The 123,300-nt window shown below is 46.2% G+C and overlaps 1 protein-coding gene across 1 annotated transcript; it reads right to left on the bottom strand.

The window, feature by feature from the left end:
• Positions 1-8,203: 8,203 nt before the first annotated feature.
• ANTXR1 (ANTXR cell adhesion molecule 1) lies at positions 8,204-121,762 on the bottom strand. The gene is made up of 18 exons (XM_074164108.1): positions 121,336-121,762; positions 110,440-110,511; positions 109,653-109,724; positions 107,157-107,238; positions 105,908-105,941; positions 103,857-103,936; positions 101,407-101,475; positions 99,233-99,313; positions 92,236-92,296; positions 88,519-88,617; positions 76,509-76,578; positions 76,143-76,221; positions 58,504-58,599; positions 47,674-47,715; positions 38,872-38,967; positions 38,203-38,370; positions 31,300-31,380; positions 8,204-10,213 (listed from the first exon to the last, which is right to left on the bottom strand). The coding sequence occupies exons 1-18, from the start codon at positions 121,485-121,487 to the stop codon at positions 9,944-9,946; spliced, it is 1,704 nt and encodes a 567-aa protein (XP_074020209.1). The 5' UTR covers positions 121,488-121,762; the 3' UTR covers positions 8,204-9,943.
• Positions 121,763-123,300: the final 1,538 nt, after the last annotated feature.

The following is a 123,300-nucleotide window of genomic DNA, read 5'->3' as shown; positions in this document are numbered from 1 at the left end:
GTATCTGGAGACAAAGGGAACGCTCTTGCCAAGAGAAAAATCAAAAGTTATTTTGCAAGGGCAGCCAGACTCCCTTCTAAGGCATCCTATAGATCAAGGCGCTTGTCTTGGCCCAATCCTACCGTAACAGCCCCCAAACACAAATCAACACTACCTGGAGGACAAACTACCTCTGCAAACCTGCGGGGGCTGCTGTGGCCCCTCCTGCCCACACCACAACAGGGACCAGCGTGCCCATGGCCAGCAGTGGGACACGGTGACATGAGACTCAGTTACATCCATTACATATGCATGCAGCAAGACACATCTGCACCATCCCCTCACACTGTGTCCCACACCACTAAGGAGTTTGGGGAGTTTTCATGGTTTGCAGAGGATCTTCAGGTCACAGGATACAGTCACTGACCCAGGTCCTCCCATTTCCGAGATGCTTCTCAGGAATGTCTGAAAAGCTTTTGGCTTCGGGAAGAAAACCCAAGCCCTTGCTCCCCTTTAACATTTGCCTTTCATTTGTTCCCACGTGTCAGAGAGAGCAGCCCTGCACAGGGAACTCCTTTGTCTGCTTGGCCTCTGCGTGGGAACAAGACGGGATGGGGCACTGATAGCATCCGGTCACGATTAGCGGCCAGAGCAGGGCTGCCTTAGTCACCATCTCTGATGTCTTCCATTTATAATGGGCACTCTTTAAAACCTTGCCAATTTGGCCTCAGATAAGTAGCTAGAGTTACCTCCGTATTTGCAGCATTACCTAAACTTTCCCTGGCCTGCTACAGAGAACGTTTGGATATTTAAAGAACCAGCAACCCGTTAACAGGAACTAATCCTGTTTCTTTTTCAAAAAGCCCCCAAAACCCATGCAGTCGTGCCGGCCCCAAGGGAACAGCAACGGGACCGAGATGGAGCTGGAGGGGATGGCCCCAGGTCACCCTGCCAGGCTGAAGGACACGGCCCCCCGAGGGACACCCAGGCTCCTGCACAAAGACAGGACCGGACCTGGGGGCAGCAGCACAAACCTCTTTGGTGCAGACGTGCAGCACCCGGTTTGAGTCATTGACCATAAACGCTGAGGGAATGTGGAAACAGGTTGTACCTGTGGCCAGGTGTTAGCTATTAAACAAAAAAAGGCATCTCTCATTGTAACCTGTTCTTCCAGTCACTGAGCTCCAGTTTTATTTCTGCAGCAGCAAGTGCCACCACCAGCGGTGCTCCGGGAGCTTCCTCCTTCTATCCTCCAAACGTGGCCTTTCCCCACCCCTGGGGGATGTGGGACCCTGTCTGTGGGGGACAGCCCCTTGGGTCACACGGATTGCTGCCCTCCGGGAAACGGGTGGCATCTCCAGTCGTTGGACGGAAACGGTTTCTCTTGCTGTGGAAGCAGCTCCAGACCGGTTTGCACACACAGAAGGGAACCTGATTTCCTGACCTCGGCCAGGGAAACCCTATTGCTCCGTAAAGCCAGAGGGACAGGGAACAAAGTCACCGAGGACTCTTTTTTCGTTGCCTCTGAAGACTGACAGTGCCACGGGTGCTCTCAGTTCACCCCATGTCACGGTCAAGAATTAAAATCGCATTTCTAATTCACTGCGTTAATTGGGTTGATGCAAATGACTCTGTCTCCCAAAAAAACAGCTTATAAGATCTCCCACAACTGAAGAGAACAATGGCTTGCTGTCATGTTTTGAGGACAGGCTATTGTCATAGCCGTCTAAGCACTTAGCATGCAAGGAGTAGCTCTGCCAACACCTACTTCTTTCATCCTTGACAGGTTATTTACCTCCACATCCTTCTCTAACAAAAAAAAAATACAAATAAAAAAATACTTATTTTGTTTTGCAAGCTGCTCTGAGCCAATTATTGTCAGCAGATTCTCTCAAGCAGGTTGGGGGAGAGTCTGGACCAAGCCATCCACATCCCTACCCAGACAGGAACAGAGTCAGAGGCAGACAAGTGAGAATGACTTCAGAATTTGACCTTCTGAGCTGGACTGTAAAAAAAAAAAACAAACAAGAAACTGTCTGATGCTACTACAGTTATTTCAATACATTTTTAGCAACTGCAAATCTCTCCAGTTTCCATGACAGCCTGTGAAATAGGCATCTGTAATTCCTATTACTTTAAGCCAACAGCGTATCACACACACACACATAGAAAGACACAAGTCTTCCCCCCCCAAAAGTAACTACCATCAAATTCACACTGTGTCATGTCAAAATAGAAATTCCCAAGTTCTGCCCTGGGGGCTTTTTTCTGGCAGTCAATGCAAACGCTGCCCGTATCTCTCATGCTGGCTGCACTGGCTCCCTGCTGCTGCGCTGCATTACAGCCAGCTAAAAATACCTTCCCTCCATTCCTAATATTTTTTCCACATCTGCCGTTGCTGTAGTTACCGGAGAGCCCGCTTTGCCGTTCCCAACAGGGAGGGTGAGGCACTTTGCTCAGCCACCAACGGGGAAGGAACCGTCCGAAACCACGACCTCTCTTTTAAACGCACCCCGTGAAACCCTCCCGGCAGCTCCCCCGGGCGCAGGCAGGATTTGCCGTGGTTTCCCAGGGGCAGAGGAGACCCTGGAATCAGGCTCCATCAGTAGCAGGGGCTCTTCCCAAGCCAGCAGCCGCTGGCCCCACAAAATACCCCTTTGGTGACACTTGGCTTGATCCCTGGCCCTGCTCCCGGTGACTCCCCAGCTCTGCCCCACGGCTCCCGTCCCACCCCACACCCTGGGGCAACACTTGAGCATCGGGGCCAAACCAGGAAAAAAGCGGATGAGTGGAAGAAAAGGAGGACCGACTTCTGATTTTCATTTGAAAATGACAATATCCCAGCCCATCAGGGCGCTCGTGAGCCCCCACCTTAAATAAAACCTGGGAAACAAACCCAGCATTCTCCTCAGCCCTACCACTTCAGCCCAGTCTGCAGCTCTTGAGATGTACAGAAATTGTAATTTTATCTGAACTCAGGCACTGCAGAGGCAAGATGAGCCAAAAAAATCTCACTTTCCCAGAGGATTTTTCCAAGCTTTTCTTAAAAACAGTTCAAGGTTGGGCTACACAGGTCACGGCGATGGCAAGAAGGGACGTTGCATGGCAGTGCTGACAGGCAGACAAACCTCTCCCAGGCTCACATTCCACGTGTCACCCATCACCAAAAACAGATCTAAGGAACGCAGACATACTCTGTTCCTGCCTGGTTTTTACTTTCCCAGAGACTTTCCATGAAGTAACAAATACTTAGAAAAAGGATCCTGACACCCCCATTCCCAGTCGTCTACTGGCGAGCCCGGGAGCTAGAGAGAGAACAACAGGATCTCACGTGCAAGAAGAAATAAGCACCTTCTAGAAGCAGCTGAAGACATTCACACCCAGAGGCAGGCAGCACAGGCCTCGAGGATATGCCAGGAAGGATTTTAAATGGGAACGGAAAGTGGAACACAGAAACCCCCAGCTTTCTTGCAAGTAAAAGTTACCTCATCTGCTAAATCCAGTTTTCCACTCCCCGGGGTGTTTTCGCCTGCTGCAGTTGCTCCGTCCCTATTAATTTCTCCAGCTCTGGAAAAGGCCCCACGATTTAACGTCTGTGAAGAACTAGACACACTCCTGTTGGGCGGCAGCACGTTAGCTGGGGAGACGGGGGAGATGGTGGCACAGCACCGGTCACGGCTCCGGGGCTCCTCCAGTGCCAGCCGGGAAATGCCCTCGGAGGAGGGGACAGTCCCCCACCGTCGGGGGGACATTCCTTTGGACAACATCTACACTGACCTAGCGCCATGAGAAAACACCTTCCCTGGTGCTCTGGACCTTCCAAAGACCTGGTACCTTTCCCTGCTAGCAAGAAGGACGTTTGAAAGCATTTAAATATTAAAAGATATTTAAATAATCTGAAGCGGTTTGTTCTGGCGGGGTGCTGCAGACTTTCAGCCACTGCCTGCCTCCAGCATGATTTATTCTGTAGTTCGTGTTATTTTTACAAGTTATTTTATAGCTATTTCTTCAAAAAAAGTTCATTACACTCTCCAGCAGCGCTAACAAAGAGAGGATCCTGCTACACTGTGACTCTCACTGCTGTTCCCATCAGCTCCCCCCACAAAAGCCCCATCTGTGACTCAGAAGGGGCTTTCTCTGCCAGAATTAGAAAAAAACCAGGAATTTCTTTCCCTGCCAGGCAAGGAACTCCTCGGCTGCCCAAAGCCAGATGAGCCTGTGGAGGAACCAGAAGGGTTCATCCCAAGCAGAGCCCTGTAACCGCCCCCCGCCCCCCCGGCAGCCTCAACCCCCAAATAACAGAAGCTGCTGGAAACGGCCCAGCCAGGACTCACCATTTTGGCTTCTTCCAGCTGCTGCGAGCACTGTCCCGGGCTCCTTCACTTCCCCGCTCTGCGGACAAGCCGGCTCCCAGGGCACCCTGTCCCCAGGCACCCCAAGGTCACCTCACACAGCCCCCCCCCACCCTTCCCTCCCTCGGCAGCCCTGACCCCAGAGCCCAGGTGGGGCTCGCTGAGGGGGACAGGTGGCTAATTAGGACCAAGACCAAGATGGGGGGTGGCCACACGCTCGGGGCTACTCACAGCCTCGTGTGCACGTGGCCCTTGCTTTGGGGCAACTTTGCTCCAAAAAACCGGTGCTGTCTGGGGCGATGCTGTCCTGTCGCACGGCTGGGGACGCGGGGTCCCTGAGTGGGGACAGACTGCGGGAGCGGGGTGTGCTGGGGCTGGCGGCTGGATGAAAGGGTAGCCCACTGCCGGGGGGCTCGCTCCCCTGGTTTGGGCTGAAGCAAACCCCTGGTTTCCTGGGGTTTTTCCCCAGCGTAGTGCTGGAACCTTAGGAGAAGCTGCGCAGGCTTCTGTGCGGAGACAGCCCCCGAAGGACCCAGCGCTCCCATCACGGGTTTGCATCAGCTCCCCTGACTCTGGGCTGCGCTGACGTTTAACTTTCCCTGCTTTTTTTTGTTCTACCTGTCTCCTTCTGAGAAAAGCAGCTATGATTTTCTTTGATAGTCTCTATTTAAAAACCACCTTTTGTCCAAGCAAGAGAGCAGCACCTGCTGAGTGCTGTGGCTTCTCTTTTTGCATCTGCTAGATAACAGTTTGGTTTAAATAAAATGCAGCAAGAAAAATGTGGGCTGAGCCTAGATGGGCAAGGGGTGATGTGCTGAGGAAACTGCTTGCTCATGTTTTCAGAGGAAGCTAAAAAGCCCAGGCTCACGTGCTTTGCTGAGGGAGGGCAGGGTCTGGAGGCTGAACTTCTTCACGCTCTGTTAATCTTCTTTGTGGAATGAAATATTCCAACCCTATCGGGATCCAGACGTGTTAGTGATAGTCAAGCAGGGAGGAAGAAAGAAGGACCGTCAGCCAGAGTGAGGAAACAGTTATCTCTGGCAGCCGTTGTGCTTGGTTGGAGGCGCAGAGTGAGCTGGGGAGATGGGCTGCTGTCCTGGGTTTGGGTGGGAGGCTCCGGGTACCAGCCGCAGAGCGGGCGCCTTGGGCTGAGTCACCTCCCGGTGACAACAGCTTTGGTGTCGGGCAGAAGTGCTCCGGGCTGTCAGGAAGAAAATCACCAAATCTGAGTTCTCCAGGATGACGGAACGGCAGTTTTATCAGAAAGCTTGTTGCCCAGGAGTCTCCTGCCTCCTGCTCCGTTCGCTGTGCCTCGTCAATGAATCGGAGGGAGCCCAACGCAAATTTGTGTAGTTCTTTAATAATAACATCAAGGTCAGCAAGAGTAATGACTGAATTTAACAAATGACACATGCAACAAACAGAGGGGATAAAACATCATTGCACAGCACTGGCTGAAGTGACAAAACACAATTCAACATCAAAACTGAAGGCTGGTTCCTTCTCCTTCGCCGCATCAGCACCACATCCAGGGCATCGTGCCCGACCGGCTCCCCCCAGCCCTCACCAGAGCTCCCCAAAGCCAGACGTTCCCCCCCTTCCCCAGAATAAACAGTGACAGAAGATACCTTCACACACCACGGAGAGATAGAACTCGGATGATGGCAAAGTTCATGCGGGTGAATGCTTCAAAATGCAGCCAGCAACAATTCCTAACACCAGCAATTAAAAAAAAAAAATCTGAATCGTTGTCAAAAGCAGCTGCTGAGTCCTTGGAGGCTGCAAGAGACACCGACGGGAAGGTCTGCATGAATGAAAAACAACGGGAGTAATCAAAGTGACCTATTTCGAGCAAACGAAACAGCTGATTATTTAATGCCATCAGACAGGTGTTAATTGCTGTTTGGAGCAGCCTGTACGGCAGCACGTGCCCAGGGAGAGCCGCGGGAGGCGGCAGAGCAGAGGAAGCCGCTCCACTCCTTTCGATAACCAGTGTTTGCCTCAGAGTGGGGGGAGCCCGTGTAACGTGCTTCTAGGAAAGTTTTATAGACAGAGAGTACATAGGGTACCATACAGCAGTATATGCTACACCGGCTAATTCAACCTCATTTACATAGCATTAATTGTCAGTGGGAGCTGATGTAAATTCAGGACCAAATTTTCACTCTTGATTGCCTTATGTTAAGTTCCTAAATTAATCTTTAGGGACCGGCATAAAAAGGAGTATGATTTCAGATTGGACATCAGGAAAAATTTTTACACGGAAAGGGTTATTAAGGCTTGGAACGGGCTGCCCAGGGCAGTGGTTGAGGCACCATCCCTGGGGGCATTTAAAAGACGGGTTGACATAGAGCTTAGAGACATGGTTTAGTGATGGGTTGTTGGGTTTTTTTTGTTTTTTTAATCAGAATTAGGTTGATGGTTGGACTAGATGATCTTAAAGGTCCCTTCCAACCGAGACGATTCTATGATTCTATGATTCTCAAAGCATGTGTGGCACTTTTGGGAAGCCGATTTAGCAGCCACACTTGGGTCCATCCCAAATCCAAGGCCAGGTACAAAACCAGCCACCAAATGTGCTCGAATTTTGCTGAGAAGGTTCTCAAGGGCCCCCCGAGGGCTCTGCCCCAGCAGCAGGGACCCCACAGCCCTGGGGTTTGTCTGTCCCCCCCCGCATCCATGTGGGTACCCAGCGAGGGAGGGCACAGCCTGCAGCTCTGGTGCTTCAATTAATGCTACGTAAAATAGGTGTTCGTCACTACAGGAAATATTTGTACATTTATAAAAAAAGCAATACAACCATAAAGAAAAAAATACAACAAGCACAGCTTGATACAATAACATGCCATGAAATGTCATTGGCTTTATAATAATTTACTACAACTTGAAAAATGTTCTTTTATCCACAATGGATAGGAAATGCTTCCATCTAACATATGGTAAGCATGCAGTAACAATATGTACAACAAAAAATTTGGAGTTTGTTTTTTATTCATAAACTGGATGAATACATAGGGGGTATTTTAAAATTACGATTTTTCCAGCCTGATCTAGGTTTTATTTTGCTTCTTTAATACTGTAGGGGTTTTTCGCCCTTAGTTTGGGGAGAATGAAAATTTCTATATACATCTGCGAGAAGTTAGCTTTAGTCATGGAGTATACACTGCTTTTATTTTTTTCCCCAGCAGTAGGTTGAGATTTATTGGTTAATTGACACTTAAAAAAAATAAAATTCTCAATGCTGAATGGTTGAAAATCAATTTCCTTCCCAAACATTTTTTGAAATACTGAGGATCTGTTAAGAGAAGTATCTGTTGATCTTGTATTACACTATTCCCAGGTTTTACACCTTTCATCGTGAAACCCAATCAAACAGCTATTGAACTAGATCCCATCCATCACAAGAGGGGGTCCAACCAAACTCGTGTCAGGATGTTAGTAGCTTCCCGTTTCCCCCTGCAATCACAAAGTCCTTGTCCTGACCTACCCGTGGCCTGTAGCTGACACCATCTGACACAGCCTGTAGCAAAACTCTTGGGTTTGCTCCTAATTGGGGACTGCTCTGTGCTGCCTGCAGACAAAACAGCGTTGTGGGGGGAATTAATCAGCCTTTTTGCAGAACAGCCAGCCTCGGCTGCAGATTGGGTCTGGAGATCCATCGTGGCTGATGGCTTTATCTCACCTCACCGATGACACACGGACCTAGCGTGGGTAAGGCTGGTGAATGACAGACTGAGTCTCATGGTAAGGGTTCATTCACAAATGTCCTACCAAAAGACTCCCAGGTCAAGTCTCCACTGAGTCTTTTTTGCCTGTTCCCTTTCCTCCTTGAGCACTTTTTTTTTTCCTTTTTCCTTTTTTCCTTTTTTTTTGCTAGAAAAGCTAGAATTAATATTTCCGACAGCACTGAAGGAAGTACTTGGCAAAGCATTTCTTTACCTAGTAAAAAAATTATATGATTATGATAACCCTTAGATATTCATAGCACTGCAGCTACAAAGACGTTTTACCTCTTGCAACTTCGCAATTTCCAGAGAGAGAGTCATTTTGTGAGAACTGATCCTGACGGTACACGAGAGAGCCAGAGGTTTGACTGAGTCATCTCCCCTATTTCCAGCACTGTCTTGCAAAGGCGGGTGCTCAGAAGGTTTGCTATAATATAAAACGTGTGCGTAATGCAATATTGTGGAATATGGTGGGGGTCCCATGAAGGCGAGGAGAAAGCACGGAGAAATGCAGCCAGTGCATTTCTTGGCAGACTGATTCCCATCTCGCGTGCCTGGGGTGTTGATTTTTGCCTTAGTCAACAACTGCTAATAGAAGGGATGCTGCTGAGAGCTGACAAGAGTGAGTAAGCACACTGGCTCTTCTTCGCTACGAGTTTGGAAGGCATCTGCTACTTATTCAGGAAAGGAAAACAAAAAATAAACATCCATGTGGAAACATTTCTAGGGCGAAAGAACGCAATTTAGAGAAAAAACAGAAATGCATCAGTGGTAACCATTTCAAACTGACAACAACAAGGAGCCCAAGCAGACTGGGTTTGGAGAAGTCGATACACCTGACCTCATTTATATACAGAAACTTTCCTTTTAAAATGGAAACCAGCATTAAATTGCTCTGCTGAACTGCAGAGCTATTAACTAGATGGACATAATTAGTCTAAACTGAATGCAAAGACTCTTCTGTCAACCATGCCTTTCCCAGATTCCTTTGCTCAATTTTGATGAACTCCCGTGTCCCACGGGGAGCGTCGCGGGCTGACCTGTCACCAATTATTCCTCGTCCGCAGGGCATGGGCTCAAAGCCTTGTGATTTACCGACTCCTCTATTTTTCCACGTAATTTGTTTTCCTAGTGGCACTCCATTTTCATTCACCTGCACTTCCACAGACCAACATACACAAACCCAGACACCAGAGACCTCCCCCTTCTCCTTTCCGGACCCTCTGAGATGACAATACCTTCCCTTCTCCAGTTCATGGTCCATGGGAACAGCTGCCTGTCATCAATTTTTTTTTTCAGATTTGCAAGGGTTTCTGTACTTGCAGACCTGCAGTTGTCATCGTTTGCTTGGCAGCTGGCACGTGAGTGAGATGGGATCAGCTTTCCGTCATACCTTGAGCCTTGTACCAGGAATTGTGCAGTTGTCTCCAGGTAGCTAGCTGGGATCTCTGCACTTGGACGAGTCTTTTGCAGTCCTTCCCTGGGGAGAATTGCCTTTCTGGAGAGCTTACTCTAATTATTCATTCCTTTTTTTTTTTTTCCCAATGTATCCTGGAATTACCATGGTAAGGCAAGGGAAAGTGTCGGGGACAAAGAGGGGGGAGAGCCTTGCTGAAATGGAACTCAAGTTATTTGCCTTGTTCCTGCAGTCTCTTGGCTTTTCTTGCTTCGGTAGTTTGGTGGCACTGATGCACAAGGGATTTTAAAAATAAGAGAAAATGAAAGGAGAGAGACGAATACAAAGTCATTCATTCTGTTGTCACCCATTTCAAAAGCGGTCCGGCTTCCTCTGGTGTCCCCCCACCCCCCAGGAAGATGGACGTGATACAGTACTGCTGGAAAAGCCTCTCGAACGCTTGTGGAAGAGACGGGAGCAAGGCCGACCCCCTAGACTGTTGGGCGAGGCGGGGGCCGGGATGGAGGGGGGGCCCGGTTGGGTGGGGGGGCTTGGGGCGGCGGGGGGAGTGGGGGGAGCGTGGAGGACGGGGACGGGGTGTGGGGTGTGGGTGAGCTGGGCGGAGGGGGGGTATAGACGGGCGCTGGGGGCGGGGGGTTGTAGATGGGCGCCGGAGGTGGCGGTGAGGGGTACGCGTTGTTGAGCGGGTATTTGGGGGGGGCCTCTGTGTTCTTCACTCTGGTGAAATTGATGCAACGGCCCTGGAACAAGAGAGAACAAAGAGGAAAAGCAGAGTTAGACAGAGGCGACGAGATCCCCTCCTGGCTGGGTGTCAGTACTCCTGGGCACACCGCTCTCTCCCCTCTCCTCCTCCGGGACGGGTAAGAGCAAGTCCTGTGCGAGCAACCACCAGGTTAAACCCCAACGACAGCCTTTGTAGCGAAGGAGGATGAAATCCTCTCCTTCTGTTTTCTGACTCCAGGATCTTTAAAGGGAGCATCAGTACGTCAAGTCGTACCGAAGCTGCGGGAGCCGTCCCTGTTCTCCAGAGCTGGCGTCTGAGTCAGGGCACGACCCGCGCTCCCTGCCGCTTCCCAGACCTCTCCTAAGCTTCCAACAGCATGGAATCTGGGCTCTGCACCTTTGGAGCCTCTCCCTCCTTCAAATACCTGCCTTTTGTGTCCTACTTCTAATCATTTACCAACCAGGCAAAAGGGAGGATTTGTTTAACTAAGACAGTTTCTTGCTCAGAATTTTTCCTGAAATGAGGATGTCTTGATATTCTAGTGCTCGTGAGAAGCCAATAAACTGCTTTTCTCGCTCTTCAGTGCTAAGCTACAGTTTGTTGCACATTTTTAAACAAAACCTTTGACCTCTGAGATATTCTTTTTTTTTTTTTTCTCGTAAGTTCCACCTGCAAAAGATCCCACTGTAAATAGTGAAATGTCAGAATCAGCACTATTGTATTATAGGGACATTCTTTTAGATATGAAATCATCCAAAAAGGCACTATCAGATTTCTGAGTCCATACTTTGTTTCTGGACTTGTGAACGTGAGCTTATTTTCTGCTTTCCTCTTTCCTCTCCCAAAGTAAATGTTTTTCCTGGTGACAAAATGCCAAATGGAGCATTGAGCCCCTGTGGGCTGGAGAAGGTCTGTTGGGGTAACACCACCAGCCGTCTGGAATCCTCTGCAGAGCTCTGTATCCTCCCCCTGCTGTACCCAGCCCTGGGACAAACGCTCTGCAGAAGAAGGACCCAAAGTGAAGTGAGGGAGATGCTGGGAGGAAGGCAGGAGGGTGCTGGGGAAGGGTTTGACAGGGATGAGAGGCGCTGGTGTGGAAGGGGCTGACACATAAGGAGGTACAGACAGCTCCTCTCCAAGAGCTCTGCCAATTATCGCCTCATGCTCTGTGGATATGAAGAAACATCTGTCTGAGTCTTAGCCGTTCAGCAGAGGAAAGTGGATTCCTTGCTGAAGCGATGAAGTATGCGGAGCAGCCCACAGCTGAGTGCAGCCTGTCTTGTGCAAGCAAAGGTCATTTAAGGAAAACAAAGATTTCACAGCGCCTTGAACCGCATCAAGTTCAAGACGAGAGCATCTCCTCGGGGCTGCTCTGAGCACGGGGGCAGCTGAACCCTCTTGGTATGGCCCAGCCCTGACCTTCTGTCAGCGGGAAGAACCTCTGGCTTCAACTCAGGCTCTGCTTGAGGCATCTCCAGGGAAGAGCAGGGACCCCTGTAACGGTCACAGAATCCCAGAATGATATGGGGTTGGAAGGGACCTCTGGAGATCACCCAGTACAACCCCCTGCCAGAGCAGGTCCACCCAGAGCAGGTCCCACAGGAAGGTGTCCAGGGGGGTTTGAATGTCTCCAGAGACGGAGACTCCACCACCTCTCTGGGCAGCCTCTTCCAGGGCTCTGCCACCCTCACAGGAAAGAAATTCCTCCTCATGTTTAGATGGAACTTCTTATATTCAAGTTTGCCTATTGCCTCTTGTCCTGTCACTGGGCACCACTGAAAAAAGACTGGCCCCATCCTCCTGACACCCACCCTTGAAGTATTTATAGGTGTTGATCAGATCCCCCCTCAGTCTGCTCTTCTCCAGACTAAAAAGACCCAAGTCCCTAAGCCTCTCCTCCTAAGAGAGATGCTCCAGGCCCCTCATCATCTCTGTAGCCCTCTGCTGTACCCTCTCCAGCAGTTCCCTGTCCTTCTGGAACTGGGGAGCCCAGAACTGGTCCCAGTGCTCCAGATGGGTCCTCATGAGGGCAGAGCAGAGGGGGAGGATGACCTCCCTCCACCTGCTGGTCACACTCTTCCTGATGCCCCCCAGGACACCATTGGCCTTCTTGGCCACAAGGGCACATTGTTGGCTCATGGGCATCCTGTTGTCCACCAGGACTCCTGGGTCTTTTTTCTCAGAGCTGCTCTCCAGCAGGTCACCCCCAGCCTGTCCTGGTCCAGGGGGTTACTCCTCCCCAGGGGCAGCACCCTACACGGTCATGAATATGCCCGTGGTAACGCCCCTCCTTGAGGATTAACACTCTCTCCGTTAAGGCTTGTCCTTACAGCACAACAAGACGGGGGGAAAAGGGAGGAGAGGCTTCACCCCTGCCCCGTGTGCGGCGCTGCCATTAGCATCTCTGCAGCGGGGACAGGGTCTCCATCCCCTCACAGGACAAAATGCCAGTACGCAATGAAGTGCCAGCGCGGGCAACCTCCCTCCGCAGCACCCCCCCCTCTGGCACCGGCCAACGAGGGGGCACTGTCTGGTGGGCAGAGGACAGCCTGAAACGAGCACCCGCTGTCTCATCTCACCAGCAACCCTGGTTCTATCTGCTCTCTGTGGACCGGTGTCTCTACTTTAATGTCGTTTTAATGCACTTTACTGTGATTTTAAGTAAACAGTGTGGGGAAGGCCTGCTGAGTGAGTGAAAGGCTGAACTCAAGATTAACCAATTCTGTTCAGAAAAAAAAAAACCCATGAGAATGTTTTCCTTGTTCTAGTTCCACATCTCCTGCAATGTAACTTTAGTAATTTCAGACTATTACTTGCTCTAGTTTTGTTTTCTTTATTTATGTTGAGAATAAAATAAGCCTGAACAAAAAGCAGCAGTCCAGGAATCCCAGCCAGAGAACAAAAAGTTGCAATTGTTTTTGTGTGGAGAGATACTCCGTCTGGATGCTCCAGGGGTGAGGTTATGGCGCTGCTGATCCAAATGGAACTGAGCACCGCCCTGAGAGCATTCAAGAGGATGCAGCGAGGCTCAGAAATCCTTGGGTTTGGGGCCGGGGCAGGGCTTGAGGACTAAAAGCCATCTAGAACTCACGGCAATGCCCAAGGCACGATCCGAAATGGTAAGAGAGTAAGTACATCCTGTGCATCCTCTGCACAGGCAAAGGCTTGACTTCTCATTGATGAGAACGTGGTTGGACGGATCAGCAGTGCCAGACCAGGTACAGCTGCACTACGTGTACACTGCTGTTTGCAGTCAGCCACCGCCTCGGGAGCCTGTGTCCGTGAGCTACTGCTTATATCCATGACTAACGACACCTCGTTTTCTCCAGTAATAGGGCTGCTTTGAAATTAAAGAGCTTTTTTTTTTCAAATGTGATTAAATCCCCACTGTCCTTGACAACTGTCCTTTAACATGGGCATGTTGGACGTGCTGTCTGGTTTGAACCCGTGGCCAGATCGGAATCTGAGCATCAGCCACTGAGACACGGACCAGAGACCAGGCAGCAGTGAAGCACAGACACGGGGTACGGCGCAGAGCTGGACCCACCAGACACCTCTTCCCCGTCCCCTTGTGCACCACGCTGGTCTAACTTCAGAGCTCCAACCTTATTCCCCTTAAAACAGGACAGAGTGTGCCTTTTTCTCAGCTCAAGCACGCCGTCCCCTGTCTCCTCCTGTCTCCTTTGCTGCTCTGCAGCGAATCCACAGTGACCTGTTTGGCAACACTTTCCACCACTGTGCCCGGGTAGCTCTGCAGAGCACCCAACGTGTGTGACGGGCAGATGCACAGCTCAGGCTTTTGCCTCCTCTCACGGGAGCTGATGGACCGAGGCAGTTCTTGTGTCACTGCTTGACATTTCTCTCACCCAAGCAGATGGGGAGGGGGAATGCCAGAGAGGACTTTTTGGTCCAAATGGTCTGAAATGGAGTTTGGCAGCTACGCTGCCTCCAAGGAGATGGAGAAGCCAACATCTCCTAGGGGAGGAGGACTGTCAGATTGAATGACAAGGAGATATCCAGGAAACAAACTACTATGCCATTGCACAGGAGAGGCAGAAAATGTTTCACTAGTGCCCTGGGAACAAATGCAAAGCAGACCCAGGAGGATTAGAGCTACTTTAACTAAAAAGCTGGATGTTAAACAGGGCTCTCATCTTGTATCTAGCAATATGATAACAGACACAGAAGTGCAGAGGTTGTGCTAGCCAGAGCGTGACCACAAACAAGTAATCCTAGAGCTGCAGAAGACCCAGCTTTCTCTGAAATGCATGGCAAGAGATGTGTTTTCCCACCTGTGCTTACCAGAAGGGGGCCCTGAGTCGCAGCTGGGCTTTGCACCATGCAATTGCAATAGAAAAATAAAACATCAGCACCATTGACCTACTCCGTGGTTCAGTGCTGCTTTATCTGGAAAACTGTCTGGATGAAGGTCAGGTTGGCTGGCTAATCACCCAGCCATTCAAGCTTCTACAGGGCTCTCCATTGCCAGCACAGTTCAGTTCAGTTCAGCCCACAGGTAACAGAAGGTGATGTGAGAGGTAACAGACCCCTAAATAAATGGGCCCAAATGCCTTCTTCAGCCTCGGGGTCTGGATGCGAAACCAGAGTGAATGTCTGCAGCACGACAGGTAAGAGGAGCGCGGGATCTCTCTGCAATCAGTGGAAACATAAGGACCTTCGCATGACTGGCTTTAGGAGCATCTCAATGGCCACCAGTTAGCAGCCCCTCTTGGCTTCCCACCAGGGCTTATCACCTCACTTAGGTGTCCAAATTTAGATAAGCTGGATGTGGAAGATGGTGGCAGAACATCCAGGAGGCAGGAAATGAACCCTAAATGCTACTTTGGATCCTTAAACAGAAGTCACATTTCATCTCAGGAAAAAACCTCCTTAACCAGATTATACTTTGAGAATAAGAGGAGTCAGTTCTATTAGTCTTCCTAGCAGGGAGACAGGAGTTGGAGACACAGAATGTCGGAATGTAGGGAACAGGCTCTATATTAAAAGGCTGCTGTGTTGAACGCCTTGGAGAGGTTTTATTTCCCTTTCTGCAGCCACAACGCTCCAGGGGGGAGAGTCACAGCTGTGCCTCAGAAGAGACAACCGAAGCAATATGGAGACATTATTGGATCTGAAATTTAGTGGAATCAGCAAAATCAGTGAGGGCAATTCGCTCTTGCGGTTTATGTTGTTTTGCCAGAGCACTGCTCGCAGGCAAATAAATGCGCGATGAATTCTACTTGGAGTGCCCTCGCTCTTTCACCTTCAAGCGCTGGTTGTCTCAGGCTGAGGGCGGCAGCGCTGCCTTCAGGACAGCAAAGCTCTCCGCCGCGGGAGGCTCGTCTCCTCTGGCCACGGGCCTGCCCTGCGAGCTTGCCGCACGCGGGGTGCCGGAGGGCTGCACACTCGATCCAAGCTTTTCCTTTTGTTCTTCACATCTGGTTGAGTGAGGAGAGCTGCCAGGGCTGCAGGAGAAGGGTGGGACGTGGGGTGGGGGGGACGCCAGGCTGCTGGGGCTGTAGCGGAGGGTGGTGGTTGCTGAGCGCTGGGGGGGCGCGAGCTGCAGTTTTTGTGTCTTGGACCCAGACCTGGCGGCAGAGGCGCAAAGAGCAGCAGATGCCTCAGCCAAGCTGTGGCATTTCCTAGGAGCTCCACAGCCTTGTCCAAGCCACTTCCCACCTCCTCCTGCCCCTCTTTCTGCTTTTATCTGAGCCTGGAAACTAACCGGGAGAGGGACTGTCGCTCAGAGCACAGCTCACGGTGGCCTGCCCAGACCTCCACCTGCACAGGGATGTTGGGATTCGGCATGTTTGAATCCAGCCATGGGGAGGATGGACCTTCCTCCCGGGACACGGCAGTATTTCTTTTTTCTCCAACCAGCTAGCTCTCCACCCTCCACCCCAGCAGGACTCAAACCAGGAGGAAGCTTTGTTCTTTGTTTCGTCTCAGCCCTGCTCTCTGTGGTTCCAGCTCCTCAGGGTGAGGCTCACGCAGGGCACGGCAGAAAGGTAATTCAGGATGGAGAAGGCATTGCCGGGGCAGCGGCATGGCCTCCACAACACTGAAAAGATATCTCAAAAAGAGGAAGATGGATTTTCCGAAGTGAAGATGAAAAATGTTTCTGTTTCTCTTGGTTTCCCATCAAGCCTAATATCATTCCTATTAATACCTGGAGAAATATCACCATTTTAAGATCATAAAACACTGGGACTGGCTTCTGAGCTCTTGGGTTTAAAAAAAGGCACTGGAAAAGATACGATCCCTAATGCTGTTTTGTATGGGTCATTAGTAATTCAAACTTTCCATAAAAGATACGCTGTTTTATCCTGTTGTTATGAGACAGAGGAAAGAGAAATAAAAAGGAATATAGAAATAAAGACAGGAGAAAGGGAGAGAAAAGGGAAAAGAAAGAGACAGAAGAAAAAAAAAGAAATGTGAAAATGAACCTGTGATTTGATACGTGATGCTGAATCAAGCAAGCACAAAAACTTGCAGGAGTCACTGGCCAAATGAGTAACAGGCAAACATGAAATACATGTGAGAGTTGTCACTAGTCTCTGCAAAGAGATGATTTACTAAACCGTAGCTACTTTAAAAGCAAAGCACATACACGGATGAGAGAAACTAATGCTCGATTCTCCAAGCCACCCCCTCCCTGCCATGGATCTCAGGTGCTTGATTTGAACCCAGCCCAGGCATGAAGCTGACACCAAGAGCTGTGAAGGTGATGAGTGGGGAGAGAAGAAGAAATAGAGAGTGGATCCCAGTGGATGTGATGGCAGCTCTGAGCCCCACGGGGGGAGGATGGGGGTAAGCTGGCAGCTTGCCTGTCTGCAGCCAGTGAGAGCCAAACGGCACCGACATCTCTCACTGCCTCTCCTGTGGCTATGGAGAAAAACTGCCTGTAGCCAACGTGGTGTGGATGCCGCTTGTCAAAGTGGTCTCTGCACAGGGTACTTTACAAAACCTCTCTCCAAAAATGCATCCCTTTGTGCCTGGACGCAGGTGATACCAGGAAAAGACCAGGGTGAGAATCATCAGTATCTGCTTCCCACCAACACTTTGTCCCTTGGGAGCAGCATTGGCTGGGGAGCTCTTGGGTCCCCAGGGGGTTTTGTTGCTCTGAACCCCCACCAAGATAACCCCCAAAATGCCAGGTGGCTTCTGCTACGTGCTAGGATTCTGCGAGTTTGAAATATCCTCGCTTGCAGGACCTGAGCTGGCAGCGTCCTGCCTTCTAAATCACACAAGGGAGTCTGGAGTTTTAGGAAACTGTTAACTGGTTTCTGGGCTTTGTTAGCCAGCCCCTCTCGGGGAGATCCCTCTGGGTGGACTATGCTGGGAAATGCCAGGAAACACTGCCTCCTGCAGCAAGTGCACTAATTACACAGCTACCTCTGTATCTGCTAGTCACCAAACAACTATTAAAACTGTGTCATTTCATGATAAAACATCACCGCAACAAAACCATTCCCATCTGTCTTTCATTGCTAAGTACAGAGCCTAGAACTCAGTGTTGTTCATAAAACCTACCATTCCCAAGGCATTCTTGCCACCTTGGCCACTCAATAAATAATAAATTGGAGGCTTGACCTATTTTCTCCCAAAATTAAGAGGAAGACTTCCATTGATAAGATCATCACTCCAACAGGGTTCTAATAACCTGGTCTCTTATTGCAGAAGCAGCATTGAAAACTTACCTTAAAAGACCTTGTGAAATGTTCTGCAGAGTGATAAAGTTTGGAGCAAGATCCAGAGTTTTCTGTCAGGTCTCAGTACCACATGCCGTGCTAGATCTGACTTTCTAACCCCCAGAAACAGAGGAGTACAAGATGCTGTTTCCTTCTGAAGCCGGTAAGGAGGTGGGATTTACCCCAAATGAGAATGATAAACACATTATCCAAACTAGCGACAAGTGATCTTACACACGGCCACTGAACTCCAATTACATCAGAGGCAGTTTCCTACTCTGCAGACAAACACCCTGTCTAAATGCAGAAGGAAAAAGAAGCAGAAAAGCCACCTAACTTTCTTTGATCCCTTCATATGTTTTGGTCTATTCAGACGTTAAAGCCATGGTTTGTATTTGTATTTATGTGATCCTGTTCTGTTCAAGCAACCCAACAGCAGTATACATTGAAGAACAGGGGACACTACTTTGAACGCGAGGAAGTATTGCCATTTTCGCAGATCTTTCACAGAATCTGAAATAAGTAAGAGCTTATTTAGAGTATCATCTCAGTCCTCTCTATATAGCATCGTGTATCTGAGAGCCCCGCAGCACGACGAGTGGTGCTGCCAGTTCAGCCTCCAGCTGAACCCTTACTCAGAAGCTTACTCATAACTTCCCGTCTGTGCCTGGCTCTTCACCTGCCACAACCCAGACAATACCCATTGCTCTGCCAGCCTCTGGCTCTGGGCGTCTGTAATTACACCACGCAGGACTGACCCAGCTGGGGAACCTCCTGAAAAGAAAGCACTCAGAGCAAACTCCTGCAAAAAGTGAAACAAGATGATACAGCCTTCTATCTTGCCAAATTCGAGCGTGGGAATGAGCTTAATAGCCTCAATCTTTGGCTCGTGCCCGAGTTCAGGAGCGTGGCTCTCGGTGATGAGTGGGCATTTGTCTGTCAGCAAACAGGCCTGATGGCTTCTGCAGGAGCTAGTTTTGGCTTATTTACGCTGTGGGATGGGCGTCATTTCCAGGAAGATCTGGTCATTCTTCCCATTGTCTTTCTGGAAAGAGGTAGCTAGTCTTGGAGAAATGCTGAGCGACACATCAAAGACTGCCTCACACAGGACTGTAATCTTTCATCTGGAGGCTGAATAACGAAACCTACTGGGTAGGAGGAAAAGGGAGAAAAATTCAAATGAAAAATGAAACACTTCTTTTGGCACAGATAACTGGAACAACCCGTCAAGGATAGTGGTAAACATCCCTCTGGAGAGGAAGAAAGAGCCTGCAGGATCTATTCTTCCAGAAATCAGTAATCTGGTGAGGATCTCTTTGGGTGCAATTTATCTTTAGGCAAATAAGACGGGTCAGGGATCAGGACAAGATCTTCCACAGTATGAACACAAGAAGAACACAACTCATTGGCTGTTTTCACGTTACATGACTCAGGACAATTACCCTGTGCAGGGCAGTGCTAATGGCTCGAGGAAACGGGAATTACCGTCCGCTGAATATTGTCCTACCAGTGTTTAGTGAGAAATAATTCCCATCCCTGTTTGCTAGATTTGCCTTGGCTTCTGAGGCAGATCTCTGACCGTCAATGCTAAAGGCATAACCCTGTAATTCTGTCCGGGGGAAATTGTGCCCTGGATGGAGATGTGACTGGGATGATCCCCTTTATGAGCTGGCTGCTCCCTGCCCGGCAGCCTGGGAGCCAGCTCCCTGCTTTGCTTTCTCAGCACCGAGCCATCTGCTCTGCCCGATCCTGCAAAGCTGATGAGCGCATCACTGGGCTTTTGGCTTGGGAGCTGTTAGTTCCAGGAAAAAGAGCTAATGTTTAGGTTAGGTTAACTTTTCCATGGCTATTAATGGAAAACCACACAGCAATAGTATGTGCGGGAAGGTTAGAGTTTTCTTCTCAAGCTCTGCAGCCTCTCACCAGAAACCTGCGCGCTTAGACTTGACCACGGGTTAAACAACGGCTCTTTATTAGCGCCTGTGTGGTTTTGAGTCTGCAGAAAGAAGAATCATCAAGCAAGCAGCAACACAGCGATGGATAGGTGTGGGGGGGTGACCTGGAGTCCACACCACAGGTTTTATTCTGAGCTCGGAAAAGAGAACGTGGTCTAGTATTTAAAGCAGGGGAATCTGAAATCCCATCTCCTGGTTTTTGTTCTTTGTTTCAGGAGGAGGTTTCTCTTCATGACACTGTGAAACAGCAGGGTGTGAAATCAGACTGTTACCTTAAATCTGAATTTCCTCATGTCTAAAATAGACTCCTAATTCAAAACAAGAGAGGACTCAGGGGACTTTCCAGGATGACAGATTTTGCTCATGTGCTTTGCTATATTCGTAGTTGGTTAGTAATACCCAGCCTTCCCCATATTCCCATTCATCTTGGCTGCTCTATAATGAAACAGATTTCATGACTTTCAGTGAACCCATTGGAGGTTTGTGCGGCAGAATTTGCTCCTCAGTATCCAATTATGAACAAATAATTATGGCTTTGGGGATATTTTCATTGGATTTGTGCACTCCAAGCAAAGGCCCAGGCTAACGGCCACATTCCTTCTGTAGTTTTTGATATAGCTCTAATAACACAGCCTGAAGTTAACACCGGTATTCCCGTGTGCCGGCAATACTTAACAGGCTATACAGTTCCTCATGAACCTGCTAAGGGATGAGTTTATGGCACCTGCATAATGGCTGATGATCAATCCTTGGTGCTAACACTGAAATAAACTGCCTTTGTGCTCCCCGTGGTCTGTAAGTGGCTGGTGGGACGAGGTGGGACGTAGTCCGTGATTTACCAGGAACAGGCAGCTGCTGCTTGTAGGGACACACAGGAAGGGGTTCTTCGTCACTGGTGGAGCATTGCGCTCCTCTGTGCGGGAGCCTGGGCTTTGTGTATCCCCGTGCCACGGGCAAGGGGTGGCACACACAGCAGGTACCCGCAGGCTGCGGGGGGACACCAGCTACAGCAGAGGCGGTGGGGGGGGTGGGCAGCCAAGAGCCCTGGCAGCAGAACAGCATCGCGTAAAGCAGGACTGGGTCACGGCAGCCACCCGCGTGGGACGGGTACTGCCCTGCCCTTCACGGCTCCTCCGAAATACCGCTTCCATGGCTGGCGTTTGTATGTGCATCAGCAAAAATGGAAGCAGGGCTCTGCAGTTATCAGGACTTACACACGTGTGATGCCAGGGGTAGCTGTTGGGCTTCCACCTGCTGTTGTGTGACACACCAGTACAGCCTGAGCCACTCTACCGACTGTCCCACTCCCAGACCCACCGCGCCTTCGGCTTCACATCTTCCATCCTAAATCTTCCATTTGATGCTGTTTGCTCTTTTTACACTTCCTGCAGGGTATTTGCCCAAGGTCCTACAGGTACCCCACGCTTTCACATCCAGGATGGGGCCTGACCAGGGAAAGCCAAGGACTGAATTAAGCTGTAGTTTAAGTCACCCCTTTCAGTGCCTCGGAGAACAGGTAAAGCAGCTGCTGTCAGTGCTTTTTCTGCGTGGCTTCACGTGACTAACAAGTCCCTGAGGGCCCTCTGGTCACTGACGTAAGACCTAGGGTTCCCCTCCCCGGTTCTCACTGCAGATGGACCCAGACACGATCCAAATTTTTCAGCTGGGGCTGCTGCTTATTTTCAGGAATTTCTTGCAATCCCACAGGAGACAATGACCTTGCTTTCCCATAAGGATAAGCAGAGTCAGTCCAGCCCATTGCTGGAACCTGCATGAGGGAAACACAACACAAATGCATCATCAGCATTCACTCAGCAAGAAACAGGCGTGGGAGAGATGGGGTTCCTAGACATCTGTCACAAGGTGATTCTCTCTGCGTGAAAATCCTGTTCTTTCTCTTACAGGAGTTTCACGTCCTGTGTTTGTACTGATTTCTAAGAACCTAAACACCTACTGAACAAATTTGCAATGTTTTCTGTGAGAATGTACATACCTAGATGCTCTTCTGCACCTGGTCTCCTGGGTTCTGCAGTTCTGCCCCCATGGCCTAGCGTTATTATCGTTGCACTGTTCAGCGAGGGTTTTACTCCGATGGTTGTCTCACTCACCCCACAGCTGCAGAAACACTCACTCCATGCAGAGGAAACTTTGAACGATGCTGTTCCATTGGCTTGTTTTGCTTTCTGCCCTTTAAAACAAACTAGGAATCCCTTTTGTTTCTCAGCTCATTCTACCAAAGGCTGCCCTTTCCCTGAGCCCCACGCAGGAATATCCTCCCATCAGAGATCCTGCCCAGTCCCTCACAGCTCTGGAAATCTCAAGGCAACACTTCAGGAGGCTAATTTCTTGCCTCAATTTGACTCACACTTTACAGTGAAGCTCAGCCCTTGTGACAGTTTCCGTGCTGCACTAAAATCCGGACAGTTTCATACTCAGAGGAGCAAAATAAATACAGTTGTGTGCTTTGGGCCATGGAGGAGGGGAAGAGGAACTGGGGTGGAAACACAAGCACCTGCCTTTGTATCAAGAGGAGAGGTTCTGCTGACTTAGATGGAGAAACCCACATCACCATCTAAGTGCTTGCACCCAGACGTCTGTCCTCTGGCGAATAAAGATGTTTTCTGCCAGTTTTACACGGTTAGAGACACCTGATGGTCTAATCCCCTGTCCCACTACTCCAGAAGAGCACTGCTCTGCCCCGGCGGGAATTCTGCCCTCTCCCGCCTCTACGGCCCGATCTCCAGAGGCAGTGCCTGCCCCGGGCTCTGACACACGCGTGTGCACACACAGCATTGGTATTGGCTGGACTCTGCCCTGCTCCATCTTTGGAAGCTGCAGGGGAGATGTGCTGAGGGAGAAGGAACTCACAAGAAAAGTTGTTTCTTGAGGTTAAAGGAAGATTTGAATCCCATCACTGGATTATTCCAGCTGGTGGTGCAGATCCACTGGTGAGCGTTCCGGTAAATCAGTCCTGCCACATGGTCTCAGTGTTTCTCACCATATCTGCCCATCCTTGCTCTTGCCCCTTGCCTCAGACAAGGCTGAGGTTCTGGTTTTATTTTACAGCGCTGGGCACAAGGGGTTTGATCTGAGCTGACGCCTGGAGCGTACGAATACCCCGCTGCGACCAACAAGGAGCAAGGCCCCGGGCTACGTGGCGGCACTGTCCCTCTCGTTAGTTCAGATTTAATTTCACAGAATCACAGAATATTTTTGCTTGGATGGGACCTTTGAGATCATCGAGTCCAACCAAAAAAAAAAACCCAAAAAAACCCCCAAACACCAAAAACAAACAAAAAAACCCAAAACAACCAAAAAATCCCATAACACCAAACACCAAAACCAAACCAAACCCCCACAATCACACCCCATCCCACCCACAAACAGACACAAACCTACAATCTCGGCCACTAGAGCATGCCCTGAAGTGCCATGTCTACACAGAATCACAGAATCACAGAATCACAGAATCTTAGTGGTTGGAAGGGTCCTTTGAGATCATCGAGTCCATCGAGTCCTACACGTTTCCTTCCATTTCAGCACTGTGTGGGGAGTGAGAGACAACTAGTTATTCCCCAGACAGGTCTTTGCAAGTACCCAGCTTTATTCACAGGGCAGGGGAAGCCATGGAAAGGAGACTTTGTTTTCTGAGAGTTTGAATTTGCTAGAAATAAAAAGACGCATTCCTCAAATGGCACAACGGCCAACGCTAATCTCCTCTGCGAAACACCCAATTACGTGCAGCAGATAGAATGTTTTTCAGCTTTTTTGAAAGCATAAAAACAGAGAAAGAGAAAATTTTATTGTTACACAGTAATGATCCAGGCTGTTTTTTTCCTCCTCTGCCTTTTTCAGACACAATGAGGATTGCCCACTCGGGGGGTGTCCCACGAGCTGAGAACCACGGTCTGCTGAAACAGGTAACTCCTCAGCCAGGTGCCACGGACGGCGTGTGGACAGACTTGGCAAAGTCCACTCCAGCTCCCACTGAGCTTCTTGTAACACCTCAGCTTGCAAAAGAAAAATTAGCTCTGTAAGAAACACTGCTGGACTCCTACTTCAAGCTCTGTGAGCACCGTGGGGGTCTAAAGTGTACAAACTCCAAGCTCCAGACCCTAGATCTCTGTACGATTCACACCACAGTGTAACCACCTGAATGGGGGCCGCTCTGCAAACCCCCACAAACCTGCAGATGATGCTGGCTCTGTCCCCAGCCAGGACTACTGCTAACCCTTCTCATGTAGTACCCAGTTCCAGCCAGTTTCACAAAGGCTGTCCTCATTTAGAGGAGAGGAAAAGCCTCTGAGAAATGGAAGGTGATTAAGAGGTTTGGTCAAGGTTACTCTGTGTGTCAGTGGCAGAGACTGGAGTGACTCCAGGCTTCAGCTCCCAGCCCAGAGCCCAAACCCCAGATCTCCCCACTGCCAGTAATATCCCACAAGCCTCCAGCTCAGCTGGACAGCTTAGAGCTAGAATTATACTGGCAGGACGCAAATTAAAAGAGCTATCCCTCCGTAGGCTCTAGACTTTCAGCCCAGTGCTGGCTGGGGTCACACAGCAGAGGTGGGTCCCCGGTCAGCGCAGGCTCCAGTGACTCTCCAGAAACGCGGTGGGACCCCCCAGGCAGGAGCGAGTCCCTGCTCTGCAGAATCCAGCCCTTCACAAGAAACAGGAGGAGCGGCTGATACAATCCAGAGCGCTCATCTGAACTCCTCTGGCTCCACAAAACAGTCACACTGAAGCCCGAAATCAAGTTAATTTGAGGTTTTGGCACTTCACTGTAATATAAAAACCTCCATGTGATGGTAGGGCAGAGGGAGTTTTGTCAGCTTTTGTTGAAAAACAGTGCTTTTCTGGAGTGAAGATGCCTGCAATTTGGCTGTAAATTTGTCTTATTTCATCCTCTAACCATTCTGTTTATATTAAGATCAGTTTTTCATGTCAGCACACGCACACACACACATTCTTCCTTTCATAGTAAAAAGAACAATTGTGATTACTTTAATGGGGACATTTTCATGTATTTTGTAGCTTCAGCCTCTTGTCATAACTAACCACAATTTGTACCAGAACCATATCACTGAGATCTAAAAAGACAGGAGCTTATGTGATTTCACCAGGAAACTTGCAAAACTCTTCTGGAAAAAGCTCCTCTCCCTTCATCTTCGTTAATTTAGGCAGGATACACCTTTACACGTAATTACACTGGTTTTGTTATAGTTTTTCTCATATTTATACCCATCTACTTTTACCTGTACAAACACAAAATGAAAATGCAATAAGAATTTAAAATACAATCTGAAATTATATTAAAGTCTCCCAGATTGAGATGTTCCTGGCCAAGTCTGAGCTTGAAACGCATTTTAATAATCTCCTTGTAAATTCCAGACAGAACAATGTTTATCAAGGCAATGCAATGGACACTGCAAAGAGACACTAATTATTTGGATCCTGTGCTCAGTGCCAATTTGCACGAAATAGCATTCCCTTACTGCACTAGAAAAGTGACAAAGTTCTCTTAAAAAATCTGCATATTTTTACATCACCCGTATCTGATGATGTTTTGAATGTAAAAATAACCTCATTAATGCTGACAAGAATGCAAACCTAGTCTCTCTAAAATGTGAGGAGACCACAGGAATCCCATGTGACTCTGACTTCCTTGTCTTATTGGAAACATCTGTGTCTGTTGGTAAACTCAGACCATTTCCAGGTTTGACTCCAAAAAAAGAATTTCACAAGCTTTCTGTGCATCTGAGCCTCTCCGGGTGCACTTCAAAACAAGTCCTGAACCTCCCTCTCTCTTCCTTTTGCCTTGGGATAAAAGATGTATTTTTAAAAGCCTTCTACAAACCAGACCAAAGCTTCCTTCATGGTTTGTTCTTGCAAATGCCGGCAGGCGCGTGGCCAGGGGCTGCAGCCAGAACTCCCCGCTGCCCAGAACCTGCTGCCGACACCCAAAGCCACGGCTTTCATGGAGCCGTAGTGCTCAAAGCCAGGTAAGGCTCTGGCTCAGGCCACACGATGGACAGGCAGCCCTTCTGGCAGTTCTCCTGGAAGAGGTCTCTGCTCTCTGTTGTCCAGAACCATCTAAGCCTGTGTCCAGCACTTACCAGTCAGTCATTTCTATAACTATACCTTTTGCCATGAAGAAACAGCCCTAGAACGGGGCATCTCAACCTTGATAAAAGGGGTCCGGGCATGAACAGACAAGAGGAGCAGGGAGGGGATTGTCTGAGGCCACACAGAGGAGGAGGACTGGGATCTAAGCTTCAGTTCTCCACATTATCCACTGCAATGTATATAAATTGCAAATTTATTAGTCACTACCCTTGCACCAATGTCTTGTTATAGACTAATGGGAACTTCAGGGCAGGGGATGTGTTTCTTGAGGATTTGCGTGGTACCTCGGAAGCTGCGTGGGCTCCGGCAGATAAACAGCAACAATTACTCAAGGCGGTGTTTGAAGCTGAATCCACCGTGTGTTCTACGCAAGCCATCCTGCTGCACAGCTCAGCTAATGTGCTGGCAGCGGATAAAGCAACTGATTATAGCAAGGGATTGCTTATATATGAAAATGATGTAACCCTGGGATTAAGTCCAATTCCTTCTCAGGCTCCAAAGGAAACAGAGATGCCTTTCAGTTATTTTTCATCTGGCTTCACTTTTTCACATTGACCAGTGGGTGAATAAGGTGCCCATTTGACAGCATCAAGAGTCTGAAATCTGCTTCCTCCTTTTCTTCAGGAAAGAGAAGGAAGGAGATACAAATTGTTTTCAATACAGCTCCTCCTGTATATGGTCATATGGTCATAGGTTTCATGACCATATCATATGGTCAAAGGCTTCTGTCTGCAATTTTCCGGCTCCTATTTACCAGCCATAAATTTTGCCTGCAAAGGTTTGAATATTTATCTCGCCTGAGAATGCACCGTGTGGCAGGTTTTTAATCTGGTGGCTCCATTTGAGGCTGCTCTGGGCGAGTGCCGGCAGCCAGACCAGAGCCCAGCCCCATCGCCTGGTGTTCCCGGAGAGGAGCGAGGGGCGGCTGGTCCCCCCTGGCACAGCAGACAGCACGCACCACGGCACCCTGTGATGGGATGGCATCGGGGTGAAGTCTGGCTGTCAGGAAAAAGCTGGAAAGCTGGAGCTGCGCTGCCTCGTGCAGCAACACCTCAAAGCCCTGCTGCTGACTGCCTGGAGCTGCGGGTCTCCTGTGGCTGGGCTTACACCAGGGCAGCAGGGCTGAAGTTCCAAACCGGCTCTGCCTCCACTATAAAACCACCCGACTGACTGGGAGGTGTCAATGCCAGTGCTGAGGAACCCCCTTTGCTGACAAGCTGGGCAGAGCACTCCTTCACCTGCGCTTCCCAACACAACAGGATCAAATCTAAATTTGCCAGTGGACAGCTATAGAAGCCCACAGATGGGCCACCATTCACCCATGCTGACGATTTTGGTGAGGAGCAAGTCTGGTCCTTGCTGACCCCTTGGTCCATGCTGCCTTGTCCAAAGGAGCTGTTTGGAATCACAGGGAGAGGCCATGGGAATGTACGGCTGAGCTCAGCCCTGCCAACACAACTCCTACAGCTCTACCCCGCTGGCTGATCTCTAGCGCTGGGAAACCTTACACCAGAAACACAAGTCTGGGAGAGCATCTGGATGTCTGTGTGTGCACGTGCAGGGCTGCACGGTGTGAGCCTCCTCCACAGAGCTGTCCTTCTAGTGCAGAGCTCCTGCACTAGGAACATCTGAACCTGCAGGATGCGGCCAGTTGGCCTCAGTCTGCGAGTCGGGTCAAGGAGGTGACGTGACGTGACATATCTGAGAGCACCCTGTCAAAAGACACCTTTCTCACCCTGGCTGTCAGCCCTCAGACATACCACAGGCGTGGTGGAATTCCTGGAACGTGACCAGGCGTAGAAAGGTGCCTGCTCAGAGCTCCAGCGCGTGGGCCAGGCACCCATCCCGGGAGCGGTCCTGTCTTTGGACTGCAAAGGGTTGAAGCGCTGTTGCTGTGAGCTTTGTTGCAACCCGGAGAGATGCCAAGAACCGTGTCCCAGGGTGGACGAAGGAAATGATGAACAAGTTATTAACCGTATATTATCAAACACCCACTTCAGAGGAAGGGCTGTGTTTATAAGTAATCCAGAGGCCCTCTCATTGTGATACTGGTGAAAAGTCTCCAAGCCACTGGCAGGGATTGGTTCCAAGCTCATCAGAACCAGCCCTGACTTCCCAGGCAGGGGATTCTGGCCACACAGTAGTTTGCACGCGTAGAAATTCCCCATCATTTCAGCACAACACATCCGATTCTTTTCTTTTGCAACACTGTCCTACAGACACAAGTTTCGTTTTGTAAAAAAATTTCTGTGGAATTGCTCCTTTTCCTTGATATTTTTTCTTGCAAGGAAACAAAACTCTTCCCACTGACTCAGGACTATCTGCGCTGAAGCTGCTGCCAACACCGGCAGATGTCTCCTGCAGCTGTCCCCATCAATTCAGCACCGACCTTCCCACTGCTTTTCCAGTCACACCAACACAGTAATGTGTTTTATGAGATAATATTTGATGTTTGCTGACCTGGAAGAAGCCACTAGCCTTAAGGGAGCCTGAATCATGTAGCTTTTGTATCCTAAGGCTTAGACGTGCATTTAAATTTCTCTTAGAAGACCAGTGGTGCAGAGAAGAATAGCGGGAGATTGGCAGGGATCAGCTAGGGCTTAGAGTCTTCTTATTTTCTGAGGTGCAAATTTCGCAACTATTTTTGCAACCTTTTGCTTTTCTTTTTGACTAATTTGTCTCCCAAGGCACGGTTGTAGATTGGGGCAGTTCAGTTAACAGCAATATTGCTTCATTCCTTCCCAGTTCCTTGCACAGAGGCTTCTAAATGTTATAAAGCCAACCTTCCTAACGCCCAGCTCTGGTAAATTCACCTCCTACAGCTACAGAGGAGAAAGCGAGGTGGGACAGATTAAAACCAGCCCCCAAATCGTGGGGAATGTCTACAGCAAGATGTGAGATGACTCAGAGATCTTAAAGCTGAACCCAGTGCTTGAAAGCTGGATCCTTCTTCCTACTTTAAATCTGAAGTAGGGAAACCACCCCCACATTTTTGCTGAACAGGGGAGGGGGAAACCCTGCCTAATTCTGCCATTTCAGCTGTGTAAACTAAGGAACATCATTTCAGTGTTTTACAGTGAGTTCTCGCATCGGTTTTGCCGGTACTGCTGGGAGTGACATCACCTGGTAGCTATGTCAGAACTGTAAAGGAATAACCATAAACTGCTCGCTTAAGTTTGAAAGTGATTAAAAACATCAGGAGGGTCACACATGGTTACTCAAAGAAGACAAACACTCAGGTTCATAGTTTTGTTTACACGAAGGAAAACAAATGTTGTAAGAGCGCTCTGCCCTCACAGAATATCCAAGCAGCACTTCAACATCTACACAGGGAAGTGCTCAGACATTCACAAGCCTCCCAGGAGCCAGGGGGAGAGACACAGGTATTTTAGCAGTTATAAGCCTGGGTGCACTTCCAGCTTCCCCTTGACACTAGATTATACTTGCACCCAAGTCAGAGATCCTTTGTAGCACAGCGACATCATAAAGAGCTTGGTTTGCTTCGAGGCTGGACCATGTACCACCTCCATGGGCTAATTCTGCTACTGCTTTTGCTGACAGGACACAGAAGCACGTCTGAGAGATACGTCCCCAGGAAGGGATGGAGCCTGCTGTCAGTCAGGCTATTATAAATTGCTGCTACCTGTCCCGGCTTCACTTCAGCTGCTCTGGGCTTTCCCTAGCACAAATGGAAGCGGCATCTCCCACGTAAATAATCTTAGCTTGTCAAGTCAAAAAAAATCATTCATAGAACAGGCATTCTTCAAAGCCTGATTTCTGGGGGAAAATTGCCAAGCATGAGCAATCCGTACGTTACAGCCTTTTCTCCCAGAAATCAGTATCCCAGTCAATGAAAGTATTTCAGCAAGTCTTCCCCCTGAAGGAATAAAATATTAAACCTTTCTATTCACAAAAGTTCATTGGTCCTGCATTCAATGGAAAACCTTACAGGGAGCCAAACGTTACAGAACTATGATTCTCCACCAAAAAATGACCTTGTTGTTTCATGTGCAGTTGAGTTTCATGGCAGAGCCCTGGAAGAGGCTGCCCAGAGAGGTGGTGGAGTCTCCTTCTCTGGAGACATTCAAACTCCCCTGGACACGTTCCTGTGGGACCTGCTCTGGGTGGCCCTGCTCTGGCAGGGGGTCGGACTGGGTGATCTCCAGAGGTCCCTTCCAACCCCATATCATTCTGTGATGCTGTGATTCTGTGAGTTTCTTGAAGCCTTCACAAGGCTACACAGTTACTTACGCTTTGGGCCAAATACATTCCAGAAGCAGCTCCAATCTCCTTTGTTGCTTTATGTCAGAGGTGTGTAAAGCGACTGTATAAGACATTGATATAAGGGACGTTTTTCACCACGAGGTGAATACGGGCAGGGGCTCAGAGAGATGCTGAATCTCCACCCTTGGAATGGGAACAGCCCTGGGTAACTGGCTGTAACTACCTGAATTGCAAGGAGTCAGGGGATGTCTTACGGCTCCCCCAGGGATTTGAATTCCGCCCCCGTTGTGTGCCTTGGACACACTCTGGGTTTGCAAAGCCGAGGCGCAGCTCTGCCCCCCTCCCCAGCCATGGGTCCCTGCTGAGTACGTGGAGCTGGGCACCCCAGCGCTCAGCCGGGTGCCTTGAGAGACAGATTGGGATAACCATCCTGAAGTTGTTTAGGCAGCAACCAGACATTTAATTCCTGAAAAGGAGCAGATCAGTACCTTGGAGATGAGAGGTAGCTCTATAGTGCCCTGCTGTCAGAGACAGTGTGATTCCTGTGAAGCGACTTTAGTCCGTTCTCTTCAGTGGCTTCTGTTTTCACCCATAAGCACACATTAACGTATAGAAATTTGCATGAACCCAGTTTTCACTAGAAATACGTGGGAACATTTCCTCCCTCTCACACAACAGTCCAAACCTCACTCTGCAAACTTTGCTTTGTAAAAGTGCCCATGATGTTTAAATTTATGTGACTATATATGTATGTATTTAAGTATGTTCAGAGTTTTATTCCAGACTGTAAGATTTTAATGAATGAAAAGCAGAAATATTTCTTATTACTTACGTAATTAATTGATATCAGCTATACTATCTAAGAGTGAGACTGTACTGGGCTCTTTGATGGGTATTTCTGTCACTACACCTGGACAATTTTCATACTGGAAACTGTCTCAGTCAAACTGCATCAACTGCAGCTGTGAACAAAGCTGAGAGACATGACTGAATTTTTGTTTCTAAGCTGTCGTGAGTATCTGCCTTCAGTCTCACACGTGAGGGCAGTCAGGAATCTCAGAGGGGTTTTATTTTTCCCTAGCTGTAGGACATGTTTTGAGGCATGGTACCTTGTCTCCTGGCTGTGGGCGCATCACAGATACACGGTCGTAACCCTTCCGCAGCAGGACCCAGAGAGCATCCAATTTACCCTGCAACCAAAAGAAACACAGTGTTATCTTCCGTGGGAGAACAGATGCGCTGTGCAGAGAGAGTGCAGGGACAACGCAGCTCAGACCTACACGTTCTTTACTCAACCATTTGCTGTGCTCATACAAGCTGCTGGAAAGCAATGGTTCCTCTCACAGCAATTTGCTCTGATCTTGCTGCAAGAGCAAAGGATGAAGGTTTCAGATAAGCAATAAGCAGGTATATCTGAGAGTCACCAGTATCCACATGTCTAGCCTTTATGTACTCTTCTGAAAATCTCCAGAGGTAATAGGTAATAGGAGGTAACTCAGATACCTCCCGGGCTGAGAGAGTCTAAACCTGCTCACCTCCTGACATCATCACTGGCAAAATGCTAACTCAATGCAGAAAGTGAATTTATACGCTGCATTTCCTAACTGCTCTGGCCTCTGCTGGCTGGCTGAGGGCCCTGCCTCTAGCTCTAGGTGACCGCTGTGACATAGTAGAAATAATTCTGATTTATGTGTCAAAACAACCTGCTGGGGAGAACTGACTGACAAACTGTCCCTGCAACTAGCCGAGCCGCAGCCGGCTGCCGTGTAATGGCCACTTAATCCCCATGTTGGCTACAGGCTGGCAGGAGAGCACTGGGCCACTGGGTTTCACACAGGCTCCCCCGTCCCACCCCATACATCATATTTGCATCTTTTCCAGGCAATAACACACGTCTTTCAGAGTCCTCCATTCCCGTGAGCTGGGTGCCAGCTGCCCTGCAGCTGCTCGACCCATTGCTCTGGTTTGACAAGCCCTTCACCTCCTTGTGTGGTCTGGTGCCCAAGCGCACACGTGTGCACGTGCACAGCCCCAGAAGAGTTTTTCTCAGAACCCAACACGTTGAAATCTCTTGCTGACAGACAGTTTGGTCGAGGTGTGGGGTCGGACCCCCCCCCCGCCATTCCTGCAGTGCTGCTCTGCAATGCAGACGAAGCGTTCACGCCTGATTGAAATTCAGCAGCCACACAAAATGCCGAGCCCGCGGTTATTTTCCAGATGAGCTGAAGGAGGCCAGAAGGAGCAGCACAGGGCTCTGCAGTGTCGAAGTATCCATGGAATCATCTGCTCTGAAGCACACCTCTGCTGCCAAAGGATTCTCTGCGATATCCTCATAGGCCAGGCTTTCACTTTCCAAATGGATTCAGCTTCTGGGAGATGTGCAGACGGGCTCACACCAGCGCAGCACATCGGCTGGCTCGGTGGAAGACTACAGGCATATTACAAGCTGAAGATTAATTTCTCGAACTCTCTTCACGTTTGACCCTTGGTCTGTTAAATACACGATACCCAGAGATTTGTAAAAATTTGAGGGGGTTAACAACAGACAGTATTTATTCAGCTTTCCATTAGTATTGCTCCGGATGAAACAAATGCTGTCGTGTAGAGAGCAGCACCAGGAGTGAAACCCCTTATTAGTCAATAAACTTTGCTGTATCTGCAGAGACGGAGAAAAGCTACTATGAGAAGGCACAAAGTTGTTCCTTGGTACAAAACTTCCTGTGGTCGAGAAGATCAAACCCAAAGACCTCGCTGCCCCTGACAGGCCTCAGAAACTCGTGGATAATGGCTACCTGTTTCCTGGAAATAAAGACTACAAAAATTCTGCGACAGCAGAATTGCCTCATAACTATCGCAGGACAAAATTAAGCCAATGGAAAGATAAGCTGCGTATTGCAGTGGTGGTGGGAAAAGAGCAAGTAGGTTCATCAGCAGTGAGGAAGCTGGTTTCCTGAGCGCCGGGCTCTCATGGCCAATGGTGACCTTCAGTGCCTGTGAAGGTGAGACCTCCCCGACAGCCAGGTCCTTCTGCAATGTTGGTTCTCTGCTATGTAATTAAAGTCTCGATGCACTCAACACGTACTCTTCCTTTCATGGGGACATAGAGTCTTTCTCTTTCCTTTTTGAGAAACCATTAGGGCCCAGTCCTCTTTGAGACCTGTCCTCCTCAACCAGTGTGTTGAGCCAAGGGTTCAAAGCTTCTTTGGGAGTTGGAGGGGTACATGGGTGGAGACAGACAGACAAACGGAATGACTGCATGGATCTTGTTTCCACAGGATACTGGGGAAAAGACTTCCTAAGGTGAGAGCCAGGAAAGTCTGTTATTCTCAGAGGAAGAAGCAAGAATCTCCTCTGTCAGACTCTTCTGCATTAGGACAGCACAACCTCTTAGACCTAAGGGAAGCCACCCCTGTCTATCCCAATCCATCTTTCCCCCTACATCAGAGGTGACTGAAGCTCTTGATCTCCTGTCCCCCCCTAGAAACTTAAGAAATAAATACCTTTTTCTTCCATTTTTCCTTCAGGAAATCAGAGGGAAAATTACAAGTTTCTATGGAACAAAAAGTCCTTTTCAATCCGCAGTCCTAATTTCCAAGAGCCTAACAAGATTTCTTGGGAAAAGTCAAGAGCTCCATCTTTGGGAGTCTGAATGGAGCTTCAAGATCTGCCTGAGACATCTGGGTGGAAGAGAGGGAGAATGGATCATGGAAAGGATGATGTTGCCTGAAGAAATGAAAATGGCAAGGCTTTCACTTGGAAAAATAAACACTTCTGTGCTCTTCAGTGGATGGGCTGTGTCTCTGCATTTGGGAACTCCTTTGCAGTTGAAGCACAAGGCTGCTTGGAGAGAAAAAGATCGGAAGGCAAATAAAGCTTTGAGTCCTACTGGATATGAAGTCCAGAAAGAAGAAAGAATCTGAGCAGATGACAAATGAAGGAGGGCATAGTTTCAGCCAGTGCTTTAACGTGATTGCATTCTCTTCCTGAATTAACAGTTAATTCAGTGCTGTATCGACCCTGGTCCAGTGAATGACCCGGGACCTAGAGTGCTCCTGGGACCTGGTGGTGTCAGAGCCAGATTTGGAAGCTGCCTATAAATCCAAGCTGCCCTCGGGCCCCTTCTAGCCAGGAAGCTCTGCCATGTCAGCTGCAACCAGAGACACGGGAGGCAGGGGCCGGAAAACGTGCCAGGGTCACACGGCTTCGTAAAAGCTGAAGTAGCTTCCCCTTAGCATTCACCTGAGGATCTGTCAAGTTTCTTAAGAAGTTTTCAGACTTGTCATTTTCTTTGGATTATTTGCACTGACCTTTCAAACTGTCAAAAGGGTATTTTAAAAGCAGGATAATCCAGTTGGCATCATGCTAAGAAGTAACGGCAGCAAATAATAATAATAACAACAACAATCTTAGGTGTCAGTAGCCACATGTGGTAGGAAATAAATCCCTGGAGCATTTAAAAAAGCAATCTATCCATTCTTAGCTGTCAACCTACCTTATAGATATTACTCTGGGAAGAGCAATAAAGAGGGCAGAAAAACTCCATCAGTTAAACTGGCAAAAGGCAGAACACTCCAAGTAAAGGCTGGCACATGTGCTGCACGGAGGAATGGCTTGTTGGCCAGCAAGATGACTAGCCCTAAAACGTGCATTTCCTGGCTCTGTCAGATCCAAGCTACCTTGATTCGCTGTTTCTGAAATTTAATTCCTTTCCCTCTTTCCTTGCCAATGATTTTTTCTAAGTAGCTTGTTACATGCATATTTATTTACCTTCCAAATAGGTGTTTCAACCAGTCCAGGGGATCAGGTGGAGATTTAACATCTGCTTTCACCAAAGGAGCCAAGTGCACTTGGAGCATGGGGATAAGGGAAAATTTAAGCTGAGTATCGGGAGACATTTCCTATGGGTGAGGTCTGGTAGTCTGTTAAATATTCCCCGCTGAGAGGTGGTGGAAGACTCTATGTTATTTTAAAAACCAGACTGGAAAAAGCAGTGAAGGAGAGATGCACGTTCGCAGTCCTGCTTTGGCTGAGAGTGCAGACCCAATGACCTACCCCTCCTCGCCTCCCTCTGCCTCTCCAGACTCTCCCATAGCTTCCCTGTGTAAAACAATGCGAATTCATCTTCATACACTCACATCTTCAGGACAAGAGCTCTGCCAAGTGTGCTGATGAATTTTGCCAATTTTGCTAATTCCTTACTGCACAGGGAGAGTAATAGCAGGAGCCCTGCTTCATAGGAATGATCCCCTCTGCTTTCCATGAGTGCTCACCATTACACACAAGGGAAGTGCTGGATACAGTTGTCCCATCTGCATACCCTGTCTTTTTGGGTACCGTTCAATAAGGGGTGTGGTGGCAATTAATAATTAGGTAAATTCTTGTCCACAGACAGATTCAGGCTGCTAAATACTATCCAGATGTGGAACACCCCAAAGGTATGGGAGTATTTGGATATGTGGTCTTGGATTGGAACTGTCCTTATACTGTATACAATTTGAATGGTAGATAAGAGAGGTATTTCTAAAGGAATTAAGAATATATATCACCCATGAGATACTCCTAATATTGTCGGCCCCCTTATAACTGAATTCTTGCTGTTATGAAGCAAAAGCTGTTCCAAGTCATAGTCAGAACTGAACTTGAACCCTACATACATTGAATCTTTTCTCCAAGCCTCTCTTGAACTTTGGAGAATTTCCAGGTGGGACACGGATCTGCAACAAACTTGGCTCCTCTGGTCAGAACTGATTTCTTACCATGCCAAATAAACTCTGAAAATTAACTGCAAGTCTCCTGAGGCTGCAATCCAACAGCGTGAACTGGTGAAGGAAGATGGGAGAAACTCAGCAGTATCTTCTATGAGAGAGGACCCAGCTCAACTAGTGATCTCAGGTAGTTGTACCCAACATGGATTCCAGCTGCCTCAGAGTGTATTCGGGGCTCTCTGTGCTAAAATCAGTGTTTCTGTCAGCTCCTCAGTGGTTAGAGTATGGCTTTGTGTGCAGTGAACCCTTCGGACTGCAGCATGCAAAAAGCAGCTGAGCTGCGTCTCTCAGCTGGATGAGGTCACTTCCACAAGCACACAGTAGGAGTGAAAAATCTCCCAGATGAGACAAGTGTTTTTTACAAACGCTTTGCACTGATGCAAAATGGCAACACAACACATTTAGGAACAAAGGAGCAGCTATATGGGACGGTGCTTACTGCATTCCCCACGCTGAACCGAGAACAGTCGACTCTCTAACCTGTCCCACTGTGGGAATGAATAACCTTCATGAACACATGTTGAAGTCATTAGAACACAATTGCAAATGGCTTGTTGGTAGGCTATGTTTATTAGATGATAATCTTTAAGGGGGAAAAGAGAGAGGGCATCGAACCAAATTTTCAAAGAGGCTCACATTTCCGTATCCTCCGGAAACCACTCGTACTCCCTTGTGCATCCTTGCCATTCCCATCACTGGATTTGAACCAGCTGCAAGATCAATGACGGAGCAAAGCAAAACACGTGACTGACCCAAGTTCCTACAGGCACTGCTTGGAGCTGATCAGTAACAGGATACAACACAGGGAAACCTGGCTGCGCTGTACAGTAATAGACCTGCTTTGCAATAACTTGGCTAGTAGGGTATGTCTGACTAGGTTGACTGCTGCTGGGGAGGAAGAAAACAGGAGAGTAAACCACTCTAATTTCCAGCAGTGAGGTGCTTCCCCATTCCCCAGCAGAAAGCTGAAGGGGAATACACTAAAGGTTTACTACATGTGCTACACACCCCCTCTTTGCAGGCTACTTGGAGATAAATTGCCTGTACAGAGTTTCTAAGACCCTAACGAGCATCTCCACTCTTCAAGATCTTCCAAGCTCCAGTGGTGCAAGTTTGCACTTGGATATGAACTGGGCATTTTCAGTCTTTTTTGGGACTGATAACTGCAGTGCTGCTGCAAATAGCCCCCGACTATTGGAGAGGTGAGAGGCAAGAAGGGTATTACCTTTCCCAAGAGTTACACCTTAGAAACAGGAGTGTGGGATTATATTTTTTTCTTTTCATTAGAGAAGGGAAGGAGGACAGCTTAACTACTGCAGACCCGAGGACAGCTTCATTTGTCCTGAATGCAAAAGAATAGTTTTCTGACACTGCAGTGCCCTCATACCATGCCCTGGATGACACGACTAGTATCTGTTTTGTGTGGTTTGTTTCTCTTAGTCCAGGAGAAGTGTTCACGTGTGCAATGAAGAGTTTTGCTGCAGTGAAGGATTCATTGCTCGTTTCTGTTCTGTATGCTGCCAACCTTTCGGACTATGCAGCTGAACCGAAGAACAGCTGCCTGCCCTTGGGACAGATGGCAGAGGAGGAGAGTGTTCCCAGTTCCCGTGGGCACTGCTGCGCAGCTTTGTGCTGCAGGCGACCTGATGTCAGTCTGAATTTGACCTTCCACACCCGGGACACTCTAATTCAGCCAAACACTTCTTGCAGGGCATCCCCTCCTGGTGAGGCCAGCGTGCTGCCGGGCAGCAAGCCTGCCCCTGTGACCCTGCTGGCAGACATCCATCAGCTGAGGACAACTCTCCCTGGTGACATTTAGCAGCAGATTTCTTCCTATTTTCTCCCCTGTTTCTAAGGAAAGAAGCTGCTATTTATTTTCTACATCTCAGGGAATATGCAGTGTGGACTAAAGGGGAAGCTCCCTGGAAGCTCAGTGGAGTCTGTGAGCACTTTAGGGAAGCTAGCTATGCTGCCAGAAAGGATAAGGATCCTACTCTGGTCTCAGAAAGTGATGCAACGCCAAAACCTGATCAACCTGGTGGGAAATTCCCATTGCCCTGTGTGGCTTCTTTCTACAGCACCTCCCAAGACACATGGTCAGTGGGACTTCCTCACGCACAGCTACTCTAGCAATACTTTGAGACCACAGGTTTGTGGACAGTTCTACATTTTAGCCTTGGATGTGAAAACACTTAATACAGACCTCCTGGAAACATCCTATGCAGTACAACGCTGGACTGGACTTACCTTGATGGGAGAGTACCACTTGCGAGGAGAGGAAGGCCTGCGCATGTTGTTCGCAAGGTTCCTGGGTTCAGGGAACTCGTATTCCTGTTCTGGCATCTTGACTCTGGCATTCTTGGCTTTCTCTAACTTAGCACCTTCTTCTGTGGAGCCTTTTTCTCCCCAGCGCACCTGAAAAGAGGGTATCAGGGCATGTTACCATAGTAGCTGCTGCAGAGTTACATCCCTGTTGTTATAACTAGATCCTGGTCCATATTTTCCCAGTGCCCAAATCCAAGGTGAAGAGGGAGCCATAGGCTGTGAAGCTTGTTTCTAAACTGGAGTCCAACCCTTAACTTCAAACTTCTCCTCCCTTGTAATTTATGAGAAATGCTCATAAGGAAGGTTTTCAGAAAAAGTAGAAATATTTCCTTGTAATTTGTATGGCAACACTGCCCCTGCATCCCAGGCATGGACTGGGATCTTACTGTACTAGAAGAAAAAGATGGTCTCAAACTTCAGGAATGCTTGGCTTTCAAATATTCCTATAAAAAACCAATCTGGGCTCAGATGTACAAAAAAGCTTAAAGTTTGTGCCTATCTCCTGAGGGTTTTTTTTGTGTAAATTGCAGGAATTATCACAGCTCAGTTCATAAATAAGATATTCTGATACATGAACTGGTATCTAATTACCTCCATTCGTTTGATGCCACCAACTCCTCGTCCACCATAATAAGAGGCATCTACTGTCGGCCATTTCTTCTTTGGAAGACCATCATCATCTTCCTCCTACAAAACAGAAGGAAGGGGTTGCACTGTTAGGAAGCGTGACTAGAGATGGAAAGGAATAGCCAGTCACAGGCTATGTGGTCCTTTGAGCCCGCTAGAGCCAGTGCAATCAAGGTCCTGACCTCTCCCTGGTTGTTTTCCAGAGGATGTACACTCATGAAAAGAAAATGTTTCACGTTATAAACACCACCACCACTTGAAAGGTACAGCTCAGCTCCAGCAGGAATGTGATTTTTGCCTTTTGTTTTGTTTTTTTAAGGAGACTCTTGTCTTTCATCATCATCAAATTCAGGGAAGTAAATTGTTTCCAAGTTGCAAAATCATTGCAGCAACCACCAAAATGGCACTCAGCTGAAGAGCTGGGGTCTTTGGACTGCAAGTCTGGTTGAAATGCTGGTCACGAGTGACAGTAGCAGGGATTCTTTGCCAACCCTTCACTGCGATCAGGATGAGAAAAGATGCTCTGAGAAGTGTTCCCTGGCCCACCGCTCCCCACGCTGGAGTGACCAAAAGGGGCCAGATAGACCACTTGCTGCATCGTAGTTCAGGTCTGACAGAAGCGGGGGGAAAGACCTGGGAGTCCTGGTGGACAACAGCATGACCATGAGCCAACAATGTGCCCTTGTGGCCAAGAAGGCCAATGGCATCCTGGGGGGCATTAGGAAGAGTGGGACCAGCAGGTGGAGGGAGGTCATCCTGCCCCTCTGCTCTGCCCTGGGGAGGCCCCATCTGGAGCACTGGGACCAGTTCTGGGCTCCCCAGTTCCAGAAGGACAGGGAACTGCTGGAGAGGGTACAGCAGAGGGCTACAGAGATGATGAGGGGCCTGGAGCATCTCTCTTAGGAGGAGAGAGTGAGGGACTTGGGACTTTTTAGTCTGGAGAAGAGAAGACTGAGGGGGGATCTGATCAACACCTATAAATGCTTCAAGGGTGGGTGTCAGGAGGATGGGGCCAGTCTTTTTCCAGTGGTGCCCAGTGACAGGACAAGAGGAAATGGGCACAAGCTTGAATATAAGAAGTTCCATCTAAACACGAGGAGGAACTTCTTTCCTGTGAGGGTGGCAGAGCCCTGGAAGAGGCTGCCCAGAGAGGTGGTGGAGTCTCCTTCTCTGGAGACATTCAAAACCCCCCTGGACACGTTCCTGTGGGACCTGCTCTGGGTGGACCTGCTCTGGCAGGGGGTTGGACTGGGTGATCTCCAGAGGTCCCTTCCAACCCCATATCATTCTGTGATTCTGTGAAAGCAAGAAACCAAGCAGGTCAGATTCGCTCCTAAGCAAAGGCAAATTAGGAGCACATTGGGAAACAACCCCAGCATGAATCCCATCACGGAGATGAGGATCTTTTGAGATGAGCTGGCCAAGTGCAATAGGATGGAAAAGTCTAATGGAAAAGTTACAAGAATGGAATGAGCTCTTATAATGAACTTCTGCCTCTGCTGGGGAGGCTGCCCACAGAAGTCCGTGTGGCTTCAGGGATTTTCACGGGCTTATGCCAGCAAAAGTCAGGCCCTGGGTGACAAATGAGACTTAAACTGTACAAATTTGCTGTGTTCTACCCTTACATACTGCAGGTGGAAACCTGTGGCATATCACCATACACAGTTAAATGCATTCATGACCCTGGCCTTCATGATGACATTCAGATGCTGTCAAATTAACAAATCAAGAAAATCTCCTTAAGTTTATTTAAAATAAGTCCAGCTAAAGTTCTGGCAAGTGTATTCTATATATTCCATATTTTTTGTTGCACTATATAACAACTCCACATATGTTCTGACCTATATAAGTGCCTTTCCCTTTAATTTCTAGAGTTCAGGCTGTGAACTGGCAAAGCAGAAAAGCAGAGTTCATCAAAAACGTGAAGTATTTCCTGTGAAAAATGTGGAGAGAAATGAAAAATGGTCCCTCTCTTTTTTCTTTCTTTAATTTTTCACAGAGATTTGGCAAAACTCCAAAACTTAGGAGCTTTCCAAAACTGGAAAAGCCAAAAATACTTTGAAATTGAACTCCCCAGTAGGAAAACCAAAAAACTGGGGGAAAAAAATCCAAGACAAACTATGCTTTTTCATGTCAAACAAAAGCATTTCTGTTTTTCAAAATACACATAAATTCGGCTGCAAAATTTGTCCTGATCTAAAGGAAGAGTGAACAATTGAGTCATAAATACAAGGTTCCTTTCCTTCAGAGCTGACCTCTTTCTCTCTCTGCTCAGAGCAGCCGAGGCTCTTTGCTGCAACTGAAGAACTTAATATCTCTGCATGAAGTTTTCCATGAGGACTTCTTTAAAAAATTGGAATCAAAGCCCTCTAAATATTTTCCTTCAGCAATTCTCTTTCTCTCTCTTCAGTTTAGCGCAGACTGGACTTCTCACAACAGGAAATACCAAGGTTTAGGAAATCTTCCCCACAAGCCCTTAAAAGCCCTGCAAGTCACTCCAGTCTAAGATAGGAGCGTTTCTGCCAGAACAACAGAAACAGCACAGAAAGGCAACAGTGGACGCTTGAAAAACAAAGGAGTCACAAGCTTTCTGCAGGATGAGCCTGTTTACATGTTTTGAAGGGCATGGGAGGTTTTGCAATACAAGCAGAAAAAACACCCCAGCAGTGATGTCCTACACACTTGGCAAATACGTTCACGACACACGTGAGCAGCTGAAGGAAAGCAACTGGAAACTTGGGGGTCAGGGTAGGAGACAGCGGGAAAAGGAGAAGGAAGCAGCACACAATCCCCACGGCCAGCAGCCTCGCTCACCACCCCATTCACAAGATCTGAGCCAATAAAACAGGGCTGAATTCTCGCAGCCTGGCTCAGCTTTGCCCATATTTTTCTACCCTTAGCCACAAAGGGGTTTTTGCCTTAAGAAAAACTGCAAGAGGAACTTCAGCTCTGACCCAGCAGCAGTATGAAAAACAGCCCCGGAGAATTCAAGTGCATTTGAGGATGCTGGAAATTGACTGTACAGAACTTGGCATCTTTCCACCCCCAAAATCTGCTTTAGATGGAGCTAGAGTTTCTTTTAAAAAACAAGAAGCAGGACAGAGCTATGTTTCACAGTCAGAGACCCAGATTCGTAACTGCTGGGTTTCAGAAAACAAAGATTTGTGTTTATCTCGGAGTCCACGCCGGGCTCTGCATATCTTGACCTGAGAGAACCTCATCTGTGGGTAACACCAGGATAATTCAGGCTCCGCTGGGTGCATCTGAACCATCCAGGGCAAGAATTCAAACTAAATTTGGCCAGATATAAAAAAAGTTTGGACAACTGACCCCTCTCCCCGCCCTTATAATTATTTTCACAGTTGTCTCTGCAATGTCTGAATCTTGTCAGAATTTAGCGTTTATAGAGAGCTCTGTTCGCACCAAGTGCTGTGAGACATGGGACAATCATTCCTCAGAGTAAGAGACATTATCATCTAATTTTACAGCCGAGGACAAATGGAGGTGAATTCACTATCCTCAGGGCTTCTAGGGAGGTGAACACACTGTCCTCAGGGCTTCTGGCTCGTTATTGCCTTGTTTTTCTCCCAAGGTCAGACTCATTTCCAAACCGTGTGGCCACCTCTGGGACACAAAGGCATCGCCACGCTTCAAGGACACCTCGCTCGATTCTCAGAAATGTTTCCTCCCTGCTGTGGCAGGTTTTGCTCGTTACGTTACGCTCTGCCAGGCATCTCAGTGGCAACTGCCCAAACTCTGCCTGCTCTTTGTCATTTTTGCAAGAACATTGCTTTGGTTTTTCTCATATTTTTGCCTGTCACTGGCCCAAACTTGCAAACTATTGTCACAAAGCATTCACAGGTCACAAGAGCATCTAAGAGAAGATGCTCTTCTAAGGAGCAGGCTGAAGAAAGAGCTCAGCTCTCATGAGGCACCAAAAAATTCACATATAAGCTTATTCTCGAGACATAAATGCTTAGAAAACTAGCTTTTGTTGGTCTTACTGATCACAGAAACTCCTAGTTTATTTGTAGTATAGATTCTCAAAGGTCCTGCCTGAAGTTACATCCTCCACGTGCAAAGTGCTGCACGTGCATAGTTAAGAGCCCCCATATTGATGAAGATGAAGGAAGGATGTTGAGTTATTCCCACTCTATGGCTCACACCCTGAGCTACGGGGAAGACAAAGTAAGGTCTTATAAGGTCATGGGAATTAACACTAGTGCTCCCATTGCAGTTAACCCCAGCTTTCACAGCCTGTACACTGATGCTGTGCTGGGCCTGCCGAGGTATTTCACATGAAATTTGCCTATAAAACTCCACACCTTCATGGTGTAATACCTACACCTCATCTGTTGCCAATAACATCCCAAATCTTTTTCTTCTAAATGCCTGTCTCTTGAAAGGTTCCTTTCCTCCTCCTCCCATATTTCCGCAACTCACTGTAAAAAGGGAGTGAAGGGGAAGGAGAAGAGCTGGCGTACCACTGCGACCTGGCTGCATTTCAGGAATAACAGAATACATTTCCTGCCTTGGTGTCTACAAAAAATTTCTATCAGATCCTTTCTCTGGAGCTTATTTTGCTATCTCCCCAGCAAGGGTTTTCAGGAAGAGAGGGGAAAACAATTTGGAAAAGATTAATAAACCGCAATAAGTGAGGGTGCAAGCAGCTCCCCACGCAGATGAATCCCCGTTAGCCATTCTCTGGCCCCATGAACCTTCAGTTGTGGGAGAAAGAGATCAGGTCACAAAGTCCAAACTGGTCCAAGCTGAACAGGTGGTTTCATCCATTGGCTTAACAATAGCTGCCTTGCAGGGAGTTAAACTCCTCCTTTTCATGCTGGCCTCCCGTGACAGTGATAATTACCTTCAGCATCTCATGACTGTGCTGCTGAATGGTCCTTTCTCCCCAGGACTTTCTTTGTGTGCTCACTCTGGTGTATGTGGGTAAGATGACAACAGACATAAAAATTATCCAATTACCGGCTGGTTGGTGGCTTGGCTCTGGTGCCATGCTAGGGGTGACTGTGGAGCTCAGGGACAGAACAGCATGGAAAAACCGGGTCTGAGTGATGAGGAAAGGACACACTCTGGGCATCTGGTAGATCTCCTGCCTCGTTTTGCCAGACTTCAGGGAGCTCTGTGTCCCTGAATCCTTTCTGCAGGAGGAAAGCGTTGCCATGACAGAAAATGAAGATACAGCCATGTATTTTAACATTGCCTGGTCTCCATTACAGGGCAAGGAAGCGATGAGAAGAGAGGGTGCCCCTTGGGGGTACTCCGGAGGGCTCTAGTTTGTGCCCCCTCTGACTGCAGTCAGAGCCTGTCCTGTGGGACTGACGAGCTGCAGACCTCTGGCAAGGGGCAGGCAGTGCATAGGAATCGTTGGAAGGTGCAGAACCCTGCAGGGTGGGGATTTTTGATGTAGGAGATGGGTTGCTATAGTGAGAACCAGCTTCAGCCTCCTGCTAAGCTTCTGGTCTGAGTTCAGTAAGAGATGTTCCAAGAAGCCAAGCCTGAAGGTGATGGGACACATGAATAAAAGCAGTTGTGTCTTCCTCCAGCAGCGCTAGAAAAAGCCTTTCCCCTCCACTGGAGGTAGAAGAATGTGGTTTTGATCCACCATCAATGACTAATCACAGGCCAGAAAGGTGCTCACTGGCTCCTGGAGGCATTCACCTCTTCCGATTGGCATTAACTCAATCTTTCCTGGCTGTAAGTAAAACCATCTGTCCTTCATCTGGGCTCAACATCCTCCCCTATCCTCTGGTGTCTGAGGAGCACAGCGGTAAGTTGACGACATTTGCAATTTCTGAATGAATTAATTGGAAGTTTCTAGCCAATAATGATTTCCTTCACCAACAGTGAGTGTGACTCCAATATGTCTCAAAAGGCCTTTAAAGTAGAGTTCAATAAAACCTCTGGCGGGTTTGACAGCAATGCTGCTTCCCCTTCATTGTTACAGTATAATGCATTCTCCTTGCAACGCAAAGACATATGGGCCTCAGCTCCCAAATCTGCTGATGCAAGAATTCCTCTTGGCTTTTTTTTTTGCCAAGATTTTTGGGAGAAGAAAAAACTCTTACTGTAACTGTAATGCTGCTGCTTAAGGGATTAGCGCTCGTTCATGCTGGAGATGAGCAGTTGCTAGGTTTTCTGCGAGGGAGAAAGATACCTGCAACACCTAAGAAAAACTGGATCCCAGAAAATCAACTCCACCTTCTATTTGTTTTGAGCAAAGCAGAAAATCTGGAGTACCCAACCTTCTGTGAAAGCATCATACTACTGCCAGTCCCATTGTGTGGGTCAGGCTCTATAGGAGTAAGTGGCACCAATGAAATGCATCTTTTCAGAGCTTCTGCTATTTTTCCACTACATAGTACGAGTCATGGCTTCAAGCTTTACTAATTTTTGAACGCTGCTCTGATGCTATCCAGTTTCTTAAGTAGTAAAAACTGTATTTTCCTTTTTAAGGTACCTTTGGCTGCTGATTGTATAAGATGTTGTATAATTGTATAAGATGTTTGTAGGATGAGTATTGAGCTTAGGGGACATGCTCTGCTGGAAAGTACCTGTGAAATTACACCATCAAACTAATCCCTGCAACCTTGGCACATTGTTGTAACCAAAGCTCCTCACCCCAGGGTCCCAAACCAGCACAGATAACAGCCAAAGGGTTGTACGTTTCTCTTGGATTCACGGGGAAGCAGGTAAATGAGATGTACCAGGTGAATGCAGTTTTCCAGGCACCGTGCAGTGCCCTTCTCCGGGCAAAACCACAGCCTGGACAAGTCTGTGTTTAAAGCCATCATCTATGGGGAGCACACCTGAGCGCAGGCAGAACAACAAGGATATATCCTCCTTCTATACAAGGAGGATTTGCCCTTTGTTCTCCACAGTACAAGATCAGGTTAGTTTAAAACAAAAAGCCAGTGGCAAATACATTGCTAAAGGAAAACTGTGAAACAGATGAATTGAGAACTGTTTCATCCAAAGAGCTGCACAGGCTGTTCCTCTCTGTCAGAATAATGGTCGAGAGAAGATATAACATGTCCAGAAATATCTTTATACCAACTTAACTAAACTTAACCTGAGGCAAATAGAACTGGTCTGCTGCAACTAGGTTATTTTGCAACAACTGGTTTGCTTTTGCAGCACTTAATGGTTTGATAAAAGGCTTCCTTATATGTGAAGCACGTGTTCCCTCTTAGCACAGAGATGTAATTTCCCCTTCCAGTCCTTGGCCAGTGAGCCAGCATTCCAGAATGATGTATTTTAATTAATTTCAGCAATTGAATCCCTTGGCTTGGAGGAATGTGCGATGCAGAACAGAGCATGTGCAATTTTAGGTTAATATTTTCCTTTTCATTCAAGAGGACAGAAGCTAACAAAGCTAGTGGGTTTACACCGAAATGTCTGCTTAGGAGAACAGGCCAGATGCTCATGTGTCGAGGCACGGGGAGTACTGGATCCAAACACAAATCTCCCTTGGGTCCAGGAATATTCAGATTTGGAGTTTTGCCTCAGGCTTGTTTTGAAGTGGCACCAAGATAGAAGTTCTAGTGCTGGCCTTGGCTCCAGCTGCCCTGAACTATTTCTCTGCACTCAGTGCAAGCAGAAGCCAGGTTGGATCCCACCTCCGAAGTGTGGCTGAGGACTGAGCCTTAAGAGTGTCCTCCTGCCTTGGGACAGAGAACACTCACTGGGCCAGGCTTTATGGAGAGCAGAGAGGATCAGTTCAGCAAGCTTTTCCACTTGCAAGCTGGAGCAGGCAATGAATTTGTCTCCAGATGCAATAAGAAAAGCGAACTAACCAACCAAATCACTCTGAGCGTGGATCTAAGTCTTCTCTTACTTGCACAGTTAGAAGGAACTGATCCAAACCCCAGTGAAGTCAATGGAAAAACTCCCATTGACATCACTGCGCCCTGGGCACAGCCCAGTGACTTTTCAATGAAATCCCATGTGCAAAACAGCGGGAGCAAAGAAGGGACTCGTTGCGTGCTGAAAGCAGGACACAGAAAGAGGCAGATGAAAAACAGGGCATATTTCTGGGGATAGTCTACTAATTAGGTAATGGTGACATAGCTTTAAACCATTTGTTGCTAGATACATCTGAAAAGAGTAAGCAGAGTTAAGATTAAGGTTTTAATGTTGTTTTATCGTTTCTCTCCATTAAAACTTCCCTGGCTCGTGCAGCTCTTCTGATAATAAGATGATTTTGCTGGGGTTTTACATCCGCTCAGAATCTGGCCTGCCATCTTCAGACGCATTGCAAAGGCTGGGGCTGCCTTTGCTCACAGCAACTGCTGTCTAAGGGATCAGCATTGTAAGCAACCACTCAGCTGCCAAGATGTGTTATAAATGCTAAGTCATCAAAATCATTTTTTATTGTCTTTTTTTGTGAATCGCAGCCCAACTCTGTAATGCTGTTCTGACCAAGTGGAAGTATTTTCTGCCTCTGTCCTCCTTCCCTACCTGCTCCCTGCAGGCACTGTATACGCTGATCTCAGTCACTCTTAAATAAACAAAAGCACATCTCTACCTCTGTAGAAAGCACAGTGAGCAGTGTGAAACACACATGGCAGACACCAGCCACAAAGCCCCTTCTTTAGCTGAACCACTGTTGACTTTACAGCTGGAGCTGAGCTCAAAGGTTTAAAAGGTCCCTACTCTGCCCCGCAGCAGAACTGCAACCTCTGGTGAGGAGACTGAACAAAATCTTGTCCTTAACATTGAGGAAACCAGGTCGTCAGTGTTACTCACCTCGCTGTCTTCCGCAGGAGGTGGGGGGGGCTCTTTGATGATCTAGAAGATTCAAAGAGAAACAGAAGAGTAAATTCATATTTTGTTCTTTAGCACAGTTCAGATGTCACTTAAAGAAAAACCCCAAACAACAAAACGAAAGGATATGCCGCTGTGAACATCTCTGAACTTCGTTACAACACTGCGTGATTACAGGGGGCTGTGTGTGCTACCGGTGACACAGTCACTGAGAAGGGAAAGAGGAGGCGTCCCAAAGCCCTGCCGTATAGACATTTCCTAATTACAGTGCCAGACTCACACTGCTCATTAGGTGAGCCCTGCCCTCGGTGAGGAAACAGCAATTTCAAAGTCATGTATCCTTGATTCTCCAGCCTCTCATCCCAGTAGGAGCCATGGTCAGTGCTGGCTCTGTAATAACCCCTGTTCCACCTGAACAACCACGCTAAAATCAGCATCTCCTTCTACTGGCCACTGCACATGTGTACAGATCCTGCCTCAAATAATTTACAGCCTGAACAAAGACTGAAAAGTGAAACCAAGGTGGAGTAAAATGCCCTGGAGACATTGCAAAGCAGTAATAAACCCCCAGCCTCTGTCTCCCAGACTCATACTTCATTCCAGAAGGCTGTGTCACCTCATGCTCTCATGAAAAATGCTTTTCACATTATCAGGCTAATATAGTTCACTCTCATAAGCTTAAAAAAATACAAAAATATATATACATTTGAGCCTCTCCCAGGATTTTCAATAAAGCAAGCAGGGTGAGGTTTTAGACTGGTCCAGGATATTCTCCATAGAAACAATTTAAGTTTATGTGGGCGTGAGGCTATTATTTCATGCAAAAAGTTTGCATCTAGGGTTCGGCAGGCAGTTGGCTTTTATCACAACCCTCCGCTCCAAGAGCAACAGAGAGCCTTCCAAAGGGAAAGCAGTTGCATACAGGCATGTCAGATATCTCTCCCTTACACGAGACGCACCCCGATGAGCAGCCATTGCACTCAACAGGCTGAATCAGCCAGTCACGTCAATGCAACTGCCCCAGGAATGGATTTTCTCTGGTAATTTTAAGTCCATCTGGATGAGGAAGCTCTTCCTTTGCGCACCAGGCCATGAGTCAGATGCTGTCAGGGTGCTGAGCGCCTGGGGAGACAGCACTGAGTACCCTCAGCTCCTCTCAGGACTGGATAGGAGGTGCAGAGGCTGCCCGGGACGGGGGGACAGATGTGGAGGCTTAAAAATTACCCTTTAAAAAAATTTTAAATCACAGTCCCAAATAAGAACAGCTTGGCTATTTAAATGCAGAAAGGGAAAATGACAATCACATTAAAGGCCCTGAAGATATAAATATTTACAACAATTCCTCTCACTCGTGTTTTTCCTTCTCTGATGAGCTCACTGTTTTTATTTTCATCTGCAAGCCCCAAGTCATGCAATGTGGCCATTAATGAAGAGCATGTGCCTCTGGCAGGGGAGGAGATCGGGGCTGGATCAGTCCTTTGTTTGTATCTCAGCCCAGAGCAGTGATGGTTGTAGAACTCGGACACTACCTGTTCCTGGGCAGCGGGGCTTGTTTTGGTGGCCTACAGTGTCCTACGGGGAACCCTGCTAAAGAACCTCCATGCTTTAGGAATTAACATTGAACCTTTGTGGATATGCACAGAAGCACAAAGTACATGAGGAATCATAGAATCACAGAATGGTTTGGGTTGAAGGGACCTTAAAGCCCACCCAATCCCACCCCTGCCCTGGGCAGGGACACCTCCCACCACACCAGGTTGCTCCAAGCCTCCTCCAACCTGGCCTTGAACCCCTCCAGGGATGGGGCAGCCACAGCTTCTCTGGGCAACCTGGGCCAGGCTCTCACCACCCTCACAGCAAAGAACTTCTTCCCCACATCTCAGCTCCATCTCCCCTCTTTCAGGGTCAAACCCTTCCCCCTCCTCCTAGGGCTCCCCTCCCTCATCCAGAGTCCCTCCCCAGCTTTCCTGGAGCCCCTTGAGGGACTGGAAGGGGCTCTAAACTCTCCCCGGAGCCTTCTCTTCTCCAGGCTGACCCCCCCCAACTCTCACCCTGTCCTCCCAGCAGAGGGGCTCCAGCCCTCGCAGCATCTCCGTGGCCTCCTCTGGCCCCGCTCCAACAGCTCCATGTTCTAAGCGTGGAAGCATGAAATGACATTCAAGGAGCGTGGTAGGTGCACCCACTGCCCTGCTCACAGCGGTGCTCATTGGGACACAGCAGAAGCACATGTCAGGCTGTGGCTGTAAAGCCACTGACCACATTATGGAGAATGGGGGGGGCGATGCCCCAGAGGAGCTCAGGCCGATTGCCAGAGCTGGGGGGTGTCTGATATGGTGTCCACCTCTCTGCACCCTGCAATTCCCAGCCTGTGCTTGCAGCTCAGGGGGATACCAGCTCTTTCCTCGATGATGAGAAGTGGATGAAAAGTTGTCTGCATCAGAGCACTGCTCTGTGGAAAGGAAATCATGGGCATGCCCACGGCAGAGGGGTTGGAACCTGATGATCTTTAAGGTCCCTTTCAACTCTAACCATTCCGTGATTCTGTGATCAGCCTGGTTTACTCAGGGTGCTGCTCCTTGGTTTAGGATGGAGAGAGCATAATCTCTTATGTCTCTTGACCCAATAAATACTGACACAGTGTATACAATGCACCAAAAGACCCAGAAGACTTTTCTAGCCACGTTTTCAGATTTGTTTTGGTCAGTGTGAGGGGTGACGCTTGCCAGCAGAGCTCCTTTTGAACCAAAGTCCTTAATCCAAAGCCCCTGGATGCTGAGAAATTTCAGATATCTGATCCAAAATATACCTACTGGAGGTGGCCTTATTCCCTCCTCTAACATTATTCTGGTGGAACATCACGGGTTTCAGTGGAGCTTCTCTCATTTGCATTGGCATGAAACATTGGGGTAATCTGTCCAACACGTTTGGTCCAGCTAAGTGTTCAAACACGATTTCTCAGCCAGCATCACTACAAACTCTTGAGATTACAGACTTGGAAATGAAAAGATGCCCATGTTTTCATACATTTGCATTCCTTCTCATAACATACACACACACACACAGAAACTAACTGATTTCTATAAACAGATTAAGTTTTTTCTATCACAGGCAAAGAGGAAAATAAAATAAAAAAGAGATTCCTTCCATTTTTAAGTGTTTTGCACTTCTAAGAGCAACTGAACACCCCATCAGCTGGCAACAGAGACTGGTTAGTTTGGACAAGTCCAGAGATGGGGAGAGTTCACTCTTCTCTGCCTTTGAGCCTGTACGAAGTTTCAAAGTTCAAGCCTTACAAAAAAATACATTTTCTGTCTCACTGCCCAGGTCTGGAAAGTTCTGGTCTACAAAAAGTACATATTTTTTCCTTCTCCCTTTCAGATCGTTATAGTTACAGCCGTGTACGTACAAGTGTACATACATCCTGGGGCTCTGGAGGCTGTCAAGCAAACGGGATCTTTGTGCCACCTCACACAAGCGAGCAAAGCAAGCGCCAAGTGGGAATAACAAGGTCCCAGAGCTGAAAGGCAGTGCCTTGCACCGGCTCACTTTGCATGAATAGAAACAATTACCCAAGTTTAAGAAAGAAAATGCCAATTCAGGGAATCCAGGGAGGATGCAGCCCACACCGGCACAGAAGACTCGAGTCCGCCACGTCTTGTTCTGGGCTGCACCTCTCGCCTTGCCTCTGCCCTGCCAGATGACACACATGGACCTGCTGAATGCAATCAGCTGGGAACACGCTTGGCCAAGCAAAATGCTGAGGCTCGTTTAGCTTGGCAAGGCTGGAGTGTTTGTTCATGTGTGCTGCAATTGTTTTGATAACCCCAAGCCGTTGCTGTGATCGCTGCTGCAAAACTCTATCTCCTGTCCCTATGTTTGAAAGAAGAAAAATACAGTCGTTCGGCAACCATATTTGCTGGCCAGGTGAGGAGCACCTGAGGGCTTCTAGATCATTGCTGTGCCATAAAAACCTTCCAACGCCGTGTGTTGTTCTCAAGTAGTAAAGGCCTGTGGGGTGGAGAGGTGGCCATTGGCTTTTCTTGGCAGAGGATGGAATTTCTAGAGTAGTTGTCAGCACTTCTACACACTTCACTGTGAAAATTCGGGACAGTAAAGCCATTCTTTGCCTTTCTATTGCCTTTCATCACAGATCTCAACATGCGTGTGACACACACAGGTCTCCGACCTACCCCGATGTCACAGATGCAGGGAGAAGCAGCTGTTTCTGATGAATAACCCAGTGTAAAAGCAGAGGAATGCTGTGAGCCACCTCCTACAAGTTTAAAAGCATTGGAGAGGACTGGTTTGCTGTTGCCCTGAAGTTTCTGTAGCCACTCAGACATAAGAGAGCACGTGTTGAATCCAAAGTTTGCATATTCCAGGAATGCGTCTAGGATGTTTTCCATCTTGGGAGAGCAGAAAACTCCACCAGTTTAGAGCGTCCAGCGAACACATACTCAGAAACTCTCCCTGGGGTTTTATATGATAAATTGGGGCAATACGGTTTTTGTCAGTGAAGTGTATCTGCTTTAAGATGGAACAGATCATCGTTTGAAGTGAGGGCTACATGAGAAACCATTACAAAATAAGAAATAAAGGTCTTTGCGTCTAATTAGGACTAAAATTTGTGAAGGGAACATGCAGTTACCTGAGCAGAGTTTTTGTCCTTATTTACCTTCACTCTTCTGGAGAATAAAGAATATGTATTTTTGCTATTCTAGCAGCAGTTGTGGTTTTTCAGGGATTTACTTTTTATAGCATTAAATATGACACATCTGACCCATCTATTTTTTTCCTTATATATTTATAGTTTTGATCTCCTCAAAGGCCTGTGATAGAGTTTCATAGTTTAGTTATGAGTTGGGTAAAGGAATGCTTTCTTTTTTATTTTTCGTATCTGCTGTGCCGAAGTACCCTGTAAATCCTTGGAGATCTGGTCTACACTGCAAAGTTTCTAACGCAAGCAGAAGCCTGTCCCTATTTCTTCATCTGCAATACAACACATTCTTCTTCCTAGATTTACTAGTAAGAGGTCAATGAAGTCCAGCAGGAAAGCTAACTCTTACTTTCAAGTTAACTTCCCTTGTCAGCCTGGAAGCAGATCCAGGAATCTCCATTTTAACGCATTAAACCCAGGAGACAAGGCTGTTTCACATCTAAGACTTCCAGCCGACGTGCACAAATCACATTCAATAGCACAAGTCACAATCATCCACTTATGAAAGACACGGCGTCGTAGGGGGAAAAGCAGACCCCAAGTAGTTTACTCTGGTGCAGGTCTCCAGGGAATGTGTGAAAAAAATGTAGCACCTGCAAAGGTCATTCCTTTTCCTGGGCAGTTTCACTCACCCAGATAAACAGGGCCAGAGTCGGTGGGGTTTGCTCCAAGTGTCTGACCCTCTTTCTTTGGAAGACTATCGAAACGAAATTCATTTTCTGGACTAAAGGAAAGGATCACAGAGCTTTCAGCTCTGTGCAGAAGCCCTTGCTCTCACTCACTGATCGGCAGTGAATGTTCTGGTTAAGTAGGACTATGTCCCAAAGACCTATTTCGCCTCGGCAGGGCTGAGCCAGCTTTCTTTGGAAGACGTGAGAGGCAGCCAGGGAAAAAACAAAGGAAGAAGTGATTTTTATTGAGTTAATTACTTCCCACGTAGGACTGGGGCAAAGAACAACAGTATCTGCTGTGGTCTGGAACAAAGGGTGCTGAAGCTGGTCAAGATTAAGGCCTCTGGATCTGGCCTTAAGGAAATGCATTAGCAAGTAAAATGGTTTGGGAATCTGAAGTCCAGACACATCATCTAAAGGCGAATTGCACCTTCCTAACTCTCAGAGGCAACGCTCAGCGCTTTCCAAAAAGGGAACTCCGTGCAGATCTGTCAATTTGGACGCCCCAGAACTGATGGACGCTTTGGAAAATTCGGCTTTAACTTTTTGGCAATGAGACATCACAGCGGCACGTCAAACCCCCTGGTTCAGTGCCGGGCACACACACTGTTCCATTAGCCCTGGGCTGCTGTAGAGCTGACAGGATTAGCCCAGCCAAAATGTCCCATGCTATTTTCAGGATCCACACCAGCCTGTTTAAAGACGGCCAGTTATAGAGCATTATATCCATACCTGAACCATCCTGGTCTGACTGACAGGAGGGGCAGAGGGACGGAGAAGTGCTTGGGGTGCTCTGGGTGGTTAATGAGACTGTCTTTGTCCTCCCGCTGCCCTTCGTGCACAGCAATTGCAAAGTCAGGTTCTGGTATTTACACTACTTTAAACCTACAATGATAGCGCTACCTCCAAACGTTTGGGACTGACTGCTATAAATGAAGACCTTTGTGGCAGCCTGGGTGGATTCAGAGCTTGAATTTTACACACCACAATAAGCTCCAATAAATTCAGCGAAACTCTACCACGTTATACCATGGGAACTCTTGGCTCAACAGCTCAGATCCGAACCGAAGGCAGGGACTGCAGGGTCCACAAACAACTTGTGTCTGTACGTTTGTGTTTCTTTCTCTTGGTTTATCTCAATAATGTTTCAGATGATTCACGGTGCTATGCTCCCTTCTCCCCAAATCATCATAACTGCAGAAAAACTGTGCCTCACGCACATGGGACTGGGTGGGAATCAGAATCTGCGGACCCTTGTAAGTCATCTCCATCAAGCATCACGCACCATCTACTTTTATGACTCTTCAGGGTTGCTGCAGAGTCTATCCATTTCCTCCCCTCCTCTTCCTCCAGTTCAGCCATGATTTTCATGTGGTTTTAATATATATTTTCTGTATTTTCTCCATCCAGCTTTTTTGTTTCCAAAACTTCTGGTCAGCTGCAGTACGGACTGAGAGCCAAACAAATTGCTGGGTTCTTCCATGCTTCCTTCCAGAAAGCAGCTTTAAAGTTAAAACTGGTGTTAGATGCTTAAATACCAACACCTCATTTATATTCCAGCCCCACCCCTGTATTTTAAAAAGCTGCAGTATAAAGATGAGTAAGATGGTGTATATATTTAAGGAGGCAATTAACACAGACCAGCTTCTTGTGCCCTTGCCGCTCAGAGCACACTGTATGGATGCATAAGGGAGGCAAAGACTCATATTTACCTCATAAAATTGTAATTTAAAAATGTGATGGATGAGCGTGTGGGGAAATGCTTTGAGTCTCAGAGTCTCAGCTGCACCAGGGAGATATTTCCACTCATATCCTCTGCATTTTATCCCCTGGACGGCCCTGGCGAAGGCTTGGCCCAAGGCTCGGGGTGGGCTGACTGCAGCCACCATGTCAGCTATGCCCAGGCTGAGCTTTCCTGTGGCTCCTGTTCAGGTGCAGAGCCCAGACACAACTCACTCACCTGCCAGGTTTCAGTCTCTGTGGGAGACGTGCTCAAGGTGGTGCTGCACAGAGAAATGGTCCCAGCACAGACCAGCCTTCCAACTATTGTATTAATTATGCCTTCACTATACGTCCAAAACACTTTAACCTGCCTCATTTCCAAGCCAATTAACAATGTGTCTGCAAAATCCTCCTTAAGATGGTTTTGGAGGCTTATTATCTATTTGGCTTACATCTATATTAAAATCTATTTGGTTTACATCAATATTAAACCTAAGCCTTATGTTGGCCTCCTACCCGGGACAATTTCACCCTTGGGCACCTAAACAGCCTCTTGCAAACCCGGTGACTACTATGATCGCTTGGACTCCTTCAGGTTGTGCGGTGTTCAGGACAGAGGGGGAACAGGAAGACAACAAGAAGCCACGCTGACATGGATGAGGCCAGGTTCTGGCATCTGCTGATATTTGGCAGCTATAGATATGCTCTGCCCAGGAAACGTGGGGTCATCCTGCGATAGATGTCTTTGTATTTGCCATCATCCTTCTAACGTGCACAGTGCTGGGGATGGCAGCTTGGCAGAATTAGCTTTGTTTTCTGTTGTTGTTAAATAAACATCCTTGAAACCTTTGGAAATGTTAGCACCTGGCTCTGATGCTTTTGGAATATTCCCCCACACGTATCAAGGGAAATTTTGCCTGTGCTGGTATCAGGCACAGCAAAAACCTAATTATTGTTCTGATCCACTAAGCAACAATTGCATCTACTGTAAACTGAGTGGTAAATTCCAGGTTTCATCCCAGAATACTTCTGAGACCAATAAACTTGGATACACTTGGAAACAGCATTTCTTTATAGGTGCATGCCAAGGAGATACTGGGTTCCAGATAAATCTCCAGAGTAAGTCTATTGACTTCAGTCCATTTACTCCAGGGACGAAGCTGGCTTGGTGTCTTTCCTGAAGAACTGCTGGATCATAATGATTCCTATTTAATTAAAAGGCATGCCAAGAGGAATTTCAGGGTTTAGAAATGTGCTTGTCACTCAGAAACGAATTTATACTTGGTCAGAAAAAAAGTTTGTTGTGCTTTTTTCTTTTTTTCCCTGGACACATACACCATTATCTCCAAAATGTCCCTGGGCTCGAATCCACAGCAGCGTCTCTAGTTCTGCGGTTTGATTATTAGAGGTTATTGCTTGCTGCCTCTTGTCTGTTGTGCAAGCCAGTTCCTCTGCCCTTAATTCACTCTGTGCTTCTGACAACGCTGCATTCCACAATGTGCCGTTACCAAACCAGTAAATAAGCGCTGCTCTGCTCCCCTTCTCCCTGCCCGAAGCGAAACACGCTGGGTACACCTCTGTGGATTTATCTTTAATTTACAGAATCTTTGGGTAAGCAATACACAGGGAGGTATCTCGGCTGCTGATCTACTGCCAAACGTACCAACCTGCCAGCCCAGAGAGACAGAGGAGATTTCATACAGGCTCTTGAATTAAAATCATTCCAGGGAGTAGAGGGATGTGTTTGACTTACTTACATTTGGAAAATATCAGTGAGATAGTCCCCACTTGGAGACCTTGCTAAGAGGGAATGTGGGAGGTAAAAGAGGAGAAAGGGTGAGGAAAAGCTTTTATCTACTACAAATTTTTTAAGTACAGAATTTAAATCTGGAAAATATTATGCTTATAAAGTTTCATGTGGACAAGAGACTCCCTATCCCTGCTGTACTCCCCTTGCTTGTCTGCACTGTATTTCTCACACTTCAGGAACGCTGTGAGATGACCACTATCCTCGTATCATTCCACTGCAGCAGACCCAAACTACCCTGGCAATGTATAGCTTCATATTCCCTTTACTCCATGCCCTGCTGCTTTTATTTATGCCTTTTTCTTACCAGCTTCATCTTTCTCCTGTAACAGAACCTTAACATGGCAGCATCACTTAGAACCTTTCCTCTCTGTCACCTCAAATCTCCACCAAATCCCAGAGTAAACATCTGTACATGGCACATCTCCATTGACTTCGACGCAGATGCACCAACAAAGGAGTTGGCTCAACATCTCCGGGAACGTGCCATGTAGTTTACACAAATAACTGACAACCTACCACACTGCGAATCCTTTGTCCTTTTTTAGAACTGATATTTTTATTGTTCTGAAAAGTCCAAATAAATATTTTTTCCCTTCTGGTTTTCATCTCCGGACAGAGGTGCCAAACTACTGTGAAAAGGAGCATTTCACCTCCAGCATTTCCAGCCAGAAACAGAAATAGACAACTAAGATCTTTCCTGCGAGATTTCCATCCTTGTTCTAGACAGAGAAATACATCTCACCACAAAGACTCATCCTCAAACGGGATGGCTCCTGCAGTTTGTGGCTCCAAAGCTCTCAGCACCGGATGGTAGGTTTGGGACAACATGGCGCAAATTTACAGCACCGGGGAAGTGATTTAAATTCAGGAATAATGACAGTGACCCAGAAACTGGAGCCGGTTTGGGCAGTCTTAAAAGCAGCATCTGAAACATTACATGCAGCCAGTCACCAAAACCAGACTCCAATTTTGCTGACGTTTGTACATCCCTAATTCTTGTTCTATATTTGCAGCGCAAACAAGACCCAAAGCAAGAGCAGAGCTGCACTGTATTGCGTGTTCCACAGTAATTCAGCCTTTGCCCTGACCTTCATTGGAAAAGGCAGCCCGAGGGGATGACCAGAGATGTGCAGGGGTATGACAGGTCTTTGCAGACAAACAGCAGGGTCACGTGTGAGAGAAAAGCTTGTCTCAAGTCCTGTGATTTCCTTCTTGCCTCCCACAACCTCTTCCTTCTCTCCCGTTTTCTCCTGATTCCCATCTGCCTTTTTCAATTATTAACTCTGGGATTGTGCTTTTAGCACCGCAGAATATTTTGTGAAAATCAGGGAGGAAAGATATTGCTCAGTGAAGTACAGTCATACTTCTACTGAAACCGTCATTTTGATATTTCAAAGTACTTTTCAGACATGGTGACCAAGGGAAAAAAATTTAATCTGGCAAAAATTTGCACACTTAGAACATCTTTTCCTTGTACCTGAGGCAGAACAAGGATTCCAGCCGGGGTTCAGCACAGAGCTCCTTCTACAGGAGCCCCCCAGCACTGGGACACTGACACAGGAATTAAAAAATCCAGAAAAGCCATTCCTTCCTAAAAAGGCCCAGCAACTAACACGGTTCTGCAAACCATTTCCATTTTGTGCCCAATGAATAAGACTGAGAGGCTCCTATACAGGTCTATGTTAGCAACATTGCTATTTCATGGGATAATCCAAAGGTCAGGCAGATGAAATAGAAGCACAAACCAGTGCCAGCAATGGAAGAAACGCCGCCTTGTTCACTGACCAGTCCTATGCTCCTTCTAACTGGAAAACTTTGCCTCCTTCCCACTCAGTTCTTACATTCAGAAAACACTGAATTGCTGTTTTGCGCTAATGATTTCTGTCACTTACCACTGTGCAGCAAAGAGGCCAGAACCACCAGAGAAGAACCAGCGCCAGCAGGAGGAAGAGGATCAACAAAGCAATAGCCAGGATGGTCCCATCTGACTGGAAGGGAAACACAGAGAGTTTGTGAGCCCCAGTAACTTCCCCCTCCACGGTACCTCCCCTGTGCATCCTGCTTCCAGGTAAGTACATGTCCCAAAGGCCATTGCCACACTCCATTTATTTTTCAGACAAAATGCAGTTTTCCTCCCCCCTCACACATCTGAACGTGGCACCCGCGCCCCCACCTCATTGCAAAGAGGCCGAGACCTCTAGTTCCCTTCACAGAGAGTTATAGATTTTGTCACGATTTTCTGAACCTCACAATTACATAAAATACATATTTCACTTCAGATCAAAATGAACGTTAATATTACTCAGCGTATTGCGAGGACTGAAAAAAATATTTAAGAAAGAGCTCCCAACACAATGTTTCATGGCAGTTTAAGCATTCCCCTTTCTTTGCAGCTCTTCTCCCCTCTTGCAGTATAAACTTGAATGTGCTGCTAGAATGAAAGTGTATTCCAAACAGAAAACTTGAAGCAAGATCTCTGTGGACCCACGACTCAGGTCCTCCTGCTCTTCTTAGTGGGGCCGAGGCAGGATAGTCCTGCCATGAGCTTTTCAAGGAGATGAACCCAAACCCCCTGGCGACAACAGACAGGGGTTTCCACATCAGAAGCCATTAGCTCTAGAAGATCCTTTCCCCTCTGACTGGGATAATTCCCCCATTTAAAAAGGCATTTGCAGTTCTCTTATATCGGTGACCAACACAAACTGCTGCACAAGCCAGCTCAATGCAGCAATCACAACCCAATGTGTGTTATTTCTTGTTGCTTAGATTTAACCCAAAGCAGATGTTCTTGGCCCCCGGAGGCGTGCCAGCTCCCCAGTACCACTCCTCCCGGCACCCTCCTCTCCCCAGATAAGCAAGCAGGCAGTCCTGACTCCAGCCTGGCTGAGATGTTCTGGATGTAACAGCCAGACTCTTAAACATCCCCACCCAAGTGTCCAGCTCCCAATGCCAGAGGAGGGACACGTTCAAGAGCAGCCTGACCTGTAGGATGGGAAGACTGGATGGATGGTTAAGTCACTGCAATTCAATGGCCAGATGATCTCCCATCATACCATAATGGGAAGAGGAATGGAAAAATGGTTGACAGCATTTTCCAATCTCTCTTCTGCTGCAGAAGGAATTTCTGGAGAACTTTGATCAAGACAACCTGATCTTTGACACTTGGCAACAGAAGAGAGGTCATCCATGCTGTCCACATAGGAGAGGAATTCACCCAAGACAGCTCTGGAAATGGAACTTGGACCCCCACAAAATAAAAGCTCATTTGAGAAGAAGAAGCTGTACGTTTGGTGCTGTTCCTCTGGACAGACAGCATAAAGTCCCATCCATCAGCTGCAAAATGGAACTTGCTGATACTCAGTGCTTTAGAAAATGTAATCCTGGCTCTTTGTTGCGTCTAATTGTTGTCTGCCACTTTTGCCCCTATATTGAAACAAGTATTTTGTCATTAAGGAGACTCTAAAATAAATTTGCAAAAATATGAAAGAAATTACAGTGGCATTTTAACTATTTTGTTCTGGAGATATTTAAACAGAATTTATTTTTACTTCCCTCCCCCCCCAAGACAATTTGTAAAGACTAGTTTACATTACCCTAACACATCTGTTTCTGTGCAAGGCAGCTGGTGTGGCCAGCCAGCATTCTGTGTATCACAGCATCACAGCAGCAAAGCAGTCCGAAGGACTTAAAAGATTTTGATTTGCCAAATCTTATATTTGTCACTCAGGTAACACCTCTCACTAAAGCCAGCGCTGTCTGGCAGGTCTGCAGGAATAAGCCCTCTTCTGATATCAAAACCAGACCACCACCACCCCCTCAAAAAATATATATAATTCTGGTTAGATTAATTCCTGTTCTTATATTTGAACAAACATCAAAACATTCCAGGCAAATATGAACTGAATTTTCTGGGCTCAGCCATAGCTACGAAGTGTCAGACTGAGACCCTTAACAAGGAACTGTAGATCCCATCTCCATCTGCTCCGACTGGGCTGTCCCTGCGGCAAACGAGGCGCGGAGGAACCTGGCAAGTCAGAGCAGGACAAAGCATTTATGCACAATAAATCCTGCTATAATCATCCACCGTGGCCTGAATTCTGCTGTTGGTTTGTTTTATCTTTATTTCATCAGTTTCTGCTACAATTTAGCGGCCATTCTGTGATAACGATGTTTTTTTATACACTAGAACTACGATTACATGGTAACTGCCACTTAGCCAAGCCCAATAATAAACAAGAAGGAAAATCTGCCTGCTAAAATAGTTTGAAAAAGTTCCACTGACATCTTGAAATCTTTCTCCCAGTCCTATAGCTGGTTAAAAAGGGCTGAAGCACTTGAAATGTCTGTTTTCATTCCATTATTTCTTTTAATCAAAATTTGGAAGAACAATACGTATGCTCATGGAAACACTGAACCATGGAATAATTCAATGAGCTGTGTTTAACACATTGAATAAAGGCTGTCATTTCAAACCAAGAAAACAACTTTCATTTTAAACGAAAAAAAATACAAAAAAACTACAAGAATTTTAACTAGTGAATCTTCCATAAAAAAATATCTGTGGAGACAAAGCGTGGCGTGTCCCTAAATACCCACGGTTACGTGAAATCAGTGCTGCTTTCCCATAGGGATTCACCACAGCTACTCACACCGCGATGGACCGGTGCCGCTTGTACCCGCAGTGAGATCAACAGCCCAAAGCTCCGTTACACCGAGTGGCTGAGGAAGGGCTGACAGCTCAGGGGGCCGGCAGGACACCGAGGGTCAAAAACATCAGCAACCTGCTTCCCAACAACTGCTGAAGACCTGGATGGAGCCTGGAGTCACTGTTCCAAAACGCCTCGCTATCGTATCAAGAAACGGTAATAGGAAAAAAGAGCCAGGCTCTTTAACCGACGCTACACATTTGACATGTTAAAGCTCTACTGTGTGGTCTTTGAAACAAATAAACTGGTAGAGGAAGCAGGGCAGCTGTGCCTCGGAGCCTCCTGCTCCCTGCCAGGGTCCAACAAGGCCAAGGAAGTGCTACAGGTAATGCTGGTGGTTGAAGTATGATGGAAAACCACCTCGGGAAGATACTGTAAAATATAGAGATAACAAGAAATGTGAAGCAGGACACATTAGAGGCATTTCCTCATACACAGGAGTGGGTGTGTATATATATGTGTTTTCACTCAGCAGTTATTCTGGAAGTGTTACAGGCCATGAGGAGTCAGGCTGTGACTGGGGGACCCTTTTGTCCCAAGACACAAAGCTAGCCCCCTCTTGGTGCTGCCAGGGGGAGGGACGGCAAGGTCTGGTCCAGCAAACAGCATGGGCAGGTTCCTTAGATCTACCTACTTCCTTAAATCCACCCAAACCTGCAGATGTGTGCTGGCCTGCAAAGGAACCCCCTGCTCTTGGGCACACAAGCCCTGGGAAGATAAACCAGGTGTTTATCAACAGTCAGCCAACAGGGATGACCTGACAGTGATGGTCACTCCACAGAAGAAATAACTCATCCTCCAGAGTTCTTTTGCTGTTGCTTTCCCAAATCCCTGCCCAGGGCCAAACTCCAGGAAGCCCCAGGAAGCATGTACACACTCATGCAGAGACACAAAACTATGACAGAACCTGTGATTTTAAGTCCCCTATTTCATCTGTGATGTCCTCGATGCTTCTAACACAGAAGCAAACACAAATCAGTTCATAAAAAAACATAAATAATTTCACTGGTATTTCAGTGGAACTGTGGCTTATTCCGGATGGTTTTCCAAAAAATGCTACTATGCACCAGATTTTTTTCTTGTAGTTGGTTTTGGTCTGGTTTGTTTTTTTCCAATCTTCTTATTTTTGTTTAAGATTTTATTTCCTAGATTCTCACTTTACTGCCCTGGCATTTGCGGCGTACATTAGGTATTCCAGAAAGGTAACCTGGGATAACAACCCCAGAGTGCACGGACCCTCAAAAGCTCTGACTACTGACACGCAGGAGTGATGAATGAAGTACCAGGTGCATCTAATAAATGTGCTGGTGTACCGTGGCTGAGGAACGAACGCGCTGGTGATTCCCAAGGAGAGGGAGGTGGGCAGCGTGCGTGCTTGTTACCACAGCAATAAATGGATTTAACTTTAAGCATGTGTGTAAATGTGCTGACTCCATGCTATGCCTAAGAGGGATGGACTTCTGTTAAATATATGCAGCAAGCACTTGGCTTTACCTTAAGGGCTGGGTTCAGTAGAAGGATTTAGTCCTAACTCCTACAGACTTCACTGGGAGTAGGAAGCCTAAATACTCCGTTTCCTCTGGTTCTGCACCCACTGCTCCAGCAAACAGGAGCGATGGGCTCTCTCGCTGCCTGCTCTCGGGGCTAGAGGTCCCCGTGTTGGTCAGAAGAGCCTGCGGGAGCCCTTCCAGCTGGTAAGGGCAGCAGAGGACCTATGGCTGTCCTGCAGCCCCACGATGTCACCCCCAGGACAGGCTGAAAACTGCCACCGTTACTGCTTCAGGGCCAGGCGTGCAGAACCGTCTGCTCGGCTTCCGAGAACCGGGAACAGCAGCCGCAGAACCACGTCTCACTTCAGAGTGACTCTGCAGTAACAACTTCAGTAACACTTAGCACTGCAAAACCTTACAAAGAGAAGAAACAAAGCCTTACAAAGAGAATAAACACGGTTAACGTCATTCCAGAGAGAGGGAAGACGTGAACGGCTCCTGTATCCCAGCCCAGTGTCATGTATGTTAAAAAAAAACCAAAATTATTTTACATTTCACTTTTTCCAAGCAGGAAGAGCAGTATCATGCTGAAAGCCTTCAGAGGTGTTAGCAGGAAAAGAATGAAGTGCTTTTAAAAGCTTAATGAAAATCTTGACTACAGTTTTGAATGAGCATCCAAAAATCTGACAGAGGTTTTCTCCCAGGAGAGAAAGGGGAAAGAGTTTTAAATGTCTTTTAGTCAGGAGGGGAGGGGAGGCCAGAGGATGATCCTGCCTTTTCACACCAGAGACTCGGGCAGCTTTCACTGTGAAGGAAACACCCTCCATTCCTCTCCTGGGGACTCTCCCATCACAGCCACAGAAACTGATGTCGATCATTTATTTTATCACACACAGGAATTTTTTTTAATATAACAGAAACAATCTGGCCTAATTTCTAAAAGAAAATGAAATCTCACTGAAGGCACTGTTCCACAGCACTGGCCCCTTTGATTGGCGTCTATCCGGAGCTGCTTGAGTAGGAGCCAAGCTCAGCAGGGGATGAAGCAAGAAATACATGTTCTAGGTCACCCAGTATAGAATCATAGAATCATAGAACTGTCCATGTTGGAAGGGACCTTTAAGATCATCTAGTCCAACCATCAACTGAACTCTGAAAAAAAAACAAACAACAACAACAAAACCCCCCCAAAACCCACCCACATCACTAAACCATGTCTCTAAGCACTATATCAACCCGTCTTTTAAATACCTCCAGGGATGGCGACTCCACCACTGCCCCAGGCAGACCATTCCAAGGCTTAATAACCCTTTCAGTGTAAAAATATTTCTTAATATCCAATCTGAACCTCCCCTGGTGCAACTTGAGGCCGTTTCCTCTTGTCCCATCGCCCGTTCCTTGGGAGAAGAGACCGACCCCCCCCCCGGCTACCCCCTCCTTTCAGGGAGTTGGAGAGAGCGAGAAGGTCTCCCCTCAGCCTCCTTTTCTCCAGGCTGAACACCCCCAGCTCCCTCAGCCGCTCCTCACAAGACTTGTGCTCCAGACCCCTCACCAGCTCCGGTGCCCTTCTCTGGACACGCTCCAGCCCCTCAAGGTCTTTTTTGTGGTGAGGGGCCCAAAACCAGACACAGCCCTCGAGGTGGGGCCTCCCCAGTGCCCAGTACAGGGGGACGGTCACCTCCCGAGTCCTACTCACCACGCTGTTCCTGATACAGGCCAGGATGCTGTTGGCCTTCTTGGCCACCTGGCCACACTGCTGGCTCATGTTCAGCCGGCTGTCCACCAACACCCCCAGGTCCTTTTCTGCCAGGCAGCTCCAGCCACTCTGCCCCCAGCCTGTAGCACTGAATGGGATTGGTGTGACCCAAGTGCAGGAGCTGGCACTTGGCCTTGTTGAACCTCATCCCATTGGCCTCGGCCCATCCATCCAGCCTGTCCAGATCCCTCTGCAAAGACTTTCTACCCTCCAGCAGGTCGACACTTCCACCCAACTTGGTGTCATCTGCAAACTTGCTGAGGGTGCACTCTATCTCCTATACCTGTAGGTGTTCTCAGCTCCCTTTTTCCACTTTTACTGTACTGAGAAATGAGATGTCCCTCTGGCAATGATCTGTTTCGCTCCTCTCCTTCTAGAGCTGAAAAGAGATGAGAGCCCACTTACAGAAGACTTTTCCAGCATCCTACGTTATTTGCTTTCTGCTCAGTATGAACATCAGCGAAGCCTCACTTCAGCACGTGCTGTATAAACCCAGAGCAAGAGACAACCCTTGTCCTGAAGAGTTCACACTCCGAACAGAGCAGGCAAACACACGATGGAAAGGGGGAACAATCATTACTCTCTCTGTCACAAGGAAAGGTCTTTGGTCAGGGAAAACAATTCTCTAATCCCCGATTGCAGTATTTATGCTTATGAAAAAAAGCTGAATTTTTTCCTTCTGAATAAATACTTAAAAGTTTCCAGCTAAACAGAAGTGTTAGCAAGACTTCAGATATAGTAGAACTAATGGATGTCCATTCCTGGGCTCAGGCCTCCCCCGAGAGGCATTGCCATCTGGGATCCTGCAATAAATACAACAGGGTCTGGTGGGAAGGTTTATGAAGAAAACCCTGCAGACTGCTGAGCTTCCCCTCTGCAGTCGTATTGGCTCTCCATCGGTACTGGGATTCCATGGTCTCCAGATGACAAGCACCTCCCCATTCAGAGGTGCTGAGTCCAAAGGCCTTTGCTGTCCCCTTTGGATTCTAATGCTGGGACATCCCATCTGGTTTGGTAAAATGCTCCAAATTCTGTTATTGTTTCTGATACAAAGCTCCCGACCCCTGAATTTCACCACCAAGAGACCTGTGTTGAACCAAAGGCTAAAAATAGCAGTAAGACTCCACGCCACTGAACATCTGCTCAGGTCTCTGCTCGTCATGACATTGCCTGTTAATCGCCAAAAATCAGGTGTCACAAATTTAAGAGCCTCGCTGCAGGAAGCGGCAGAGATGGAGGGGAGCAGGGTCTCTGTGCTGCAAGCCTTGAGCTCTCTAACCGCAGAGGAGCATCTTCACAACCCCACCCTGCAGCCATGGCAGAGGTCACAGCATCTGCTCAGGCCTCACGTTCTGTCCTGGAGGCGAGTGCACGAGCCTTGGCTTCATGGCTGGGAGATCACGGGCCTGAAATCCCTCAGCACGAAGGCAGAGGCCTCAGGTTCTCTGTTTAGGTTCGATCTGTACCCACACTTGCACTGAAATAACGGCAGCAGCTCGATGCTCCCCCCGGCAGCGCGTGGCCGGTCGTCGGTGCTGCTGCTGTGACCGCGGAGGCTCCTGCTCTCAAACAGCCACCTCCTGTCCCCCGGCACTCGTAGCTGAACGAATCCTCTGAGGCGAAACCAAAGCAGTTATTTTGGTTTCCATTTGTGCCTGAAGGCAGCGCTTAACAAGAAGTATGTTAAATCCATTTCGGGAGGTGAAGAGCAACTGGAATAACAGCAGACAAAATTCTGTGGAATTAGACTTTGTCATAACAGCAACCATTTATGGCGTGATTTGGGTTTACTTCTTTGCTAGGCAGGAAAGGAAGGAAAACGGCATGTACCGCTCTGGAATGTCTTCCCTCTGTGCACACCGATGAGATTCGTAGCATTTCAGCAGCACCTTAAAAAAAACACCTCGGGAGCCCCTTCCTTGAGCTGACGCTCCCGTTCCCCCCCAGGCTGAGCAGAAGTTCCTCGCTGGCACCTTGTCCTGAGCCCGACAAGGGGAAGAGCGCGCCAGCAGGGCCTGACCCTCACAGCAAGACGTGTTGGGGAGAAGTTTCCTTCTGAAACTCAGTTTAAATTGAAATCAGATTTTCAACGGAAAAAGCATTTCAATAAAATCAAACATTTTTGTTTCAAAAAGCGCTCTGTTTCAGCTGAAATGTGGAATGGGGTTTCACTAGCAGAGGTGTACGTGTGAGACTATCGCACGCGTTTTGCAGTGAACTGCAGCACTGTCACAGGAAAAAGTCTGCATATCCACAAACTATTTCGATGTTTCCAAATTAAAACTTTTCAAAACTTCCATTCTGTGATTCTGCCCCCATCCCCAATTTGTTGGTCTCTTTGGTGAATCCCTACTTTCCAAACCACAGGAACATGCTGTTTGTAGGAAGCCTACCACACTGGAGGGTATTATAAAACAGCCCATGTAGCAATATTAGAGTGAAATAATCTACACATTTAATTCTTAGGGTGACCTGTGTTAGCAAAAACATTCACTGCCTATTATATTCACAGCATAAAACATTTAAGAGCAATTTCTTTTAGAAGCAAACCTGAAATTGTATGCCCCGGAGTTCCCACAGAGCAATACCTCAGCTAATAATGTACAGGTCAAGGGCCTAGGAAAGTGCTCATTACATTTACTCTGCAGCTTCATAAAGCCTCTATTGATACACTAACGAATGCTTGCTAATTGCCTGCAGACTCAGAAACACTGATAACCAGCAGAGCCTTAGCTGTGCAGCCCAGAACAAAGTCACAATTGAAAAAACCCTACTTTGGCACTGAATTACATTCCTTCTGAATAAAAAACCCTTCAATGAAGGGCATCATTAGTTTTTACTACAAGCCTCCAGTGATTTCTTGATTTTTCCTAACTTTTTCTTTCTTCATATTTAAAGATCAAATCCATCCACTGTTGTTTAACTCAAAGGTGCAAATCCCTGCAGCCCTTCAAAGAGCCACAGGAAGAAAGCCGGGGTACCTGGATGCAGTAAAGCTGTGCCAGTACCTGTCTCCTTTTGCCAAATGCGGACCCTGCCGAGGTTAGGCGACCCAGTTCTCCTTTTTCGCTGACTCCAGTGGCTCCTGCACCCTTGCCACTGGAAATGTGAGACCAGAGGGACTGTTTCCAGAAGAAACAGCAGGCCGTTTCCCCACCTGCCACCTCACCCATCATCCCAAGCCATTTATTAATGGTTGCCACCAAGATAACTGCTTCATGGCAAGATAACCAGCTCCCTGATCTGCCTGTGCAAGAACTTCTCTCACCCCAAGTTGCCATCAGAGGTGCAATAGGCCACTGCATCCATCCGCTTCCACACCAGCAATTTCAAGAAGCCCCTTTTCCACAGCCAAGGACTGGCTTGGTCCCGCTGCTCGCCAGCAGATCCCCTCTGGTTTCCAGAATCGGCAATCCTACCCAGGACGGTGGAAGGGCTAACTGCCCGGCAGTGTGCTTAGCCACCTTGAGATCTTCCCACCCAAGAGTGGGTTTGGAACAACAGCATCTCAGGTAAGGAGGAGTTGGTATCTATTGGCACCAGGTAAGACTCTAGGTTACACAGGGAAGCCCAGTTCAGGCACTGCATATGCCTCCCAAATGCAGGTGCTTCCCCAAACTGCCCTGACCCAACATGGCCCTTTTCAGTGGAAAGGCACTCCTTTTTCCAAGCCGCAATTCCCCAAGCCCTCCTCCTGAAGGGACAGGGTGTGACGTGGGCAGGCATCCATTGTGAACTAGATACACACAGCAAGTAAAAACGAGTTTCAATCAATGCTAGCCTATGGCAAGTCTAATATCCTGCCACCAAAATGCTCTCCCAGCCCATGTCTGACCCTCCATCGTCTCACCTTCTTGCAGAGAAGCACCTTGTGTTTCTCAGAAGGTGATGCAGGGAGTACGGGGACATCACCTGGTGATGCTCCTTGCTCTTCCCATCGAGAAGGAAGACTGTTTCACACTGTCACTGCAGCCCTGCAGTTTTCACACCCCTTCCCGTTTCGAGTCTGAGAGTTACTAGTGCAAGAGGTCATTAGTGGTTTTTTCTCTTTTGGGAGCATTTTAGAAAATGAACAAAGACTTATTTTAATTCCCATCCTGGCTTCTGTCCGAGATGCTCTCTTTTTGCGCTGCAGAACTTGGCAGCAGCGCTCCAGCCAGCAGAGCGGGACTGACTTCCTGCCTCAAATGCTGCCTTGTAAATTATTTCCTTTATTGCACACTCCTGGCAGTGCTTGGTGTGCAACCTGCTCTGGGCACATCTGCACGTGTACACATTCAGAAAGCAGCATTTAATACTTTCTCCCTCTTTCAGCTCTTCAATCTCCTAACACGGGAACAGGAGTAAATCCCTTCTTAAGAGCTTCCCGATGTTACCAGCCATTTCTTGCTAATTCTTCTTCAAGCAGTGGGCAACCCCTGCAGCGTCCGCTCCCCAGCCTTGAGGAGGCACAGAGGAAGGCAGGTCACACCGCAAAAGCCGACGTGGGGCAACTTTGCATAGAAAAATGGTGGTACACTGAGACTAATAGCTGAGGAAGAAGAATATTTAGAGACATGGTTTAGTGATGGATTTTATCAGAGTTAGGTTGATGGTTGGACTAGATGATCTTAAAGGTCCCTTCCAACCCAGACAATTCTAGGATTCTATGATATTTTTTTTTTTAGTCTTAGCACGAGTGGAAGCAGAGGATGCTCAGTTCCCGTTGCATTTGTGGTCCTATGCCTTATATTATTGCTGTTACACAATTGGCTTTTTATGTTTAGCAGGGAGTAAACTATCATTCTTGGTGTCTTCAACTATCAAAGGTTCAGTGACGTCAGCAGCAGAATGAAAGTACTTTTTAAACTCTCATCTTTAATTACCTGCCACCCAGTGAAGATATTCTGGTCTGACAGATAAAAGGTAGAGACTGTGCAACCCCACAGTAACGCCTGTAGCAATGGAAGTTGTCAACTTCCAGACCGGGACTGGAGGCGACATGAATCATTATTTTCTGCCTTAATGTCTCTTTTGTAAATGCAGGTACGTTAAAAAAAACCTAGTATTAAAAGCTAACGGAGAGGAAACTGATCATGGTAACAAGAATTCAGTCTTTCATGGCATGTGAAAACAGACCATCAGGTACTGTAAAGTCACACCTAAATGTGTCCAATTGTTTTAAGCCCTTATTGCAATCACTGTCAGCTCTGCTCAGTTACCGGGCACTTTTGGCCCCTGCCAGAACAGAGAACAACGGCACCTCATTTCCCTGCAAAGCAGACGCCCTGGGAGAGGATGCCCGTCCGAGGCACTGGGCAGCTGATAGCGCTTGGCTGAAGCAAGAGCACGGTAACATGAAGTCAATAGCCTTGCTGCAAGGAGTCAGACACTAGTGATTTGGGGGCAGGATCTGACTTTGCCTTCTGGGGTTACACAGCTCCTGGAGCGAGTCAGATCCACATGTGTGACTACAGTACAAGGGCCAGGTAGGTAAGAATATCAGCAGAAGGGGGGCGAGGGGTGTTGCCCCTCAGAAGGGGCCTCTGTCTAATTTGAGTGAAGCGACAGAGACAGATAGTGGCAAGTTCTAACATTATTTATAACCAAACCAGCTCCTTGACACTTAGAACTGGGGGACCCTGAAGCTAAACAGATGCCCAGGATTCATCCAAAAGCCTCCTAGAGAACAATTTCAGGGTAGTCTCCTCCTGAAATGTCAGTTCAAGCATCACAATTCATTCCAAGGGATGCAGAGAGGGTTTTAAATCTACAGAACAGAGATTACCTTGTCCAGAAGAACACAGGGGAACAAGCCCAGCTTCTCTCTGCGTATTGTGATGCCACAGCCTGAAGGACATTTCTTTAGAAGCAATGCCCTGCCCTATGTCTGCCTGGCCCTTGCAGGCTTCAGTGTTCAGGGCTACCTTTTAGCACCTTCTGCCAGCCACAGAAGTCACCTGGATGTCCCTGCGTGGCTTTGCTCTCCTGTTCTTAGGTCATGCAGTAACAACGCAGCCTCATTGCCCTCCGTATGGAAAAGTGGATTCCTTCCCCCGTGGGGGACTTTCCAATGAAAGAAAAACATTGTTTAAAAGGTACAGATATTGAAAAACCAACTTCAGAGAAATAAATTAGTAACTCTTCAAGACAAGCAAGCCAAGAGACAAATTCATCAAATACTTCCAGCCAGCTGAGCTTTGTCACGCTGGAGATGCTGGCATCGTATCCCCCAGCTGAGCATATAAACAGCACACTGTCTCCAAACCTTAAGAACACTCTCATTCCAGCCGTTCCCCTTTTCTGTTGGGGGAGCTGCCAGTGGTCACATAGCCTGGGCCAAAAAACACCCTAAATTACACTCAGGCCAGCCTTGTCTTATTTTGACTGGGTAACACATAAGTTAGTGGGGAGCAGGATTAAACTTCTGTCTGCAGCCCCTGATTTACACGGTGTCACCCTCTTACTTCTGAAACAAACCCAGTCCCCGTAAGCAGCTTTACCAGAAAGCAGCCAGTAATCCTCAGCCTGGGGTGTGCAGTCAGCAAAACCTTTGAATGAGAAATAGTGGTGGCCATCCACAGAGAGGGCACAGGCAAGCCCGACACACGCAACAGTCTGCCCTAAGCTGGAGGCTTTCATCTGCATTCCATAACTTAATAAAACAGACGCTTTGCCCAACCACAACAGCTCCTGTGTCTGGCCCATTTTTGACAGATAACTGGAAATCAGTGCATTCCTCCAACGAGCAAACCCCCTTCTTGTCCTCAGAGCTCCTGACAAATGGGCCCTGCCTTCTGAGCCCTGCTCCCCAAGGCTGCTGCGGGCACTGTGGGGGCAGCGGGACACAGCCCTCCCAGCTCCTTCCCCCTGGAGTACGTGACTCTTGTCCTGCACCACGAGGGATCTGTCAGAAGGTGTGCTCAGCCCCTAACCACCCCTGGGACACGATTCACTGGGGCAGGTTTGCTTTGTCATCTCAAAGCAGCGGGTGCAAGACCCCGGTCTCTCCAGCGCGCCTTTATTTTCCACCCCTGACAGACACCTTATCATCTTGAGGGCATCTGGCATTGTCCAGACAGGTTTCCCATTAGATTTCAGAGCCACCAAAACCAGCAGAAAAGCCAAGATGGTAACAAACCACAACAAAAGCACCATTCCTGAGACACTAACATGAGGATGGGAGAGGGAGTCACATTCACCAAATCAAAAAGATTCTCTTCTACCAACCAGTTTCTAGCTTTTTTCTTTCTTTCTTTCAACTCTTCTTTGAAGAAAAGACTGCACTCTGAAAACTGAGCATTCCCATGCAATTCCACAGTCAATGCTTTTTACCATCTCCAAAAAGTGGCAACTCTACCCTTACCTAAAGGCCCCTGCATGAGCCTGGGGAGTTCAGCTCTGTCCTGACTGAGACTTCCTTACGCATCAGCCAGACCTTGCGTCTGGAGCTCCCTGTGTTCACTAATTGCCCGGGCAAATCCCCGACTGTATTTATCGTGAGGGATTTAAAAGGGCCTCCTGTGTGTAATGGACTCTTGCCTCTAAAAACTCATATTGAAAGTCCTGAGGAAGAAAAACAAACTAAAATCCCTAACGACCTCCTATGGACTGTTTTGTACCTTGGGCTTGAAAATAACTGGGCCAACTGAGATTCTTTTTTAAATGGAGATTTTGCTCCATCTGATTCAGCTGAGGTCGCTTTCATGCGACTGCAAGTCTTCCCAAAATGTACTTTAAAATGGAAATGCTGGAAGATCCACTGCAACAAAAGCATCTTTACAAGTCTCTTCCACACCTTCTTCTGTTTTCTTTGTTAGATGAAAAATCAATCACCTTTCAACAGAGAGGAGAGAACTGCAGTGAAGTACCAGGAAAGCCTGGAGACTCACTTTAAAAAACAAAATTTAGGCACTTCTGGCATTTTTCTTGTCTAAGCCTAAGCAGCAATTCCTTGAGTCCCATGGAAGAGGAGGTACAAAGGCATATACAAGCACGTCCATGCTCCAATATTGGAAAGCACAAGCATTTGAGCAAAAGGCAGAATACAACAGCACCCACACGGTTTAATTTCTGACAGCCCTTGCACTTTTTTGGGGGTTGCAAACCCTGAAGCCCGACACATTTCAGAAAGCAGAAAGCAGAGGAAAATGAGAAGTCCCTCAAAGCACAAGGGAGAGCTGGAGTCCAGGCAAGTGAGTTCCAAGTGCCTGAGTTTGAAAGTGTAGGAAGAAGCTCAGAGGCTGTTTTAACTGTACATATGACTCCTTTAAACAAAATAAAACCCCCAAACCCCAACCAGCGCTCAGAGTGAGGTCTCATTTGGTGTTGACAGATGTGACAAGTAGCATCACTTAATGCTGGAAAGTGAGATGTATTTAGTGTCTCAGACTAGGAAGGAGAAGAAATCAGTCATTATGTGTGCCTTCAGTCCTAACCTTCCCACATTTTTTCCCCTTTGAAATGCTGTAGCAGATTTTATACCTCAAGGGGAAAAAATGCCAATAATTACTTCAGATAGGCAATATGGGCTTAGGCAAAAGCTCTGTCTCTTCCCAGAGGGAGTCAGTTTATGCTGGAGAGGCCTGTGCGTTATTGCATCCAGAGACACAAACTAGTGACAGTTTCTAAAGGAGACAAGTGCACAGAGCACTTTCTGCCACGCACTCAGTATCTGAATAGGAAGGCAGCACAGTCTGTGAAAGCACTGGCAGCCCCACAAAAATGACAGCACTGGGCAAAGCAAAAATTCCCAGTATCCCATTTTCAGCAGCTGGCACTCGGCATTAGAAAGCACAACGTAAGCACCGGAGTGCAAAGCGCTCCTCCTTCCCCGCTTCTGGCGATCCCCAGAGTCAGGTCTTGCCCAGTTACAGCACCGTGATGTGCTTCTAGAAAAGGCAAAGGCTTTGATCCCTTGGCTCTTTCCAAAAGGTGACCTATCTGTCTAAGATGAAAAGTGTTTTCTTTCATCTATATTTTTCACTGCTCAATAAAACTGACATTTATTTAGCTGCCTTGTTGCTAGGAGTCTTTAGATATTAAACAAAGGTCGGAACCCATGCTAGTATAAAATAGCTTTGCCCTATCAACCTGTGAGAAACGCCCAATTTCTTTACTGAGAAAACCTACACTAAAATTTTTGCCAGCTAGGGTGCTAAAAAAAGCTTGTTAGGTAGTTCAATGTCTGGGCTCTATCTGTCTTGATCTTCAGATACCTGCTTTCATAGCTTAGGAGTCAAAGTCTGACTGGCTTTTATTAGTGTTTACTTGCTGGGAATGTAGCTGTTTGCTTCAGCTATGCTCTTCATTGAATTTTCTTCCCTGGATTTCCTCCAGAGAGTCCTTGAAAATGAGTGGTTCATAGAAGAGGAGAGGTATTGCTTGTAGGGAAAATGGGATATTTGCAGATTATTTACACATTGCATAGAAAGGTTTTGGTGTGGAACTACATAAGAAAACAAAGAAATGGTAAAGCTTATCAGGCTGTCAAGCCCCTTCATTTGTTCATTCTCCCAGGAAATAGCCATTTCTGAAGAGCAGTGAGATTTGGGTTCAAGGCATTGGCCTCAGAGCGAGTGTGGGGCTGCCATGTGAAGTCACTGCCGATTGCCATCTGGGAAGCTTTTTGAAGACGGCACTCCAGACCTCTTTCCAAACCTGACCATTTCTGAATCCAGCAGAGAGGGGAACCCCAAAGCACTGACTGCCGCTTTGCACACAGGGAAGAAAAGCCTTGTTTTTTTCCTGCTCGTTACTGTCACTTCGTTCCACAGCTTTCGGGCTGTCCCATTTCAGCTGCAGACATTCAAACAGACCTAACTTTCAGGTCTTAAGTCAATTAAACAAGTCATTTGATGCACATTTTGTATGCGGATATTTCCAGGACTAGAGCCCTTGTAACTTTAATTAAAGAGGGGATTGTAGTCTCGGTAAACAGTTTCATCTTTAAGAAGAACTTGAAGAAACTAAACTCTACTACAAAGACAAAATGCCTGTTTATCCAGGAGAAATATCCTCGATTAGCGAAGCCTGCGATATAATCAAAGCAGCCACTGAATGTCGCTGCGTCGGGGTTTGGATGTAGGATCTGGATTTGAATTCTGGCTGCTCAGCCGCACTGGAAATCTAGTTCCGCAGTCTGGAGGCATCAGAGCAGTAGGTGCTGCTGTGAAGCATAGGCATTTTTGAAAGTTTCCTCACAGCTATTAAAACAATAGAAAAAGAAGAGATGGTTCGTCTCCTATAACTTAGAAATAATGATTCCATCCTCAGAAGAAAGCATATCAGGAAGGAATATTTTTTCTCTAAGAATTCTTTCCCAGATCTTGCCTTATATGAATAAAACATAGGAAAATATTCCTGTAATTTGCTGACAACATACAAATACATTTTTGCCAGTGAGCAAAGAGAACTTAAACCAGAAAGTTAACTAATAAAATTAATTCCCTTCTTTTAAAGCATAAGAAAGTCTCTGTGAGGTTTGGACTATCACCCCTCATGTAAGCTCTGAAAACTCTCTCCGTACAGCCTTGTCTGTGTTGAACAAGTATCAAGATGAAGTGACACAGAAGACTTTTCTCACCCTGTGCCTCAGCCTTTGTGGAACACAGACGGCTGCTGGCAATCGATGTCGTACAGCTTAGCCTTGCACTTCCCTACAGAAACGCGACGCGCTTTTACCAGACAGGGAGAAGAGCAGGCCATGGACAGATTTTCAAGTCTTTCTGGTGAGACCATTCTGGCTTCTCAAACAACAGTTTAAGTCAGTTTATGGGAGAAGTAAAGCAGCGCCTCAACCATTCCCTGCAGAGAAGATAGGTCTTCCCACAGGTGCATAAAGCTGAATACACTGAGGCACAAAGGACTGCTCTGAGCCTAAAGTGAATTCCTCCACTTCCTCCTTTAGCGCAAGTTATTTCATGCTCTATTCCCATCAGCCATGGCTCAGCAGAAGCAGCATCTTCAGCAATACCATGAATTATAACTGGTTTCATCGCCCTTTGCCTGATTCCACCAGAGACTGAGCGTAGCAATTCACTACTGGCAAAGGAAGCCAGCTATAAGCCAGCTGCTTCAGTGGAGAATCTCCCACTTTTTTTTTTGGCAGCCATTCTGGGTTCCAGACAAAGGGTGTGAGCACAACTGCTGTGTGCCCTTCATCGTGAGCGGCATCACTGCTGCAGAGGAGGCAGACCCGCCAACGAAGGAGGCGAGACCAGCCAACGAAGGAGGCGAGACCAGCCAACGAAGGAGGTGAGACCAGCCAACGAAGGAGGCAGACTAGTTCCTTGTTTACTGTGCAGTGGACAAGCAGGCACAGACACCTTCAGACCACTGGCTGCTAGTCCTGTTCTGGTCTGCATCCCACAGGAGATACGGAGCCTGACGTGTTCACTGAGGACTCCAGAGCTTTACCACATTATGGCACACGCAATGTCCTATTACCACCCTCACAAGCTCACCTTTAAAAGAGAGAAACAGGTCCTCCACACCCCAGGCTTACTCAGTTTGGAAGCCCTAATCCCAGTGTAGCACACACCTGTTGTTAAGTACCACCATCCTACTGAATCGTTTTAGGCACACGAATCAAAACTTACACAGTGCGTGCTGGAGATGATGACGGAGCTAGAGATGAAGCTCAGACCATCGTTCATACTGACTTGAAGAGCTGCTTCCCTGAAAAAAACCCAAACAACACAAAAAACAAGTCAGGCTAGCGAGTCCACAACCCTCCACCAGATAATATCATAATATAATGCACAGAAAAGCCTTTTTTACAGGTTAATTCACCCTGTTGGTTCTCCCTCCCCTGTGCTCCAATGCACAACTGCCAATTAACCCAACAAGCACAAGAGACAATGTCAGAATAAGATGCATATAAGAACAACATAATATAGTGAGATTAGGGAAACTCATTTTCCCACAGGCAGAGTAAATACTTGAGTATGGAGGAAAAAACATACATGCCAACTTCTCGTAGAACAGGTGCCGGGCAGAGTAAGTAGGTATCTTCCACTACAAAAGGCTTCTCATCTGGAAAATAGAAATACTGGGATTTATTACCTGGTCAGTAATTCAGGCCTTAAAGACCAAGCTTAAATAATGTTTTTCCTCACTTTTGATACCTAAACAAGATCAAACACTGTACGAGGGATAAAAAGCTACTGCCCAGCAGTTGTTCTGAGGTAACTGTGGGCACACCTTCAGCCCAGGGAGTTACAGAGTAAATACAAGGTAATGCCGGATCCCCTGCGCCTCAGGAAAAAAAAAAATAATAAAAATTCAACACCTCACGTTTACACACTCCCCCAAAAAGATGGGGAAATGGGGCAGCTGATGCTCCTTCTTCATTTCTTTGCAGAGCCCTTGTGAAAACTGTCTTGCTTTCAGGCTGCCGCAGCTCTCCATCATTCTCACTGTGAAATATCACTCCACAAAGCCCTTTTTTGTCCCCGCTCCTGCAGAAGAGCTGAGCACTACCTGCCCCTGCAGAGCCGGACGCCCCCGGGAAAGGGGGAGCCCTGCACCCCCATCACCCACTCCTTGCAGGCAGCACCCTCACCATTCCCTGCTGTGGAAATCTGGTGGACATCCGCGCCACGACAAAACTGAAGATACAAAGCTTTTTGGATGGTCAGAGTAAATTATGACAGCCACTCTGCAGGAGAGCAGACAGCGTTGCAACAGATTACATATAACTGGAAAAAGCTGGGTTAAGAAAAGTGTATATTATGGAAAATTTTGCCTTTCAAGACAGACTTCTCTGAACTTAAATTAAACCTTCCAACCTAAATTATACTATGGTTTTAAAAGCGGAGTGAGAAAAATTATCAATAGGAAATTGCCTGGGAAAGAGGAAGATTAGCTACTATTCTTCTTTCGTAGACTTAAATCAGAACTTTATACCACCCATCTCTCTGGTGACCGGACAGATGGGGATCCCAAGGAACTTCAGCCCATTTGCCAGCTGACCAGAGATGGGGCAGATTGCCAGAAAACCAGGCAGACAGGCTGGGTGGTTTTTGTTTTTTGGACTGGAAACCACACATTCCTGCAGAAGGGGTTGATGCTGCTGAATCAGCGTTTTCCAGAAGCACGTCACTGCATCAGAAAGCGTTCTACCAGCTGTACTCACAGCCAGCTCAAGGGCCTTCTATAGGGATTCTTATAGACCTGCAATGAGCTGTTACCAAATATTACCAGCTTCCTAAAATTTTTCAGTTAACATTTTATTTTGTTTGAAAGCCACTTCACTCCTAACAGATTTCTTTCCCTTCGCTTCTCAAACCTGTAGGTTTCAAATCTTGTCTTCAGTCCAAATCTGGACTCTTATCTCTATAGACCGCAGGGTCGGAGAGACCTTCATTCTGTGGGGCCACGTTGAAACAGGAGGTACAGTTCATCACCACCTCGCTTTGCTATTCGAAATAGACACCAAACCCGGGGTCTCCAACCATCTCAAGTCTCTTCACAACCATGTAGTGCAGGTAGTGACCTTCCCAGGGTGCACGTAACACGGGCAACGTGGGAGCAAGGTCAGAGTGTTCAGTGCATCACTGACAGCAAGAGGGAACAGCAAGGACAACAGTTTAACCAAATCGTTTAGCAATCTAAGGAAGAGCTGAGTTCTTCTGAGTTCTTCTGAGGTCTTCTGTTTTTGAGGAAACTTGTGCAAGTTACAATTCCATTTAAGGTGCCGGTGGACAGAGGAAAAGCCATGAAGAGACACAGGCCAAAGAGAATGTGGCAACCTTCTCTAAAGTAACTTCTGCATCAGCTGTGAGCCTTGTTCATTCTTCACTTGGCTAATGAGATAAATTTGTTCACATGGATGGTGTCTAATAATGATTAGGGCAACAGCAGTAGAGCAGTACTGGTCCTGGCCCCGTTCTCAGTGGTTAACTCAGCAGCCTTCAGCCAGAAGCAGCACGTTTTACTGCAGTGGATGAGGCATAAGAGATAGAGATGGCAAGAGTTTGTCGCCTCATGCAGGAGCAGGACTCAGCAAGTCAAGCATTCTTTCCCAGACATTCCTAAAGGAGAGGTTTCCACCGAATACAAGATTTTAGAAAGCAGTAATATTGCTGCAGTATTTCCTATCACAAATTACAATCTGTATTTCATACTGGTGTATTTCTTTGCTTTGGCTGCAATATAAAAGATTATTTCCTCAGACAGGTTAGGAAATGTTTATATTTTACACTCCATTAAAAAAAAAATGAAATGGTAATGAAAAGTCATAGCCTTCCCTGAAGTTTTCCTTATGTTTCCAGCTTCCAGCAAATCCCATACCTATATATACACGCTTGAATTTTTGGGTTACCCATAGCAGTTATTTTGTTAAGGACTGTTTGACATAGGCAAACAGCTGAAAGCAAAGCATTTTAGCCAGACGTATGTTTTTCACAGACAGGCTTTGCTTCTGCATCACGGCTCACCTACCGAGAGCAGCCTTTGAGCTTCTGTGATCCCTCCAGACCCCTGCTCCTGCTGTTGGGCTGCAGAGTACCATATTATCCCATATTATGGCTGTTTTCCCACAGCAAGGTCACATATGAACCTTTCCACTGCACCAGACATCAGGAGCAGGTGTGTTCAGCGCAGGGCATTCCCTTGCTGTCCCATACTACCTAAAATATTACTTCCTCATTAACAGAGAGGTGGACAGTGAACAGGCGTTGGAAGCCTGCAGTGTGTGATACAATGCCCACCCCGCACTCCCCGGCGCAGGCGCTGGGGTTATGGTGAGCTCACATCATATACAGCCCCTTGGGTTTGCAACGGAGGTACCAAACCAAAGCAGCAGCATTTCCCGCCCTGCACAAGCAAAGGCACATGCACAGCGGCGGTGAATCTGGCCCTACAGTTCTGTTCTCACCCTGATTTATGAAGGTATCATTAACTCCCATAAATTTATGACATCGTCTCAGCGCACACACGCCAAGAGAACGAAGACCGATGTCTTGTTTTCTCCTTTGCTAACACTGGCAGCACAGGCCAAAGAATTCCCCGTGCCAGCATTCACTGAAAAGCTGGCTTAATTTTGCAAGGCCTTTTACTTAGATCTCATTAGCTTTTTGTTTCTCTTTCTCTCCCTTCCCACTCCTAACTTGCACTAAAGCCTATGCCTCTCTTGAAAGTTTATCAGACTCAGAGTCCCGAGAGGGAACTCATGGCTGGCCAGGCTGGCTACAGGGAGAGATTATTTTGTTTGGAGAATGTTTGTGTTTCACCACAAAAATGAGTGACTATTTTCCTTTGCTCTAAACAAAAGAAGATCCATTTGGTTTGCATAACTCTGGCCATCTGACTCCTTCCTGGAAAACTTACATAGGGAAACCAAACAAAACAACACTCCTCATCTGCTATTGCATCTGTATCTGCAGGATGCATTTGAAAGAACGCCGCTTTTCTCATCTGCTAGAAAAAGCTCACTGTATTCCTGTGCAGCAAGAGATGGGCCCGAACGCTCCCAAACTCTAGATCTCATGCCAAACTCTGAATTTTGTGGTTTGGCCTCCTCTCAGCTGACAATACTAGTGGCAGGGCCGTGGAAGGCGGGGAGGGAGCGCTCGACTCGCTGTCGCTGGCTTTGCTGCCCAGGCAGTGACTCCTCTTCCCGGCTGGGCCACTCGCTGTGTGCAAGAGAAACCACTCTGCCTCCTGCCCCAGCTTTATAGAAAGGATGCCCCAGCCTCGATCACATCCCACCCCAGCCAAGGGCAGGGCTCGGGATCTTCAGGAAACGTTGCAGCTCCTCACCCTTGAGAAAGTCTGCCCACAGCAATGGGCACAGTTTTCTCCTTACCCATGCGCCTCTCACCAAGCAAAATAAAGTTCTCACCTGTCCCCATTTGAAGTAAAACCGAACCAATTTTCTGTTCTGTAATTTTACATCTTAGCTAGGCCTCTTCTAACTGTCTGAAGTTAACGGTATATTGTGGAGAAAACTGCTGGTTCTCAGAATGATAAGCCCAATGTTTGTGCTCCATGCCAAGGGACGGTGTGCAGGGAGGCCCTTGCTTATACTTATTGCTGTAACAACCAAGGGCAGCCAATTTTCATTATTTGCCCCCTTAGAGGGTCGGAAACAGAAAAACGTAGAGGGGTCCCACCTGTGGGGAGGAGGGGACAGGAGAGGTGACCCAAACCTGACCAACTGGGGTATTCCATCCCATCTGCCCCATGCTCAGTGTAAAAGCTGAGGGGTCAAAGGGTCAACGCTTTCTCTTCGATGGCCGACGTCCAGAGAGGACTCTGTCTGTTCATCTGCCTTTGATCCCGATCCGTGTGTTCCTGACTCCAGAGCTGGAATCCAGTTCCCATTCATCACTGAGTCCAGTCTGGGACTTCCCCAGTGCCTGCCGGTGACGTGACTGTCATCCTGGGAGCTTGACACGGTTTTGTATATATTGTATCTATTTCATTATTTTCTTTTTTTTTTTTTTTTAAATTTTAATATTAATTCTTCATTAAAGTAGTTTAATTCATTCTAAACTTCTAAATCTCCTTATCTCTTTCTCTCCTCTCTTTTGGTGGGGGGAGAGGGAGGGAAGGGCCATCTGTCAGTTTGGTTTTGGTAAATTCGGCCGAAACCACGACATCACCATATAAATCCCCCACAGGACACTGCAGCCATGGGCAGCTAAAACTAATCAGTCCTGAAACATAACCCGCTCAGAGCAGTGTGCAGAAATGGAGAAGGGTCAAACATCTCACAAGAATACATCTGTTTTCTGTGGATGCCCTTTCAACAAGATATTTTCTACTGCTCAAGCGCCTGCAATTCTCTACCCAGCATTCCTACACCTTTTAACAGCTATCTGTAGCCTGTAAAATCTATTAATCCCAGCAACAGTGAATAGTTTCTTTTGCCATTAGCAGGGTGTAACCTTTTGGCAAGCCAGGACTTGGAGTACTTCCCAACCATAATAATAAAAGCCTCAATATATGCACAATGTTTTAACACAGGGGAGCAAACCTCAATAAAAGAGAGGTACAAAAATCCCCCAAAAGGTGACCAAGACAGATCATAGTACTTTCTTTTAGCCATACAACCAAGATAAAATTAGCAGCTTTTTCTTTGGTTAACAGTTCATCCAAAAAGCGACCTGCATGCTGAAAACTGACTGCAGAGAGCCCTTACAGAAGGGTTTAAGAAAGCACATTTTCAAATTGCCATGGCAATATCACAAGTGCTGATTGTTGGACTCACAATATCAGCAATATTTTAGTCCGGAGAAGGCTGCAAAAGCTGTTTGCCAAGGTTCCTATATATTGCAGCCTAACAATGTCCTTCTGCTATCCCTGTATTTATGATTTGTGTTCAACTAAAGTACGTCTCAGAAAACGCTCTGACCCAGCCTTCTGTTACTATCAGAGAGAAGACTCTGGTCCATCAGCCCAGAACAGCCGGACGGGGGTGGGACTCTGGCTGCACTCGCATAAGACTCCCTCAGGAACATCTCTGCTCCAGCGACTGCTCTCCTCTACCTCAGCCCATGGAGACGGGTAGCCCTGAGCCATCCTCAGCCCGAGCCCTTCCAGTGTCCCTTTGGCACCTTGGAGGAGACAAAATACCTCCACAATTCTCTGCTCCGCCTACCAAAGCACAACCTCTGTTCATCCTGGCTGACTCCTCCTCTTATGCCACTCCTTGTGACAACTCTGCAAGCAAAGTTTTTATTTCAAACCCATTTTGTGGGGAGATGGGAATGTGAAAAGACACTGGAACGCTCTCTGAGCTAGAGAAACTGCCGACGAGAAAGACCCATAAATAAAAAAATGTTTTGTTAATGCTGTAATGAAAACCACATTGAGATCATACTGTAATTGCTCTGCTTTGTGTAGGGACACATGAACTTTGAATGCCAAAGCCATTTGGAGGAGAGTTAGGGGATGGGGGAAGAGACAGATAAGCACAGAACAGTGAGATCACATTCATAACAATCTCTAGATGGAGAGAAGGGACCTGGAAGGAATCGCTTTTTCTCTGATGGGTTCATCTGCTGTGCACACAGTTTTGTTCAGCAAGCACACATAGCTTCGAGACTACTAATAGCACTTGGCAAAGCACCACGCTACTAATTCACTCATGCTCCCGACTGGCCGCTCGGAGAGCGGCACACGCTGCAGTGCAGCAGGGTTCAAGGCCAGGCAGGAGCCCTCCTCCAGCACCGCAGCGGCTCCAGTCCCAGCGCTGCGCCCTCGGGCCATCGGGCTCATTTGCACAGGTACACAGATATCCCAGCGAGAGACCATCTTGGTCCCCTGGCAGCTTACGGTATCAATAAGTGAGCTCGGTAAAGCACTCCATGTTGTGTAGAGAGTCTCCTCCTCGCTCAGCCCAGGCTTTCCTGACTGCTCTGTGCTTGTTCCTCCACACTTGGCCTGGGCAGCTCCAGAGAAGTCTGCTGGAGGTACACACACAGGAATTATAGAATACCTGCTGGAGTTAAACGCGCAGGAATCCTGTTTTAAAAGTTCCTACACTGCAGTTTGCCGGAGGCTTGGCGAGCATTTGAGGGAAGCGTGATCGTTTCTCCTGTTCTCAGATGCTTTGTCAAGCGCTGACTTGGGCCGCCCCTCGAAACAGGATGCCAAGCTCACCTTGGTGTATGTTTTCACCTAAGAATAAGGAGAGGCATTCGTTGTGTCGTTCATAAAGGTCACACTCCCCAAAAACACCTGATGGTGTTCGTGATGGACATTCTCTAGCACCACAGTGGAAAGAGGGAAAAGCTACTATAAGAAAATGAAAGGAAAAGATGCAGTGGAGGGTTAAAGTGACATGATCAAGTGGGAAAAATCAGGATTAGAGAGTCAAAGTGTGAAGTAAAATGGTCCTGTGCTAAGACTGACCAGGCTGTGAGAAAGTAAAGAAAATATCACAAAAGTAGTACCTCACTGCCAGGAAAAAGGAAAGATGGAGAAAGTGGAGAAACCTGCTTGGCTTTAAAAACAAGACAATTTTTAGAAGGCATTTGTTGGGCAGTTTTGGGATACAGTTCCCTATACTGCTCACTCTCCGCTGACACCTGGCAGATCCCTGCTCCCACTGTCTTTGCTTCATTTTCCCTCACTTCTGGTACTTGGTGCTGAAAAAAAAATCAGGCTAGTTTGTGCAAAGGATCAGTTTTGGCCAAGCATCCAGAGCATTCACTAGAATGCAAAAGATCTAGCCCCACCTCTGCTATGGGGCATGCTGTTTCCTCACCAATCTTTCATCTCTCTCTTCAGTTTTAAATTGCCTGGGACAGAGCTCGTCTCTATGCCCAGAACTATCTTTGCTGGATCCTGCACAATCTGGGCAGACAAAGACATTTTAGCACCACAAAGCAGTCATAAGTCACCGCACTGGATAACTACTTTTAACTCTGTGCAGTCAGAAACCAATTCTCCCAGGTCCTGTTGCTGGCAGAAAACACCCTGCTGTTGAACATGCATCTGATTACAGTTCTGCTCAGCCAAATATTCTTCATGGTTTCTACAGATGTTCCTTTTTTTTTTTTTTATCCCATAGCTATGAACATTATGAGCTGATGCTCTCTTCACCTGCCACTTTTTTCTGCCAATAATCCCAACAAAAATCCATTAGCTCATGCCCTTAACCTCAGCAAGTCTTAGCTGTGCTGGTCTACATCTCATCTGGGATAATTTAAGGTTTCAGGAACTGTTGGCTTAGCGTTATCTTTAAAAATACCTCCCTCTCTGATACAATCAGAGACTGAGAGGTTTCAAGCAAACAAAAACAGCTATCCAATCTCCATAAGGTTTCCATAAAATTCTCATTGGGTTAACTCTTACATGAAGCTGTTTGCAGCTCAGTGCCACAAAGGCACACTGAGAACGTGGGCTGGAGCAGCAGGCAAAGCGAAACACCAAGATACATTCTCACACAGAGCAACTTAAACTTAACAGAGCTGTGCCAGTTCCTACCAGGAGAGACACGGGCTTGAGAACATTGATGAGCAACCGTTGAGTTCCCTCAGTCAGGGAACGGTTTGAACTCAGAAACTGAGTTTGTGGCCTCTTGCTTCCAGGTCACTGCATCAAAAAATCCACTGCTGTGCAAAATAAGCTGAGAAATCTTGGTGCAGCGCCAAGGAAAACGACCTCACTTTTCACCTATACATCTATTCAGGACACAACGAATGCATCAGGTCAGAAGGTGGGGAACATATTTGACCCTTATCCTCATTTTCCTCAGTCATTTTATGGACACAGGAAGACAGCTTCAAACAAAAAAAGCCCATGGGTTGCACTAAGATAAGCTGATCTTTCCTAAAAGCTACTCTGAAATTATGATGACAGAAGCCATGATGAATTACTCAGCTGGACAAGCAGTCAGCACACAAAAGAGAAGAAGGAGTCTTCCTCTTCTCCCCCAACACCAGGTCACAGTGTCTGGGAGTGAATCACCCTCGCAAACACTTCCACTGGCAGCACCGGATGGTTTTGTGTCCCACAGACAGTACACACTGAACAGTGGAAAGCTGAGGGATGACATTCTTAGCTCTGTGAAGAGTTTAGGATGTTTCCAGGAATGAATGCCTTGCTCCAGGGCTCGGAGGAAGCTGAGCTGAGAAGCAATGGGATGAAGGGCAGGTCACAGCCTCAGGTAACTTTCAAGCTAATGACAAGAAGGGGGCAAGTGGTCTTGTCTGGAGGAAAAAGTGGAACAGCAAATCAAGTGCTGAAAAGACTTTACATAGGAGTCTTTAATACCACTTCCCTACCTCCCAAAGCTGGCAGGAACAGTAGCTACTTGTTATGGTTTGAGGAACCCACAATTTATTGTCGTTCAGACAATTATTCTCTCACCCAATGACCCCTCCCTGCTCGGGAAGGGGAATCAGGACAAAATAAGGAAACCCGAGGGCTGAAATATAAACAGATTTAATAGACTAAGACTAGATGGTTAACATTATTAACACTAGAGAACTAATATCAATCCCAATATCAATATAAAATATACAAGGATTATACTCAGCCGATTCTACCAGCAGGAAGCCGGTCGCTCCCTGCAGGGACAGCCAATGTGGGACCCTGTGAGCGCTGCGGCTTCAGGAGGAAGGGAAGGGCTCAGGGCTGCAGCACCGGCATAAGAAGTTCTCAGGACTGGAGCCATCATGGGAGAGAGAGAACTCCTCAGCAAACTTTCTAATTTCTACTGAATGTGATGTTCATGCTACGAAATAATCCTGTTGGCAGCTTGGGTCAAGTGTTCGCTCCTCCCCAGCCCCACACCTGGCGAGCTTGAAAACACTGAGACCTTGAAAACCACATACCATAACTGGCTATAAAGTAAATATTTTCACAAATTCAGACACTAGAGTCTTCTAAAAGTGCATTTTTCCTAAGCATTAGAAAAGTCTTTACTGAAAAGTAAAATCACTGACAGAGAAGTTAGTCCTGTGTCACTCAAACCAGGACACTGCTCCTGTCCTGGACTCACAATGCAAAGGGGGCCATGAGAAGGACAATTGTTGGACAGATATGGAGGCAGAAATGAATGAAGAACAAGCAATCAAGAAAGGAGACCTGCACCAAATCTCAGGCTTCTGAGGAGGCCCTATGAACCAGGAGGAGCAGCACTGGGCTGGGTGTCAGGCCATCGCACGCTTGCCTGCCATCAGCTTGCATGGAGCAGATCCCTTCAGTACCCTCCTCCAGTTCCCCCACCTGCAAACCAGGGGTAGCTGCATTTGCTCATTTCACATACAGCTTCCAATGCTTTTTCTCTTCAAAATACAGATCTATTTTAAAGCTCCTAATAAAAAGATAAGATTAAGCCCAAGATCCACATTTTTCAGGCCTTTAGAGCTCACACTCAAAGATCTTTGTGCTGCAACTCTTGCAAGCAATTTATAGAAGGAATGGAAAGCAATTTGGGGAAATAGAGTAATGATGTTCTTTCACTAATGAAGGACCAAACATAGCTCTGATCCCCTCCCACACAGGTTGCAAATCTGGCTCCTGGTGGTCCTAAAACTGAAATGACACATTGACCCAATCAGTTGTGCTTTGGAGATCATGGACAGCACGAGTCTCTCAAAGGGATATCTGGTCTGAGGGACATTCAGGACTTAAAGCAAGGCCAAGCTACAGCAGGGTGACCGGGGCACTGCTAAATCTTGCAACTTTAGGGGCTTCTGTCACGCTGAGAGGTGGTCTTATAACTCCTATAGCTTCCATTATACGTCCCTGCGTTTCTTAGCTTGAAGAATAACTGCTTGAAAAATCCTCCACTAACATTTCTCTTGAACTGAAAGTAGCTTCCTCCACAAAGTGGAAATTTTCACCCAAATTATATGCTTTATATGAGATATTCACGTTTTAATTGAAACAAGACAGCAGACATGCAAACTAAGAATGCTACAAACTGTCAGCTTGCAGCAACCAAACCCAAAGGCTTTTGGGTTTGCACCACATAGCTTCAGATTTTGATGAAAAGAAAACTTCTAAATATTTGAACAGCAATTTCATTTCCATTGGAACCTTCCAGGTGGAGAGACAAGGGAAAGTTTCCTGCCCAGCTCTAGAGAACTAGAGGAGACTTTCTAACACACAAGATCCAAACAAAACTTTGGATCTGAACTCTGGGGAGAAACCAAGCATAGTTCAACACCTAAATGCAGCCATGATCCAGATTTAAGGAGTTCTGGCCACATGTCAGGTTTGGGTCCAATTTTATGCAGCCTAAAAGGAAAAGCATGAATCTGTGGCTACCTCTGCTGTTCTTTTTTGAAAGCCACCTCTCACTTGTTCTCACATCTCCAGCACTTATCTCTGGGCTGCATGGAGGTGCCTCCAAAGCACTTAATTCACCGTATCCCCTCCAGCCCAGTGCTTTTCCTCAGATCCCCCTCCTTCCCTGCTGCCCCCTCCAATGCCACCTGCTCCTCCCTGGATGCTTAGTCCTCCAGCTTCTGCTCATATCTGCATTAAGCAACCGTGAACCACAGCCAGCCAAGCCTTCTGCTTAGTGACACAAGAGCTGGCAATTCCAGTACCTGCCTACGCCAGAGAACACCCGTGTAACAGTACAAAAGCCATTCAGGACAAATTACACACACTCACTGTCCTGTACCTGCCCCAAATACCCAGTGACACCCCCCACAGGGCCAACAGCCGTAGCAAACTGTTCCTCTGCTCCAAAGAGTAAATTACACAGATGCCCAAAGCATGAGCAAGTGCAACATTGAGCCATTAGATTTCCACATGTAAGAAACTAATTCATGCATTTATTTATACTCAAAAGGGCCAGGACTGCCTCCAAAATGATCAGGCAGCTTCTGAATAGATTCCGTGTTAGAAAAGATGAATTCTGCTGTCACTAGTGGTATTAGCTATGAGTTATGCTATCTGGTTTCCTCTGTGGGTTTGCAGACATGCCAGAGGAGAACAATAGGATCATTAGTTCTTCCAGCTAGATGGCTCTCAGCATACTTCACAAAAAGACCAGACACTCAGGGTCTAATTTGCTTCTCTTACTTCAGTTCTTCTGCTTGGTGAACTCTGCAGAGGCAGCATCTTTCCAAGCTGCATCCACAGAAGCACAGCAGTGCCTTGGCCACTGCTCCAGTGCAGCTTCCAACAAGAGTGTTTATTTAAGCTACGTGATGGGGCCTGCTGAGTGCCACAGGATACAGGTGAGGAGAGAAATGCCTGATCTCACTACACGCTTAACCCAGACAGACAGACCTATAGATACTCTTTACAGGCAAGCTTCCTCTCTTCTATATTTTGTCCCCTCCATTACTCAAGCTTATCTAGTCCCATACTTGCTGTCAGAGTTGCAGTGTACAATACCACCTCTAAAAAAATAAATCTCTTCTGCTGCAAGTTGAATAGCTCCTCATCTCATAATTATTATCTTCACAGTCAACATACTTAAAGATCCAAAATGTTTTGCAAGCAAATGTCTGCCCCTGTACACTCAGAAAAAAAGAATAAATCAAACCAGCTTACTGAGAGTAACCGTGTCGTTGATCCTGAAACTGCAGAGCACTCTGTCCACATTGCGGGCATGACGAAATCCGTTGCCTCTCACCACAACCTGAAACGACTCTGCAGCAGAGAGACATAGGATTAGTGACACACAGCAAGGCAGAGAATGGCCATTTAGACAAGCCATATATGTTGAAACTTCTCACTTGATCTCTTGAGCTAAAATTTGCAGCTTAACAATTGTTAAGTTTAAAAATTGTTAAAAACTGAAATTCCACTCTCTCCCTACCCAATTTCAATTTGAGATTTTAGAAATGGGAAATTATACACAACAGAAACATTTTTGCTGACCTGCAGTGAAAACACGGAGCTTCAGAGATACAGAGCCTTCCCCTCCTCAGGTTGCCACTTGAAATGGCAGAAAGCTTTGGGTGAAGAAAGGCAAAAGTGTCTTTCACATGGAAAGAAAAAAGCACAGCAGTGCTTCCAGTGACAGATAATCTGTTGAAGTTCAAGTGCTACTCTCCTACGTAACTGCAAAATTGTACCTGCTGCCATTGAGTTGTGTCACACCCTGCTCTGTTCGCCTGTACAATGGCCGTGAGTCCTTGACTGGGATCATTTCCATACAATGACAGGGGGTTTCATCAACCAGTGGGCTTTACAGTCTCTGGACATGGGCTATGATCTCAGAGTCTGCCAGCATTTCCCCAAGTCTTCCTCTTTGTTACTCTTCCAGATCAACTCTACAAGGTCACTGAAGCTGTGGCGAAAGCAGAAAGCATCAAGGACTGTCACCCACCCCTGAGCGCTGAACTGAGCGGTACTTTTTGGAATGAGCAGGGCTGAGCAATGAGATCACATCCTCACAAGTCTTTTGGACCACTCTCCACTGTCCCTTGTTATTCCAACTGCTTGAACCTAGTACTGGGAAAGGTTTACAAACTTCCTGCAGCCATCAGCGTTAAGACTGCCTCGCAAGGAAAGCACTATTTTCAGACTTTCAGAGTTTGAAACAGGGCCATAGTCCTGGACAAGTTCTGGCAGCAGAGAGAGGGACTCAAACTCTGCAGTTCCCCATGGGGAAGGAAACAGCCCCCCCAGTTCCTGTTACTATCCAGGAGAGGCACTCACATAAACCCCCACCAATGTTTCGCTGTTGAATGTGGTTTGAACACAAAATATTTCACCATCCAAGCCAATGCAGGAGTAATCACAGTGCACCAGAAACACCACACTGGTTTTAAAATTCCCAGGAGCAACAAGGAACCTAGTTTTTGCAGATTCAAAATTTTCCCCTTGCACTTTACAGTCCCCATCTTCTTTCATCTCCCTTAAGGACTCATACACTGTACTTGTCAAAAAAAGCAGATTTGCTCTGGAATCTGGGCTCTCTTCCAGGTCCTACTCATTTACAGCCAAGTTGCAAATCATCCCACCACATCTAGCCAGGGAAGCTGCCTCACAGGCCCATTATGTGTTGTCCAAGAGCATTTGGGAAGAACGGGGGAGAAGAGCTCTGTTCTGGAGTGCGGGGGCTGATGAATACTTAAGAGAAATCACAGAAGTCTCAACTGCTGGGGAATGAGAGTTCAAGTACAGTCAAAAACCAGCATATCAATGATGTCAGATTAACCACGGGGATCCTGTCTCTGCTCGAGACTGAACTGAACAGATACAGTATGGACCCTGCATGACTGTGCTGATGCAAAACCAAATCACCGAGAAACTGCCATTTCAGAATGATGCGTTGCTGCTGAAATTCATTATTCAAGTGTTTGGGACCAGTCTGCAGTGCAAGAGTGGCCTCAGGTAACACAAAGCTCTCATGTTCTCTCCTTCCAAACTAAAACTAAAAATAAAAACCAAGAAAACACCCAAAAGAAAAAGGCAAACTTGCCACCACTCTCCAAGGATGTGCACATAAACAAGAAAACAGGAGGTATCAGAGCTACACCTGCAAAAATTTATTTCAGAAGATGCTAATGCATGGAACTTCCAGATTCAATGGCACTTTCATTAGTCTCAAAGTCCTAAGTGATTAAATTAGCTGCAGTTCAAGAGCAATGGGGCATTTGTCCGAACTTGGAGATGAGGCCTTGAATTGAGCACCTAAATAACTGTTGGCATTTTTCAAGGTTAATATTGGTCCTCTTGTGAAGCACTGGCCACATTCCAATGTGAAGGGTTTCTATAAAACCCCTCTAGGTTTCCTGTCAGCTGGCTCTGCTGGATACAGCTGTACATCACCCCTACATTCGCTGTAAGACACAATGAATGGGGTGATAAGATGTACAAGCAACGGACAAGCATGTTAGAAAGTGCTAAAGATGGTTATAAATGGTGGCTATAAATAATCTTCTGGCTTACAACACTACAGGAGCATAATTGTTTATCCCTTGTATAAGTATATATATAATATATATTTTAAAATATATTTATATATATTTAAATATAAATTTATATATATATAAAAATATATTAAAATATATTTTAAAAATATAAAAATCTAAGTGTGTGAAGTGGGCCTGAATGTTCATACAATTTCATTTCCTTTCCCAAGCATCTGTGGAACATCACTGCGCTATATGAGAGATTGCCATGACAACAATCACCTAACATACTAAGGTAACAGAGCCCTGTTTTGGAACCTTTTTTTAACACACAAACTATTTAAATGGCCAGCCTCAATGAGAAATAGATCAGTAAGTAGTATAATTCATGTCAATTATGCCATCCTGGCTTCAAAACTGCGGTAGAGGCACACATGGGATGCAAAACCAATGCCTGGCACTTCTTGGGCATATAGCCTGGTGTCTTGCATCTGCTGGGAAAATATGACTGTCTCTATATGTTTAGGTATCCAGGCAGTTGCGTCAGGAACAGGGGATGCAGGAAGGGTGATTAAAGCAGCTGCTTTGGAAGTAATGACAACTGGCTTTCTTATTTGGACTACCAATTTAAGAAAAAGGAAGATGCAGAACTTGTCAGGGACTCACCCTTCTCTACAAAGCTCAGCTCTGCTCGCAGCCTCTCTACTTACTGAGCTGCCACACGTTCAACAAACAGGAAACACTTCATAAAATGTGAAGAATTCACAGGAAGCAGATGGAAGAGGTTAAAATGGCTTTCTTCGAAAAAGGCTGGGTTCTGCCTAATGCAGAAGTGCTTGCCCGGACATTAAAGCCACAGTGCACAAAGCACAATCCTATTAGAACAAGCACACAAAGCAGGGCAGTACGATTCACACAAATCAGCTGAATGTCTAATTTCTAGTCCTCAGTCACTGTATCAACCCTAAACGCCTAAGAAATATTCAAAGAATATTAGAAGCCTTTAGATCAAAGTGTGCTCGTTTGACTTTCTTGCTAGTTTCTTAAGAAGCACTTTCCTGGATAATCCTCTGAGATGATGAAATTGCAAAACTCTAAATCTAATCACAAAGTCTTATCTTCTGATTTGGTTTGTAATTTTGCAGCATATCTACTTCAAGCTTGGCAGAGTCTGACTAAGGCAGGCTGGTTTGACTGAAAAACAAGTAGGCAAAACTGTCAAATTCAAGCCTTTTCTGTAAGAAAATCCCATTTGACGCCATTTGCCAGAAATGGGAAATGTGCAAGCTACTGTAAGATGAAAAAGAAATTCACCAAAAATTCCCTTTGCACTCTCCAGCAGTGCAAAAGAAAGAACGATGTATTTTAGTTAACAAGAACAACTTGGGCCTCAATTTATACTTACCCCCTGCACATATACTGGAAGGCTCTGCCGCCAGAATTTCTATACAGGATTTCTTCAAAATCTAAAAGACAGAAAAAATGTCATCAAGTATCTCAGCTTTGTTTCTATAGAGACACAAATCTGAAAGCGTGAGAGCACACTTGTTCTCACACAACTGCTTAACTCAACATAGCACTTTGCATTCATGTCACAGTTACGCCATATTCGCTTTTCACTTCAAGCCAACCAGGCAGGTGTCACTGCTCTTCCTCAGCGAGCTGTTGCTATGGAGGAAGGCAACGGATGCTGCCGCTCCCCGGGATCTCAGCACAAGCTCGCCTTCGGCTGCGGTACAGGTTATTGTGCAGACTCTGATCCCTAACAACTGAGGTGCGCTCTGAAGGGTTAGTGAGGCAATGTCATTGCCCTCCCTTTGCAGTCCTATCTCCCTCCCCAAAATTCTTCTGGAGCCCAAAACTCCAAGTAAAACATCACAGGTTTAAGCTACACTGTTTGCCTTTGCATGAAAACATCCTAGGAATATCTACATAGTGGCTTCTCAAGCCTCAGCGCAGGGGTTCAAACTTCTTCAGTTTTTAATCTGCTCTATGAGATCACACCAGAGTGCATCCTCAACGTTGCACTGTGATTTCAAATCAAGATGTATGAACAATTGTTCTTTACTTAAACCAAACAAATTAAGCAGTATGTCTTCGTAAGGGTTGGCACCGCCTTTAACCACTTACATGTAGACAGGGATTTACACAAATACTTCAGCATCAGGCTTGGCAGACTGCTCGCCAGCCACGAGGAGCGTGCTAGAGTCGGATACTGCTTATTCCCATTCGGTGCTAAAATTGCTCAAGCCATTATTCGCCTGCAGCAGCCTTTGCCCTGCTCCGAAGACCAACTCAAATTCTTCCCTGCACACAGTCAGCAAAGTTGTGACGGTGTCCGTAAGCCCCCGTGAGAACGGAAGCAGCAACCGAGAGCTGTGGGTGTTCAGCACGGGGCTGAGCAGCCCCCAGACGAGGTAATACTGAGCAAAATTTAGGTCAGCTCCAAGAGGCAAGTAAATGTCAGCCAAGCATCATGACTCAAATCCAACATGAAAATTATTTTCCCAACTTTAAATTGAAACATCTGTAAGGACAGCAACCAATACAATACATTTTGTAAGAAAAAGATAATCAACTTTTTCTCCACAATCATGGTGCTCTGCCTCAAATACCTAATTGCTAAAGGTACAGATAGAGCCATGATTTATTGTTTTAAGGCTTTTAAATAAAAGTTTGAGTTACTCAGAAGCAGGGCTGGTAGAGACCGAAAGAGTACCAAGGGGCTGATGGAACCAGGACCGTCTGAGCTGCTGGCAGCCTGACAAGTGAGGAGAAAGGAGATTTGCAGGAACAAGGTTATACAGGAACTGTCAAGAGGAAAAAAAGAGAAAGTCAACAAGTTGAGAACTGAACTCAAAAGCACTAGAAGAATTTGAAAAGGAGAATAAGGAAAATACACAAAAAGTAAAGAGGACTGTAAGAACACTCTTCCAAAGTATCCATCTGTAGCAATCCATCCTTCCATCCATCCATCCATCCATCCATCCATCCTTCCATCCCTCTCCTGTGCACCCTCTACTATCTGCCCCTTTCTCATTCCAGGTTCTGCTTCTCTGAAGATACAGCATTTTTCTCGCAAAGCGACTGCTGGGGCTAATGAGCACAACTAAGAGCTGCTGCTTTTCCAAGTGTTTTTCCTCTCCATTGAAAAATATCTCCCTTAAAAACAGAATCTTTTCACATTTTTACAAATTCCCAAATTCCTTAGATTCTGCTCCCCTCTCCCTCTGCATCCCCAAACATTTTAATATATACTTCTTCTCATTGTGTTGCAGCAATGAAGTGAAAGAGAAGCAGGCAAATGAGCTGGAGAACAAATGCATGAAAAATACAATCAACACTTTCCCTTTAAAAAAGATCAGGTAAAACCGCACATGATTAAGGTTGAAATTAATGACTTCTATTCAGCCTTTTGCAAACATTCATGCTGTAAACCAACTTGGATGGGGGGATGGGATAGCAGGTGTCTCAATTAGATGATGCAGAGCTTCCTTCTAGTCCAATCCAATCCATTTATGTGGCTATAAAAAGCTGGCCTTAATGGCTTTTTACCGTGCCAACTGCAATATTTGTTTTGATTTAGAATAAGAAGAAGTTTCCAATGCTCCAAGCATCCACCCTAACTTAAAGTGAAAACCAGGCAGCAGTAACCATTGCAAAAGAATTCCTTTATGTCTCTTCCTCGTCATAAAAGTAGATTCAAAAAGGGCTTCAACGTATTAATTGGAAAAGATTTCATCAAATCTTCTGGTTTCTTTCCTCTCCCAAGGACTGCACAGCCTCGTGTGGGCTGTAGGTGCACTTCACTCGCTGCGGGCTGCCTCCCCAGGAAAGCAAAATAACATGCAAGCGTGGTGATGCAATGTCCCAGCTGAGCACCCATAAACAGCTCCGAGAGCACACACGGGAGAACTGACTCCACATCCTCGTTTTCAGAGGGAGAATTACAACAGTTCTGGTTAACTCGGTAACTAACTGCAGGCCTCAAGGCAGCTTGCCTTGGCAGCCATGCAGAAAAGGATTTGAAGCACGTGCTCGCTCTCAGTGAGGAAGCATCCCATTGTCTCTAGCACCACACACTTAATGACCAAGCTCAGATTCCCAAATCAGTCTCCTGTTGTACTCTACGGGGCTCCAATTATGCTCCAGCTTCACGCAGGCTCCTGGGAGCATCTCTTGTTAATATTTGTTGACATGCCAAATAAAAAATGCAACATAGCCTTGTGAAGGCATGGCTTTATTTGTCACTTATCTCTATCAGGACAGAACTTAATTTAGCACTACCTGTGACTAATTTAATTCCTGCCAGGCAACACACTGAAGGCCAGGAGCGGCGCTGCAGGTCACCTGGGCCCTCTTAGAAACAAAGGGAAGAAGGGGCGTGAAATTCTGCCGCTGCTGGAAGCTTTCATTTGGTATTCTGGTCCACAGACATGCAGACAGATTATTTCACCACAGCAGCTGCATATTTCTTATAATTTTTTTTTTTTTCACCAAATTTGGGAGTTCTAATTAGCAACCAAGCTGCTGAAGTTTAATAGAAGGTTACTGCCTCATCAGTGTTAGTGCGAATGACCTCCAGTCTGAGGCTAGGTACTCATTATCAAGCTCTGCTGAACTACTAAATAACAGTCTGTTGCCAGTTACAAAACAGTAATTTATTTATGAAGTGTTTCCTGCCCAATAATATCTGCATGACCTAAGTAAAATAAATATATCTAAGTCCTTTTTAAAGATTCATTTGGGGGAAGAAAGAAGTCAAAAGCATGACCATACACTACTAAAGTAACAAGAAGTACTACACAGTTGAGACTGGAGGTTCACATCCCCTATTTCGAAGGTAAGCGAGCTACCCCAGCCAGGAGGCTTGAGTTGCTGACTTTCTCTTGGCCTATGTAGGAAGCCTGGCTCCGACAGACGACAGATTCAGAATATTGATGTGAAGCTCCTGCTCTGAATTGCCCTCTGGAGATCCCATCCTTCCTTATGGGCTGCAGAAGTTCAGACACCCTGGGCAGTGTACACGTACACGGAATATACAGGTTATCTGTTTGCAGGTGAAGTTCGCTCAGCGAGCTCAGGATAAGTATGTAAAAGCATCACCACATTTCTCATACTTCCTCTACCAGGCGCTCACATCAAGCTCTTACACAAGTTACCACTCTGCACATACCCAGCACTGCAGTTTGTGTAACAGAAGTATTCAGAGACAGTACATTTCCAAGCTAAAATTTCCTGAGGGGAAGGAGTGCACTGAACTGCCATATCAATTCTAAGAGCTGAGGCGAGACCTGGAAAATACCGAGGGCAGGTGGACACCACTGCAAGAGGATCTGAAAGGAGTTCACAGGAAATTAAACTTAAAAGGATGAATCATTTGCACAATTTATACAGATGGGAGACAGTTCCACAAACTAGTTCATATACACATTTCTTATACATCACAACTGCTTCACGAGGGTTACTGCAGCTCACTTAGAGAGTCCTTTCTAAGGGACCCGCGATTACATGTCTATTTGAGATAAGCTCTGAGCTAGAGCCACTGTTTAAGGTCTCACAAGGACCAGGAAGCATTCTTTTTCCAAGCGACTGCTCTTTCAGTCAGTTTCTGTCGAAGGCTCAAAGCAAAGCAGTGACAGGATCCTATCCTGACTTCCATGTTTCTTCATGTTCCATGGCCTCCAGCATTCCTAGCAAAGACATACTGAGCAGCAGATGAAATTGAGTTTCAGGTTTTCCTTCTAGGACTTCCTCCATTTGCTTTAAATTGACAGGTTATGATCCGTAGAAATTTTTCACAGAAAAGAAAAATTTAATAAATTACTTCTGTTCCTTCCATTTGTTTCCCAGCTTATAGCAATCAGATGTCTGTCCCTCTACCAGATTCCTCCCTCTGAACAAACTCAAAATCCCCATTAAACATGGGGGAAGCTGAAGTTTTAGCAGTGGCTTTTTCACTAAGGGAGAAAAAGCAACTGGTTTGCTTAATAAAAAAAGTCACATTGGAACTCTCAGGAGAGAAATGACCAAAACCTACAGTGCACTGAATACTCCAGGACACAGCCTGAATACCTTGGTGGTGCTCAGTGGGGGACAGTCCTCCTGGGAAAGCACCGAGCGGAGCTCCCTGCAGCTGCTAACTTAAAAACTTGCTGGCTCCCATAGAACAGGAAGGGCAGGTGTACTGAAACATCTGCAGACCCACCACCCTGAAGGGCAGATGTAGGAGCCCAGTGGAGGCCAACCTCAAGCTCCACCACTCCCAGCTCCCACCCTCTTTCTCATTCCAGAGGGACTTCTAAGTCCATCACCTCTCTGCACACGGAGGGTCAAAAAAGATCTACTCCTCAGGGCAAGGGGAGCAGGGAAGAGTCAGACCTCCTCAGCAGAAATACAGGGCAGCTCACACCAAATCACTGCAGGCTGGAACAAACCCAGGGCTTCACACCTCTAGAGTGATTTCAAGCACTAACCTCCCGCAGGCTCATAATTTTCTCTTCCTTCCTCTGTTATATCAACCAGCAGCTAGAGTCTAACCAATCCCCTCCACACATGGCTGAGTGTCCTTGCTATACCAATCCTTACACAGGAATTGAAAGAAGCTTCCAAATCTCAACATTTCAATATTCAAATGCTTTCCTGTGAACACAGATGCTTTGTTAGTTTGCTCTAAGACAGAGGTGCTTTGCGAGAAAAGGAGGGAGCTTATTTTCCACCTAGAACAGGAATCTACAGATTTGTTATCCCACAGAGTGATTAATGTCCTTCTTGCCATCGCTTTTACACATCTCCTTCCCGCCCAACCTATTGCAATCACTCTGCTCAAACAGAAGTGGTCAGGGCACAGATTAGTCGCTCCACAACTACGATTCCTTGTGACCCTCCTTTGCAGGGCTGGTAAATCTTGCACCAGGCAACTGAAGCAGTTCTTGACCAGGTTCCTGGAGGCTGAAGCCTTCCCATTCTGTTAACTGTAGCTGGAAAGGGAGTCAGAGCTGCTGCTGGAATTCATTAAAAACAGCTGCAAAGGGAATGCAAGGCTGGGAAGCAAACTAGGGGTTTTTGTTGTTTTGTTGCTTTCTTAAATGACGTGCAACACCTGATTGTTCCAGAGAATTGAGGCAGTAGCCCCACACTTGGACAGTGCCAGGAAAACCAATAAGCCAGGGATTGTATTCCATCTACATGCGAGAGCACTAGGGAAAATTGAGCCTGTGCTGAGGGAACAGTTTTGCTTGGTACTACATGGTCACAGTGTGTAACCACTGTAAACACAGAAATCTGAGCCCCCCGCTGAACCTGCCCTCCCCAGCTTCAAGCTGTATATTTCATCTGTGTTTTATCGACTAAAAAGCCTATACCAAAATGAACAAAACACGTGTCCTTAAAAGGATTTCACATCCTTATTTGTAGCCATGGGAAGCCATCTAATTAGAACAGTAATAGGATATGACTGAGCAAAAGGAACAGAAAAATACTGAAAGCTACCTGAAAACATATTTTTCCTAGTGAACGCTTGGCACATTTTACACTTACAATGAAAATGGCACACACATCCTCTCACATATTGCCTTTCCTGCCCAGTGAAGGGAAGCATTGGTCCGAGGTGAGACAGTATTAGGCCACTCAAAGTTTTAGAGCTAGAAATAGGGATAGCTCATCAGGCACCCTTATTTGCCAGTAAAGACCATGGAGCCATTTGCATGGCTCATACACGAGCCAAGGGAAAGGAATGGCTCTGCGCCCCTCCCTCTGTCAGCTGAATGGCTGGCCCTTGGCCCAGCTGCTCAGAACGGGCCAGCTCTTACACGCTGCACCCAGCCCTTAGAGGAAACGTCAGGAACTGATCCATCTGAATCGGGAAACCTAGGTCTGGAAGGGAACAAAAGTAGCCCGTTTGTCAGGAGGCCCAACGTAGAAAGGCCAGTCTGGGGGATTTTGGCACACATAGAAGGATCCCTTCCCCATTCTAAACAGGCGAGCAGTGCAGCACATCCATCAGGACAGAAAGGATGCTAATCAAGCTGAAAGACAGAGATCAAAGAGTGCCCCAGTCCTTCGTACAGGATGTGCTCTAACAAGCCTCTGCTATCCTGGTCTGTGGCAGCCACTTTACAAACCATCACCATGTACCTAGTCCATTCCGTCAGTTCCTTCCCACCAAGGAGGGAGACAAACAAAGTAGTGTTTGTGTTCAAAGCTTCCTGTATTGTGACCTGTTGATAAAATCTACCTTAAAGTTGCAATATTAGTACAAACAAGGTCAGATTCTTTGGAACAAGGCTTAAGTGTTTTATTAGCAGTCAGCAGGTCCTTGTGAACACAAAACTAAAGCTTCAGCTGCCAAGCTAACAGAAACTAACGTGCACACACGCAAACACATGATTAAAAATACTTACAGAGTCTATGATCCCCTGCAGGGCTTCAAAACCATCGTTCACTGGAAAGACATGATCTTTGCTGTCGGCAATTCTAGCCAGCTGACAGAGCGGTAAAAGTAAATAAAACAGAAATGCAAAGAATGAGATAAATTAGCCAGCAGGCAGCAAATTAAGACTTCTCCAGAATCATCCACTTGCAAGTAAAAAAAAAGAAAACAACAAACAAATACTCCAAGTACTCTGTATGGATTGCTAGTGCATTAGAGTTTGTCAGTCATTGAAAATTTATTTCTTTAGCCTCATTGATTTTAGAAAGCTGCATATCGGGAGTCAGAAAAGGCTTCCCTTCACTTGGAAGACAAGACAGAACGTGACTTTTACTGATGCCCAGAGCCTAATGATCTTTATTGCAAAAACCGTCTCCCACATGACTGTAAATCACCCAGCACAGTAACTCCCCAACAAAATAGGCCACAGCATCAGTCTGACAGGCCACTAATGCAGCACAACACTTCAGCATATACATCATTTAAATCAGGGAACCAAGCAAAATGATTCAGTATTTTCACATATAGAGAAGACTAATGCAAATTATAACCCCTCTGGAAATATACGCCCGATTCACCTTTCCTGTCAGGACAGAGATTTGACTGTTTGTCCTAGGCTCAACCATCTGAGAGCCAAGAAGACAGCAGGGAGTTATAACAGGAGATATTTTCTGAGTGGGGGAAAGAAGAGAGCAGAAGAACATTTGGAAGCCTATGTGACAAGGAAGAGGGCCATTCATAGGCAGTAAGGTAAGGGGAACCAGGACATCACCTGTAAAGACCTGGGTGCAGGTTCACTTGTCGATAGCATGTTAAGGGTTAAGGCAAAAATACAAGCCCAATTCAGAAGTAATGAGCTCTCCATGCATTTGCTGGAGCAGAATCAAGTTTTACTGCTGCAAGGCCAATGTTTGTTATAGTAATTCTCTCCCATGGCAGAGGTAACATCAACCCAGCAGGCCTCTTTGGCGTTTCCTGTAGCATTGCAAACTGGAGGCAGCAAACGAGCCACACATTCCTCCCTAAACCCCACTGGCTCCTCCTCTACAGCTCGTGTCTCTCCCGAACTCCCACTTCTCAAGCAAAGCACCAAACTGCCAACCTCCTGGGCTGCATCCAGAGAAATACTCCAGGCAACATTTCCCTGCCTGCCCCGAGAAGGGCAGTAAAGCTGCTTGTTGGCAAGATCCTACAGATCTGTAGCTTCTGTACACCAGGATGTTTACAGTTTCCTCAACTCATTCCCCATAGTTGTCCTCCTAGTGCATTCTGGGACTTCAGACACAGTCGTCTCATTCCAGTTAATTTCTTCAGTATCTAAATGACTTCCAGTAGCAGCTGTCTTTGAGGTCTGCTACTTTAGATCTAGTCTCTTCCATTTTTATTCCCTCCTTGTTTTTTTATGACTTACTGTGGGTTACACTAGTCTCTGGTTTTGATTCAAAGGAGGTTGTTCTAAGCCAAGTTTGTTTTGACTCCTTTTTGAATGAGTGTTTGAAGCTTTGTTAGAAAGCTGTAAACCTGGAAAAGCTTGATTCAATAAGTATTTCAGCGCTCCACTTTGGGGCCGTACAAGTGTTTCACTCATGTTAGAAAAACAGAATGTCAACTGTTACACTTGGTGCGAAATGTAATTCAGGGACGTACTGACATTGATATGATAAATTTAGAAGTCAGACTATCAAATGGGAAAACACTAAGATATTAGAGTCACTAATTAAGCTGTTTGCTTTTTACAGCATCATTTTCCTGTGAAAGAAGCGCTGGACTGAAACTGAAGTGTTATATGGCCCTACCTCAATTTATAGGGGGAAAAAAAGTCCCCACAACCTCCTTCTGCCTACAGCTTAAGCCAGACTGACTTGTTATTCTTCCTATGTCTTTTCATCTGCTTTTCCCCACTATTAGCAAGAGTCATTGTGGCAGACAAAGGGACAGTTCTCTACATATGGACATTTAGACAGAAAGGGGCTTAAACCCAACAGCCAGACCAAGACACTCCAGGCAGTCACTGTAGACTGTCAGACAGTCAGGAGAAGGAGAGGAAGACCATTGGTGTGGTCTTGAGAAAGTGATTCAGGAGTGTGTGCTTGTGTTCAACAAGTTGCCAAGTACCCCAGCAAACACGATGAGTGTCTCAGTTACCTGGGTCTCATTGAAGTCTTTCACACCAACGCAATATACTGTCGCTCCCAGGTCACGGGACCGATTAGCCTGGAACGAGGAAAGGCAGGATGACACAGACACAAATGTGATGAGATTTAGGTTTCTAAAAGGTCTTAATTATAAATTTAGTCTTTCTCTGTAAAATGAGCAATGGGGGATCTTGTCCAAAGACAGCTTTAAAAGCTTGCCTCCCTGATTCTGCAAAACCAGCTTTTAACTGCTACTAGAGTAGCTATTTGTTTAGTAAAGCAAAACCCAAAGTGTTTGGTGGTTTTTTTTAAACCTAATTAGCTCACCTTCCTAGCTACTCCAAATTCCTAACATTTGTCTGTCCAACAGATGTAAGACTAAATCCATTTTTTTTTCATCATTTAGGACACATCACAGTACAGTAACCCAAAGTGCTTTCGTATTTTCATGGACTTGTGATATCCATAGGTGAAGAGACATTTCATTCATGGAATCACGGAATTGTCAGAGTTGGAAGGGACCTCTAGAGATCATCTAGTCCAACCCCCCTGCTAAAGCAGGGTTGCCCAGAGCACATCACTCAGGACTGCATCAAGGCAGGTCTTGAAAATCTCCAGAGTAGGGGACTCCACGACCTCCCTGGGCAGCCTGTTCCAGGGCTCTGGCACCCTCACTGGAAAGAAGTTTCTCCTCGTATTTGAATGGAACTTCCCATGTTCCAGCTTGTGCCCGTTGCCCCTCATCCTATTGCTGGAAACTACTGAAAAGAGTCTGGCTCCATCCTCCTTCAACCCACCCTTTAGGTACTTGTAAACATAGACAAGGTCTCCCCTCAGCCTTCTCTTCTCCAGGCTAAAGAGTCCCAGCTCTTTGAGCCTTTCCTCATAAGGGAGATGCTCCAATCCCTTAATCATCTTAGTTGCCCTATGTTGGACTCTCTCCAGTAGTTCCCTGTCTCTCTTGAACTGGGGAGCCCAGAACTGGATGCAGTATTCCAGTTGTGGCCTCACCAGTACAGAGTAGAGGGGGAGAATGACCTCCCTCGACCTACTGGCCACACTCTTCCCTACGCAGCCCAGGATCCCATTGGCCCTCTTGGTGACAAGGGCACATTGCTGGCTCATGGAAAGTTTGCTGTCCACCAGGACTCCCAGATCCCTCTCCTCAGAAGTGCTTTCCAGAAGGTCCATCCATAACCTATATTGGTGCCTGGGGTTCTTGCTCCCCAGGTGCAGGACCCTACATTTGCCCTTGTTGAACCTCATTAGGTTCTTCTCCACCCAGCTCTCCAGCCTGTTCAGGTCATGCTGGATGGCGGCACAGCCCTCTGGAGTGTCGGCCAGCCCTCCCAGTTTGGTATCATCAGCAAACTTGCTGAGGATACACTCTGTCCCCTCGTCCAGGTCATTGATGAATATGTTGAACAGGACTGGGCCGAGTATTGACCCCTGGGGGACACCACTGGTTACAGGCCTCCAACTTCACTAACTGTTCCTCCCCAAACCAAAACACATAGAACACTTCTGACCTCTCAACTTGTTCGTTCACCTCTAAAAACAAACTTGTTTTTCTTGTGGATTTTTGATTTCAGAAGGGAAGAAAAGGAGATGAACAGTAAGGAGGGGAACTCTAGATTCATGACGTTTGTGCTGTAGCAGAACATATTTTATTCTACAAACCTATTCTTTTTGTTGTTATTGGATTTAAAGCTGCACTTTGGCCAGATTGAGAGGAAAAAATCTGTCCATAGGAAATTCATGTAACAAGACCATCTTCCCAGCTTAGGTCATCTTAATCTGTTTGACTGACAAGTGAAAATTGGTTCATCCTTTCAAAGATGACTATCAAAAGGACACCAGTAGGAACACAATACAGCAAAGCTTTCAAGTGCTCAACCTACTGCTTATCTAACATTTGGCATAATACGCTAATTTAATGCAGGTGTTGAGAATACACGCTTGAATCCTGGAAACACTTGTGGAAATTCTGAATTTGATCACCTGAAAGGCTTTCTGATGTGACAGAAGATTATAGGAACAACAGTCATCCGCTTTCTGTGATCTTTACTTTTTGTGAAAGCAGAAAAGTCAAAGTGAGAAGATTCAGGTATTTCCCAGAACAATCCAGTAAATATGGAAACTTTTCAGCTGTTTGAGGTTTTTTGTTGGTTTGGTTTGGTTTTTTGTTGGTTTGGGTTTTTGTTCAGTTTTGTTTGTTTGTTTGTTTTTGTTTTTGTTTTTTAAACTGGAAGCTTAAACCTGTCTCCTTTCCTATGAACAGTCTCAGTTTTGATGTCAGAAGCATTGCTATTATTAATGTTTATACTTAATATTCACATCTAAAAAGCACCAAAGGGCAGTTTTGGTACTAGGGAAAAAGATTTTCCCTATCTTTTCCCTTCAAAGCAACGAGCCCAGACATTTCACTCCCCCCTGGCTAAAAATGTGTAAGACACTTACCTCCCTCTCCGAGTAGAAAAATAGGTCTTCATGGAGTTCTCCATCTGTCAGTGCAATGATGACACTTGCAGTTCTGTAACCTGAATACACAAACTCCATTAGTCCCTTGGTTTTGAGCTCTATTTGTTAAACTATCCTAGAAAACATCCTGCTAATGACCTGTTAGCACACTTAAAGGACCAGAAACAGTGGAAATCAAGCCCATGTCCTCACCTCCCTTCAGCCAATCAGTTTTCAGAAGACGTGAATTTCTGCACACTTTTTCCTCTCTGGCACATGCCTTCAGTACCAGATTTATACCACACTCCTTTGACGTGCCAAGGATTTTTAACTGAGAGCCCCTCACAACTATTTCAATATTTCAGACCAGTAGGTTAGACTGCAGCCATCAAAAAAAAAATATGCAAAGCATTCCTAGTTTTTTCCTGATTTTACTAATGCTGTCAATTCAAGAAATCTAGAGATTTTTTTCAGCTGTGATAAAAAGCTCAATTGGGGTTTAAACAGATATGGTAGGAAAGTGGCTTTAAAATCTTCAACCTTCCTACGTAGCATATTTCAGCAACAATAGTTAAACCTTGCAGTCTTTCCCTTGCATTGATTATACCTTGGGTTTTACAAGTTTGTGTTTACACAAGTGTTTTTACAAGTGTGTTTTTACAAGTTTTCAGGTGTGGCCAAACAGAATTAATTCATATTTCTGACAATAGACTTGCTACAGATGTGAAGGACCTCTGTAGGTACATCTTGCACAAGCACTGTTATGGAAAGATAAAGGAAGGCTAAATATGTCAAGGTGTGTAAATTATCAACCTTTAAATTCCTTCCCCCATCTAGGGCATTATCCTGCCATTATGAGTAGCTATGCCTTTAACAAGCTGTTGCTGAAGAGACAAAAATCCAAACAAACTACTTCTTCAATCACTGCAGAACAGAAAACTGACACCTAATTTCCTTGGTGCCACTTAGGAATCCCTAATTTTAAATAATGTGGCAATGATGCTTATTTGTCGAGTGTTTGACAAACAATAAGCACCACGCAGGGTCATTGGTGTTGCAGGTGCCTAACTCAAGTGTGTAGGCTCTTTCTGTAGGAAGTGGAGAAAAGTGAGCACTTCTTGTACAAACTTAGGAGCCCAAATGACCTCCAGAGAGGCCTTTCTCCCTCCATTGACTACTGCAGGAGCCTTTGGACCTACTGCAGGTGGTATAAACACTTCTTTTAGTGCAACAAGGACAATCACCCAGAGAACTAATAAAGACAAAATACACAGGCCAACATTCAAACTTGAGGACTCAGTTGTCCACTGCTTCTTGTGTATGGTGGCAACCTGTTTATATCAAATGTGTATACCAGCATGTAAAAGCATTATCAATCCCAAATCTAATTGTTCTAGCTATCTATTCCATTCTTCTGCCATCATACTTTACAGGGGAGTCCCAAAGCTGTGTGGACTTATTCACTACTTCGTTTTATTCTTGAGTGGCCCTGCAAACCCATTAGGACTGGGTTTGTACTCAAACATCTGATTGCCTGTTTTTTGGGTTCCAAGAAGCAATGTTTCTATTTCTACTTCAGGCGTTGGAGTGCAGAAAGTTTTTACATTAATTACAAAGAAGGAAAGGACAAACAGTTTTGAAATTGTCTGCACTTACTACAGGATTTAATAATTGCTTATTGAAGAAAACTTTTACCCAAGGGCATCTCCACAGATTCATGTTTCAGGAGGAAGAAGAAACAGTTACCTGAGTCCTCAAGGAAAAAGAACAAAATACAGTACCAGACAGTTTTGGTAAGAGTAGGCACCTTCAGTCAGCCTGGCTTCTCACTTTTGGCCTGAAACACATTAATTCCAGGTCTGGCTCCTTAAAGCTCCACCTGTTCTTTTTCCTTTTTAGGAACAACTACCCTGAAGAGCATTGCATTCCTGTAAGAATAGGAGTCACCCCCCGCCTTTCCCGCAGTGAAGCTGCATTTCCAATCTATTAAAGTTACCAGTCGAAGAGAAAGAGAAAAAAACAACATTCAATGGATCAAGAAAGTCTCTCACCGTGAACATTTTCATAGTAAATCTGTTCACTTGCCTGAAATTAAATCAGAAGATTATTAGCAATAAATTAATATTAATACTTTGTGGGCATCTACACATGCACCAGAAAGAAAGAGAAAATGGCAGTGATGTCAAGGTTGTCTCTGCACATCAACTCTACTTTCAGAGATATCTGCTTCACAGAACAAGTTTCTGGCCTATAGTTTTTGATCACCTTACTTCAAGGTCTTATCTAAAGCATAACTCAGTGAAACCAACCCTAAGTCATTGGCCAACAATAATGCAATCTCCCACTATTCTGCTGTCTGAAAATCACATTCATCTTCCCCTTGAGAAATGTCCCAGGTCCATTGATAAGTATTCCCATCACCTCTAGATCAACTGCTCTAATTGCAAATAAAACAACTGCAGCGAAATGTTGTTATGCTTCTGTCTCCCACTTGATCTATGCACAAGCAAATTCTGCAAGGAAGAAGGGCAAACGCTTCAGGGGGCATCAATTCAAAATTAAAGAGGACGCCACCCTGAACATATTTGGTTTACAAATTTTGATTCTGTTCTGAATTTAAATTTGGTTGTTTGGACTTCTCCTGCAAGGTTCTGGAAGTCACCAGGCTCTGGGATTTGGGTCTGGACTCCAAGTTAAGAGCCACCATCTGTCAGGTCACCTGACTCCTTAGTGTGTGTTCACACGCAGTTTCAATAGGCATTTCAATAGGCAGACAGTTCCACAGTTCTCCCAAACGCATGCGGGTGCAGAAGTGCGAGGGAGTTCAGGTCTAAAGAAACTGCTGAGCTTGTAAAGTATACAGGAGGAGAAGATCAGAGCAGGCAATAACTTCTGGGCAGCATCATTTGCCCAGCAGTGAGAACAGGCTAGAGCCATGGCCTGAGCCCCCACCCAACTCTAACAAGCCCACTAGAGCACCCATGCAGGACTCTAGACAGCTTTCCACCTTTCCTCAACATGGTTCCATGTTGGACTGCAATGCCAAAGCCTTCTGCCTTGTCCTAATCTGAAAAGGCAGCTCTCTCCAGAGAAGCTGAAGGCATCAAGATAAGTAGTGGGGTTTGCAGCTCCCTTGAACCAGCTCCAACACTGAATGTGTACACTTCAGGGTTCCTACTGTATAAAAGGGAAACAACCCCACTTACCTACCAGAGAAATATTAACTAGATCCCTTTGTGTAACATTTCCTGAGCAGCGCCCAGACAGGGTTTAGAGGCACTATAGCATGCATCTAGTTACCCTTTCAAATCCTTCATGCATGTATGTGTCACCTCCCGGAAGGACTTTCTGCAGCTCTTCCAGACCCTGGCGTATCTGTTCCCTGAAAGGAAAGCAGGTGCATTGTTAGAGCCAAGATCAAATTTATCAGGAGCTAATGTCCAGGGGGAGACAAGCATGGCAGAACCAGATAGAGAGAGGGGGAAAAAGAGCTAACCCAGTGTTTATATAGGCTGAGGTAATGTTATGGGGCTAAGGTAATGTCTGGGTAGAAACCTTTGTTCCCACAGCCTGGGGAAAACATCACAACAGCAGCCTCTCCTAAGACAATATCCATCCATTTATTTCTAAATAAATAGCCCCTGTGTAATCTTGGTGAAAACTGATGCAGAGACAGAGCAGCTGACCTGCACCTGGCTCAATTTCCTCGCTTGCTGACTTGACTGGACACATGCAATCAAACAGCCACAAAAAATGGCACAATCTCAAACCACCCTGGCAACTCCAGATTATTTGGACGTTACACCTTCAGTTCCTGTTCAAACTGCCTTGAAGATTAAAGCCATTCCCAGTAGCTTATTAGGATTCAGGGTGTCTGTTTCATTCTTTTAAGAAATCCCAGGCAAAGGGACAGATCAACTGGAGGATAAATGGAGTGGGCACCCATTTGTTGTTCCACTCAGTTGCAGACACCAAACTCTGGAAGCTGAGTAGAGGCCAGAAGACTTTAATACCAAGATAAAACCCCGTGATGTGTGGGGTGTATCTCTGAGCAAATTGTACAATCTTCATGGGAGACAGATTCAGTCACTGCAGGCAGGACCACACTGGCATTGCAAGATCAAATGCCAGAAGTCTGTTTTGTCCCAGCATTTTTTAACTGTTCCAGACAATCCAGTTTGTGTGATCATCACATTCTCTATCTCACATTTGTGAGGCTGGTTGCAGCAGGGCTTAACATTAGCCAGTCTGCAGAGCAGTAACTCCCACAAAGGACATGGGAGTATTTGCTTTTGCAATAGATTGAATTATTAAACATTCAAGAACCCATTCTGTACCTGCGATATCCCAAACTGGTTATGCACTGAGCTGTATATCATAGCTGGGCTAGGGACAGATATTTCCTCCATTCAGCTTCCCATGCACATACCAAGCCAAAGCTGAGCATAAAAATCAAGAGCATTTCCTGTGATCAGAACCATTTTTCAAACATGAACACTGAAATTTTAAGACAAACAGCAAAGGTTTTTAAAATCAGTCAATCCAGTCTCATTAGATGCACAGAGTTTTTCCAAAAGGGATGCTAAGCACCCTCAATCTTCATGTTCAGATGCTGATATACCACATGGAGGCATGGGCAAGGTAGAAGAGGTTCTGCCACCACCCCAGCTTCCCTATTAACAAAGGCTGGTGTCAACTAAAAGACTAGCATGAAGCCCACACCTTGTTTGTCAGTCCTCAGACTTATGTCTCACAGCTTCGAGCTTTAACTGACCAGAGATCTTTGCAATGGGGTGTGCTCACAGGATGGGTGACAGAAAGAGGAAGGGAACAGGTTTTCCTCTGGCATTGAGGTAAATACGGCTAATTCTCTTTGTACTTACTATTGCAGTAAGTGGCAAGTGGTGCTTAGGCTGGCTGGGTTTAATGCATTTGTCAAGGCTGGTATGCATGTGGACTGCTCTTCAGGAAAGCAGCCAGTTTCCTATCCATTTCTCTATAGTAGCTGCTCTGGTATGCAATTTCATAGGCATCCAATATGTAAAACACATGCTGACTTATACAGCCTTCACATGTGTTACATATATTTTTTGCTCCACGTGGCAATGAAGTTAACAGAGGAAGCAAAAGCGATTAAAGGACCTCATCCAGCTCTCCTTGGAGTCAGAGTTAAAAAAACCTAAATCCATCCCATAGATTTTACTGGAATTAACTTGGGGATATACAAGGGGTTGACAGGAACATGCTTCAGAATCATGGCAATCAAACTGTCATTACCAAAAAATACACACCCTTGTAATCCATCCTAAACACTGTTTGCTTATAACATACCTTCAGACCTCCAAAGAAATCATGTTCACCTCTACCTCAAGAATATGGGTATCACCTACAGCTTTCAAGTTTGTTTTTATGGGAAGGGAGTTTCACCTATTTGTTTGCAGAACAAACTCCCTAAGGATGTTTCAAAGGTAACAAGGCTCTTGTTCTCTGACAAAAGCCTGAAAATCTGTGGAAGGCAGACTCCCTCAAAGAGAGCAGTTTGAGTTAAAACCTTAGTTGCTGACAGAAAGACATTTAGAAGTTAAAAGTAAGGAGGCAACCTCTGCCTTAAGAGGCCTTAATACTTTCTAGCAGAATGAGTGTCATAGGTGAAAATGGGCAGGTGATTCAAACAAATTGAGAAGCACAAAGGTGTCACAACTGCTCACAGTGGACTGGAAATCATTGAGCAGGAAAGGTAAAGGAAGCCACAACAAGGAGACAAAAGCTGCTGTGCACCTTTATGCCTCTTCTTACCTGTCTTCTGTTAACCTCATTAGAATTGTCCCTCTAGTTGAAAAAACAATGAAGGACATCCTCAGCTGAGGGCTGGAGAAGGAGAGAAAAAAAGTAAATTATTTCAATGGTCCAGACCAGAGTTTACTGTACACGCAACATCAAACACAGGGTGCTCTCACTGCTATCCAGATTATCACTTGGCTGGATAAAAGATAGGACTGAGCAGCAAAAGGTGTTTTGCCCTGGGCCTTCCTAGTCAAGGCAAACCATGAGGAATCCTTCTAAAAGATGCCAATAGCACTTGCATCATGACCTAAGGATTGCTAAAGCAAGAAAGGCTTAAGTGCATCCTGGTATCACCATGGAGATGAAGGAAGCCTAATTATGTTTATCATAACAAATTCCACCCACTGGCCTGGGAGGTTTTTCATCCAGTCTCAAGGCATTCAGTGCCTGAAAGCTACAGCCTCAGGCCTCTCCCTGCAGACCCAAACCTCTGTACCTCAGGCGGCAGCCAGCTATCTCAGAAACAAGAGGATTCCTTCCCCACAAAAATACAATTTGATCCATGGAAGCCAGGCAGGAGAAAAGGAAACAATTAGCTTTTCTACCCCTATTTTCTGCACAACAGAGATTTGGGGAAAAGCAGTCCATGGGATGATCTGAGAAAAGCGTTAAGAACTTTCTGCAGCAGGTCCCCTGGTGGAAAGCAGCATGTGCTACTTGACTGCGCCTCAGAGCACGTCTCCTCACCACTGGCACCCTCCCCTCCTCACAGCCTTATCTGCAAAGCGGCACTTCTTACCTTATGAACTTGCGGGCCAAATGTTCCACAAAATGATATATTTCATTCCAATGGTGCAGGACGCTTCCTGATCTAGGGAAACAATTATTACAGGAGAGACTAGTTTAATTACTGCTATGGTAGTTTTCCCAGACTAATCCTTTGTTACACATTGCTCAGCTAGTCATTTCTTTTTATTTTGTTTACCACTCACTGTCCATATTCTTCCTATAAAGAGGTATTAAACTGTAAATGACATTTCCTACTTTACTTTGAATAGCAAAAATAATTTACGCTCTAAGCAAGTGTTTGAGGCTACACTTGGCAATAACATAAGGCAGTTATGCTAGACCTTTAGCACAGCCTTAAATAAATAAACCCTGCGTGAGTGAAGACTTGTCTCTCTGCACAGTAGATTTTAGATTAATTCCACCAACTCACTTGCCTTACCATTATGCAGAGCTTTTAGCTCAAGCGTATTTTGAGAATAAAGTGCAGTTGGAGGAACAGATTATTAAGCTTCTCTAGCATTTCCACTGTGCTAGAGACTATGAAAAGTAAAACAACTTAGGTCTGCATCGCGACTATTCTGGCTAATTCTTTCACACCTCAGTTAAAGGCAAAACAAATTAATTTTGCTCCTCAGAGGAAAAAACATGGACTATAATGGCACTGGATTATTCTTCTTTTTGTTGTGAGAATCAGGAAAAAATTAGGTTAATCGGAATCTTTCAGCACTAAATGCCCCTTCTGGCATGAGCATTTCTATGAACACTGGAATATTAATATTGGAAAAAAAATCCTTCCTAGAGTTGGAAAATAATTGTGTCATCACTTATTTAATTCATTGACTACAATTAAAAATATTTATAGGGCAAATAACCATTCCAGCTCTAATAGAAACTTCACTGATCTGCAGGCTGAGGAAGGAAAGACGAACAATTGAGAAGATGTATTTTCACTTCACAGAAAGAAAAGGCATTTGTCCTGACTCTTTTCTACCTTAGATCTGAGAATGCAAAGCATTCACCATGAATTGATTCACCCAAGTACTGCACACCTGGCACAGCCAACCCCTGCCTGCTCACAGAGAGCAGCACAGCGAGCACCCAGACCACACTCTGCAGGTCCTACAAATTCCCTCCACACACCTGCTTTTCATTTACAGCCATTCAGTAAAAGCCTTGGCCTTACCCACTTGCTCCATGATATCTTAAGCCATTCTTTCTCTGGATGGTCCCAACCTTAGATGACACGCAGTGAGGACCCTTGCACGGGTACAAGAGCATATGGACCATCTGGCAAAATTGTGAACTCTCTGGTTCTTGTTGCACAAAAGACCTGATACCGAACACATCTCTTTAAAGAAAACCTTACAGGCACCCCCGTTTTGTCCAGGATTATAAGGGACAGATTGCAGAGGAGACTTAATGATAAACACATGCTAATAGTGCTAGATTACTTCTTGGGTCATTCCTCGCATCAGACCAGGACTTGAAATCATTACTTGTTCTCTGTGCAAACGTGTATTGGAGAGGACCAAGGAAACACTAATAGCAAGGGCCTTGATTAACTGATTAAACCACACAGACAGTGGGAAAATTGGTGTCTTATAACAGATGAAGTTTGAGGTACATCAGGACTTGCTCTCAAACAAGAAACAACCCCTGCTGCATCCAAACTGCCAACTGATAGAAGAAAGAGACAATGCTCAACTCCAGGTGCAAATTCCTCTCAGATGTACGGAATAACTCTGAGACCTTGACAGGCACTCCAGTCCCATCAATGCCAAACAGTCCAAATCATTTCCGAGAACTGGCCTGCAAAATAGGTATTTGTTGTCTTTACATGGTGAGGCATAAAAGAAACACTTCACTTTATAGCAATGGTTATATCAGTCTCCAGAAGATACATGAAGCCAAGACTTTGTTAACCATAAAACAATTACCGCCTCCTTCAGTGAAAGGTCCGTTGCTTTAGGCCATATATCCACCTCGCAAAAAAAGTGCACCTCATTAAAGTTTCACATGTCTTCTGAACCATCTGCTAGCAGACTCATGAAGCTACATATACTTTCATAAGTATACCCTAACCAACCTTCTCCCATCCATCAGGTAAGACAACTATACTATAGTTCATGTTAAGGGCAAACTCAGCTCTCAGGCTCTGCCAGCACAGAAGCTCTAGCCAGTCCCCACCTGCAACAGGACGCTGCCCTAGAAGCTCCATTAGCCTTTAAAAGTAGGGTTATTTCTTCCCCTCTGAACAAACGTTGATCATCACTTAAAATTACTATTGCAGCAAGGCAGCTGGGAATGAAATCCAGCCACCGAGCTGGATAAGGTACGTAGGCCGTCATCTGAAACTCCTGTCATTTTCCATGGCTCTGAGAAGTCATGCATTTTTTTGGAAATGCATTTGCTAGAATAAAGCTTAAAACCCAATAGCTCAATTCAACGATGTGCCCATCAGTAGCACATCCTGTTTAAGTGTTCACCTTTGCAACTGTTGTTCTGCTGGTCTTAAATTGTTTGGGCAGTTTTTTCAGGTAAGCAGCGCTTTTTAATTCTTCACACAAGTATTTCTTCAGCTCCTGCTGCACCTCCTTCCCTTCATCATCCTTGCTCTGTTCTCCCACCAACAGTCCCATCTCGATGCCCTCTGCAACAAAACTCCAAGCGCCTGAAGTTACAGCTCTTTTCCCATTAAACCTTCCCACGTAACTATCAACACTCAAAGGGAACAACCTGAAGTTCAAGAGCAGCAGAAGGTTAAACATTTATTTTCTTATCTTTGCCACAATCATAAAAACAAATCCACTCTATCCCATGAAAGGAGGATGGTTTCTGCTTTCAGTTCCAAAAGCATTGAACTGGGGCAACTGGAATAGTCTACAATCCATTTATTCTTCATCTCTACCAGAGCAAGCTATAAAAGGGTACCAAAATGAAGGCTCACACTTTTGCTGACATAATCCCTTCTAGCACAGCAAGTTTTCTGTCTGTAGCTGGACAGCCTGCAGTCCACTTGCAGTTAATTTCTCCATCTAGTTCAGCCTAGGTGTCAGTGGTACAAATGCCCAGGTCTGCATTTAGAAAAAAGTACTCCTCTAATACGTAAAATACATCGAGCCTGACAAATTTGGTGGCTTCTATGACGGCATTACAGCACTGGTGAATAAGGGAGGAGCAACTGACGTTATCCACTTGGACTTCTGCAAAGCATTTGATGCTGTCCCATGCGACATCCTGGTCTCTAAATTGGAGAGATATGGATGTGATGGATGGAGCGCTCGGTGGATACGGAATTGCTGGACTGGCACACTCAAAGAGTTGCGGTCAACAGCTCAATGTCCAAGTGGCAACCAGTGACAAGTGGTGCTGCTCAGGGGTCGGTACTGGGACTGGTGCTGTTTTACATCTTTGTCGGTGATATGGACAGAGGGATAGAGTACACCCTCAGCAAGTTTGCCAGTGACACCAAGCTGTGTGGAGTGGTTGACACGTTGGAGGGAAGGGATGCCATCCAGAGGGACCTGGACAAGCTTGAGATATGGGCCCATAAAACCATCCTGAGTTTCAACCAGGACAAGCATGGGGTTGGGGCAACCCCAAGCGTAAGTCCAGGCTGGGTGGTGAACGGATGGAGAGTTCTCCTGAGGAGAAGGTCTTGGGGTGCTGGGGGATGAGGCTGGCACCATGATCTGGCACTGTGCACTGCCAGCCCAGAAAGCCCCCCACACCCTGGGCTGCCTCCCCAGCAGTGTGAGGTGGGGGATTCTGTCCCTCTGCCTCCAGCTCTGGGGAGACACCCCCCCCCCCCAGTGCTGCCTCCAGCTCTGAGGCCACCAACATCAGAAGGACATGGAGCTGTTGGAGCGGGGCCAGAGGAGGCCACAGAGATGCTGGGAGGGCTGGAGCCCCTCTGCTGTGAGAACAGGCTGAGAGAGTTGGGGGGTTCAGCCTGGAGAAGAGAAGGGTCCGGGGAGACCTCGAAGCCCCTTCCAGTCCCTCAAGGGGGGGGCTCCAGGAAAGCTGGGGAGGGACTCTGGATGAGGGAGGGGAGCCCTAGGAGGAGGGGGAAGGGTTTGCCACTGAAAGAGGGGAGATGGAGCTGAGATGTGGGGAAGAAGTTCTTTGCTGTGAGGGTGGTGAGAGCCTGGCCCAGGTTGCCCAGAGAAGCTGTGGCTGCCCCATCCCTGGAGGGGTTCAAGGCCAGGTTGGAGGGGGCTTTGAGCAACCTGGTCTGGTGGAAGGTGTCCCTGCCCAGGGCAGGAGGCTTGGAATTAGACGATCTTTAAGGTCCCTTCCAACTCTAGCCACTCTGATTCTATGATCTTCTGAAACACGCTTCAGACTTCTCACAGTCTTCACTTTGCATAAAATAGAAATAAACAATAAAACTAACCTTTTGCAGACAACAGAAGTTTTACAAAACCAGCATTAGCTTACAGTGCTCACCTCCAGAGCTTTTGGCTATGTTATTCAGAAGCCCTTCAGTAAATGACACTTGTCACTTGCAAAGCCTCTCATAAGACAGGCCAAGAACTCTGAGTCAGACAAGTATTTCTAAAGCCTAACTGTAAGAGCCAAATTTAAAATCGTTATCTCTTCATATGCCCCCAAAGAAACAGGATGATCAGCAAGTCAATACTTTGCAGCTGAATGGTTGATGCTATAAACTTGTAATTTAAGAAAAGGCTCATCGTCAAGATGCCAAATTCTCTTGCTGGAGAAAAGCCCAATCAATGGAAATTAAGATTAAGTAAACTATTATGCCTTTAACAAGAGAATGATACATTCTGTGGTTAACTGTGCTGGAATTTTGTACATCTAAACTAAATCCAAGGGTGAGAGAGACACTCTACATGGCTCTGTGGTTCCAGACACGGAGAGCCATACTCTGAACTCTGTCCTCCAGCCAGTGCTTTTCTCCTGCTCACTGTGACAACATGCACCATAACCCAAAGCTGCAGCAACGCAAATCTCCTTATAGTTTGATGTTCTTGCACTTTTTATACTCCTTATTTCCATTTCTGTCATTACACCTTCTCAGAATACCCATGGCTTTCTTTAATTCACTAACTAGAAGAAAACAGAATCAAGCCTACAACCTGATACAAAGCTTATACAAAGACTTCACCCCAGTTACGTGTGCTGCAGCTGACAGAAGTACATAAAGACACCTATGCAAAGACTGACGTTGATCCAAATTCTTCTTAAACTTCCATGGTTTTGGACTAGCTAGCTGTCAGAGGTGGCACTGACCCAAGATGTTTTGCAGCATCAGCATTCAGCTCTTAAAAAATAACACAAATGAGCCATAAAGTGTCTTTTCTCTTTCCAAATACTTCAGGAGGAGTTTTGAAAACACTACATAACACAGAGATGTTAGAGAGGTGATGCAATTCTTTGAGGAAACACTACTATCTTGTGCCACACTTCACATGAAGCAGCTCACCAGAGATACTTGCCAAACATTTGAGGTTACAGGGTCTATAGAGGTCCAGGACAAGCAGAGCAGGATAAGCCTCTAAGCTCAATCACAGTCCAAGAACATTCTCCTCTTCCTGACAGGCAGGGGATACACAAAAAAACCCAACCAATAAACAGGTAACCATGGATGAATTTACACCAAGTAGTAGATAAAGTGCTGCAGACACGCACTTCATCCTGAATGCAAGGCACCTCCCACCAACTCCTTTTACCAAGGAATAGTTAACCTTAGGTTCACCACTGGCTAAAAACATGTACACAGGTCTTGATGGGCAAGGATTTCACTTACTAACTTAGCTCATCGCAACTGCATGCCTACAGCAGGCTTAGGAGGGAATTACATCCTTCAGGCAAGAAGCAAAAAGACATAAGAATGTGCAAATTCCTGTAGGCTACCTTGCTAGCATCCCTCAACCCTCATTCTAAAACAAAAACTATCCCTCCATATACTTGCAGCCCCCTGCCAGCCAAACAAAATGCACACATCGCTCTGGATTCAGTCCCATGATTCCAGAAAAACAGTCAAGGAATCACTGACGTGGTCAACAAAGATCAGAGATGATTTTGAACCTATTCCTGCAGACACTCCTCTTACCATTACCTAATAAAGGCTTGTATTTCTTCAGGTTAGAGCAGCTAGAATATTATTCAGCTCTGGAAAGGTCCTGTGGTTTGCTCTGTTGGAGGCCTCACGTTTCCCAGGGGAAGAGTCACCACAACCAGAAATGGTTCATGTAGGTCCTGCCTGGTGATGCAGAGTCTGCTTTCCGTCCCACTGTGGCCCTATGTTCTTCCACACTCTGAGTGTAAATCTGGACTTAGTCCTGCTTAAGTCATGGTAACTACAGCTACTAAAGCTAGATTCAAAGAAACAACTATTAGCCTCTCTAGAGCAGGAGTTTCACTTCAATACAACTGGTTAAAAATAGATCAGCTGTCTGGCTGAATGACGAAGGGATCACAGGAAACAGCTTGGATTGCTTGCTCCGTTTTGCCAAGCATCTTTTGGAGCCAAGTTTTATTTCACACATGTACAGTTCCTTGTGTGTTTTCTGCACATGTCTTTGAATGCCTACTATTTGCACACAACAGGCAAGAGCACAGGAAATAACACCTTTGACATACAGAGGATACAGCAAAAGATTACTGAGAAGACTTACTTGTTGCTATTCCTTCTTCCATGCCTGCATATAAATTAATCTGGGAGCTGCCTAATTTTCCAACTGTGTGGGGTGTTTATATACTATAGCACTAGATGCCATGTCAGTTAAGGCATAAGTCACAGTCTTTGTTAATTAGTCACATGGATGATATTTTTAGAATAACAACGTCAACAAAAACAAATGTTTGCTTAATGTTTATCAGCATCTCACTTCTTCCTCCTTAATGAAGACCATATATCTTATCTCGCACCCAGGCTGTAAATTCTTTGGCACCATATTACAGAATCACAGAATCACAGAATGATATGGGGTTGGAAGGGACCTCTGGAGATCACCCAGTCCAACCCTCCTGCCAAAGCAGGCCCACCCAGAGCAGGTCCCACAGGAACATGTCCAGGGGGGGTTTGAATGTCTCCAGAGAAGGAGACTCCACCACCTCTCTGGGCAGCCTCTTCCAGTGCTCTGCCACCTTCAAAGTAAAGAAGTTCCTCCTCATGTTTAGATGGAACTTCTTATATTCAAGCTTGTGCCCATTTCCTCTTGTCCTATCCCTGGGCACTACTGAAAGAAGACCGGCCCCATCCTCTTGAAATCCACCCTTTAAGTATTTACAGGTGTTGATCAGATCCCCCTTCAGTCTTCTCCAGACTAAAAAGATCCAAGTCCCTCACCCTCTCCTCATGAGAGAGATGCTCCAGGCCCCTCATCATCTTTGTAGCCCTCTGCTGTACCCTCTCCAGCAGTTGCCTGGAAGCTATTCTGCCATAGGTTTTGCTGCCATTCAGTCTCAGGGAGCCTCAACCCAGGAAACCCCACAGCACCACAGTAACACAAAGGGACATGCCAACTAGGACCAGCTCTCCCAACAATTCTCCCAAGGTAAGCCGGTCTTACCTTCCACAACACTGGGCTCATCTTGTCCTGACCTCCCCTCAGAGGTGCTCAGCACCCTGTATGACTAAATCCTGCATGTAACCTAAATAGCAAATAGCATACAACTGTACTCTAGCGTACAGCTTGAGGTGTAGCCCTCTCCACCCTTCTTTTTTTTTTTTTTTTTTAATCAAAGTACAAAAGAAATGAATTAATCCAGTCTTAATTCATGTGAATACAATTCCTTCAGTGGACCTGCTGTCAGGCACCTCACAATTTCAAGTTAGGTGTTTGCATGTGTAATGCTATTTTTGTCCTTTTAAGTTTGCTGCATATCAAGTAACAATTCTCAAGAGAGCAGGCAAACCTTAGTTTCCTCCAAAATAGGAGTATGGCACTAACAGCAGCATGACAATGTCGGTTTTACTTGGCAAGGAGTTTGCCCAACTTGAACTGCAGTCATCTGGGGTGTCTTTGCATCACTTTTGGAACATAACTCCGTTAGCCTGAGGTCCAACAGTCACAGCCCGAGAGGCTTTCTCTATCACTACCTAAGCTGTGTGAGAACTCTTGGAAGTGATAAAAGACATGCACGTGCACACGCAGAGATTAAGGATGCTATAGTAACCTAGCAAGCATGCCTGGTATCATTCAAGCTTTTGTTCTGTTTGTTAACATGCACACCAAGGCTGTGTAGTGTAACAGGATTATTTGTGAATGGCTGAATGCTGGATTTTCTCCTTCATGACCATGAGAAATGGAATATTTTCTTCAGGACCTCTGAGCACGCCATCTGCAGGGAGTCATGGCTCCAGCTGTCTGCACACAGCTGGAGGAAACCTGGTTTCCCTTCACCAGTTCACCCAGCAAGTTTGCAGGAGTCCCCGAAGGAGAACGTTTCAGTGAGCTAGAGCATCACTTCATGAGAACAGCCTATAACACCAGACCCAGTGGGTTACATGTCCACTTTGAAGGGGCTTCTTGTGGCCAAAAGTATGCTGCAAGAGCCAGCGCTGTGACAAGGACTGTGTATAGTGCAGAAGCTGGAACATGCCCTACAAACAGCACACACACAGGGTGCTAACTGGACTTAAGTAATCACCAAGTCCAACCAGGCACTGAGGCAAACGGGTTCGTAGAGGGCTCTAGCACAGGTGACTTCCAGGACTGTGTTTATTGTTTTTACATTACTCCTTTGATCCCAGAAAGTAGGTTGCTCAATATTTTAATGGTTTGCTTCCACCACTGAAATTAACATTCTGTGTTTCAGAAGCCAAATCTCTTAAGCTTCAGTGTCCTTTATCACTTTTAATAATTTTTAATCATTTTTTTAGCTATTTCAAAGAAAAGCAGTGAGCTCTGAATCTATTATTATCATTTCATAGTTTGCCTGAAGGCCTCCATAGGCACCACCTCTCTCTGCACTCAGGACTTCAGCAGCATTTTTGAAAACATTCTCTAAATAATTAGAAGGTAGAAAACCCAGGCTGCATAAGACTTAAGGATTTTAGAACTCCAGTTGAGACTCTGAGGACTGAAAGAAAGTTTTAAAGATAAAGGGTATGGGATAACCTGCTCCACAACAGTAAGTCACTCATCAGCCACCTCAAAGGCTAAACAATCAGGTCCATGGTGTATTGTACACCCCAGTAGTTTAAACACCAAAACTCTCCTCCAAATCCCACTCGGGACCAAGGACATTTTTACATCAGACCCTTCATTCTGGTTCATTTCTGCACCAGAAAAATCCCAGAAATTGGAAGCCTGCAACTGTCAAAGCAGGATTTTTTGCTGGATACCTTGATACATGCACTGAGGTAAGTCTGCTGGCTTTAAAGTTTGTGCCAAGCCTCATATTTCCACCTAAAGTCATAATCCCTTTCCCTAGAAAGCCATGCCTTTTTGTAAGAAGACAGCACAGAACTTGAAATAAGTGGCTGTTAAAATTACATTAGATCCGAGGTATAACACAGCACATCCATCAGATTTGAGAAAACCTTCAATCCTGCTTCAACTTTCAGGGAAATGCAGTTTGCAAAAGCTGTCCGCAGTACAGACTAGGCTCTGCTGGGTTATTTTTCATATGTAGCAAAAGAACTGAAAAGCCAAAGCAACAAAATGCATTAGACAGGTAGATCTTTCCACTGTATACAGTAAAAAAACAAAACAAAACAAAACAAACTTTCCCCTGGAGCATTAGCACAATTGGCTTAATAAAATAGCCAGTGTCTCAGTCTTACATTTTACCCAGTATTTTGTAACAAAGTGTTATGTAATTCCAAGTCATTTATACTAATGGAATGTGGGAGCTACTGCAAAACACTCCAGAGGATCAGTCAGAAAGCTTCATCCGCGAGCACTTTTGGCAAGTTGAAAATACTTTCCTGTCTCTGAAATTTATGGTTAATAATGTCAGTACCATGGCTCTGGCATGCATATTCTCCAGTATTTCCAAACCTTTGGTTCAAAAAAGCTATTCTTAATCAAGAAAATAAGGAGAATCCTTTTAGCTAGCACCTTTTCATACTTTCTTGTAAATTGTTGTATTGCTTCAATCTGAAGCTTTCCAAAGCTCAGCACAGACCTATTTCACATGACTCCATCTACAGTCTGAAGGCCTGTAAAGAGGCAAACTTATCAGTGCCAAGAAGATGAGACTATCACAATTGGTGATGAAAAAAGTGAGGTAGGAAGTGATCTTCATTATAAACAGTTAAGCAGTCAAAAGATGCATTTGATTAACAGGAAACAAAGAAAATGTGACTCAGCGTAGAGAAAATAAAGCTCTCATTCAATAAGGCGCTCTAGCTGTTTTCCATCACAATGGCCAAAATCAGACCCTTTCAAAGGGAGTAGGCACCTCTCAGAGCCCAGTGGTTACCTGCCAGTTGTTGCTCTAGAACATTCAGAGCTAAGGAGCAAGTGCTACAGAAGAATATCTCCAGGCAGACAAGCATTTCCTCCGCCTTTTCAGCTACAAAATTAATGCCTGCAATGATAACTCTCCAACCCCTGCGTTCCTGAGTGCCTTAACCTTCATGGGTCATAGGGAAACCAGAGGTGAGCGGGGTGCTGCCCTTCTCCCAGCCACTCTTTTAAGAAACTATAGGGTCAAATACACAATAAAGCTTCAACAGCAACCACAGCAAAATTTATAACAAATTGATTTACAGAACACAATGGGATTATATACGAGACCTAGCAAAGAATTTTCCACAACAAAACCCCATGCCAGAGCAGTAAGGAGCTTCCTGGGTCCCTCAGGGACACAGTGATTTCTGCAAAACCAAAATCTAGAGAAAACCTCCTCGGTATCAGTATATGCCGTTCCAGTTCACGCCTAGAGAAAGATTTCTTTGAAAAGGGGCAGAGTAGAAGAGACTTACTTGTCTAGAATGAAATACAAATCAAATCCTCCGTAACAGGCAGGACCACCATTCTCTCTCTTCCCACCTTGTCCGTCACAGGCCAGCACAAAAGTTGCTAGGAAGAGACTTTTGAAGCCAAATCTCAAGATGCTTTGCTTTGCAATAGCCATTATATCCAGAGAGGAGGAGAAAAAGAAATCTCTTCTTCCAGGCTCCTTTATTTCACAGGTTTCTCCACAAAAGCCATTCAATGACCTTTCAATGTGTATATAAATATCTTTTATTCCTTAAAACTCCACTTGCAACAGTTGTCCTCAGGAACTGCAAGACTTTTCCCCTTGTTTCCCTTGCACTTCTGTTTCTTGGGTTTCAGATTTCAAGATGCACAATACTGTATTTCACTTTTTTTTTTTTTTAAAGGGACTTGATCCTCAGTCTCACTTGCAGCTCTCTGAAAGCAGCACCATTGTTCTGCAAGAGGAGGAGCAGCCTCTGAACAAATCTTGCTTTGTCGCAGACTTCAGAAATTACAGGGAGGGCCTGAGGTTTCCCCCTCGCACCCCCCCCCCCCCTTAATTATTATTGTTATTATTGAGGATGGCAAGTTTTTTTTTTCCTTAGCAAAAAAGCTCAGAGAATGCCACCTTGTGGCGAAAACTCAGGCTTACTGGAGTCACTGGTTTTAAGCATCTCATTCATGCAACGAATGAGACACTAAACATGTACCAGAGCAGCTTTAGGAACGGACAGAGCAGCTTGCTCACAGCGGCCATGCAGCACTGTGCGGAGGCATCTCTATCTCCCATGTAGGCTGCGTCTGAGTTTAAGTCAGGAACTTTGCTGCAATGAGGATTAAAACTTTGGGAGTGTTCTCCCTCCCACACCTGCCTGTGCTCAGCAAATACACCAGCTCCATCACCTCTAACGTGGGTAATACATGGGCAAATGGTACAGTCCTGCTGCCAAAGCCTGACTGGACCCGAAGGAAGAGGAGATCCCTTGGAAGTCAAAGCTTCTCTGGGGCTAGACAGGAGTGAAACCAGGTGTTTTGCAGGAACATCTTTTGGCCTTCCATACCTAAACTCTAAACCTAAACACAAGTTGGGAGCGCGGGTGTGAGTTTTTCACTTTCTCTTCTAGTCTGAAAGGAGAGTAGTACCACAGCTCGTTGCTGAGTAGGGAAAAGTTCTGTGTCAGGCTACCAGGCTTTCTACAACAAAGAGAAATAAGGCACAACATCAGGAATGTGTATGAGAGCCTTGTGCTGAGGCAGCTGAGACCTTGCCTAAGCTGAAGCTTAGCGCCTGCACCAGCCCTGGGCAGGTCAATGGGAGGGAGCTGCTCCTTTCTGGGTGGCTGTGAAGAGTCGGAGCTGCCACTTGCTGGTTTGCATCACAGGGTGATTCTGGTGCTTAAATCCTGCGGGATGAAACTGCTGGGAGACAGGGAAGTGCAGAGCTGTAGTTCCAGTAGCCAGCATAGGTGTCCTGGGGAAGCTGGTAGGGTTTGGGCATTTTAAAACTTCATGAAGATGCTCTGAAACAAACCTGTTTGTAGTTATGAGGCTTGGACTGTACGTGTCATTGGGTTATGTGTAGAGAGCTGAATGTATGTAAAGATTATATTGCCCAAAGGAAGGGGCTGAGACTAGTCCATGGATTCTTTTTTAGTGTTTTCAAAGAAAATGAGCTGGATGGAGGATGTAAAAATAAGAAGGGTAGAAGAAAAGCTTCCTTCCTGGAGAGTGACGTGCTGGTTTTGAGCATCTCGGGAAAGTACTTAGGGCCAGCTTCTGATCTGAGGTACAGCTAGGGCTCCTACCACAGCTAGGTAAAGTACCTTGTTGTCACTAGCTTATGAGCTGTGTCTGCCTAAAGATGGAGACTGAAAATCTCTTTCATTTGTTTCTGACTGGCCCTGAGGTTAACAAATGTCTAGTTTAAAAAAATAATAAGAAAAATCTGTACCTCAGGAAAATAACTG

Source organism: Numenius arquata, chromosome 26 (genome assembly GCF_964106895.1).
Source record: "Numenius arquata chromosome 26, bNumArq3.hap1.1, whole genome shotgun sequence".
Lineage (NCBI taxonomy): Eukaryota > Metazoa > Chordata > Aves > Charadriiformes > Scolopacidae > Numenius > Numenius arquata.
This window is presented reverse-complemented; position numbering and strand designations above follow the sequence as displayed.

Coding starts and splice junctions, on each gene's coding strand:
- ANTXR1 (XM_074164108.1), bottom strand. CDS start 121,487: ATGGCTATTGCAAAGCAAAGCATCTTGAGATTTGGCTTCAAAAGTCTC. Junction 109,725..110,439: donor TTGGCCCGCAAGTTCATAAG/GTAAGAAGTGCC, acceptor CTCCTTCTCCAG/CCCTCAGCTGAGGATGTCCT. Junction 38,371..38,871: donor GTGGCATCAAACGAATGGAG/GTAATTAGATAC, acceptor CCCTCTTTTCAG/GTGCGCTGGGGAGAAAAAGG.